General features: G+C 54.1%; 3 protein-coding genes and 1 long non-coding RNA gene across 10 annotated transcripts; 3 read left to right on the top strand and 1 right to left on the bottom strand.

Annotated features, from left to right (window-relative positions):
- Positions 1 to 40,270: 40,270 nt before the first annotated feature.
- LINGO3 (leucine rich repeat and Ig domain containing 3) lies at positions 40,271 to 83,892 on the top strand. Of its 6 annotated transcripts, XM_076359524.1 has the most exons (4): positions 40,271 to 40,535; positions 55,476 to 56,183; positions 68,316 to 68,419; positions 80,091 to 83,892. In XM_076359524.1, exon 4 carries the CDS (start codon positions 80,125 to 80,127, stop codon positions 81,940 to 81,942), a length of 1,818 nt encoding a protein of 605 aa, XP_076215639.1. In that variant the 5' UTR covers positions 40,271 to 40,535; positions 55,476 to 56,183; positions 68,316 to 68,419; positions 80,091 to 80,124; the 3' UTR covers positions 81,943 to 83,892. The 6 variants fall into 6 exon arrangements, with proteins under 6 accessions (XP_076215639.1, XP_076215641.1, XP_076215640.1 ...); XM_076359526.1 differs by lacking the exon at positions 68,316 to 68,419; XM_076359525.1 differs by lacking the exon at positions 40,271 to 40,535 and having other exon boundaries at positions 55,406 to 56,183.
- A 4,212-nt stretch (positions 83,893 to 88,104) lies between these two features.
- On the top strand, positions 88,105 to 92,320 carry PEAK3 (PEAK family member 3). The gene is made up of 4 exons (XM_076359201.1): positions 88,105 to 88,227; positions 89,028 to 89,173; positions 89,459 to 90,129; positions 90,718 to 92,320. Exons 1-4 carry the CDS (start codon positions 88,121 to 88,123, stop codon positions 91,711 to 91,713), a joined length of 1,920 nt encoding a protein of 639 aa, XP_076215316.1. The 5' UTR covers positions 88,105 to 88,120; the 3' UTR covers positions 91,714 to 92,320.
- A 2,966-nt stretch (positions 92,321 to 95,286) lies between these two features.
- On the bottom strand, positions 95,287 to 99,531 carry OAZ1 (ornithine decarboxylase antizyme 1). Its single transcript, XM_076359119.1, is given in 6 exon segments — positions 95,287 to 95,716; positions 95,845 to 95,930; positions 96,461 to 96,633; positions 96,764 to 96,850; positions 96,852 to 96,909; positions 99,343 to 99,531. Coding segments are annotated over 6 exon segments (651 nt in total). The 5' UTR covers positions 99,459 to 99,531; the 3' UTR covers positions 95,287 to 95,585.
- Positions 99,532 to 99,905: 374 nt separating this feature from the next.
- LOC143170867 (uncharacterized) lies at positions 99,906 to 103,441 on the top strand. 2 transcript variants are annotated; one of them, XR_012997110.1, is made up of 3 exons: positions 99,906 to 99,941; positions 101,459 to 101,512; positions 103,246 to 103,441. It is a non-coding gene; the product is annotated as an uncharacterized LOC143170867 (long non-coding RNA). The 2 variants fall into 2 exon arrangements; XR_012997109.1 differs by having other exon boundaries at positions 101,302 to 101,512.
- The last annotated feature ends 1,189 nt before the right edge of the window (positions 103,442 to 104,630 follow it).

Raw genomic sequence — 104,630 nt, 5'->3', positions numbered from 1 at the left:
TCCAGGCTAAACAGTCCCAGTTCCCGTACAGGGGCACGATCACTTCCCTACTCCTGCTGGCCACGCTATTTCTGATACAGGCCAGGATGCCATTGGCCTTCTTGGCCACCTGGGCACACTGCCGGCTCATGTTCAGCCGGCTGTCGACCAGCACCCCCAGGTCCTTTTCTGACAGGCAGCTTTCCAGCCACTCTTCCCCAAGCCTGTAGCGCTGCATGGGGTTGTTGTGGCCGAAGTGCAGGACCCGGCACTTGGCCTTGTTGAATCTCATACAGTTGGCCTCGGCCCATCGATCCAGCTTGTCTCCTCCCATGAAGGTCCATAGTGAATAACAGCTATGTTGTTTCCAGAGGGCACTACCCCTGCAGAACTGAGTTCTCTCTCAGATGGGAATAGGAACGCTCAGCACCACCTAGTTGTCTTGCTGTGATGGCAAAGGTGGTCTGTTCTGGCGGTAGGCATTACAAGTGTGTTCAGCTCAGCAACGGCTGTGTTCATAAAGGAAGAGTTTGCTCTCCGTCGTGGTAGTTAACCAAGGGATTGTTGCTTCAGTTCTGAGAGTTTAATTGCAGAGGGAGCTGTGCCACTGCTGAATGAGAGTGAGTCCTCCTGTGTTGTGCCTCCTTTGTTTCATATCCCTGCACTTTTCAGCATATAGATGTATTTCCCCTCATCCTTGAAGATTTGGTGATGTTTCTTAGCTGAGTTTTTACTTGCTTTCCCATACTGATAGCACTTACTGAGATATGCATGTATTTTTTGTGCCCTGATTCCCTGCTGTCTTGGTTTTGTTCCATTTGATATCTTTAACCTAATTGTAAATCCAAAGAATACCATTTCGTTGAGAAGCTTAAAACCGGCGTTATTTTAGATGGCAGATGTTGTTTACTAAGGCTGGTTGTGAACTTGACCTATTATTTTAGGCTTCTAGCTCTTTCATTACTTCTCATCTGAAAAAAGAGGTGAGATTTTTTTTTTTTTAATCCGAATGTTACTAATCTCAGAATGCAAACAGTTTGAACCCCCCTGCACCGTTCTTCCCGGGAGCCTTCTCTCGTCTCCTAGGAGGAGCCGTAAGTCAAACAGCCTACCTGCTGATGGTTGTGCTGGGCCCACACTCACACCTCCGTACCACGCAGAGCTCTGCTGCCTGCCTGTCGACGGATGGGACATATGCGCAGAACTCGCTTGCACAGAAGTTTCGTGTTGTGGTTTGGCTTCGGTTCTGCATCCCTTCCTAGTTCCTCAGCCTATTTTTAACTCTCAGTGGGCTAAAACTAGAACTCCTTCAACCACGTACACGTTTCAAGGTCTGGTTCAGCTCTAAGTGGATCCGACAAAGGTGTTGCAATGGAGCGAGAGGCAGGTTGGAGTATCAGCGCTGCCATCAGTTGATACCAGCGTTGGTGGTTTGTAACAAAGACTCACGGAGTGTGTGTACATCGCAGACTGCAATGTCACATAGAGATTTGGGGGATTTAAATGAATAATCGTGGATAACGAAAGCAGCAAAACCTGGTAATGTAGACCACCGCGCAGGCCCATTTATCCTTATCTATACCAAATTCCTGAATCTGTGTCAGTTTTATACTTTCGCACCGTGTCCTTCTTGTGCCATTCTAAGGCTTGTCTTGGACATACGTTGTCCATACAGCTCAGTTAGTGCAAGTCTGAGAATAAATAAATACAGGAGACAATGCGTTCTCCAAATGTAAGGGTTCTGCTCAGACAGTATCAAAGAAATTCTGCTAGCTATGTCTTTTTTTATATTAGTATATGGACTAATATTTCTTGCTTCCAGCAGTTCTTACAACAGACAATAATTCAGCAATTACAGGCTTTACAAGTATAAGAAAAACAATTAGTCAATATATCTGTTTTGTATTGTTTTCATCTCCATTTTACATTTTCAAATTTTAAGAGCTTTTTTTTTACCTCATTAAATGAAATATAAGTTCAGTTCAAAGAAGAGTGTTCCTAATGTGGGAATGATCCAAGAAAGAAGCAGGGAAGGTATTAAAGGCTTCTCTGCAGTTTCTTAGCGTTATTTACTCAGGGGATAAAAGCGGTATCAGAGGATGTTTGTTCCTCTCCGGTTGAACAGCAATCTGGCTTATATCACATCACGCTTAGACTTCTGCTCATAGAAACAGAAATGAGTCCAAGCAAATCTCTTCCCCCAGAGTCACCGGCTACATTTCTTCTGTTCCAGACCACAGGCTTGAATGAAGTTGGAGGTAAAACATTCAGGTTCTGTATTGCCCTTTATTTTGACTAGTTATATGTATTTACTTTGAAATGAGTCCCGACGAGGCCAGAACACAATGCTGCATATTTGTCAGGCTGACTAAAAAACAAAGCAAAACAGAAACTGAAAGGAAGACAATTCCCCTGTTAGATGCTTTGACTTAAATACACCTTCAATATCTAGAAGTTTTTTCTTTAATGGAAGCACAAGATTTACCCATTTTTTCTTAGTTTTAAGGAAATATGTGCACGTATTGATTGCTCAGCTGTTGATATATATGCCATCTGAAAACAATTGTTCCGATATGAAAACAAACCAAAACTGATTTCTGCAAGGAAAAGTTTGTGTTGGTCCAGTCTTTCCCTTCAGGGCAAAAAGAAATAACCATCATGAAACTGCAATGTTACAAATTCAAATATTTGTCTTGCATTAAGCTACTGTTGAATCTTGCCATTACATCTGTGTTCCAGCTAAGATCCTAAGGCCCCAGGAAAGAAGCTGCTCCTACAGATTTTAAACTAGATGAGAAATAATCCGTTCTCGATGCTGCTGTTAACAAATTGTCTGAGACTTTTCTTCCCCTAGCCAAGGGCCAGCTCAGCAGAGACCCAACAGTTGTGCTGTGAAATGCGGGTGTGAAAAAGAGGTCCACAGACCCTTCCAACCCCTTAATGCCTTTGAGGTCAGCGGGGAAGAATCCAAAATTACAATGCATTTTGTTGGTGTCATCAGCTAAGCGATGCAGATAAATAATGATATTTTACCAGAGCACGTTTAGACCCAATAAGGACCAATTTAGCTGGAGGCAAAGACTGTTCCTTGAACTCCTTTGGGCCATGGCTTTGCACACATAGGTGTACTTCCTAGTGTACGTGCTTCTGACTGCACTAACTTCTCTTTCCCAGTACATTTAGCACTGCTATCTGCTCTGCAGTGAGAAGTATTTAAAAACACACTACTGTGTGAAATTCTTACATAAATATAGAATTATTGCAAACGGAGCTAACGTGAATGATCCTTACGGCAGTCATGCAGATATAAGTAATGCATCTGCTGCTCTTCTCTCTTGGGAGAAGGTCCAAGTTCTCTTACAGAGGTTTGGGATACTTCGGAGAGGAGCAAAACAGCTTTGATTCTTCTCAAACAAGTAGATGAACCCATGTCTCTTAGTTTCAGGGCAAATGCTCTGAACACTGGGCTGTCATCAAAGGGAAGGGTAATAAATGCAGCAGAGCAGGGATTGTCAGTAGAACAGGCCAGGATTTCAGTATCTAAATCCTGTGCAAATTCAGTTTTCAGAGCCTAGGCTGGGGATGCAGCAGTGTTTGCAGTGCAGCCCATGAGAAGGGCTGTCTTTGCCTCTCTCAGGCGTGGAGGATTTGGCACAGTCCCAAGAGCGAGGAGGTTTTTTTCCTTAATGCTCCAGTGACCATCCTGAGGTCAGGGGCGTTATGTGACCAATTCACTGACTGATTACTGAGAGATTTAATAGCAAAGGAGACAATAGAAGGATTGGGAATCTTTTATCATCTGGCTTCCTTGTTCAGCTCTGGTTCTGTGGCTGTTTCTGGGCTTAGGTGAACTCATTTCAGGGTGGAACAACTCTGGGAAAAGCAAGCCAGAGGTTAGTAGGCTTGTGCTAGCTGGGAATTGTCTTTTCTCCTTGTCAGCGGATGATTTCTTTTGCCTGGAGGGATAGACTAATTTAAGAAAGAATTTGAGAATCCATTTGGCTGCCTTTCTAACCTAATATCTCCAACTAGAACATCTCAGTTCCCCCAGCGTTAGACCTTTGGGGAGAAAACATCCCTAACTCCAATTTATGATTCCCCTGTGCACCGTGACTTTGACAGCATAACTCCACAAAGCCATCGGGCTTGGCATGTGGGAGATACTCCTTTCAGCATCTGAGGAGTGAGGGTATGTCCGAGGGACTTTCTTGGAAAAGTGACTGAAGGCAATGGACCTTCAAGGCTCCTTTAGTTCTGCTCGAGGTCCCAGAAATGCTGTCGAGGACTTCACAGCAGCATGGCTCTAGGGACCTCTCTGGGTCTACCTCCATGCTGTTCCTTAGGAGACTGGTGCAAAGTCCTTTCAGTCAAGTATCTCAAACAGCAAAGGCTGCAGTGAGACCTGTAGGCTGAGAGTGGCTCAGGCTTCTGCATTCTTTTGACCAGAAAAAAAAATTATCATCAGAGTTATTGTTCTGTTCATGGAGGGTCGTTTTGATGTAGAATAATGAAATAACTCCATTATTGAGATTCTCATATCTTCCAAACATCTCTGAAAATTATACTAAAGCTTCCGAAAAGCATGTTTCCATGTCCATAGATGATGCGCTGGAAGGGTTGAAGTTTTAAGGCAGAAAGCTTATTATTTTTCTCTTTGAGAAGCTTATTTTTACAGATAAAGAACAGTAAGACAACAGTGAGACAATGCTCTTACCGTAGGAAGACAGTGGTAATGTCATGTGTTGATGCATTACCGGCGCTCCAATATGTAAAATATATTTTCTTTAAGAGTCTTTGTAGCCTTTATTTCAGTTTTAATTACATTACAACAATAATGATTTTAATAATCTAGTACTCTACAAGATGCTGATGGCAACCTTGAAATTGCCATTAGCAACGCTGACTTCAAATAGTGATTTGAAAAAATCTGCTTCTAGATATTTCCATGAAACTTTTTAACTAACATGTCTGATCAAAATTTAAATATTCGTTTAATCTTACCCTCAGTATCTATGCAAACATGACATTCAAACACCAAACTTTCAAAAGTTTACTACTAAGTGCTTACAAGGAATTACAGACGGGAATATTGTTCAAGCTTGAAAGGTTTTAGAAGTAAATTTTTCCTTGATTAAAAATATTTAAATGCTCCTTCCTGCTTTTTTGGTAAATCATAAGCATTTATTCATACATGGATCAGCTCATCATAAACCCCTGAAGCCCTTCCCACAGCATTGTATGCAATATTACTGTTTTCTGGCCACTTAACAGCTGATTGCCAAACAGTGGGATTTTGTTGATGAATTTTTCGTATGCTAATTTTGTAATTATTTTAAACTCCTCTATCAGAAGAGAAGCTACAGTGAAACTATGTGCAAAGTTGCATTCATTAGCTGCCAGCACTATGGGGATCGTTTGCAGGTAACATATATTTAGAAATTAAATTCTTGATTTATTTTTTTTTAAATGCATGTGGGCAAACACTTTAAGAAAATAATTATGCAGAAAAGTTTTGGTAAAAGAAAAATAATTTGATTGTAAATTGCCAGTCTGACTAGTTAATGGATTAAAGGAAATTATTGAGATAAATCCATTTCTTACCTGCTATTTGAAACTTGATTCGAACTAGCAGCACCAGCAGCCATAAATGGCTCCTGAGATCTTGTGTTCTCCGGGCCATTCCAAGGGTAGTAATGATATTGCTGCTGAACATGGGAGATCACAAAAGTCTCTGGTAGGCTTGGTTCAACAGTACCTACGCCCGTAACACAAAAGGATATCAAATTTGCATTTGTAGAGCGAAGATAATCTCAGAGTTCATCGTACTGCAGCTTGGAAGGGTGAAGCTGCGGTGTGATCTGTCTAGAGTTTCCTCAAGACACATTCAATGAATTGGGGACACGAATATCTAGGATGCAGAATAAATGTTTTATTCTCATTTGATCTTTGAAAAAGAAAAATTAGCATATTGACAAGGGTTTTCTCTTCCGTTCGGGGTTTGCCGTGGAGCAAGAGCTGCACTGGAGGCCAGCTGACGTGGTGTTTTGCCGTGAGACGGTATTGCACGCCTGGCAGCGTGGGACAGCGTCAGCTGGGAACAGATTGGGAGACCGTGGGTCAGCTGCCCCACACTGCAAACGGGGAGCGCTACCCCCAGCGCTGCACCGGGTCTCCATAGGGGCTTCACTGGGCAAACTACCTCCATCTGCCTTGGGACAAATGCAAGGGGGCGAGTTACGGGGCAGTGGAGATGCTCCCAGTGTTACTGGTCACAGCTCCAGCTCTTTTCATCACAGTCATTGCTTGGTGGAAAAGTCGCTTGATTTGAAGGTGAGGAGCAAGGACATGTTGCCATCACTCATGCCCACCTTTCCCTTCCAAGAATTTATGTGTAAACTCTGCAGAAACCCCGAGAACCATTTCATAATGGTTTTAATTTGCTCAGTTCAGCTTCTGAGTTGCTGGCTATCAAAGCCAGGTATGTCTGGGTGTCATACCTCTGCAACAGGAGATTTCTGAAAGGTTAGTGCTGACGCAGTTCAGTCAATGTGAGGAGGGGCTCTGCATTGTCTCACCGAGGACCTGCTGGGTGGTTCTTTTTTCTCCTTTCAGTTTGTAAATAATACGACTAAATCCTGTAACTGATTAAGAGTCCAAAGGATTTTTCTGAAAGAAAATGGTACAAATGCCTGGAATTCTGTCAGATTGCAATCCCACAGATGAGATTAACTCTTTTACAGGTGCATTTCAAAACTCTCCTTGTAGAAAGGGCTGGCCTTACCCCAGGCACCAGCACACTGTACAATGCACTTGCTGGCGGATGCGTGAGCACCGTGAAGAAGTGGAGGTCTTGAAGCCAGACCCTGAGCTTTCACTGAAAACTGTGACTCATAACCCCAGCTACGTCTCTTGGTGTTGCAAGTGTCTTCTCTTTCTCTGCTGGATCGCACTGAAACCCAGACCTAGACACCTCTGTATTTTACAAATATTGAAATTCAAGGCCTGATCTGGATTTGGCCATGGTGCTTTACGCTCCTCAGCAATCAAATGGTTAAGAGGGGAATAATGAAGGGAGATGGTTAGGAAGACAAATGCTGACACAAGGAAAGAACAGATGGAGAGGCATTTTTGTTCGTTGCACAGAGGAAAGAATAGCACCTGTGGCATGAAGTTATGCTGGATGCCCATACATTTGGAGTGTGGTGAGAAGCATTAGCGTGAAGGTCAGGTGTTCAAAGATATGTGTAGATCCTGTATACCTGCATTTCTAGCATTGCATTCTTTAGAAGGGCTTTTCTTTTTTGATAACAAATGTCTCCTGATTTGGGTTTTTCTGCAGCCAGGTGGGTGTGCTTTCTTATCATTGCAGGAGCCTGAGGGATTCCCTTGTTGGGACCTCCTTTAAAGAAGTACAGGGATCCATTAGCACGTCTTTACCTAAAGTGTAAGTGTGCTAGCAGGCCCTGCTGCTTTGCAGAGGATTTGCAGGTGCCTTGCTTATTCACCCGTAACACACACAGGGAGCCTGTGGCTGCGTGAAATGCAGGTGCAGCCATCCTGGCTCAGCTTAAAAAAAAAAAGGCAGAGCAGATTCCCCGTCCTGCACCCAGCTCTTACCCTCTACAACAGGGGATATTCCCTGCAGGGAGAGGGAAATCTGTCATCCCTTTTGCTCTCCATCAGCAGGAACGGCTCCAGATTTCACTGGAGGCACTCTGAGCAGCGGGGAGACAACAGTACTAACGTCACTGTATCAGTGTCACTGACCTCACAGTTTATGGTCTGTGCAGTTTAGGGCCTGGCTTTTAGGCTCTTGCATCTCCTTGAAGACAACCCTGGAGCCGTCTGATCACTGCGGTGTGCTACCTCCCATCTCTCTCTCTCTAGCACAGAAATTCCTGCCTAAATGACCCTGCACATGATGTAATGTTAATATAAACCATCTTCAACCCAAATTCCCTTCTTGGTTGAGCAGGAGAGAGCATGAACTGCAGAACGGCGGCAGCCGTGTGGCATGGTCCTGTGCTGAGCTGCCCATTCTGGGTGGGCAGGATGGCTCTTGGCGATGCCGAGGCCATCCTTGTCTGGTGCTCCTCATACTCATTTTCCCAGTTCCTCACCTCTGCAGAGTGGCTAAAGAAGTAGGTAAACCACTGCCAGCAGAGCCTTGCCAACCCCTCTGTGCTCCCTCCGTTCAACTGCCCTGGGGGTATCTGAGGGCTTGGAGGTGGCCCACTGTGTGATAGAGTTTGGTGGGGGGTGCAGCAACACCTGCAGCACGTCCGAGCTGTGTTACACCTGGCATGCATGAGGAAGGACAAAGTTCAGTAACCCCAGCACAGCACTGAGCCCTTGCCCAAGCCAGATCACACTTGGTGTGGAGCAAAAGATGAGGAGTGACAGATAATGGCAAATATCCTTGGAGAAGCAATAACGACAGGGTTCATCAGACTGTGAGTCATGAGAGGCAGTGTGTGCGTTTCCTAGTGTGCCTTTGGGAACAATATCATTATTAGTGATCCAAAGTTTCACAACATTCATTCTTTCTAAAATCTCCTTTGCCACCTTAAAGGAATTAATCACCCCAAAGGCCTGGAAAAGTTAAATTTTTTTATTTTTCCAGATGTAGAGGAACAGAAAATGAAAAAAATCTCTTCCAGGTTAGGCACGGCAGGATGACACAGGTGGCAGAAGTGTGCTGTGGAGAGGGAGCTTTGGAGTCCCCAGCCTCACTTAGCATCTGCTGTTTACCTCTTACTTCCCTGGCTGAAAAGATCACGGGTGAGTTGATTACCTTCCTCTTCACCAAACTTGTCACCCAGGCCATGAGTTTCTTCTCCTGCAAGGAGCTGCACACAGAAGAGCAGTGGTCCTCGTCCTGCTGACAGATGCTTCGGTGCCGGGAGACCTCGTCTGGAGAGGACTCGAGTCGTTCTCCGTTCCTGTGAGCCTGCTCGTTCAGCAGTGGTGCAGCAGTAGCAGAAGGCATCCTTTGGGAGTTTGCTGCAGGCACGTATTTGTGGGAATGAAGTTCTCAAAAGGATTTAGCAAACTCATGCCAGGTTTGGAGCCTGCAAAGTCAAGATATGCAGTTTATATAGAAGTAAGCTCTGTGGCTGGTTTGCCACCGTAATGCAAACACGTGTAAGTCTCAAACGGTACGGTCCAGTGAAACTGTAAAGCAGGAACGGTGAGAGCGCCTTTCATTAACTGAAGTAAGATAAAAATGTCAGTAATTCTAAGGATCTTCTCAGTATGCACATCTATTTTCCACCTGTTTAATTAGGATAGCATGGGTTGTTGCTCTTAAAAAGAGAGCTTGGACTTCAAGCAAGCTTGAAGAAACAGCTTTCTATCACACTCGAGATGTCTAGATAAAAAAGCAATAGTTGGTAGTGGAAATGTACAATATTAAAGTGGTCTTTTTAGGTTTTCTTCTAGCAAGGATTCATCCAAGTGCAAGCCAGCCCTAATGTGAGCAGATTTAAATCCTCCACCCTGCTCCCCAGGGCATCTCAAACTATCCAGCTAAGCGTAAGAGATGTTTCATTCCCCAGGTCTATCCAGCTCAGAATTTCTCTGACGTGGTCAAAACCTTGTGACCTTCATTGGTGATTACTAAGTATATGTAAGATTTGAGGCGGACGTCACCTACCTAACTCCAAGGAGTGCTTGTCCACCTTGTACCTTCGCTGAAGTGACATCAAAGCTAAGGCAAAGGATTGCAGGAGTGACCAAGTGGGATCAGACTAGGAACGAGTCAGTACGGAGTTATGCTGTAGCTGGGCATCATTCTCATACATTTTCCTCTTAGAAAACGCTGCTTTATTGAAATCGAAGCTTTCACCAGAATTGTGTTGGATTTTGCCCATTATATTCTGAATGCAAAGTCAAACATGCAAATAAGGCTGAAATATTCCATTTTAAAATGACAAGAACTTCACATTTCCATTTTTCCTTTCAAAATAATTTTTGCTATGAAAATTATTACTTGATGTAATAAATTACAATAGGAATATAAAAGAAGCCTGTCAAAATGACAACAGAGTGTTTCAAGTAACTTTTAAAAACTTTTTTAACATCTCATTTCTTGCAGAATTTCTAAATATGACATTTCACTCTGCAGTGGAATGAAAATTGAGTTTGAAATCACAGAATTTCCAAGGAAACAGACATTTCAGTTTCCACGTAGGTGTAGTCTTAATGCACTGAACGTTTCAAACCCCAAACTTTGATTGGGTAGTGCCAAGTATTCAAAAACAATTTCTGAAATCTGTGAAATATAATGGATAGGGTATAAGATAGAGATATTTCGTCAGCGTTGCTTTTAAAACTTTGAAAACTTTATGCATTAAGAGAGACATGCAATTTGGTGGCAGAAGTGTTTCAAGTCCCTAGCAGAAGTCCCCGCCGACACTCCTCATCTGAGATTGTCCGTTCCCCTTCCCTTGCTCCCTGCGGATCTGACGGTGAAACGCAGTTTCACTAAGGGTGAACTTTCGGTTCAAAGTATTTAAGCTCAGGTATGATTTAAATTCATGACTTCATCTGTTAAAGGCAGGTGCATTAGCACACTGCTTTAGTAAAAGGCAAAGGGAGTGGCTCCTATTCAAGACTTGGTTTCCAGTAATACCCACTTGGAAACAGCGCGGTGGCGAGCTCAGCTGGCCGGCTCGGCGCACGGCACAACGCTGCCCTCCCCGATGTCTTCAGGGCACTTGGCCAATGTCTCCTTCACACCCTTTTTCGCTTGTGCTGCTTCTCGTGCTGGGAGGAAGCAGAGGTCAGAGACAGTGGTGCCCAAAACGCCTGAGCTCTATCGTGGCCTCGGGGAAACGTTTACCAAATTGAAGATAGAGGCGGGCAGAGCATCACAGCCTGGCTGGTTTCTGCCCTTTCCTTCTTTTTGCCCTTTTTTGCTTCTTGCCGTACATTCCTAACCAGTGTTCCCTCGGGGTCTTGCCTACAAAGACCATATTTTAATTTGCATTTTTCTCCTTCGTGATAATTTCCCTTTATATTAATAACAGAAGATGGCTTCTTCCCTACGTGTGTGAAAATGTATAAATACATGGAAATTGTATGCCCTTAAAATATCACTGTGTGAAAGGTCTGTAAACATTTCTAAATGTTGCACAGTTTGTTTTACCAGCTCCGGGAACAGTTTGTCAGGGGCTCAAAGCTGGATGAGACAAGAGATTTCTTCTCCGCAGCCATGTTGCAGACATAAGGTCAGGAAGAACCCCTTGTACCAGCCTCCTGCAGGCACTCGGGACATCACATGGTGAGCTTTTCTGAGATGATCTTCCTTGCTTTAAACTGAAATACTGAAATTGCATTTTTTGAGGTGTGTGTTCAGTGTCTTGAAAAGGAATGGGTATCCTGCAAACAGAAAAACAATACCAAAAAAACCCCCAAACCTTACTCATCAGAAGGGCCTGGGAGTATTCTCCGGGAAGGAGCCTGTCTTTTGTAGCCAGGGAGGGAAATTGAGTCTGAAATGTGTTGTCAGTGTAGCTTTCTGGTCCTGTGAGGTGTGGATTTCCCTTTGAGAATTAAAATCTCTAGTAGTAATACTTAAGCATTTTCTAGGAACAACATGGGGAAATTTGCAAAAAAGAAGATTCTTTTAAGGGTTTACGAGTTTTGGTCCAAATCGTAGCACTTGAGACTTGTGTAATCCCCACTGTCCCTGTCTCAGCCTTTACCCATCGCTTCGGAGCTCTGGAGCAATCCCACCCGCAAGGAGAGAAGAGGACTTTTTGTTGCTGTTTATGCTCTACCTCAGCTGGCTGGTTTTGGGAACACCCGAGTTTCAGAGCTCTCTCTCGGGATCCAGCTCCAGGCCACGTGGCTCTGGAAGGGAAGCTGAACTTCAACCACCTGTGGATTTCTTCTGCCTTCACAGTAGGGGAGGAATGAAAATTTCCAGGTAGCACTTGGGGCCACCTTGTCTGGCTGACATCACTCATATCACTGCGAGTGCCTGCAGCTTAGTCATGCATGCACTGGCCGAGTTGGCTCCCTGTGTAGCTGGTATTACCTGGCGCACCCTTTAAATGCAGGGCGTATTTGGGGTAGCTCTCAAATGTACTAATTTGCCCTGAATCTGGCCCTAAGCTCACTCCTAAGAATCAACATCTAGACTCGAGGGTGAATTTCACCTTGAGACTGGCTTTGAGGCCACTTGCAATGCAGCAAAGGTGTCCCCTGCAGAACCTGCAGTGACCACTGGACTTCCCACAAAGGGTTCCCGACCACGCGGCTGGCTCTACCCTCAGGCGCAGGGTTGCATCTGGAATTGGAGCGCGATGGATTTTTTTTCTTGAGGTTTTAAAACCAGTAGTTGGAGGTTAGGGAATTACCTGAAATTGCTTGACATAAGGATGTGCATGTGAATTGGATTTTACACGCCTTAATTGTTACGTTGGTAGCTAAACTGACAGGTGGATAACAGCAGCCTAGATTTACTAGGTTTGATATTACAGAAGCATTTCTGGATGTTTCCCACAGAAAACGTGTTGGCAAGTGAGTCGTCTAAAATCTCAGTTTCAGTGGTATATTAGGAGTGTGAGCTCTGGCTCAAGGAATAGTCTTGGAGTCTCCCAGAGGGCTGAGAATTTAACAAGAATTTGTGACAATTGGCATTGTCTGTGTGCAAGTGTCTATGGGAAGAGGAGGTAACTCTTTTTGGAATCTCACTAAATTCTTGGGCACAAATTACTATATTGTACTAATGAGTTTCCTGATCAAAAGTACTTCATCTGAGTTTTAATGGTGCTTGACATAAAAAGGTTATTTGGATTTATATCAGTGCCTCCTTCTTATTCTGGTAGCAGTACAACACAGAGCATTTTAGAAGATAATTTTTTTTCTTTCCCTATACCATTCATTAGTGAATGAAATTCATTTTTGTCCATTACTAATTTCTTATGTAAAGTTGGAAGAGTCCAAGCAGTCTCTTTTCACATGGAAATCTTCCAAGTCTTTAGCATTTCTTCTTGCACTCTTTGAACTTGATTTACATTTTCCAAATGAGGGGAACAGAACTGCATTGAACACACTGTTTAAGATGAGGAGGTATCATCACTAATGTAATATATGGCACTATAATATTTTCACCATTACATAAAACCTATATTTAAATATCCTAATGTCGTACTGCTTTTCTGGTCAGAACGCTTTGCTGAGCAGATGCTTCTTAATGAGCTCTTTACAGTGACACCAAAGCCTTCTAGTCGATTTACAATGCAGGAAGACCACAAATAGTTCAAACCGTTTCTTTCCATATGCATCGCTGGCTTTAAGCTGCCATCCTATTGCCCAGCTGATCTTTTTTTTCTGTCCTTCCAAAGTTCCTCAAAATTTTCTCATATCTGGGACTATCCAAAATTCTCATCTAAATAATTCTCACATCTAAATAATTTTCTTTAAGCCATAACTTTCTGACATCCACTGTTCACTGTCTTTTATAGATCGTCACTAAATATAGGCAGTAATCCTGTCTCTTGCACAAATTGTTAGGATATAGAGCTGCTAATCTCTTCCATGCTGAAAGAGATTCCTTCTTGTTCCTACATTTTGTTTTTTATGTCTTGACTAATTTCTAATCGGTGAGAAAACTTTTCACTGCAGAGCTATTTAAGCACACAACTTGAACATCACCACATCGCTCTTATCTGAGCAGCTTTGAGCCTCCACCTCCTCATCGGAGGTCCCTAGAATAAAACGGGGGTAGCAAAAATGCCCATGTAGCGTTGTGGGTCCGTGCAGATAGAGCGTGTTTACACCCCTGTAAGGAGGACTCGGCTTGTCGCTGCCGTGTGCTGTGTTCTTCACGATTCCTTCAGCAGCTTGCTATTTATTTGTTTTGCCGGAGTTGAGAGGCTTTTGGAAGTGTCTGAGACAAAGTGAGCAAACAGGAGCATAAACAGTGCCTCCACCAGCTGGCTCTCGGATGCTCTCTCCTCCTCGGATCTGGCCGTCACTGCTGCTAGCTGGGACTTGCCCGAGAACAATAGCCAACTGCAGCGCAAGCAGCCTGCTCATGGCTCTGTTTGATCAAGGCTAAAGTCTGTGCCTTTGGGGCGGTTTCAGGGGTGAGGCTTGAGGTTGAAAGGCTCATCTGTATGAGCTCACCTTTCATCCACTTGTTCCAATGTTTGGGTTTTGGGGAGGATGCATTAACTGCAGGGCATCTTCAAAAGAAATAGTAGCGACACATTGCTCAGGGTAAAAGCATTTTGTCTCTAGAAACAAGCACCTGATAAGAGTCAGGCTGTTAGCACAGCACCTTAACTGCAAAGCAATATATGTGATTGACAGGAGACCAAGTATGTGGGTGTAGGCTAAGAGGAATGAGATACAGCAGCGCTGGGAGAAAAGGATTTGCTGAAGGTCAGATCTTGGGTCCTTTCACAGAACAGGGGAAGAGTTAGAAGAGGATGTGCATGCACAGCTGATCTCCCAGTGACCCCAGTGAAAGTCCTGCCAGACAAGCAAATGGAGGGAAACCCCATCGTCTTGCATTTGGGTTTGTGGGGGCCATGTGAAAGGACAGGAGCAGAATGCATGAGGATGGAGAAACTTAAAATGAGCAAGAACAGCAGGAAAAGGGAACACAGAGGCATCGTCATTATGAAATCCCACGATGCCAAGCCAAAGTGGACCAAGGGGCCTCTGCCAAAATACACCTCCGTGGGAGGCAGGCAGAGTGCACAGCTTCTGTGACCAGACCCGACGTTAAACTTGGTTGTGTGCATCCCCCCCTGCAGGAACCCCAGCCCACACTGCATCTGCTCCTACCCTGCAAAATAGCCTGTGGTGTCCGGGATGCTTTTTTTTCTTCTGATTAATATCAGACTTAGAGGATTTTCTTACCCAAAAAGACCCACTATTTAGATTGAAAACCAAGAATAAAATCTGAATGAATCTCTTCCTTAGATGAGTGGATTGCTACCAGAGGACTGGCACAGCAGAAGGCTTCCAGTTCAGGTAACAGAAAAGATTTTAGCTTGCCCTAGTCTGAATAATTGAACTGACATGATGAGATCATCTTTTTGATGGTCTAATTGAATTATGTGAACTTCTAAAAGCTTTTCTCAGTACAGCTGATGAATTTTATGTTTGGATTGAGCCAGGCAGATGAGGGTACAGATAAAGACAATGTTGCATACTTTCTATGTGATTTCTGTAATTAATCTAATCATAACAAGAGGTCAGCAAGGAATTTTTACACCAATTATTAAAGGTTCATCTCAGTTTCTCCCCTACTGGCAACTTGCTCAGAATCTTGTCCCGGTAGGTTTCTGTGTAATTTTGCAGTTGATACGGGATATTATTTATCAGCTTGTTTCCTGGGTGGTCTGAGTAGCTAACAGAAAGAAGCTGCCTTTGGCCTTTAGGGGACCTGAGCTGGTTTCTGTTATCCCGAGGGGTGAGCTCCTAAGCACATGTACATTGTGAGCTGAACATCAACCCTACAAGGACAGACCCTTTTTCACTCACTTTCCTGTCCTTTTCCTGGTTTTGAGCCCGGGGTGGAGTAGAGGCAAGAGCAATGCTGGCAAGCAGAAGACAGATGTAAAAAATGAGCTTATTCCATCAGCGAGAGCGTCTTGGTCTGCAGAAAGGACGAGGTGCCAGGTTCAGCTGCCTCTGCCTGAACTTCGCCCCCAGGCAGAAATGAAAGCGTCGAAACGATTGCAGCAGACGGGAAGTTTGTTTAGCCTGGAGTATCGCAGCATGGAGCGGAAGGCTTGGGAAATCCTGTGGCAACCTGTGTTTGTGCTTGGATGAACTTTGTGTCATCAATTGCTTTTGAAAGCAGATGTACAGCCACGGGAACCTGGTGCATGCGAGAGCAGGCTCAGAGGTTTCTCCTCCACCTTGTACACTGCCCTTCCATCCCGCCAGGCACCGTCCCTCTTGGCCACCCAAATCTCTGCTGGTAGGTGCTGCAAGCCATATGTAGCTCCGGTGGTGGGAAAAGAGCAGCTGCCGCTTCTTCCGTTGTTACTATTGCTCGGTACCGCGCACGAGCCTGTTTTCATCTGCCCCGCTCTCATTGTAACTGTGCATTTGTCTGCTGCAAACTAAGCCAAACTGCAGCCTAGCCAGAATGTAAAAACTGCTATAATCAAAGCAAACGTTCAGGAAATTTCACTGCTGCCAGTCTTTTTCCTTCTTGTGCTTTCTCAGTTGTAGCATCCTGCAGTCTGGCATCTGGAGCCAGCCAAGACAAGGACCAGGCCTGCAAAGTTCATGAAAACATCTGATACATCCCTTGAAAATGCAGTGGTGCGTCGGGGGGGGGGGGGGGCAGTAACTCTCTCCTGCACCTACAAAGAGCTGTGCTGCCTTTGAAGCATGGGATTCAGCTGGAATTTTTTAAATGTCTCTACCTCTTATTTATACTAACAATGTAATCAAGACAGGATGCATCTCCTAACGTGGTCCTACAATACAGAGTCAAGAAGTTTTCTTTCTAGGAACAAAGTTAGTATTTGGAACACTTAATTTAGGCGCAAAAAGTCCAGATGGATTTTGACAACGGCCTCGATAGCTGTTGCAGTTTGTCATGGTTACAATCTCAAGACAAAAATTTAATACTAGATCAGTGTGGAGTTTAACAGCATAACAAATGACAAAACCCATCTTCAGAAAATGACACCCTGAGGTAAATGTAGTCGTTTTTCTTTCAGAAAAAAAGCCTGGACAGGAAAGATGAACCTTATCAGCTTGTGTAAAAGAAATCACAAAATTTGCATTAAATTTCTATTAAAATTATACTGTGGTATCACACTAGTAAAGACATGTCATTCCCCGACACTTCATAATGATTAGCAACTTGATGGTAAGAAGCCAGTTTGATTCTTGAGACTTGAAGATCAACACCCTAAACAAATAAAAGCAGATAAATTTCTGTTGTCTGAAAATAGCATGTTCCTTGTTTTACAGCCACTTGCTTTCATGTGTGCAGAGGACACTCTATCTTTACCAACCAGTTCAGGATTTTGCAGACTAACTGGTCCGGGGGCTCGGATGATTGAAAGGGCATCTCTGTGTACCTAGAGGGATGGTCTCGGTGCGACCTCCCATCACAGGCTGGGCCAGGGAAACACGCCAAACCTCTTTGTTCACATCTAGAACAGGAGATGGGTGTGAACGCAGGAGGTTTAGTCTTTTAGTTTTATCTTCTGACAGTCCTTGGTCTGAACTGGAGTGCCAGTGTGCCCAGAGTTTCATAAAAATGGTCCCAGTCCACTGATGAGCAAACGCTCTCCTAACTCCTTTTATCTAAAAATAATCAGTCACTGCCTGCATTCCTGTCCTTTCTCATCCCTCAGGATCCCTTCAGACTGGCTTTTATTCACCGTTTCACCGAGACTAAAGTTTCTAAAGCCTTTTCCATGTCAAGCCTGTCCCGTGTTCGTCCTCCTATACACCCTGCTGCTCCTGACTCCAATGTTCAGGCTCTTTCTTTAACGGCTGGCTCTCCCTACTTACATAACTCCCTCCTCTCTCGTTCCTTTTGACATCTCTGCTCCCCCAGGACACTGCAGCTCTTTCCTGCCCCTGGGGTCTGCCTTTTGCCTCCTCCTTTTCCCTCCGGACCCACTCTCCTACCCACGTCATCAGGAACATTGCAGCAAACAACCAGTCACCTCTGGGCCACGTCTATGATTTGGAAGTCGCCACTCTGTGCAGCACCTTTCATCTCTCAAAGGCTTGTGTCCTTGAAAAAAAGGCTGAGTGGGGATGTTGGCACAAAGAGGACAGAGCAGCCCCTTTTCATTTGCTGACTTGTCTCTTGCCTGGCCTTCCCCTGGGCTCTTTGAGCTTTCAGTTAGGGATGCAGCATGACAAAGGTGACAATGCGGGCAGCATGCAGGCACGGTTCTGCCTCAGTCAGCACTTTTATCAGCGGAGGTCACCTCTGCTCCAGGCTCTTGAAGTCAGATGTTGTTGGTTCCACATCCTTGGAAAGACCTGCAATAAGGCTAGCGGCCTCAGGTACCCGGACTTTGGGGGCTAGGAGGAGGGTCTGCTAGACAGCTTTCCTGTGCTCACAAGGCACTGAGCCCCGTGTCGCCAGGACACGGGCATTTGGCCTCTTCGTGCCGTCCTCCGCAGCCTGGCTGGGTTGGAGCAGTTGCTCCAGTTGTTCCCATGCCAGGTCCCACGGCTTTGGACATCTCTACAACGGGGCAAGCTCGTTTCACCCTGCCACAATTGCGCAGCTGTTGTGGGGGCGACCCAGCACAGGAGCCCCTGTCCAGATACACATAGGTGATTCTTGCGTCTCCTCACCTTTTGGTTGTTGCTTGACTGTCCAGCTAGCATGGGGCTGCCTGTCCTGCTGAGACACCACAGGGGACACAACCCTCCCTGGCAGTGCAGCACCGGTCAGCACGATCACGGGTAGGAGCCGAGCAGTGGACCTAGGCAGACCTTGAGCCCTGTTCACCACTGACCTGCAATTTGTGCGGCCGTTGCCGTCACTGGAAAGGCTGGGTACCGCAACCATCCATTAGTGCAGGGCTTTGGTCCTCTTCACAGTCACCAGGTGGCACAAGGTTGTTGATGCTCAGCTTGCTGATGGATAGAAGACCCCTGTTTAGTGGGGCAGGCATCCTCCAGCCCAAAGGACTGTAGTCTCCTGCTGGAACGGACTGTCCTTACACTATCGTTGTGTAGTAGCCAGCCCTGGGTCCTGATGAAGTCTTGCTCTTCCCTTAAATATTAATGATGATGTTCAGTTGAGCTGCCTCATTTCTGAGATCACATACAGGGCAACAGTCAGGCTTTTTTTCATCTTCATATGCCATCTGCTCTTTCATCATGTAATTTGTAAAGGAGAAGCCCTTACATTGAGGAAAATCATTTGATAAATAAACATAATGTTTCCCGGTGATACCTTTTATTGGGTTGTTAACTGCTCTAACTGTGAGAGATAAATAGGTTTCATTAGTGTTAAGACATTTCTTTTTTAACATTTACAAGAGTCTAATTATTATTCCCCTTGCATAGGCGGACTCAGAATTTAAAGCATAGCAGAGACTAATCTCCTGTGTGCCCTGTCAGGAGCGTCCAATGAATAATGTAAGACCATGTTGTCATACTGCACTCAAAGAAAATAACAAAACTTTGCTCTCACTTTCTGAACTCCTGTCCATGAAGGATCGATTGTATTCCCATGGGCGCCGACTCTGCTGGGAGCTGTGTGGCCGAGAGTGGAAGCTGTCCTTTTTCCATCACCATGGAAAGCTTTTACAAGTCCCAGGAGGAGCAGGTTCAGCTGAAATAGGGCAGAGCACTGTGTGTGCTGACAAAGTTACATACACCTTGTCATACAGGGACTGCACCTCCAACAGTCCAAAAGCGTCTCCTCTTCAGAGCTCAGCGTTTCTGCCCAGGTCTTTTGAAGTGGTGACTGAATATTTATTTACAACGTACTGAGGATCAACAAACTCTCTCCTGGTCATTTATCTGTCACAGGGCTTGTTTCCTGGCCTCACTGTGGGAACGTGAAGTATTTGAGGGCTGTATGAAAAAGGACTGTCTCTTCTGGCTCCCTGCGTTCCCACAATGAACCAACCAAAAAGCATGCAAAACTACAAATGAATTTAGAGACGTGTTCGTTAAAAACAAATTGGAAACAATCGATGTCCCACCAAATCCAGCGTCCTGCCTCTTGCGATGGGCAGCAGCAAGTGGCTACAGGAGATGAAACAGAAGCGCTATCACAGGTGGCCGTAGGAAATCCTGCTCTTTGGGAAGCTTCTTCCTAAGCCATATTAATTAGAAATCAATCTTGCTCAGAACATGGAACATCCCACCCCAGAGAAGTGTGAGGTTTCTCCTGATTGTCTCTCCGGCACCACAAGTGCTGGTGGAGCTGAATGCAAACTCACATTCATTGCTTGTTCTGGAGTCAGGGAGAGCACTGACATCTCTGAGAACAGCACTCAGCTTCCTCCAGCACCAGGGCCAGGACTGACGCTGAGCACTGGGCAGAATGGATCCCCTTCGCTCGGGAATAACTCACGATTCTCTGTGCTTCTCTGCAAATGTGATGATATCTGTTAGGGAGTATCTGACAGGGAGATTGGGGCCTTACTGCTGCTCCTAGGCAGCACCCGTAGGAGAGGTGTTATGAGGTTGTTTCTTAAAAAAAACCTGATCTTAGCCTTAGCTAAATGAAGATGGGTTTAAACCAAGACACGGAGGGGAAAGAAGAAGAAAGGTAACCTAATGTTAAAAGAAGAAATTAAATATACTAAGAAAAAAAGTCGGAGGAGAGAAATGTAACCTAGAGAGGGTCTCTCAAAGGTACCGAACTGTTCACGAAGATGGAAAAAACACAGACATTTAAAATGTAGGGCAAGGGGCAACTTTCCTCTCTTGCCCCTGCTGAAAACCTGTGAGCACTGGGCAGTAGCTGCAGAAGATTGGCATCGAGCGTGAACAGCGCGGCAGAGAGCCAAGGGAGGGCACCAGATGCCACAAAGCAGCAGCAGATGTACTGCCACACCCCCAGCCAGCCCAGGGGAGCAAGATGGTAGGTGTTGGAGGCAGCTCCGCACCTTGAGCTTGCACCCATCCCTGGGCCGCTGTACACTGTCCCATTACTCGAGAGGGGCATTGCCCCTGCGGCCTCTCTGGCTCCGTGTCCAGCTGTCCCAGCCAGGGGAAGGTGAGCCGCCTTGCACGTGTAGCTGGGAGGATGGATGCCTGCTGTTATAAGGGCAACCTGAATTCAGGTCTGTGCTCAAAGCACATAGGCAGGAGGCAATTTTGCATATGCAAACAGGCTCCTGCCTGAGCATAAGGTACCAGGGGGATGCAAGCCAGGGAGATCACATCTGCACACCCTGTGAAGGCAGGATGCCAGAGACAGCACTGATCCTATAGAAACAGGGTTAATGGTCCCTTTCAGCAGAGTGGGTGAGCTGTGTGGGTAAACAGTTTTTATTTCTAGGCTCACCAATCCATCCCTAGATGTTGCTGGCAGCTTATCCAAAGTGCAGCTCAGAAATCAGCAGTTCCACCCAGCTACCCAGAAAACCGAGCTGTCAGCTTCCCTGGCCCCGGGCTCGTGGGGACCATTACCTCTGGATTTGTTCCCTAAATATTAATCATACTGTTCCCTCTTGGGCACTCTGCCTAAAATAATAGCAATAAAACCCCCAACATAATCTCAAGACTAGCACTACTAAAAGGACTGGATTTCTGCGCTGACTGTAGCTAGCTGTGATATTTAAGGGCCAGATCCTATAAGGTGCTGCATCCTCTGGCCGTGAGCCAGTAGATAAATAAGCTAGTGTTTCATCTCAAGCCGGTGAATCACCCCCATTAAAATCAATAGGACTAATCTCATTAATTGGGTAGATATAGTACCTACCTCTGCATTCTCATCACTGTCCTTCTATAACAAAAAGCTTGACTGAACCATTTTTAAATAATACGTCAACCCCAAAAGTATAAGCAAAATTGGCTGAAGTCATCTTTTTTCCACATATCTCACTTATTGGCAGGAGGCTGTGAGGCAGACTGCAAATTCCCGCAGAAGAGGAGAGCAAGAGGAGCTCTCCTGCAGAGCGTAATCCTCAAAGACGACTGTGAGTTTAGTCGCCTCCAGTGGTTTCTCACTGCGCTGTCAGGTTTAGAGTCTCCACTGGGATTGCAGGAAAGTGCCTCTCTGAAAGGTGGAATAGAGCTGTAAGGTGACAGAGCAAAGAAAGGAAAGAAGGAAGGGAGAAAGAGGAGAAGAAAGGAGATCTCTCTGACAGCTCTATCCTTAAAAGCATTCACTTCTACTGAAGGTGGACATATAAAGCATCCCCGTCACTTCTCCCTCCTCCGTGGCCAAGCACAGATTTTCTTCCCCAGTCTATGGAGTAGCAACGTGACAGCAGCCCCTTCCTCCTCCTCGGGCGAGCCACCTGCGTGGGAGCCATCGCCGGCTGCACAGCAGGCGCTGCCCCGATGGGCCTCCATGCCCATCTGCCCTTCCACAGCCCAGTGGCTGAGATACCCGCCGAGAGGAGGGAAAATATCAATGGATCTGGGAGGTGTGCCAAGCGTGGGGGGGGGGAAGGGAGCCTTGCAGGGCAGAGGTGACCCTGGACAGGCTGAACAGCCTTCATATGGAGACTAAAAGACTTGGTATGATGACAAGAGACATCCTTGGACAGAGCAAAAACTTACTGTAAAACTTCCAGTGGTTAGAAATACGCTAAGCTTTGGAGGGAGCAAAGAGTCCCTGGTTTTTGTAAGGAATGGAAAAGCAGGGAATGGATATGATGTTTTTTGTTATTGTAGGGTGGCTACAAATGGCTGTGTAAACATACACACATGTTCAGTAGAGGGTCACGTTGCTGGGCTCTTTGCCCCTGCCGTCCTCATAGACTCATCCCAGTGTTCAGTCGCAGAAGCAGCGACGAGCTTGCAGCTATGCAGCCTCCAAATGGTTGTTACTGGACAGCTCTTCTGCAGTGCCTTAGGTTCTTGCTGTAGGGGCTTTTGTGGTATTGCAGGTTTGCTCAGGACCCCAGCATTTCCCTCACCCCTCTGCATACCCCCGTTCATCTTCGTACACCCAGCTCACAGCTGGGCCACGGGTTAAGGCATCCTTTCCCACGTGCCAGCGTGGCTCAGCTCAGTGGGGCAGCCTTGCCCTCGAAAGACCCACGTGCAGCCAGAAATGAAAGCACACTGCAGACTTATCTTTCCAAAACAAACCAGCATTTTATTAGTTTGCAGTCTTCGCGTCAGCACGTCCCATCTCACCAGACACTTCCCAAGCCGGCTGCTAGGGAGATGGGCGAAGATAAACTGAACCAGGTCGCGGTTCCTGTAGCTCTGTAGTCAGCACGCAAAACCCCTGCGACAACACATGCTCCTTCCAACGCAACATCTGCATCCGGCTTCAGTCACCCGTTGATGACAACTGTTGCTTTTGACATTTTCTTCTTTTGTGCTGGTCACATAAACCACGACGTATACTTCCTCCTCCCTGGGCTTCTCCTTGTCAAGCCTTCAAAAAAAGCGGTATTTCTGACACTAGCACTTGTGCAACCATGTTCCCACAGGTCTTTGCCAAGAGCTCCCGCTCAGGAAATTCATAGCTTTTGCCGTTTAGCTCAGAGGGCTGCGTGTCGGCCAGCTCTGCAGAGCTCAGCCCATCTCCGCACTCCTTTGTTGTGCTTTTCAGAAGCAGAAAAAAATGCCCTTCCATGTGCTTTGCCCATTTCTCTTCTCCCCAGTACTTGCTTTGCAGAGCGGAACAATTGTGCAGCCATAAATACCCAGATGTTATTGCCTTTTCATGACTTTTTCTGAAGCACAGAGTGATTAAGACTCCAACAGCCCAGCTGGTCTCGCTGAAATGCATTTCCCAGAATAGAGTCGTATCAGGAAAGCTGAGTCCCCCAAGTTGAAGGAGCGGTACGGCGGTGCAGGGCAGGCACGCAGCCACACAGGCAGCCCCAGGCCGCTGCAGCAAGAGCAACAGGGAGCGAGGGGGAGACATCAAGCGAAGGAGAACGATTAATTTCCATCAGAGACTTGAGCAGCGACAGGGAGGCGACAAGGCGAGAAGAAAAGAGGAATCTCGCCTCTGCCAGGAATTCACAGCGAGGCACGCGCCCCGTGCTCTGCTCACCCGGGCTTTTCTCCTGCAAGGCGGCTCCGTGTTTCAGTGTCCCTCCTCTTCTGCCTCAAAGACCTGTGAGACCCCCTCGGTGGCACACAGGGCTACAAAACCTCCGCTGTTCTCGCAGGCAACGAGCCCGACGTGGACACACTCTGACAAGCACCAGCGAGGAACAGCCGTTTTCTTGCTCCTGCAAATGGGGGTCCACTTGGGCAGCTGCCCCGTGGCAAGGGCGGCTGCTCTGCCACGTGCGTGGTTGATTCAGAAATGAACCAGAATCCACAAGTACAGCTCCACGGGCGGGCTTTCCTTCGGAGCAAAGCCAAACTGCCAGCAGTGCATAGCCCAGTGTAATTTAGGAAATTAGCCCCTAAGGGAGGAAACCTCCTGGTGCAGTTGGTGGCGATGCAGAACACTCTTCCTGTTGGGCAGCTTTGGGTGAGCAAGGTAACCTTCTGTGCCTCAGTTTCCCTGAAATGTTGAATGTCTCTGCAGTCGGCCAGGTAGAGGTCAGGTCGAGCTCTCCCTGCCCAGCCAAGGAGCTGTGTGGGTGAAGTCTTTCTGGGGCAGAAGGACGTGATTCTCCCTTGTAAGGCCTGCTGGGAGGGCAGGCGATGTCTGTACGCAGAGCCCCTGAGCACAAAGGCGTTTCACACTCTGCACTGTCCGCTCCCGTTCCGCTGATATCCGAAGGACTTTCCAGCCCCCGGCGCAAGCGGGTACTCGCTGCTGCTCACTGGTGATGCAGCGGGGAGCTGGGGCAGCGGGCGCAGCAACTGCGCAGGTGGGTTCATTTCCCCCTGCAGCCCAGCCCCACGCTCTCAGGAGCTTTCACGAAGTATTGTTTTGTTAAGGGACATAACAGCACACAACACTTTTTCTCTCTTCTCCTTTATCCCCTAATGAAAATCATCTCCTAGCTAAATTAAATTCGCCCTCACAGTACACCCAGCCCTGAGGGCAATTAAAGAAACATAATGAAACCTGCTTCTTATTTTTTTTTAAAAGCAATTAGCTTGAAGCGGATACAAAGGTGAACCTTGTAGCTTTTAAAAATTACATGACTCACGGCTTTTAATGGGGAAAGCAATATTGGTTTATAAGCCTCTAGTAGCACTTTCACATGCAGTTGCCCATGTGAAGAAGGGGTTGAGGTAGAAGATGAGAACATGGCATCTGGGGGAGCATTATTCAGCCTTTCTGATGAAGAGATTTGCAGTTGTCGTGTTTGCTGATCATCTGAATTTACTTGCTGGCTGCCATCACGTGAAGACATACCGAGGTCTTGAAGTGCTGTTGAGAGCAGGGGGCAAAGGGCAGCAGTTTGGCACACAGGTTCAAACAGAGAGGGAGGAGACCGCAGCTGTGGAGTGTCAGGTGAGGGCCATTGAACCAGGAGGCCTTTGGAGGTTGGAGATAACTCAGAGAAAGGCCCCAGATCTGCAAACCAGGTGCCTTTGATTTTTCAGCCTCCAGGCTGGGGTATACGATGAGGAGATGGTGCCTTGTTCTCCCTTCTCCTTCCTTCAGCTCTCTGGCTGGTCCTGCTTTGCAGGCCCAATTACCCAGCGGTTACTGGAGGGCAAATAGTCTCATCACTCGTGAACTGGTTAGAGGCTCGGCCACGTGGGATGCTGATTGCAGCAAAGTTCAGGCTGTCTCTGCGTTTGTACAGCACCGGACACAGAGGGGCTGTAGCGTCTGTGTAGCAACCACAGCTCTGCTACTTGCATTTGCGCTGAAGTCCCCGGCGCAAATAACAAAGCTGCTTTGTACGTTTATCTGTTCACCAAGAAAACTGGTTCACCATGTTTCCATTCTCTCTCGTGCCATCGGGTACCAGGTGCACAGAGTTTGTCTCCTTTCTCTGCTACAGGTTTGCTCTGACTTTCCTTGCTGCCGCTCTGCTCCTGGCGGGTACCTCCTTCCCGAAGAGGAGCCCTGTGTGCTCTGGCGGGGTCGGCAGCCCCATCACCCTCCAGCTGATCTTTGTGGCCGAGCTGGGCTGGGATCTCTGCGGCTCTGCCCCCAGTCAGCCGCTTCCGCAAATCAGGCTGAAGCAATCAGCCTCCCTTGCCTTTGGCATTTCAAGCTCCTTGCTGAGTATGAACATGAAAGGAGGCAAGGCAAGTACCGATTTTATTTTCAGCCACAGTTTATTGATTTGTCGGACCCAAGAAAAGTAGCAGCTGACACTGAGTAATGCACATCTGTCTTGTTCCCTCTGTCCGTGGGCAGCCAGCTGTGGCGTTGTGAAGCCGGTCACGGCAAGACCTCCCATCCCAGGCTGCCGAGCCGGCACTGGCAGCACAAAACGCAGCTTCCCAGGGCTTCATGTTCATGCAAGACCTGCTGGCCTAACACAAGGAGAGCCTTTTCCAGCACGGCTGCGTCTGGCCTGATCCTGGAAGGGTTTCCACGCTGTGTAAGAAACAACCCCAAGCCTAGGAAAACTATTTCTTGCAAATGCTGGTTTCCCTAAGGGTGGGCAGAGCAATAGGCTTTGCCTTGTGAACCTGCCTTGTCTAGACAAGCTCATGGGAAGAGGCGCCAGGAGGAAGTAAAATACCCACAAATGAACAAAGCAGCTCTCTGCTCCTCAGTAGGGTCAAACCCTGGGAGGTGTGAAGGCAGCGTATAGCAGAAAATTATTTTGGTTTCCAACTTTAACAGCTTGTTTCATCTACATGGATAATTAGCAGAAACAAGATGAAAATATAGCTCCCTGGCTTTGCCCTGTGCCGAAAACTGGAGCTATCCCTGCAGATGCCTTCCGTGTGTTTCCTCTAATTGAGCTGGCAGTCTCGTTTGGGCCAACTCCAGCCCGCAGCAGAGGGAGCAGCTTTGTTACAGCTCGGATGAGTCCTGCCAGCGGGACTCTTCGCTGCGTCTTCACGGGTGGGTGGGAAAGTAGCCCCGGTGAGGGACCTCGCCACCAACCGTGCTCTCTGCCGTGCTGTCTTAATGAAGCCCGTGTAGCATGGAGAACCTGGGAAGGCAAAGCAGCCAAAACCACTGTGTTTGAGGCAAGTCCTGCTTTGAGTGTCGCAACTGAGGTCTCTTCCTGCAGAGCCATGCTGTCGCAGAGGCACCTTCGCAATGTGCTGCCATCAGCAACAGCATCGCCTGCGTCTCTCAGGCCATTTCTCATGGCTGAAGACGCTCTGCAATAACCCCAGGAAGCCCTGAGCTAGAGTCAGAGGTCCCCAGGATTGCTGTTTCCAGTGCAAAACCATCTCCAGGTTCACCACCCCCTGTCCTGCTGCTCTCCAGAGGCACAGTTTTAGAGGACTGCTAAAGGAGATAGTCATTTAGCACAGCCACCAGGTCTGCCTCTTGCTGAGCTTTTCACCACCTTGCCTACTGTCTTCCCGCTGCTGGCACTGAAGAGGAGGCTGAGCCAAGTATCCGCAGTATGTGGCCTAAAAGCTACACTAAACCATGGGTGAGTGACATTATCCAGGCGCGAGTCCAAGCAAACCCTCGTCAGACAAGCTGCAAGTGGAAAAAAACAATGAGCAACTCCTTATGAATACGCCCACAATGCTTTCCTGCCCGTTGGTCTTGTTGCCACAGCTCTCCAGCCACCCTTCAGCCCCCAGGGCTATGACTGCACCAAGTGAAAATCTCTGGCTCAGGGAATTTGGCATTCCCTTTAACAGGCCTGGGGTTCAGTACAGATGCCCTGGGGGGGATCCCCCCAATGCCTCACCCCCGCTGGGCTTCGGCAGCATGACGGCTGTGGTGCCTCTCACAGCATGTCATGTTCTGTCTCTGTTGCTCCGTCTCGGCACAACTGCCCCTGCCCTGGCAGGTGCCATCAGCATGGGAAGAAGTGACAGCAAACAATGGGAAGATGCAGGGGAAGGAGGTTGCTTGAGGTGAACCACCACTGGCCCTGGGCCTCCTGGGCTTGCTGAAGGTGGTCCTTAGCGCCAGGGTGATGTGCCGGGCTATGCTACATGTGCACGGAGGAGCCCCAGGCACAGCCGTAGGGCTGCAGCATCGCCGTGCTCTGCCCCTCGCCTTCATGGGCATTGCGGGTAGCCCGTGCTCCTTGCGTCCTGGGAACAACCCTCGCATCACGGGGTCTGGAAGCAAAGCCCTGAGGCTGCCCCCACCCCTCCTTGCCTTGCCGAGGCCACCACACCGGGAAAACAACCTGCCCGCTTCTCCAGGGTGGCTGCAGGAGGAATTACACAGCCACAGGTGGAAATTCATGGGGAACATCACTCTATGGGGCAAATTCTCCTGCCAATCCCTGTGCGCAGTCACCGACACACCTACACGCTCCCCAGAGGCGTGCAGGTGTGTGCCGGGTCCCAGCCCACCTCTTCCCCAGGTGACGCTGCCAGTCCTGTCCTGTCAGGCAGGTTCAGGTCTGCAGCAGCCTGGCCCTCTCCGTTGCCCTGCCTGGCTCTATTGCTAACCCTGTCCCAGCAGCTCCTGCTTTCCAATCACCACGTCCCAGCTGCTGCTTTGGGATGGGCTCAGCAAGGAATTTTCCTCCTTGTTTTCACAGCACAGAAACTGCTTTGCCTTTGCTTTTCCATTAAGCCTGGCTCTAGCAATAGAGCAGAGATGTCCAGAGATAACATCACATCCCCTGTGCACCGGCTGCTCTCGCAGACCCTCCCAGCTACACACTATAAATCCCATCTCTAGAGACATGTGAATATATTCAAAGCAAGAGGAGCTGCTTGAAAGTCACTCAGATACGACTCTCAACTCTTCGTGAAGAGCAACAGATGATCACGCTGGGGTTTAAAGCAAACCCCAAGGAGGGGAACGCGGCTAGTATTTCACCTCCTCCCAAGTGGATCAATCTCACCACAGTTGGCTCTCTGGGAGCATCTGAAGGGAAAAGCAAGGACCTGGATGCACTCACACAGCTGTGCCTCTGCAGACTGCGACTGGGGACACAGGTCCTCCTGCTGAGCCAGGGTAGGGGGAAAAGTGGTTTCTCCATTCAAGCGCAGCTGAGCAGAGAGCAGCTGCTGCCACGTGCCTTGCAGAGGCTCACACGGCTCTGCCCAGCAGGAGCGCTGAGCCTTTTCCCTGTGCCCCGTGCAGCTAACGAGCACAGCTTGGCTGTCAGATGTTTGCAGTAATGGAAACAAGCAAACAAACCCATTCACGGAACGAATGAGAATAACAGCTAAATCAGAGGCAGTCACTATCTGGTCACAAACAGCCTGCCAGCTGAGGAGGTGAAATCTAAACCACTGGAGAAGCTGTTATTCTCGCAGCATCCAGGCACTGGTGAAGCCCGCAGACCAGCCAGGCACCTGAGGTGTGGAGCGGGGTGGCAAGAGCACGCACACTGCTGGAGGGCAGCAGAGGGTGTTTCAGGAGGAGTCAGTCAGCAGGGTGGAGGGCGGGAGAGCCGGGCTCCGTCTGGGCAGGGAGATGCACATGGTTCCCCTCACATGAAAAACCAGATGGGAAACTGCATCCCCAACTCCACCAGAGTCGGTGGAAGAACATCCCAGTCTCCGGCCCCGCATGTCTCCCTGCTTCCCAAGCTGGGACTCCTAACTGCGGCAGACTGTCTCATAGCTAGAGCTTGACCTTTCCAGCACCAATTAGCTGGGAGAGGAGCCATGCAGCTAATGAGCACATGAAGGGGTTTATCTCACCCAGCAGGCATGGACACTGACTATAAAATTCTTGGCAAAGACAGCAGCTCGGTATTGATCTCGGGAAGGCCAAGTGCTCCATCGCATAAAAATCACATAGAGAAATGTTCGTTGCTCCCATCTGACTCCTGCTGCTGCTTAGGGCCCGGTGTCCGTGAGACCAACACCTCTCTGTGCCCAGCGTGGCGAAGGGCCCTCGTCATGCAATAGGTGACATTTGTTGCACCCGAGGTTGTCGACAGCGAGAGATTGGCATCCCCTTGGGGGGGGCTCTGCTCTGCCCCGGCAGAGCCTAACGGGAGGGCGCCAAGCTGCAGTGCCGACGCGACCGGCAATCGTAGCAGCCTGGCCAGGGGGAAGATGGGCTTGTTTGAAAAGAAAAGGGATATATCCTGATTTCCATAGGTTGCAGTGGAAATGCTGGAGAACAGGGGAGATGATAACGCTATCAGAGAGACCTTGACAGATATACTAGATCCACTGCGATCAAAGGGAAGGTCTGTTTATTTTTCTTGATACAGAGTTTGCAGGAATGAGGCATTGGGAAATGCCCGGTATCTGCCCGGTTTGGCTGGTTTTCTTTCAAATAAACTGGCCTCTGCAGCATCTGGAGCATCTGACCTTTCAGAAGGGTCAGCGTGGAGGTAAAAATGGATCTCGGCATCACAGGAGAGAGTCCCAGCTGGGGACGGAGCTGGGGGAGGCCAAGGCATGGTGGGGCGGCAGCCCCTGGCTCTCCGGCTGTGGCAGTGGAGACCTGCGGGAGGGTCCCGGGGAAGCTGCCAGCTGCAGAGGATTTAGAGAACTGTCCCTGATCCGGCCCCTCGTGCTCAGGAGATTTGAACTGGTTACTTTTCTGATTCCACCCACTTACAGCCAAGCATGGTTATTGCTGCTAAAACCGCTGTACGTGGGATTAAGAGTGGATAATTAGCCCCGAGCTTTTCTGCTGTCTGTACCTGCAGGAGGCTGGAACGAAATTCTGAGTCAGACAAAAGCAGAATTTAGAAAATGTACCAGGCACGGGCAGAATAATCAGTTGCTGGTAACGACTGATTTATCTTGCCACATCAGGGATGTCTCCCATTGTAACGTCCTCACTGCCTGGCGGGGGTTTGCAGGGAAAGGGCATCCTGTAAATCTCAGAGGCACGTTGCTCCGGTGGGAGATATTGTCCTTCTCACTTCACAGGCTGGAGAGATGCCTTGAGCTGTAACCTGGCAGCCAGCAGAAACATGGCAGAGAGGCACAGTTTCACCGCAGAGCACCTTTGCTGTGTTGCAGGGAATTGATGTTTCCTTCCTAGCTTAGCCCCGGCTCCGCGCCTGCCGGGTAGCAATCCCCACCGCAACCATGTAAAACAAACTTTAATTTGTGATTTTGTCCAGGCTGATAATCCCCACGCTGGCACATCCAGAGGAAATGAGTCTTGAACCATGGCAGGCTGTAATAACATATCATAATATTTCTTCCCTTGGGAAATCCTGCCAAGGGCACCAGAGATGTCTTGTGAACAAGGATGAATGAAGCCCTGCGATCCACCTGTGAAGCAGAGCAGATTTCTTCCCATTTTGTAGACAAGGTAAGGGGCACAAAAAGGTTCCCAGGAGCTCAGGAAGGTCACCGAGCAGGGAATAAAACCCAGGAGTCCTAGCTCCCAATCTCCAGGTTTAGTTGCTAAATACAGCAGGCTCATAATTTCAGTGAGCTGCCATCGAGGATTTGTCCCCATGCTTTCGATGGAAGATGATGAGGCAGTTAGACAGAGCCACTACAATGTAGTAGCTTAAGCATCAAAAGGAGAGAGGTTTACAGGAGCATGCCTTAATTCACATTTGCCTGCCAGCTTGGAGCATGCACATGTTCAGATATCACAACTCAAGCAACTGATAACCACTCATTTATTAATCTCTGGTAACTCAATCTGCCCTCTCAGCCCTAAGTGCTGAACAGAGACGATGCCCTCAGGAGCTGGAGATCAATTTAAACTTTCAGAAGCCTTAGTCCCTGACTCGCTCCATAGTGCCAGCGCTCCTTATAATAACTGTTGAGTGGATTTTCTGTCACATAACTGATCCCGGCTCCCTTTCTAGCAGCCCTGGCTGCCACATTCTCCTGTGCTGGAGAAAGAGTCTTTAATATCCATGCCACGAGCCATGCAGGAGGGCACGTATATGCCCGGAGAAGTTTGGGATATGCGCTATGAAAAGCTCCCACCCCCCTTTCACGCCAACGCTGAAGTCCTCTGGGTACTGATGCTTTCACGCAGCATCGTCTGGAGGAGAGCAGGGACTCTGGGGCCCCGCATCTTGCTTCTTGCTCATCCTTGTTGCTGTGTGGTGCTCAGACACACTGGGCAAAGCTCCCTTGTAAGCGGCAGTTCCAGCAAAGGGCTTATCTTTGAACTAGACTGAAGAGGTGAGGGAAATGAAGCCACCAAGTTAGAGCAGGACCTGGCCCAGGTCACAGAGCCAGCCCAGCAGGGATGGGATTCAAACTGAGTTTATTGACTCCTTGTTTAATGGCCCTGATGTGAAACCTGATGGCTGCCTGCTCCGTACGGTCTCATCGCAGGGACCTCAGCTGACTCCCAGTACCCCCCAGCTGGCTGCACTCCAGCTGCCGCCTGGACCGGGACCAGCCCTCCCAGTTCCACCTCTCAGGGATCCTCACTGAGAATTAAGAGCCCTGAAGTGAATGTGGCAGCAGCCCAGCACTGCTGACCCAGGAGGCTCTGCTCCATTAGCCCCAAAACACTGCTGACCATAAACATTTCAATTCTGGCATTGCAGGTTCTGCTTCTCAATAAAAGCAAAAAGCAATTTATGAGAGCATGGCCAATAATGTGAAACTCGCTTTATCGCAGCTGGTTAAGAGCGGTTGGCAACTATACCCTGTGGACTGGTGTGGAGTTAACTATTTCGGGAAAGCAGAGGTCCTGGCTGGGAGAGGGACCTCAACACGTGCAAACGTCCCACCCTACAGCCACAAAGTTGGAAACGGGCTGTAAAGTGGATGTGATCATCACTCTTCTCTCCTAGCCTGCTGCAGCTCATGTCTTGGGGGGCTCGGACAGTCTCCTGCTCTGTATTTCAGCAGTTTCAGCCCATTGAGAACCTGGAGATAAGCGGCAGGAGCTGCTGAGGCTGGGGGTACAATGGGAGGGAGTGCTGGGGTGCGCCAAAATATCCTATTGATACCTAACTGCTGGGACAGGAAAGAAAAAAAGGAGAGGTGCACTGGTCAGTTGAAATGTTTTCACTTTTATTCAGACTCCGCACGGTTACAAACCTGCAGCCCCCTCTGCTCCCCAGCCAGCCCCGCGCAGCTTCGCCGCTGCTGCTGCCCCTCCTGCCTCGCGCGTGTCCTGTCCCGGCCGGCAAAGCCCCTGGCCCTGCGGGGCCTCCTGCTGCAGAGCACCTCTGATGCCCCAGCCAAGGGCAATGCCATTTCGACGCTTTTCCTCCAGGTACAGTGACATATCTGACGCCCTCGTGTTTCAGCCTGGCTGCCTGGCAGTCTGCGGCATTTCTGCGTCTGAGTCCCTCTTCCGCAAGTCTTTAGGGAACCTCTGTTTCTCAGAGCTGCTTTGCAGGATCAATGGAGAGTGAAATTCGTAGGCTTGAGCTGCCGAGGGTGGGCAAGGTGCCTCCTGAGGATCCTCTGGAGCACATTCTTCCTGGGTGTCCCAGCGGGGAGCTCCAGGCTGGAGCTGCTCCTCTGATAGCCCACGCTCCTCTGATAGCCCACCTCCAGGAGCCTCCTCTCTCTCTTCTCTGCCTCTTTGCTTTCCAGCATATCCATTATCTGGATTTCTCTGAGCGGGCTGGCACATCTCCTGGGCAGGGGAAGCCCTGCTGGAGTCCTGGAGGCCTGGCTGCCTCCACTGTCCTTGTGACCAGTGGCATGGGGACTCGGCTGCTTGCGGTCCCTCAGGCCTCCACCCATCCGGGAGCAGATGCATCCCCCAGCAACAGGCATCCCCGGGCGCCTGCAGCATCCCAGCTCCTCCTGGGAACTGGGACATATCTCAGCAGCAGGACCTCGAGGGTCACCTGAGCCTGAGTGAAAAAACAACGCCTCTTCACTGGTGACCTGTGGGCTTTGCCCCAGGGTGACAAAGCCATACAGGGTGGTGACCTTGGAGAGATGAGGCAGGGACAGAGCTGCCCGAGCAGTGGGGTCTGGGATAGCCTGCGCAGTGGCAGCGAGCCCGGCGTTAGAGCCGGACGAGCTAGAGCTGGGCACATTGTGCTCATCCTCCATTGCTGGGTCCCAGCCGCTCCTCCAAGCTGTCCCCGCCGGCTGCCCCTTCCCCTTGCCTGAGTGCCTGTGCTTCTTGTGGATGTCCAGAGAGGGGATAGTAAACTGCAGGACGTGGTCGGGGGTCACCATGTGGAGGAAGATGGCCCTGGAGCTTTTGCCCTGGAGCACGCAGGGACAGAGCATCCCCTCCCAGAGCGACATGGTGGGACAGACGGGGCTCCCTGGAGCAGCGCTGTGTGTTTATGCTCTGCAGCCAGCCCTGATTGCTCTCTGCGCAGTGACACGCTGTGACGACGGCTGCCAGGTCCCTGCACCGGCTCCCTCCGGACCAGCAGCAATTCGTCACCCACCCGGGCACAGGGGAGACAGACGGAGGGGGGACAGGCGAGGAGGCACTTGTCCCCAACCTCTGCTCCTGCCCTCCTGCTCACGTGCAGGGCCACCTGCGCCAGCCAGCTCCCATCACCCATGAGATGGGAGTCGGGTGGGCCCCGAGGAGAAGAAGAGCTGGATGAGCAGCATGAGCCAGGGCTGCCGCGCCTGGGGTGGGAGGGAGCCGCACGCCGGGAGCAACAGTGAGTGCAGCGAGCGGTGGCCTGTGCAGGATGAGTCACTGTCCGTGGGCATCAGGTGGAGCTGAGCGGAAGGGGCAGCCGGAGCTGAGTGTGGGAGACAAACACTTCAGTTCTGTCTAGCAAAACTCCTGTCAGGAAAATCTCCGCCTCAGCCCATGCAATTACCCAGAGAAATCAGTAATTTCAACCATTGGGGCCCCCAACTCCCTCCTCCCATCTCTGCTGTCGCTAGGGCTGTGTGCTGGCTTGTTTCTCGCAGCATCCCTGTGCTCCGGTCCCCGCTGGGGGTGGGACTGTGGGTGGGAACGGTCCCAGGCAGCCCCCGGGCATGAGGCCACGGCGAGGCAGGGCAACCCACGAGTTTTCTCACTTTTACCCTTCCGATTCTCTCCCCCATCCCAGCGGGGGGGAGTGAGCGAGTGGCTGGGTGGTGCTTAGTTGCCGGCTGGGGTTGAACCATGACAGTGCCCAGAGCAGGGGCTGAGAGGATCTGCTGTGAAGCAGCTTCTGGAAGGTGCTTCTGGGGACTCAGCTAAGCCCATTTTATGAAGGGGAGTGTGCGTGCATGTGTGTTCATGTGTGTACAGAACTGCTGGCTGATTGAATCAGGCTGTGGTTTCAAAGAACCAGGCTTACTCCCTTCCTTTCATCTTTATTGACTAAAATAAATCCCAGCCCCAGCTTCCCCCCAGTGTGGGAGCAAGGGGAGAGCATGGACCAAGAGGGATGCTGAGGGGGCCTCCCCTCCCCTGGGGTCCAGCTTCTTGCATGGGTCCCACTGGGGGGCTCGGTGGGGCAAGTTTTCTGGCAATTCATCACCCTCTGCCTTCAGCTATTTGCACCAACCCAGAATGAGGGCAGATATCCCAAATCAGAGTCTTGGCTTGGCAAGATGCAACCCCCAGGAGGGGACAGGCACCCCAATTATGGAAAGAAAATAACCCCCTAACTGAGAGCCATCGGCCCTTGAGCAAGGCACCAGGACCGGTGCTCGTACCAGGGGAATGCCCCTGGGAGGGCATTGGGCTGCCCCACTGATTAGTGAGGCCGGCAGCTTGTCAGCGCAACGAGGAGCAGCTGGGCCGGCAGCTACAAGTAGCTTGAGGGCTGCAGGCTGGGCTAAGCCGGGTGTCTGTCCAGCCTGGGCTCTTGGGCTTCATGGAGCAGCAACTAAGGCCACACACCAGCCCAGAGCAGGCAGAGATCCTCCAGGTGCTAAAGGGGTTGTTTTTGCTGGGGGCGCTGTCGGAGCTGGCATGGAGGATGTCTGACCTTTCTCTCTCTGTCTAGGGGGGGCTGGTTAGCTGCAAGGAGCTCTACTCCTTCTCTAGCAGGTTGCTGTGCCAGATCCTTCAGCTGAGTTTTGTCAAGTACCTGGTAGGTGATGTTTCTGCTGCTGGAGGAGTTTGAGTCCAAGGGGATGGGGTGATAAAACCTTGAGACTGGCAGTTCCTTTGGTTTCTCTGCCAGGTCATCCTCTCTGCTCTCTGTCTCTTCCTTCTGCCCTGCACTCAGTGTGTGCTTGTGCTCCTTTTTCTCCCCATCCCAGCTTTTGCCCTCTGCCTGGTTTGGTCTTGCCTTGTTCCCCTTCTGCTAATGGTTGTTGCAACATTCGTGCTTCTCTCCTTCTCTGGGCCAGGAGAGACGGGAGGTCTTTGGGAACAAGGTACAACCTAACTGGTCCTGTTTTACCTGGCTGAAGTTGGTCCCAATCTCGGCACCACACCAGGGCAGAACAGGGTTTAAGGGTTTCACTGAGGACTTTAAATAGCTGGAAGTTCTCATGTGACCTAATGTAGCTCTCTCTTGTTTGCAGCTGAAGATCCTTCAGAAAGCATCAGTCTGGATTGGATTCTTGGTCCCTGTGGAGACCATTATCAGCAAAGTCTACCCCACCCAGTCTCCCACCAGGCCTAGACGACTTGCCAAGAAGCGCCGGGGGAGACTAACAAGCCTCCTCCTCTCCATTGTCCCCACCAAGATCCAGAGCATCTTAGGCTACCTGCCAGCAGACTGGGGCCAGAGCAACATGCCCAAGGGTAAGAGCTGTGGCTTCCTGGAACACCTGAAGGCTTTGCAGCTAAGAAGCACACAGCGTGACATCAAAACATGCTAGGTCTGGAGCTCCTGCACTGGGTAGAAAGCTGGGAAGCACACAGATGTATGTGTTCATCCTGTATGGGTTGTGATTGTGCTTCCTATGAATCCCTGCAGAGATCCGAGAAGCTCTGATCAACCCATCTAACAAAGCAAACAAGAGGAAGCGGGATGATGTAGCTCTGGAGGAACAGGAGTCCTGGTTGGTGGTACTGGAGAGGGACCTGCCAGAGGATGACTCTGAAGACATTACATATGAGGTATGATGTTCTGGCTGCTGTGCAGATTTGTTCCTTGGGGGCTGAGCAATTTGGAGATGATTGTGTTTAGCCTCTGTGTTCCTGGTGGACAGGAGTGTCACTGCACAGGTCTGCAGAGGAGCCTGTGCAGGGAGCTGTAAAGATATTTCCTTTATTGTACACCCTTTGAGGGCTTCAGGCTGTCCAAAGAGCACTTGAACATCATGTCAACAGTGTCCAAAAGGTGTGGGTGCTCCGCTTCTCCCATAACACTGAAGTTTCCCTTTAGTTGATGTCCCTGCAAAGCAGCATCTCTGTCACCCTTGGCTGTTTTGGCTGTGGTTCCCGGTGCTGTCAGGAATGGGACTGGTGTGCCCTTCCTCAGACTTCCTCTTTCCTCCCCAGCCTTCAGATGTGGAAACAGATAGCGAGGAGTACAAGTCCCAAAATGACACTGAGGCAGACCTGGAGCTTGAAGAGCAGGATGGGACCATTATACTGAAGGAGTCATCAGATGCCCAGGTGAGTGGGCCTGCCCCATGGTGGCTGCAGACTCGGTCCTGGGTACACTTGCAAATACTGGGCTGGAAGGATGTACTTCAGTCCTTCTTCCCTTGGCTACAGAAGGAGAGGTGTCTGGGGTTACTCGGACTACTCTGAATTTCATGAGATCACCCATGAGTCTTGTGCTGCCCTTCCACGGAGCTGCAGTCTGACCATGCCCCTGTCTCTGCAGGTGGAGGACATACAGCCCGCTGGGGTTAGCGATACCCCAGAGCTGCTGGCTGCAAGCACGGAGCTGGGACCAGAGGATCCAGCTGGGTCCAGCAGTGGGGAAGATGCCCCAGATGTTGCTAGTGGTGATGGCGATGCACAGAAGCCAGAAGCTGATGTGAGCAGGGGGGATGGCAGCGAGCAGGAGGCTGATGCAGACTGTGATGACAGCAGCAGTCTGTCACAGTATGGGGTAAGGACTCCTTTGTGCTGGGCCATAATCCCACCCATCCTCCTTTAGTGTGGAGCAGGGGAGGTGTCACGAGCTCAGAGGTATTTCAGCCTGGAAGGGATGTCCCCAGGCTCTGAGCCTTTGACATAGGTATCCATTCCCTTTGCTGCCAAGTGAGCCCCTACAACCCTTTCCTAGCTCTAGTTCTTCTCCCTGTGCAAAGAGACAACCTCAGTCTGCATATGTCATTGAGATGATGCTGGGTGTGCGCAGTGCCGTGGGCATCTTCACCCCTGAGTGACAGGGCTACCTGTCACTGCCAGGTAGTCAATGCCAGTTGAGCATCTTGTGCTGGCACCCAGAGCAGCCACCTCTAAGCCAGAGCCACTACCAGCAGGTCACCATGAGCCCTTCATGACTCACTGGCCCAGATATCTTGTGCTTTAAAATAGGGAGGATTTGTGGGAGAACCTTCATCGCTAGCAACTTCACATGGGGTCCTTCACTGCTCTAGACCCACCTGTTGCCAAAGCACTGGTGGATACCCTCCCAATTCCCTTGAAGCTGGTGCAGAGCTGCCTGGCTTGCAGGGAAATGGAGGGTGAGGAGAGGTGCAGGGTGGGTTGGTTTGTACTCAGCAGCTCACCCCGTCCCCGGCGTCAATGCTGGCTGGCCAGTGTTATGGGTAAAACCTCTTGTGTTTTCTAGGATAAGCAGGAACCCTGACCCATGGACCTGGACTTCTGCTGTGGCTGCAAAGCGCCTGGTTCTCTGGGGTGGCTGTGTCCTTGAGTAAGCTGTCCAGTTAAATGCTATGTTGATATTTTGTTGAACTTTATAATAAAATTACCCTATTTTTTCATGTGAACTGGGATGCAATTGGCTTTCAGTACCTGGAGCTGACAGGTTCTACCTGTGCACCAGATGGCATGGACATACTGCTGCTGGGAGTCCAGGGTATGGGGCTGCCAGCGAGACCTTCCCCTCTGATCCCTCCTGTGGAGAGGCTCTTCGTGGCTCCTGGGAGTGTGATGACTTTGGGAATGCTGAAATGTGTGATGGGAAGGAGAGGGGTGCAGGGAGTGGTGCTGCAGGCTCAGGCTGAGTGGAGCAGGGTTTCTGTGTGGCAGCACCTGAGCATGGCCACACTGACTGGTCCCCAGATGTCCGTGGGCTGGCTGGCTGCAGAGGTGCAGGATGGGTCCCTCAGCAGAATCTCCCTCCACATGTACAACATCTCCAGAAATACAGGATGTAGCAAGTATCTGCCCTTGGGATTAAAAAAAACCAAATTCACGTGGAGCCCATGTTGCTCAGTGAGCACTTATAGGTCTCCAGTCTGCCTTCTGGCTTCTCTATACCTGGGTGTTTCCGCATAGAGCGTTCTCCCTCCACACAGATCCTACAGAGGACCTTGGTTCAGTACGAGAGTTGAGCAAAGGGTGATTGAGGGTCTGGAAAGGCAGGCTGGGATCAGAAAATGCCTGAATGCAACACAGAGGTCTAGAGTGACTTAAAATTGGCCAACACTTGATCTGTTTGGAATAAGTTACAGTACCTGAAGCTGCAAAGAGCAGTAAATCCTCCCAATGTGAGTCTAAAAATGAGAACAGCTCGGGGTGTTTGGCTTTCTTGCTTGGGGCCTGCCTGGAGGCTGTGTCTGATGGCATGACTACCTTGAGCTCTGTTTGTGTGTGTATCAACTTGGACTAACAATGCTTCAACTGTTAAAAATAACTGTGGCATCCTGCAGCAGGGATGTTCTGCTGAACAAGCTGAACTCTCGGGTAGGTCTAACCTGGATGGGCCAGGCAGCATGGCAGTTGAGAGCCACTTCTGCCTATCAGCTTAGTAATGTCTGTGCTTGACCCCTGCCACGGGCAAAACCTCTAAAGAAGTAGAAATCCTTCCCAGCTCTGAAGGGAGGGAGGTGTTGATGCTCTGAGGTTTTGTTCTCTTGTCTCCCATTTCATATGGTCTGCAAGAAAGAGTGGGACTTAAATCCCAGGGAGTTCAAAAGCAGGGTGGTAATGAGGATGGAGGTGTCCTTGCTCTCAGACCCTGCTGGGATCAGGGATGCTAATGTCTTTCTAATTAAAGATGGCTTCTTCTGTCAAAAGCAGCTCTGGGGCACGTTGTGCTCTGTGCAGCTTTTCCTGCTGGGCTACAGTGATTGTGCAAAGGCCTGCTCTGGCCAGGAGTGAACCATTTAAAGGAAGAAATGTTTGCACTTTAAACTAGTAGCTGGGTCAGGGCACCTCTCCTCAAGCTGCAGCCCCTAAACCCCTCCCTGGCACTCTAAAGCTGGCCTTCCCTGCACAGATCTGGCCAGAGACCTGGCACTGGCTACTCATACCTCTGCTTCAGTGGGGCATGTCTTGGACTGGGCAGAGACGTTTTTTCTCCCAGGTTAGACCAGTTATTTGTGCACCTTCAATGTGCAGAACAGTCCTGAGTCACGAAGCTCAAGTAGTTCTAAAGCTGCTCAACATCCTTCCCCATGGCAGTGTCTCTTTAAATGCATGTATGCCTCTTACCTGGCATTATCTGCAGCTGCAATAGCACTGGTTTCATTACTGCTGAATAATAGCCAGATTGTTCTTAAGATTGATAAAGGAGCTGATATTGCAACTCCTGGATATTATATTGGGCTCCGCATTAATTCAGTTGCTCCTCATTTGTGTTTGATAGCTCTCCCATTCTCTGCAGCCAGAGTTTTCAAAGCAAAGATTAATAAAACACCTTTTAGTGGCATGTAGCTAGGTAAGGGTTTTTTCTGAAATCTGTGCAGGCTCTTCCTGCTTGCTCCTGAGCTTTAGTAGCACTGGATGTGGAGATAAAGAGGAGGCTTTGTTCATTGTCTGGGTGCCAGGCTGCAGAGTGATTATGCCTTAAAATGTAGTGAGAAAGCAACTAGCACTAAATCTGACTCTTTGAGCTCACCTGCAGATTAATCCTGTGCAAACCTGTCTGCAAGGAGGGGCATGCCCAAAGCTTCCCAGAGTCTTAAGCCCTGATTTAGGAAGAAGAGATCTCCTCAGACAAGCATGGAAGAAGCAAATGGCTTGGTGGACTGAGAACTAGCTGCAGAGCTGCTTTACCCCAAGGTCATCGCCTTGAATCCAGCCCAAGTAGGTAGGTGGTGCATGTTTGTATTGTCAGAGAGGCAGGGTGAAAAGGAGGGAGCCGATGGTCACGCTGCTGCTAGTGTGTGAAGGCTCAGCCCAGAGAGAGGTGGCTGATGGCTTGGGAGGTGCCTGAACACAGCAGTAGCTGCTGGTGGCCTGACGGGTGTCACCGCTGCTGGGGGGTAACGGGTTCTGCAGGGATGTGAATGAGCTGCCCTAAATACCTGCTTGCACGCGGGCTTCATCTAGTTGCAGAAGGATAAGGCTTGTACAGAAGAAATACACGTTGTACCAGAAATACACGTTGGTGGCCAGAAGGCTGTTTGGGGAGGATCAGTGGTGCTGCAGCCAGCCTGTTCACCGGGATGCGATATTATAGAATCTGATGCTTTTTGAGGGCTTGGGCCCTCTTTACAGCTGGGTGGAGTGGGGGGATTGGGAGCAGGGTATGGGAGGGATGGGAGAGTCTGTCCTTCTGCCAAAAGGCAAGAGTCTGCTAAGCACCTTTTGAGCATCTCTTCCCTTCCTCTCCATTGTCTCTATTCTTCCCTGTGGCGCTTCTGCCCCTGGTGTGGGGCGGTGAAGCACAGGGACATGCCCCAGGCCATGCGGGGCAGCTGCAGCCCAGCTGGGTTTGGGGCTGGGCGAGGTGAGGAGCAGCCTGATGGAGCAGGTTATTGAACTCCGGTCGGATGGAGATGCTCTGAGTCCTTCTTGGCATCCTCTGTTCTGGGAAAAGGCCCAAGAGGGGATGTGGGATGTGCCCGGCTGAGTCTCTCCCGTGCTTGGGCACAGTGCTGTGTGTCATCCAAGCCCAGCTTTTGTGTGGTCCCTCCTCACCCTTGCCCTGGGTGCCAGGAGCTGGGCAGAGGGGGTGGCCATGGTGAGAAGCAGGGTGCTGAGGCTGTAGTGGAGGGCTGCGTTGAAGAGCAGGTTCCCTCCCTCCACCCCTGCACAACCTGGAAATTTCCAGTTGCTGCTTTTTTCAGGCCACGTTTCCCTGCCTTCTCCTGCAGACCAGAGGAGTTGGGATGGTGGGAACCGTGCAGGCTGTGGGCACTGAAGCTGAGGTCTGCACCTTCCCCAGCCCTGGGGTCCATTTAGTCTTGGTGGCTTTGTGGGTAACACCAGGGCCAGTCCTATTTCCTTGGCAAGGGCTACTGAAGAGCAAGCCAGGTGCTGTGAGAGAGGGGATGGGAAGGAGGGGGAATGGAGAGAGGGAGAGCAATTGAGGGGTTAATGCAGTGGTAGGGGGGATGAAGAGACAAGCATGGCCCCTGAGGGAGCCTGAAGAGGTAAGTGAAGGTGACCCTGACGGTCGGGGTCCCCAAAGGACCTGTGGACCAAGCAGCCTGCAAAGGGCTCCGTGCTAGACCTATGATGAGGGAGTTGCGTGGGAAACAAATGGCTTAATTGAGGCAAAAATGATTGTAATTTGCATGAGCAAATCCAATTAGGAGCCACGGGTGGGTTACCTGGGGAGTGCGGGGGGCTGGGGTGGTGCAGGAGCAGCCCCACGGCCAGGACAGGCAGGGAAAGGGGGCGGCGGGTGCTCCCCTGGGTCTGGTGCTCATTAGCATCCTCTCCTCCTCCTCGGGCTGCTGGCTCTGTGCCCTGGACAGAGCCTAATTAGGATGGAGAAATGGATTTGCCAGGCTGTGCTCAGCGGAGGGGTGAGCCGTTGGTAATGGGGCTGACGGGCAGAGCGGCAATCGCCTCCCGCGGAGCAGCTTCGTAACAAATGCCGTTGCTGTCCAAAGCTGGTAATCGGGAGGCTCAGAAACCCTATCCCAACCTTGCTCCGGGGCTGGAAGGAGCATTTTGCTCTTTCCTGCAAGGACCAGAGAAAAATTGTTCCTGTTTGTCCTTTAGGGGCAACCGCCGGGTTCCTCGTGCACCTGGGGGCTGCGGAGGGGGGACGTGCTCCGCTGCAGCGCCTCTGCCCTGACACGCTGGAAATAATGAGGTTAAATGGTAACTGTAACTTTTAAAATTACAGGAGGCATTTCTTTCTTATCACATGCATACAACTGCCAGGGACTCAAAACATTCATTTCCAGCAAAATCATTTTTATGGGTCATAATTTTTGTTACAGATTTTTTTTCCTCTATTTTGGGAAAACGTGAAACCACAGTGTTTCGCTTCTCTTTCCCATTCAGTCTCCTGGTTCCCCCCAGAACTGGTTATTCACAGCACTCCAGCAGTGAGGGGCAGGCACTGAGCACCACCTGAACCCAGTCCCCTGCCTTTTCCAGCCCACCCCCCGGTGCCAGCCCGGGGGTGGCTCACCCTCCTGTGGGAGCAGGACCCCCGGGAGCAGGGACAGGGCTGGGGGTTGCAGCCAGGGGCTGCTGTGACTCATCCGTCTCTGCTTGGGCAGCTGTCGGAGCACATCTGTCCGTCAGGGACGGCAGGACGGGTGCTGGGCTTTGGGACATCGCAGTGCTTGGCCTGAGGTGTTTCCCCAGCTGCTTCAGCTGCAGGAAATCCTGCTCTGGGAGAGCTGCTGACCTTACCACGGCTCCTCTGCTCCGTGAACCTCTGCGAGGAAACGGTCCAGCATTTCTTCTTCCTTCCAGCCTCAAGGGTTGAGTTTGCACCAGCTTTTGTGCAGGGCTGCTCTCTAAGGGACCCTGCTGCGTGAAGAGCAAAGTGTGAGCTTGTGAACCCCGGGAGATGCTGGGCTGCAGTGCTGTGCCTGGCGTGGTCCCAGCTTTGCCCCAGCAAAACCAGTATCCCGGCCAGTGAGAGGAGCAGGCAGCTGGTACTGCAGTTCCCAGAAAGCATCAGGAGCACTCGTGGCCCGGGACCCTCCTTCCTCACAGGCAGAGGGGTTATTGAGGGGTTCCCTCTGCCCATGCTCCTGCCTGTCCTGCTCAGCCTCCCACTGCCTCCACAGGAGATGCAAACCCCCAGCGGTGCAGGCAGGTGCTTGCTCGGTGCTGTCATCCACGTGAGACTCCTGCCTGCAACTCCTGGCAGCTCGCAGCGATAATCCCAGCTTTATCTTCTCCATGCCGCAACAGCGGCTGGAAAGAGGGAGATTTTGATGTGTCCCTGGGGAACTCAGTACAAGCTCCAGGCAGTGCCAAGGGCCTGCGTTGAGGACCTGGCTCTGCTCCACGATGCAGGCAGCCAGTGTCGAAGCACTGTAGCTGCCCTAAAACTGGCAGGTTTTACAGCTGGTGTTGCAGCTGCACATCTGCATGGTCAAGAGACAAATAACTGTCCCCATATCTGCTTATCTCACACAGCTCTGGGCATCATCGTTGCAGGATAAGGCACGTGGTCCTGGGCAACTGGGGAATTAATTTGTGCCTTTTCTGAGGACACGGTGTGGTCCTAGCCACATGCAGTGGTTTGGAGGCAGGGCTGTTGGTGGGCTCTGCTTTGCTCGGGGATGTACATGGTGAGACCCAGCCAGTCTGCCTCAAGGTGCCCTTCGGGGCTTTTGCCATTGCCAGTGAGGGCTTTTCATCAGGGCTGACCACTGCTCCCGACAGTTTATCTGGATCCGAGAGTCCAAGGATGCATTGGACCAACTAACCACTGTTTTAGCCCTGAGCTGGGCACGCAGCCCTCTTGTTGCGAAGAGGGCTGCTTCCAAGCGTGTAACTGGGAGCAGGTTATCAGCAACAGAGTGTTCCTGGCTATTACTGATGCTGCTAGAAACGGAGCCATCACCTAGGAGGTGCACAGTTTCCAGGCCAGATATTTTTGGCTCATGTGTGCTCTGAATGTCGAAGTTTTCCAAAGGCCTTGAGCCAATATTTGTGTTGCTGCCCTTGTTATAGTCTTTTGAACCAGAGCCAAGCTGTTGGTCACAGCTGGGTGGCATGGAGAAACCGGTGCTACACCAGATGCCACGGCTGGGCTGACATCCAGCTGGGAGATGGAGAGTTGAGGCCCAGAGACTTATTGCATGTCACACCGTGAGCAAAGCGATGGAAAAAGTCGTGAGATCCAGCGGGCCGGAGCCCCCATGCTAATGGCCATGTTCAGCTGAGCTGGGAAATGAGCTGCACCTCTCCCACGGCAGCTGTGGGGTGTGTGTGTCTTTCTAGTTAAACCCCCAGTGAAAGCTCTTGAAAACAAAGATGGGAAGGAGCGTGTGCTGCAAGCATTAATATGCACATACATTAGGTGTGACTCATACAAGAAAGGAGAGTAATTTTCAGGTCCGATTAGCTTCATCCGTGCACTCTCCAAAACTTGCTGTATTTATTCATATTTCATTTAAGATGCTGCAAGATATTAGCTTAGAAAAACAGGAGGCGACGGGGAAGGCTGAGAGCCAAGGACAGTTAAGGAAGGATGAGGTCCTTGCCAAGAGGCTGATCTGCTGGTGCCTGTGCTCTAGAGGTGGCTCCAGGTACGGGGTGCAGAGGAGCCCGAAGGGGCCAAGGATTGCGCTGAGTTTCTTGGCTGGAGTGCCCTGGATCTGTCTGCACGGGAAAAGGCACCTGCGGCTTCAGTTCAGGGCACCAACAGGGCTGGAGTGTAGATCACCACCCATCCCCTCCTTGCTCTGACACCCCCTTCTCCCCAGGGACCTCATCGGTAGCTGTGGTGCTTCTCTGCCTGCAGCGGGTGACTCATCCTCCTGACGTGTCCCCATACCTCAGCCCCCCTGGGGAGGGGAGATCTGGGCATGGTGCCTGCAAGTTTGCAATGTGAAGAGGCAGGCAAGGCTGCAGGTCGCTGGTTTGTCCCCAGTGGACTTTCTGCTCTGCTCGTCTCATCCTGGCTGGCTGTGCCCCACTTGCTGCAATCGGTGCTCCCGGGGGCTCCAGGTACGTGCCCCAGGCTGGCGTTCTTGCAGAGCACGGAGGAGGTGGGCAGTCTGCTGGGACCTCAATGACTCTTCCAACCTTCTTAGCAGGTGTCTGAGCTGCTTGTTTGGCCTTATCACCAAAAACGCTTTCTCAGGAGGAGCCTACAGCCAAGGAAGCTTCATGCCCAGAACAGCTCTGTGCAACCAAGGAACCACTCTGGATTGCATCTTCTACTGCATGTTCCAGCCAGTCCCCTCATCGGCTCCAGGGTCTCTAATAGAGACAGGGAGTCTAACACCACCTAGTTTATCACCAGCAAAGAGTAGGTCCTCCTACCTTGTTTTAAGTTTTTAATGCAGCTCACATCAGAGGCAGGAGCGTGATCTGCTGGCATGAAACCCAGCCCTCCCGCACCTCTGGGGAAGTAGGTGGCTTCTCTTTTGCTGTTTTCACTCATGAGCTAGTTTTGTCCTTGGCTGTAGCTCACTTGTGGATCAGAGGCCGGGAGCTTTGCACAAAGGATTGAAACGATCACCTTCCTGATGTCCAGGCAGCAAAGGGATGGCTGGAGGATGGGGATTTCATCCCAAGGTTGAATAGCCTGAGGTGCACGTGAGGGGTGGGGACAGTGAGGGAACAGCGAGCACTGAAGGCGGCAGGTACCATGCGTTTCTCTTAAATGCAAGCAGCCCAGAGGCAGATGTCCTCCCAACAGCCATGCATCATTCATGCAAGAGTGGTCCCTATCTGATAAATCATATTAGAGAGACAAGACACAATGGGGCTTTTAATTATAGAAACAATTACCAAGGATTAATGATGGCAGCGGTGTGATGGATTATTGTTACTCCTAAAGTTTAATAAAGCTTTAGTAGTCTTTGTCGGATGTGGAGAGCAATGAGCCAATGCTTCCTTGGGTGTTTGCTTAAGCTGTAATGCACCTCTGCTCCTGCTTCATCCCACTCTCTTCCCCTCATTTGCACTGATGAGAGATGTTTGGGGGCTTCCAGTGAATGCGGGGGCTTGACTGGGTGAAGCCTCTGTGAGATTCGTTATGAGAAAGAACAGGGCAGAGAGCTGAGCGAGGCAGTGTTGCCCACGGGGAGCCGCCGAGGTGGAGCAGAGCCTGGAGGTGGGACGGGCCCTGTGAGGTGGAGAAGGGGCAGCTTGGCTCAGCGTCACCAGTCATCAGCCAACATGGATGCGTCCCTCAGGCTCGTGTGATCTGAGTGGAGATGCTGCTCCCCACAAAGCACGTCCCTTCACAGCCCCCTGGGTGGGTGCCGTGGCCCTCAATACACAGCTTCAGCATTTTTGCACCTGGGTCTTTCTGAGTGAAGGATCAGGTCCTCACTAATCACAGACTCATAGAACGGTTTGGGTTGGAAGGGACCTCTAAAGGCCATCTAGTCCAACCCCCCTGCCGTGGGCAGGGACATCTTCAACTAGACTGGGTTGCTCCGAGCCCCGTCCAACCTGACCTGGAATGTTTCCAGGGATGGGGCATCCACCACCTCTCTGGGCGACCTGTGCCAGTGCTTCACCACCCTCAGCGTAAAAAATTTCTTCCTGCTTCCCAGACTCAGAGAAACCCCCCAGCCTCCTTTTCTGCCTCCCAGCAGCATGGTGAGCCGGGCACAGGGCTGCCCTGCCTGGGATCCAAGCTTAATCTGCTTAGAAGACACTAATGGAGCTGGCAGCTTGGGAAAATGCAAAAGTCGGCAATAGCTTCCCTTTGCCTGAAGCCCTAATTATCCCCCCGACAAGGAGGCTGGCTCGGCAGCGCGGGCAGGGCGGCTGGCGCCGACAGCAGCTGCCAGCGAACAGCCCGCCGGCAGCGGGGACGCAAATGCGGAGCGACAGGAGGGCTAGAGCTGCTCGGGGTGCACGGGGGTGGCCGGAGCTGTCATCGGAGAGGTGAGGTGGAGCGAGCCGTGCCAGCCTGCAACCTCGAGCTGCCCTTCCTCCTCCCTTCTTCTGCAGGATGCTTGAGCGCTCGGTGGTCGAAAACACAGGTGAGGCTGGGTGCTAGCATGGCCTAGCATGGTCTGCCCCGGGGACTTGGCTGTCGGTGCTGCGGGGAGAGGAGAGCGCTGCCCCACAGGAGCTGAGCCAGTCTCTGCCCTGCTGAATCACCCCAGGCAGCCCCGGCATTGGTACCTGCCCCACACAATTGCCCCCAAGCTGGGAACTGGGCTCGGGGCCCATGTGCTCTGTGCAACAGCCCCAGGTGCTGCAATGTGCTCCCGGAGCAGCATCAAGCACCCGTGCAGTGCTGCGCCCCCGGGAGCACCCCCTTCTCCCACAGCACCCCTGCCCTCCACTCAGGTCTTTCCCAGGAGCCCCAGCATGTGGCAGGAGGACCCCAAGGTTTAGTCCAGGATTTACCCTGGGGCAGAGTGGAGAAGACTGGTGCAGGGCAAGGGCTGAGAGCAACCTTGAATTCCCCGTGATTCAGTGGTGGAGCAGGGGAAGGGACACAGTCTCCGGACAGGCTGGACCACACTTGGCCCAGGTCACTCGGTCTCTGGCCAGTTCCCCCAGCAGAGCCTGGACAACCTGATCCTGGTGTCCCTGTGGGCTGGGGGACAGCCAGGGATGGCTGGTGGGGAAGATTTAACAGTCCAACCTGTCTAATGCTGGATTAATAATTCATTGCGCAAGGCAGGGTGCAGCGATCTTCACCCCCTCTCGCATATTAAGTGCTGCAAGGTGCAGAGAGCTGTCACTGGCATGACGAGCAGGGAAGGGGGACAGGACGATGGGGATGGTCATGGTGGAACTGTGGCACAGCTGCCCCTCTCCTGCTGATGCCGTGGTGCAGTGTGCCGGGAGCTGGGTGCTGCAGAGTGAGGCGCCTTCGGGCAGGTAGGCGTGGGGTGACGAATGTCTCTGGATCCGAGTGCCAGGTAGAGGTCTTGTTTCCAAACAGTTTTTCTTTCCATCGAGGACGTGGGTGGATTTGTTGCCCGCAAAAGCGAGACACTAATAACGCTGGCCGGGTGCCAGGTACAGCGTCAGTTCTTACCTCCAGCACTGATGCTCCCCAAAATGCTCCCGCAGCCCCACTCCGTGCTGGTCCCCCACCCCGCAGCCCCCCCCCCAGGAGCCCCAACGGGTGTGTGAGAGCAGCCCCGGTTACACAGACCCCAGCGCTGAGTTATCAACAGCCGAAGGAGAGTCTTTCTCCTCCAGCCTCCGAGGCACTCAGGTCTGGACGAGGCTGCCAGCGGTGCTGTAATTACCGGCCCGGCTGCAGGCAGCCTTTTGCAGTGAAGCCAGTTCCCACAGTGTCGAGCTGGAGAAGTCACTTCAAGCCCTGGAGCCGTGTTCAGACCCGAAGCATCGCTTGGCATCGGGGCAGCTGGACCACCCTGACACCCGCTTCTGGTCCCCACGGTGGGAGAGGGGAATGAGGGTTGTTCTGGCATGCAAAACGCGGCCGGTGCTGTGGAGCTTCATGCATGGGCCAGAAGAGACTCTCACCATCTGGAAACAGCTGGATTCACCAGGGGAGAAACTGCCATCTTCAAACTGGTGTTGGCCAATGCCCCTGGAGGCTGACACGTGGATGGGGGATGATTCTCTTGGCAAATTTTAAGCTATTTCGTATTAAAACATTTCCTCTTTAAAACCTATTTCCTAACCATGACAGCCTCTCTGTCCTGCAGAAGCCCAGCGCTTGGATGGGCAGAGCAACGGTGTTAAGCTGGTAGGTAATAATGTGCTTGTCAAAGAAAAGTTAGTTTCCCAAGTCTTCCTGGTTACTAAAGAAGTCATCATCTATCTTCCATCCCAAATTAGACCTTGTAGACCCACCTGGCTTATGAATCAGCTCTACCGTCACTGCACACCAGCATAATTTGTCTTGTCTTTCAATGTAACGGCTCCCATCCCACTCGGAGGACGTGGAGAAAATGTAGGCAGCCAAAAAAAGCAGGACCCTGTGTGCTGGACTCAGCAGAGCTGTAGAAGATGGGGACAGGGGAGTTTCTTCCCTCACCGTTTGAGTTCATATTCTGGACACGGTACACGTGGGAACAGGGAAGATGGAGAAAGTTGCTGGGGATTGGCACCTCGTTGCAGCATGACCGTGAACCATGAAAGGGACTAAAAAGGGCATGTCCCTCCGGGCATCCTGGGTGAGCAGAGACAGGGCAGAGCAGAGTGATGAAAACCTTGAAAACCTCCGGTAAGAGAAGGGCCAGAGAAGTGCGTTGTCACCACTGTCACCTGCCAGCTACCGCTGGACACGGCAGAGCAGGAGAGGGACCGGGCAGCTGCCCGCTGGGAGGGAGGAGGTCACCGAGCCCAAGCTGGGGTGCGGGTGGTCTCCTCCGCATGTTTGGCACTTTGAGTTAGCTCCTTCCAAACAAGGGGAAAAGCCTGGCGGTGGCTGGGGACGTGTCCCTGAGCAATTTACACCAACATGCAGCTTTTCTCCCAAGATGGTGTCTTGCGGAGTGACCAGTGGATCAGAAATGCTGCCTAATTGAGAGTGAGCCGTTAGAAATGGGTGAGGAGGACGCCTCCCAGCCGATGGCCCCAGCAGCCCCCCGGGTCCCCAACCCAGGCGGTGAGCTCCCTCCTGCCTGCGCTGCCAGCACCCAAGTTCAGCGAGCACGCTGCGTACCTGCAGCATCCCTGCACGAGAGCCTGGTGAGGGCCATCCCGCAGCGGAGACGGGCACGACTTTCGGGTTTTTATTGCCACCGTGCTGTGTGCTCCACTTGTGCAATTCTGTTCAGACTGGCTGGGGACAAGACTGCCGCGATTCATCTGCAACGGCCCCATCCCAGAGCTGTAAGCAGACACGGCCATGGCTTGAGCTGATGAATTAAGGAGAGGAGAATCTGGTCTATCTGCATTAAGCGTGAAGACAGACGCCGGGGTCGCAGGGGCACGGGGCAGAGAAGGCACCAGGGACAGTTTCCGTCTAGCGGGTGCAAATGGCGTGTTTGCCGTCCGCGGCACCGCAGTGCCTGGAATCCTAATCGCCTGCAAAGCAGCTCTAATGATATTTGGAAATGAGCTTGGAGCTGCCGGGAGGGATTCAATACCACTCTCAGATAAAGGCAGGCAGGACGTGCGTGCAGAGGGAGGGCGAGGGAGACGGGGGCGGGGAACGCGTTTCGCAGGATGCAGCTGAGTGAAGGGAAATGTGGGCTGAATTTCATCAGGAGCAATTTCCTAGCGGGGAGGGAGCAAGCAGGCAGCGGAGCTGCCGCCCCCAGCTCTCTGACAGTGGGGAGCGCTGGGATCCCGCCGGGCATGGCTCCGGCATGAACCCCTGCACTTGTTCAGGGATGGAGAGGTGACCTTGGACCCTTCCAGCAGCCACTGGTGCCTCTGCCACGAAGAGACGAGGTGAAACAGGCGGCATCTTGCAAAAAACTGCTGTGCTGACACTGCTCATCACCCCTTCTCCTACCCATCTGCAGCAGGAGGGCCACGCTGCCCCACAATGGTGCCCGAGCACACCCCAGCCCACATCTCGGCCGGTTCTACTGGCAGTGATCGCACCGGTGCTGCCAGGTTGCCTCCACCCTGTCCTGCGCCCACTCACGAGTGGAGCCCTGGGTGGCTCAGCCAGCCTGCATGGACCAGAGCGGAGGCTTCGTGGCGTGGGGGCCATCAGCTGGCCTGGCCCCTGCACGGGTGGGCCGGGTGGACATGCAGCAGCACACGGGGCCGTAAACCGGACAAGGAATGGGAAGAAAATCGCTGCATGGGCAGCTGCCGGATTTGCTCCTTGAGCAAGGACAGCATCTGCCACCTCCGAGCGGAGAGCCCGCACGGCTGCCTGCACTGCCGTTACAGGGCCGTGGCCAATGCTTTGGGAAGGGCCGTGCACTGCCCGTTCACTCTGGTGCAGAGTGACTGCGGTGCTGACTTCCATGTGTGCCCAGCCCTTGGCGGAACCCTGAGGGCCCTGGTGCTACAGAAGTGTGTGGTTTGGGTTTGTCAGCAGAGCCAGGTGGGTTGGGGGAAGCATTCGCAGCAGCCGTGCCCGGCTTGCAGCCCAGCCACAGTCTCCCCAAACGCCCTGAGCTACAGGCAGCCCTGGGGATGCGCTGCCGCTGTGGCCAGCTGCACTCAGAGCTGGATTTAGAGCCTGAAATTTCCTGCTCCCCGCTGCTTTTGGGTCAGGCGGGGATCCCGGCACAAGGGAATTCCTTAGGCTTCCCCACCCCAGGGACCCCACCAACCCCACAGTGTCACTGCACCGCCCCCACCACACCGGGCTGCTCCCAGCCCCGCCGGTGGCTGGGGGCCCTTGGGGACGCAGATGGCTCTGCAATCCTGCCTGGCTGGGCTGGGCTGAGCAGCAGCAGAAAACCCGCTCTGGAGCTGAGGGTCACAGTGGGAAAGAGGAACCGGGGCACATCTGCTGCCAGTGATTCCTCTATTAATGTATCCCAGTACCTAGAGCACCTTGCTGGATTAGCAGGGCAAACAGAAACCCCTCAGCTGCCAGGATGAGAAAATGAGCTGGGCAGTGCCGGCCCCACCTGCCGAGGGGAATAAATCATCGGCCGTGGGCTCTGCATTCAGCTGCTGGCTGCAGCGGTGCCAAGAGCCGAGTACTGGGGGCGAGCAGCCCTGAAAGGTGAACACCCAGAGCTCGCACCCAGAGCACATGTGCTTCCACGCTGGGCAGTGATCAGCTCCGCGAGCACAGGCAGGTGCTGGGACCTGGGTGCTGTGCAAGCTCTCCTGCCCCCCAGCAAAGCGGCTGCAGAAGTGATGGCCTTGCAAAGGGGACCTGGAGCGGGCTGAGCCCCATCATGCCGGGTGGCAGGGGGAGAAATGCAGCCTGTGCTGGGGAACCGGAGATAATTTGCTTTATCCTTCTTTGGACGGGGAAATAGGTGTGCTGGTTTTGAGGGCCGTTGAGCGTGCAAAGCTCCTGCTGAAGCCAATTGGCACTGGTGTTCGGTCGCCCTGCAAAACTGGGCCACGGACCTTAAAACAGGGATTGGGGGAAATCCACTTTCTGTGGGAGTTTGTCGCCTTGGGCTGACTTCACTGCCAGAAGTGACACCTTGACCCAGACGTGGCAAAAGGGGCTCACTTAGGGGTTGCTAAAGGCAGCCGGGAGCAAGGGCGGGTGAGGAGCCAAGCTCTGGCTCTCACCATCTCCTCTCCACTGTCACTCAAAGCCCTGGCAGTCGGAGGGGAGAAAGGTCCCTCTCCTTCCTGCTCAGATTAAAACCTTTCGCCTGATGGTGTTTCTGCTGGGGACAGCTCAGAACAGCAGGTGCTTGGCCAAAGAAACTTTCATTGTAGTTACCAAATATTTATTAAAAGTAACTAGGATTAGTCATCGGCTCAGGCTGTGTTTGCGGAGCAGGTACATATGTCCGGTGCTTTGTAGGTAAATACAAGGGTGAGATGTCTTCCCTCAGGGGTTCATGCTCTGAAGCAGATCAAAACCACAGACACGGAAACATCGGGGTCAGGGCAGAGTGAGCTGGAGAAAATGGGCTTTGTAGGGGGAACAACGCCGGCTCTGTGCAGAGGAGGTCACAGAGCAGGGTCACAGACCCCAGGAGCAGGGTCAGCGGGCCGTGCCCCTCCGTCTGCACGCTGGCGTCGTGCCTGAGTGACATGGGTGGGGGAAGGCTGCCTTTTGGGGTGCCGATGGGGGACCCGGGCAGAGCGAGCCCGTGGGACCTTGCAGCCAGGCAGTGCGGGGTCCCACCCTGGCAAGTCCCTGGGAGGGGGTCGCTCCAGGCTGGGAACTTGCGGATGGAGCGGGGCTCCTCCTGCCCTTCCAGCAGGAGGAGAGGACAACGTGGGGTGGCGTCCCCAGGGCACCCAGGGCCTTGCTGCCTCTGGCCATGCGGTGTCACTCTCCACTCGTATTCGGGTCTCTGCAAAGCCTCCGACCAGAGTCCTCTCCAGGGGGGAATAACCCCCTCCATGTGCCCCAGGAGCCGTCAGGCACCCAGGAAGGAGGCACCGTGGCATGTCCCAGGGCAGGGCTCGGCTCCAGCAGTGTCCTCCCCTGGGGGACGAGTCCTGGGGACAGTGCTGTCTCCAGCACCTGGGGTTTGGCTGGCTCTGGTGCTGGGGCATTTGGGGCTGGGGTTGTCTGGGCTGCCCTCCAGCCATGCCCTGGGGATGGTACCCCCAGGACTGGCTCCCTGGCATCCCCGAGCCCTTACAGCATCAGTCCAGTGCCAAAGGGGCACTTGGTGAGCTCCCCAAGCCACCCGATTTCTGCAGGGTCAAACACTGTCTCCTTCTGGATCCACTGTGTGGATCGTGAGCCATCCAGCTGGCTCCTTCTAGGAGTTAATCGAGGTTTCCATTAGTCAAAATTAATGGCCACCAAGAGTCTGTAGTCATCACATGGCTCCCACTGCTGCATCCTTAACGGGGGAAAAAAAATCACTGGCCGTCACCAGAGCTGGCAGTGCCGGAGTGCTGCATTTGAGCTGGCAGGGGACGAGCGCGTCTGGCGGCGCTGGGGGCTGGCACGGGCCCCCCGGCAGGCAGGGAGAGGCCCTGGCCCCTGGGTTCAGCAGGGAAAGCTCCCGCGCTCCGCCATGGGGAGGGCAAACTGGGGGCAAAAGGGAGTTTACCTCTCTGTTTATTGGATTCTTTTTTTTTTTCCTTGGCACGTTTAGCCAAAAACTCTTTGGGATTTTGAGCGTGTGCCAGAGCAGCTGTGATTTTTTTATTTCTCTCTCGCCTTTTTTTTTTTTTTTTTTAAATCATTTTGCTGAGTCTGTGTGAAAATGCCCCAGAAAGCAGTATAACTTGTCAAGACGCTCCCAGCGCTGGCTCGCTCAGAACAGCACCTCCAAAGGCAGAGACCCTCCCCGAAGCATTGCATGCCGACAACCCCAGCCCCAGGGCCCTGCCATTTCTGTGCTTTTCCCCCCCCCGAGCTGGGGACAGGGATACCTCGATGGGAGGAGGTGACATTTGTGTTCCCCTCTGTTTACAGGGGACAGCTGTGACCCAGGTGGCCCTGCTGCGTCCCCCGTCCCAACGGGGACCCCCTGAGCAAGAGGCAGAGTTTGGAGCGATGTGGTTTATGGGTCCCCATCCTCATTTGGGGAGGGAATTATTTTGCGCAGGGCCAGGCTCTTGGGATGGGGTGACAGGTGGGGGTAAAGTCCAGGGGACCTAAGGAGGGGACCAGGTCCCATCTCAGCACCCCAAATGCCACAGCCCCCTGGCAGGGAGCAGGCTTTGGGTACGCAGAGGACAGGGGGCCCCTGGCCCAACCTGTCTCCTGGCGTAAGGTCCTTTTTGATTAATGCTCATATTGAAGCCAATTTGAATTAATTGGAGAGCAAGACCCAGGAACGTGGCCCCATGGGCTTCTCCAATGTCCAGCGCGGGACTGCGGGGCTCCGGCCCCGGGGAAGCAGAGCTGTTAACCTCAGCCTGGCACCTTTTCTCCGCATCTTTGTCCTGTTCTTTCGTCAAAGTCCAAAGTGATGCTAAAGGGACATCAAAGCTAATGGTGGCAACCGGAGCGCACCCGGAGGGGGAGCGGGGCTGAGCTAAAACCCACGTCACGGGCTTTAGCCACAACCTGCCTTTTCCCTTATCCTGGGCAAATCACTTCTCTGTGCCTTGGTTTCCCCCAAAGTAAAATAATGGTATGAAGGGGACACGGTGAGATGTAAATAACTTGTTTTTCTGGTGAGAGGCTTGGGGAGGGGACTCTCCCAGCTCCCCCGCTGCATTGCCAGCACTCTGCCTCCCCCAAAATCAACTCTGACCAGCAGGCAGGAAAGCATCTTCCATCAGACAAAATCAGATCAGCACTTGGCTCCCAGCAACAGGAGCACGAGCTGTATGGATGAAGCAATTCCCCCTGTCCCTTGATTAATAACAAGGCAGGCCTGCAGAGCGAGGGCGGGGGGGACACTGTTTAATTGACTCTGTGTTTTTGAAACAGCGGCTTAATGACTAGGTTCAAATTAGCCAGAATCACCTTTTCATCCTGGGAATTGAAATGAAACGTAGATTGCTCTGGCACGCCCTCCCCCCCCACGCCGGCCTCTTAAAAATACATCTCCAACTAAACCAGTTGCATTGCTCATGCTTGGATTTTTCATCTTTTATTAAGCAGATAAATTGTTATTGTTTAAAACAGCAATGAAATTCCTTCACACCCATGTATATCTCCTGGTTTTAACTGCAGATCCAGGGATGAGGCTGGGGATGAAACTCAAATGGGAAAGCCTGAGATGCTTGTGCCTGCAATGAAATTATAAATCCACATCCCGGAGCAAACGAGCAGTAGGAGGCAGCCAGAAATCTCCATCAGCAGAAGTGCTGGGCTGCAGCAAGGGATGGAAGTTGCAAGTGGAACCGATAAGGCACCCAAGCCAGGAGAGCTGAAGGCATTTCTCCTGGCAACGTCCTGCGCAAATGGAGCCAATTCAGGCAAGAACATCTAATCGGGGAGCCCATGGCATTAAATCAGCCTGGGACTCAGTGCTGTGCCCTGCTCCTTACCCCTGATTTCTTCCCTCAGTTTCCCCATCTGTAAAATGGAGGACACGCTGCCAAACCCGGCTTGAAAACCGCTGTCAGATGCAGAAAATGTAACCGAATCGCTCAGGTGATGCTCATCGGCTGTCACGCAACAGATCAAGGGCACAGGACACTCCGTTTCAGCAGCCCACGTCCCCTAAGCCCTGCGACCAGCAGGGCTAATGCCAGCCTGGACCAAGCAGCGATGAATAGAGAAGAGCAACAATTTTGCCCTGGAAGGAATTCAGCCCTAACGAGGGAATTGGCCTCTCTCATCCTCAAAGCCTAATTAACCAAGTCACCTGAACTTGTGGGAGGCTTTAGCCGGAGCGGAGAGGGGCAAGAAGAGAGCTCCAGGGAGGAATGGCTAATGGTGAGCGCTGTCTCCACGGGGGATGGGGGTGCTGATGGGGTGCGCCATGTTACTGCCCTGTGAGCTTGGCATCTTCCCGGCCCTGCTGTGGCTGCCGGTGAGCTTGGCACTCCTGCAAGGGACAACGGAGCCCACTGTGGGAGCACGAACGCCGGAGCCCTGGCTGGGCTGGGGGCTGTGCTCGTTCCTGGTGTTACGGTGCTGTTTGTGCCCTGTTTGTCCCAGTTTCCCTGTTGGGGGGGGGGGAATGGCCATGTTGGTCCATAATCACCTCCATGGGGTAAGCCTCCAGCGCAGAGCGGGGAGCTCACAGTGAAGGGGGCACCTGGACCCTGTCCCAGGGCAGGCAGGCAGGGCAACACGGGGTGGGGGGAGGCAAGCAGGCTGGCGTGGGGCTGGGGGAGCCCAGGCAGGGTGGTGGGGGGGTACCCGGGCATGCTGGCACGCGGTCGGGGACCCCAGGCAAGGGTAGCCCGGGGCTGGGGGGAACCCCGGCTGTCCGGGGGGACCCCTCCCCTTTGGGCACGGCAAAGCGGGGAGGGGACCCCCCCCCGTTCCCTTCCCTGCATTTCGCCGCGGGCTCTGCCCATTCCCCCGCCCGCGGCGCAGCCCGGGGCCGCGCATCGTCCCTGTCCCCGTCCCTCCCCCGCGCTCCCGGGGCGGCGCGGCCCGGCGGGGGGCGCGGGGGGCGGCTCCCACGCCCGCTCCGCTGCCGCCGCCGCCGCACCGGCGGGCAACGGGGAGAGGCGCCGCCGCCGCGCCGCCCCCGGGGACGCGCCGGGGCCGGGCCGGGGTCCGTCCGGAGCCGCCGCCGCCGCGCCGCCCCCGGGGCTGCGGCTCTGCCCGCCCCGCCGCCGCCGCCGCGCCATGGGCAGCCCGGGAGCCGGAGCCGAGCGGTGAGTGCGGGGTCCCGGGGCGGGGAGGAGCGCCGCCGGGTCGCACCGGACCGGACCGGGGGAGGCAGAGCCCGGCGGGGCGCACACGTGGGTGCGGGGGGCGGCCGCGGAGCCCCCGCCGTCCCTGGGGCCGCCCTCCTCCACCAGCCCCCGGCACCCCGAAACCGGCTGCCCGGGGTCTGCCCGGCCGGTGCCCACCGCCCGGGGCTGCAAGGCCCCTCCGCTTCCCGCAGCCACCGGCTGGTGCCCGGGGAGAGGGGGCTCAGCCCCGGCTGGGGGGCTTGGCGGAGAGGGCAGTGGCAGGCAGGGCTGTTGCCCCCCCCCCCCCGGTGCCGGATTGGCACCGGGGGTTTAAATGGCCTCAAGCAGGCGGAGAGCTGCACCGGGAGGTCCAGCCTGAACCTGCCCGGCTCCATCCTCCACCACTCGTCTCCGCTCTGCCCTCGGCCCCGGCGCTCCGGAGGGTCTGGCACCTGCAGTCTCCCCACCGTCAGGGCTGGGGCCGCTGCTCGCAGCCCCGCGTAGCCTTTCCCTGGCAGACCTGAGCGGGTCTGAACATTGCCAGGCATCAGGAAGGGTCTTCCCCCATCTCATATCGTTCCTGTTTTCCCCCCAGTCCTGGAGGTTCTCGCTCCTCACCATCCCAGGGCCCTGCCTGCCCCCTTCTCTCAGCATCCTTGGTTTTAGGGCTAGGCGGATTCTCCTGTCAAAAATCCCAGGGTTGGTTTAAATGCAAATGTTACCGGGGTTGTGTTTCTCGGGGAAATGGAGCAGGCAGCAATCGCAGCATACGTGGCTCCTATCGCCGTTCTGGAATAGCAGCCTGCCTCTTCCTACTCCAGATCCAGAGTACTTTTGTGCCAGTTTCTTAATCCACTTGCAAAGCGGATTGAGCTAAAACCTGACAAAAGGTGCTCTAATTCCCACGGCGTTCGTGCAAGGGAGCGATTGCAGAAGAGCAGCTGCTCTTTCAATTCGTGCCCAGCCTTACCCTGAGATGAGGTTTTGGGAAGGAGAAAAGAGCAAACAGGAGGAGAGAGGATAACAGATGCAGGCAGAGTGCCTGCAAAATAGATCGTGAGTGGATCGGCGCGTGGATCCGCAGCCTGGCAGCACCCAGAGCGCGAGCCCGGCTTTTCGGAGCAAAGAGCATTCGCTGCGCCAGCCGGAGAGGCTGGACCCTGGGGATGGGGTTGGGGACGTTCGGTGGCCTGGTGAGGACCGAGCCTGGGCCTTCCAAAGAGCTCCCACTTGCTGCTTAGTTTTGTGGCTTGGTCTCGGCTGCCGATGTGGTGCTGCCCGCTCTCGCCCTGGCTGGGCATGTGCTGCCTTGCAGGCAGGAGGCTGTCCTGCCTGGAGCAGACCGTCCCGGCGGGCACTGGTTTACCCAGCTCCAGCCCCGGGAGACACCACGAGAAAAGCCGCATCCAGAGAGGGAAAGTTCCTACAAACGTCTCTCTCAATCAAATCACAAGGAATTAAAAAAAGAAAACCTGAAAAAACAGAGTTGCCCAGCAGCTCTCAGCAAGCCGAACAACTGCTCGGTGTGATATATTCGTGTGTGTCTTTAAAGCCAGGGCCAGATTCTGTCTCTGGCCTTAAAAAAAAAAAGCAGAAATGCAGGCGGTGAACCCCACGATAACCCCTTGGTAAAGGGGGTGGCTTGGGGCTCTGCACCCCAAAGCTCTGCACTTCACCTCTGCTTCGTCATCCCTTACACTGCAGGATGGAGACTGGGGATAAGGTACCTGCTGCCTGCACCCCGGGGCATGGCAAGAAACGTGGCGCGCGTCCTTTAAACAGGAGAAGAATTCAAGATGTGTTGGGGAGCTGCCAGTTTGACAGCCTGTCATTGATCCGGTTTAATTTGAGCTAATATGTTTATCATCGGCGTTTCTGTGGCGCTCGTTAAGGCGGAGGGGAGGGAGCAGAGTTGCTGCCTCTCGCTGCTGGACTGGCAGAGCCGGGTGAGTTTTGGCCGGAGCAGCTGGGAGAGGTGGCTTCTGATCCCCCCAACATTGCTCACGGTTTTCAGAGGTTGCAAAAATCCCACTTGAACGTCTGCAGCCTTTCCCAAAGCCTCCGGTCCTCGGCTGAGCTGAGCTCAGGGGAAGATGCTCTCAAACACAGCAATGCCCAGCCTGCAAAACAGCCGTCAGAGCACCCCGAGAGCAGGGAGCAAACATGTTCCCACCGGCGCACGGAAGCAGGAGGCAAAGCAGCTTCATGCGAGAGTTGTTTTTTGGCTTAAACATTGGCAGATTTTGCTTTTATCCTGCCCCGTTGGGAGGAGGGAGCTGGAGGATCAAAGAAACGGGGGCTAGGTTGCGTTTCACCCCTCTTTGGGCTGCCCTTCTGAGCTGCCCCTCGGCATCGATACCCGGGGTGGGAAGTGGCTGTGCCAGGCTGAGCGAGAGACTCGCTGCGGTGGCAGAGCCAGGGCACCTCCCAGGCATGGCCAGATCCTGCACCGCCTCTCGCTGCTGCCAGGCTGAGCCCTTCCTGGGGGACGCGCTTGTGCTGATCCCTCGCTGAAGATAGCAGGGCCAGGGGCTCTTTTCCTATTTTTTTAGTGTTTTGAGCTCAGGAATGTCTGCTTTTATTAGCTGTGTTAATCCTGCATCACAAGATAGCGCATCCCTCGCTCCAAGGCCCTAACCTAATCGCTGCGCTTTCCCTCCGAGCAACAGCACGGGCCCAAATTAAACATCGAATGTGAAGCTCAATGGTAGGGATGGACAAGAGCGCCCGGCTGTATTTGCGCTCGGCATTTAAAGGCCTTAAATTGATGTTGTTGGAATTGATTTTTTTCAATTTCTGGCTGTCGGCTCACAACTGTTTCGCCCCCAAGCATCCCGCCTGGAGCGGGTGGCCCCTCTCCGCTCAGCGGCGCGGGGAACCGAAGCTGCCATAAGGCAGAAGGAGCAGGTGGTCGTGGAGGAGCTGGGCTGCTCCAGCAGATACGAGCCACGTTGCTGCTGTGTTTGCATCCCCGAGACGGGAGCGAGCTGTTGCCGCACCCCTGGAAATAACCTCGGGACTGTAAAGCACGTGGATGGATGCGTTTTGCGTGGGCGGCGGTAATTCCCACGCCGCCAGCTCGTTGCGGTGTGGGCAGCCCGGGTGGGACGCCCGTCGCCAGCAGCATCTCCCCGAGTGCCAAATCCCACATCTCAGAGCTAAGGGACCCGGGGGGTGAGCGAGGCCGTCCTTGAGCTTGTCCCCTGCCATGCTGAATCACCAGGTGGCTATAAAACATGCATCCCGTGCCTCAGTTTCCCTGTCTGTAAATGGACGTAGTCCGGAGGCCTGGCTTTGTAGGTTCATATGCTCTCTCAGACAGCCAAAATCCTGCTGCCTGTCTGTGTCTGCTGCTGTAAAGCGATGATTGAATTATCTGAGAAGGGCAGAGGGGGCATCACGCAGCATCTCTCCCATCCCTGGGCAGGGGCTGCAGCGCGGGGGCGGAAGGGGCTGCCAGCGGAGGTGCCGCCGGAGCCCGAAGGGCCCTTTTGCGAGTCCTGGAAAAACACCAAAACGAACAGGCGAGGGCAGAAATGTTCAGAGCAGAGATTTGAGAGGAGATGAAGGAAAGCAATAAAACCCGTGAGAGTGTTTGGAAAAGATGCCGAGAGCCGCTCCGGCTCACCAGCCGTAGTAGGGAAATTGATTGGGCTTCGGGCATTATCGGTTGACTTTTCTGGGAGGCTGTTTTTGAAGTTTATGTAGGGTTTGCTTCATCTTTCAAGGTAAATGCTTCCACGAGGGTTGGCTCTGGGGATGCGGGAGCAAGGGGGGCTGGACCGCAGCATCACTTGGCTGTTGGCAGCGGGCACTGGGCAGCCGTCAGCAAAGACGTGTGCTGGTTTCTCCTTCTTTTGATCCCTTTGCTTTAAGTCATGATGCTTTGGGGCTGTAGCCGGACCCCCGTGCTGGCCCGGCGGTGCCCCAGACCCACAGGGTGTCGGAGGTGGGGGTTGAGGCTGGGCAGGACAAGGGGCCAGGGCTGGTGTGGGTGGCAGGGTGGGCAAATGGCACTTGTCATGGGAGAGCAGAGCCCTCCCCGGGTCCTCCCCAGCCCCGAGCAGGGGCTGCCCTTCCCTCTTCTTCATAGAAAATGGGCAAACTGAGGACAGGAGCAAACTCACCCCAGCGCGGTCAAATAGCAGGGACTTGGGTGGATAATTTGGGCAAACTGTGAGAAACAGCTTCCCCATGGATGAGTTTAAAAAAAAAAAAAGCGAACCATGAAGGGTCTGGGCTGCGATCCCTAGGCTGCCGCCATGCCTTGGCATCCACACGGGCACCCAGGGGCCAGGATCCCGGGTACCAGGCTGGGGAGCAGAGGCAGTGTCTGTCTCGCCGAGCGGCTCGGTCCCAAGTGGCGAAGCCGGCCGCAGCCCTGGCACGTGCCGTGCTCCTTCCCGCGCCGTCTGGCTCAGCCCAGCTCTTTCCTGCCTTCCTCCCCCTGAATTTTTCATGTCACCATGAGCTTTGCTGCAGTTTGCAGCCCCATCCATCATATGGGTTTGTTTTTTAAAGCTGCGTCCCAGCTCTTAACAGCTCGGACCTGGAGCGCCGGGGCCTCTTGTTCGGCTCCCAATGTGCCAGCCAAAATAGCAGCAGCCACGTACTGTAGTGGAGAGGAACAAGTGTCACTGAGAATTAAAATGACAGATCCCAGCATCAAGGTCTCCGAGGGTTTGTGCTTTATTAAGCAACAGTGAGTTCATGGGAAAGGACTTTCACCCGGAGCACTGGTTGTGTCTACAAGAAAAGAGAACTGGGGACTATATTTAGGTTCAGCCGTGTGATGGGGAGGCAGGGCCAGGCGTCGCAGGAGGTGAGCTGGGCATCCGCGGCCCCGCAAGGGTGAGCCCTGTCCCTGCAGAGCCCAGGGAGGATTCGGGGGGGGGATGCGGGGACCAGGCGATGGGAATGGCTCGGCTTCGAAGATGCTGCAGAGAGACAACCCACAGCGCTGTGGGGCAGGAGAGCTGGAGGGTTCCTCTCGCCTGTGCAATGGCCTGTTTGGGGTCTTGCATGCCCAGACCCACCTCAGCCATGGCCAAGTGCATGTGGTGTGGCCGGGAAAGCCCCTCCGAGCAGGATCTGCAACTTGCTCGTGCGCAGCATCCGTCCTGCTACCAGATTAGGAGAAAAGGAGAGGCTGCGACCCTGAGCGTGAGCTGGTGTTCGCACCCATCGGTCCTTGCCCGATGCTGCAGGGTCCCTCGCGTGGTTCCCTCTCCCTAAAATGTGGTTTCGTGATGATGGGGGTTATTTAATAGATCAATGTTTTATCTCTTTGCCTTAGGGTCTTCCTCTTCCCACCGCCCCCTCCTATTAAAAATTCATTGTTTCTCCCAGATACTGTTGCTAGAGGGAGACGGGGAGAAATAAAGGAGGTTCTTGGAAAGGAGGAGGGAAAATATTTAATAGGAAGAGGATAGAAGAAACATTAGAAACAAATATTGTCCCTCTCTCCCTCTCGCTGCCCTGGGTGCATTTGAGCCCAAGCGCTGCCCCTGTCACGTCGCAGGACCCCGATGCTCCCAAGCAGACTCAAGGAGGTCGTGTGGGACCTGGGGGGAGGCCGGGTGGTGGGGATGGTCCTGCTCCTGCCTGGGGCCAAGGAACCCGTCGCCGTGGAGGTGGCAAAGCGAGCCGGGAGTGTGGGGACATCGTGGCTCTTTCATGCAGCAAATGCAAACAGACGCAGGAGGGAAGAAGCAGCGATAACGTGGACCTGCAGCGGGGCGGGGGGATGCGCCTGACCTCCGACTAGTCTCCCGTCCTTGGCATCTCCAGAAGAGTCCCTCCGAGGCCTCGCTCACTTTTCCTGCTCGATTTGGACGCTGTTTCAGTCCAGGTGGATGAGAGGGTGCATTTGCAGGCTGAAATAATTTAGAGGGGCGTTGATGGGCTGGGCGTTGATGGGCTGCACGCTGTGGGGACAGCTCACCTGGCCCTGCGACACGAGGAGCTTTGGCTGTAACGCGGAGCCATCGGGCAGCCGGGTTGGCTGTCAAATAACCGAAATCAGAGGAACAGCGGTGTGCCGCCCGTGGGGACGGACTGTGGCTGGAGCGAGCAGGACCCAGGCGGGCTCGGGAAGGTGTTTTCCATCTTCAAAAGGCCTCATGAGCACGGTCCTCGTGATGCTCCTCGCGGGTCAGTAAGCAACAGAGGTTTGCAGAGCACCGTCCCGCAGCGTGGACAGGGTAACTAAAGCGGCTCTGGCCGAGAATCCCATCCAAACTCCATCAGCCGAGTATCTGCGGTGACTCTGGTTTACGGATGCTATAATACCTCAGATTAGGTGAGTGGTTTTGTTTCCCCTCTGTGCCCAGAGCCGTGCCCTGACTGACCCAGTCCTGGCGGTGCAGCCAGAGGAGCGAACCGTTGGTGGTTGGTGCTTCTGGCCTCTTTTTCCAGAGGGTCACCTGGTCTGACCTTCCCTGTGCTTGGGACAGCTGGGCACCAACTCTTCAATACTGCCAGAATGAGTTATTTTGTATTTTTCCATCTAAATCTCATTTGAGGGAAAGTCCATCTGGTTCCCTTCGTGCTGCCAGAGGAAGAAGGCTGCTCTCAGGTCAGCTTTCTACGGGGCATCTCCTTGCTGGAGACCCAGGGGAGGTCGCGTGGCCAGGGCCTCCGTCTCTTCTCCTTTCCATCGCAGCAACAGGGAGCGGTGGAGCAGGGCCCCCGTAATTGAACACTAATTGGGGATGGAAAACGAGCAGGACCCTGCAATTGCAAACCAAAGATGAAGTGACATAAATGAGATCTAAATTGTGACCTTTTTTCCATAAGCAGGAGTATTAACTAAGTGTGACGAATGGAGGGGGGAAAAAATAACCCTGCCTTCATTAGTCCTCGTGCCCAGGGCTGATGTGGAGCTGGAGCCTTCGGTCCGCTCCCAGGGAAGTGCAGCTGGTGATGCCAGACATCCCTCCTAGCCGTGCCCGATGTCCCAGCGAAGTTATTTTGGAGGCTGGACACTTTCCATCATCAGTTCAGGCAGCGGTTTCTCTTCTTGCCTTCAGGGTCACTATTTTGCATCAAGCACCAGCCCCTGGATGGGGATATCTTTGTGGCAAAGCAATTTCCAGCTTAGGAAGTGTCCTGGGACTGGGGGAGCGCCCACCGCAGCAGGCGGTCGTGCCATCGCTGGGGTTCGGCACCGCTGCCTTTCCCCTGCCTTGCTCAGCCTCGCACCAACATCTGGCAACCTCTGGAAACTCAGGCCCAAGTTGTTTGTTGTGGCAAACGGGGTTGTGATCTGGTGGATCGGTCTCATCCATCACCAGACACGCTCCTGTCACAGCTGCCAGGTTGGTTGTTTTTTTTTCCCCATGAATTTGCCCTGAAGTCCTCTCTGGGTTGTAGCTGTTGCTGGCCTGTGAGTTGCAGTTCACGCCAGGACACGGGCAGAGCCGTCCCTGGGGCAGGGACTGCTTGATGCTGGGCTGGCCTCTGACAGTGCCGCCGGGGTCCGGCTAGGCTGTCTCCATCTCGGTGACTTCCCGCTTTCCCAAGACTCTTAAGAAACAGGTCTTTTTTTCCTCTGTTTCATTATTTAACAGCTCTGCCCTGTCTCTCCGTTTCTCTCCCTGGGGTCGTTTCTGGCTGTGCCCCTCCCAGAAGCCGGGAGATGCCCGTGTCCTTGCTGGGCTGCTGCTGTGGGTGGGTGGAGCTGAATTTTTCCTCCTTCCCCGATGGTTTTCCAAATTTTCTCATTTACTTTTGCAGAAGGATGGTCTTTGGGGGCACATCGCTAAGAGAGAGGATTTCGCTGAGGATTTCGAATGAACGGCCTGTGACACCCCCTCCACAATAACACGTTGTTTTTATTGTTCATATTTCCATAACTAAAGGTCAGCCTGGCCGGCTCAGAAGTCTGACGTTCATTACACTAATGAGCAAAAGTCTCTGGCTCACTGCTCCGTCTCCGCTCTCCCAGATGCCGGGACAGCATGAGGCTGGCTTGGCCGGACCCCGGGTACCATTGGGTGTCCTGAGGCCATGAGTGGCAGCATTGGGGTGTTGAGGGGCTCCTGGGGTCCAGGTCTTTTGTGGGTTCGGGGGGGCTGCAGGTCTCTTGTGGGTTGGGATGAGCCGCAGATTGGCTGCCGTGCACGTCTGCAGGCTCCGGCTGGGAGAGTTGCTGTGTGCATCCCCAGGCATGCTCCTGCCCTAGAAGATCTTGACTTGGGGCATCCTGGTCTGGTCCTCTGGAGGTACAAGTGTCTCTGCTGCTTTCACAGGACCCCTGGGTCCTGTTTGGCCTTTGGCTTTGCTGCCAAATTCCTTCTTCAAGAGGCTCCCGTGCGCAGAACTTGCACCGGGGCCTCCTCGATGGAGAGGCAGGTCCTGTGTGGTACCCGGGCAGAGCAGACTCGTTCTCCGGCTCCTCCATCAGATTGCCCTAGAAAAGAGTTCAAATACAAGTTTTAAGTATATGTGCCTTAAAATACAAGGCACAGAGGCTAGATGGTGGCCAGTGCCCTGGTGTGTTCGTACCACGGAGGGCCAGGGAGTTGTGCCGCCGGCAGCGGCGCGTGGGACCGGAGGAGGTTTTAGGCCACTTCACCCACGTGCTGGTGGGTCCCGTTTCACGGGGATTAAAATGTATTTGCAGACAAAAAACCTGAAGTAACCTGAAACGGAGGTTGCTAAGTGATGCAGGAGCTGCCAAAAACAAATGCCAAGACCATCAGCTGAGACCCTAATCGTTCAGAGGGCTGGGAATGAAGGGCTCACGTAACACGTGCGGGGGTTTGATAAGCCAAGCCCAGGCGGTCTCTAAAGCGAGCTTAAATGCCGCGTACACATCGCGCAGGCAGCTCCGGAGGCAAAGCTGCTCCGTGCTGCGCTGCCTGCAGGGACAGCAGGAGAGGGGCCAGGAAGGGCAGGGAGTTGAGCAGATTTTGGTTTACTGCAATTTGGTTTCAGCAGGTTTGCAATAAATATATGGGCATGTCCAGCTTGCTGGAATTTGTATTAAATTTTGCTTTATCCATCCCCGGTAGCCAGAGCCTGGCCTTCAGGAGCAGCAAGCCGAGCTGCTCTGTCGCAGTTGTACTTCATTTTGGACGGCGATGCCTCCGAGCATTGCCTGCGCCGCCTCCTCCGCCGCCGCCGAAACGCACGGAGGTGCTGGAGCATGCAAGGTCCCGCGCACATCGCTGCAGTGCAAAACAAATCCACTTCCCTCCTAATTATCACATCGCCTGGGCATTAGAGGAGCCCCACCTGCTCTGCAGCTGCCAGCACCGTGTAGCTGAAACAGATATTTGTGCATCGACACCGTGGAGGCTGTAATCCCTCGAAGCACGTACGCTGGATTGGCTCTCTAGACAAAATCCTTGCTGAATTGCACCACGTTGTAGTTGCTGTTGGTGCCGCAAACTTCCCCCCGCAGGTGCTGAGGGCAGGCCGAGGTGCTTCTGGGTCGTTTCACCATAGCAGGGCTTGGTTTGGGTTGCTCTTGCCTTTATTTTAAGTACCGGGTCTTCTCTTGAAGTTACTGTTCTGAGTCACTTCTACGCACGTGCGTGCATCAGCCACCCGTGCTGCAGGGTCCTGCGCAGGGACATTCCCCAGCTGAGGAGATACGATCGTGCTGGGGATCTGCGCTGGGCTTTTCCCATCCTGCTGCCAGCCCCGGAGTGCTGCCTGTCCTCGTTGTCCCAGCCCTGCCATGCTGCCGTGGCCTCGGACCAGCCCAGAGAGGCTGGTGCATCCCCTGGCTCCACCAGCAAACCCCGGCACGTCTGTGGCAGATTTCCTTGCTGCCGTTGCTAATGAGGGGAATTTTTAGCGCCGCTGCTTCTTTTTTGGCGTGCACCCCTGCCGGGGCCCTGTGCAAAGCATGAGTTGAATTGTGTGCGTGTGCATCCCTGCCATTGACTGCAGAATGGGAGGACGGGGTGAAGGGCCGGCTGGGGAAGCAGGGCCCCCGCGCGGTGCCTGCACGGCTGAGCCTGAGCCGGCGGGTTTTAGGGGAATCCCTCTGTCTTTTGCTTTGGGGTAGTGACGTTTTCCTAGAGCAATTTTAGCTTTTCTGGAGTGCTGTGTGCTGTCAGTTCACCGGGGACCGCAAAAGTGAGGTTTTGCCCACCCACAAGCAGGACCCGGACGGCGCCGGGGCTCACAGGAGCATGTGGGGAGGCTGCAGGGGACGGCCCTGCCTGGGCAGGGGGCCCCCACCCTCCTGGGGTCGGCTCTTGGCTCCCCAATGCCACCGGGGATGTGTGTCGTCGTCCCCCCGAGCGCTAAGGGAGTGCGAGACGTGGGCCACCGGGTCCAGCTGCCGCTGCAGAGCCAGCTCCTCGTTTCTCCGCTGTTCTCTAGCAAATCCCTGCAAGGGAAAGCTCCTTTGGCTAAGGCTCCCCAAGCCTCTCTCAGCAGGAATTAACCTCCCCGACTGCTGCTCCTGCCCTTGGGCAGCCCTGGGGGAGCTCGGCCGGGCAGGAGCAGGGGGCAGAGACAAGTCGGGGTCTCGAGCAGAGGTCAGAGCAGCTGCCGAGCTGTAACAGCAGCATCTCTGTGCGGGTGTAGTCTGGGACCGTTTGTGGTCTGTTAAACAAGAGGAGCTGGATTTCCCCCCAAAAAGGAGCTATTTAAATTCCCTCTTTTTTTGTTACAGGCAAATTAAACTTGACCCAGAGAACTCAAAATGCTTTAGCAAAACCGTAGCAGGTCGGTGTCCTGCATCCCCTGCACCAGCCGTCAGGGCTGGGAGCGCGTCCCTCGAGCCCACAAAGTGCCCTCGGGGAGGGATGCAGGACAGGGGGGTCCAGCCAGCGGCACTTCTGCTTCCATGTTTGGGTTGAATCTCTCCCAATGAGAGGACTTCTGGAGAGCTGGCCGTGGGCACCCGCTACGTGGGTGCCGTCTCGTCCTGAAATCCCCACACGTGATTGCCTGGGAGCGTTGCTGCATCTCCCCTTGCTCCACCCCAGAGCTGGCCGCGCTGGTGCTGGGCTCAGACGCTCTCCTGTTTGTAAGAGGATCCTTCAGGGTACAAAGCGATATATTATTTTGTAGAGGCAAGCTGCAATAGTCAGGTCACACATAGGGCTGGAGCAACACTAAAGATGCTTCCCCTCTCTAGGAGGTGCTTGTGTGCCATGTCCTTGGGCTTCGAGGGCATTTATTTGGGATTTCTGTGCTGGACACTGTGGAAAGTTGATTTACAGGCATCTCCTTGTGCTGTTTTGTCCAGAGGAGCCGAGGCTGGCCGTGCCAGACACTTTGCCATTTAAGCATCCCCGGCCTTGGATGCCACAGCAGACCCAGATGTCGGTGCGGCCCTGGACCTGCAGAACGGTGAGCGCTCCCCGGGCTCGAGCAGGGCGAGGGGGGGATCAGCATCATCACTGCCCTTGTACCTGATGGGGTTTGTGCACTGGGACGCTTGAAATCCAGCTCATTTTTAGCTCGTGGCCATCCCTGCCTGGTGGCATTAGCTCCGTCCTCATCCCCACCCTCCTTTTGCAGCGTGGAGGGCTCAGTACTGGCGAGCCGGAGGTTTATCCCACGTAATGGCTGAGAAATCTCCTGCTCGTTGCCACGACCCAAAAAATGAGCAAGAAGTAACTCAAGTGGGGATGTGATGTGATGTGAAGCTCAGGGGTGTTAAGCTCTGGTACTCGCTCCGAGGTTGCTGGCAGGCAGCAGCAGGGAACCCAGCCTTGGCCGCACCAGGATGCGTACGCAGCATCGGTTTGAAAAGCGGCGGTTCGGGATTTGGATGGGGATTTGGGAGTCCACCAGCTCCGTCCTGGGAGAGGGGCTCTGGAGGCTTTGCCCTTGCTCTGCTGTTGAGATGCCGGACAGGGAGTTAAGTGACACAGCCCTGCTGTCCCCTTCCCCTCCCGCCACGGAGCCTCCTGACTTTCGGGAGCCTCTTTGGGGCTGCGTGTGGGAAAGATGTTCTCCTGGTGCCACAGCTGATGCCCTGAAGCTGTAGATCTGGGGACCAATACCGGCGCGTCTCGCTCCAAATGTCACCGCTCGCTGCAATCTCCAGCCTGGAGGAGATGTGGGGGTGGCACAGCTGGAACCCCCCGAGGCCTGGCCGGCCCCCTCCGAAATCTGAGCAGCAAGGCTGGGAGGGATTTGCTCTCCATAGGGCTCAGGCAGGGCTGGGACGAGTCCCCTGTCCCCCTCCCCTCTCAGGGGTTTATCGCAGCAGAGTGGTTTGGCCCCACTCCCGCCTGGCAGAACCAGGTAGAGATTGCAATGTCAAGCGTTATTTCACCCTGTAATGGCATTTTGCTTTCTTTGCTCGCTGCTCCCATGTTCATAATTGGGATGGCAATAAAATTTCCAACGCAGCAGCTGTAGACACGTCTTAAAAAATGCATTCAGCCAGGATTGATGCTGAGCAGAGCTGAAAGGCGGAGGGAAGGCTGTTGCTCCGTGTTCCCCTTGCCTGGGATTCCTGCTCCAAGCAGGGTTTCCAGCAGATCAGGGGCTCCATATCTGTGCGCCTCACCCCTCTGTGCCCGCAGAGCTATGAGCTTGTTTTCCTGCAGAAAGCCGAGCGGTCCTGCTGGGACCAGGTTGTTTTCCACCCATGGCTGCCTCTCCCACCCTGTCCTCAGAGCAGACATCTGTCTGTCAGTCTGGTCTGTCAGTCTCTTCACCCTGCCCACGAGTCCAGCCATCGGGTCGAATTAAAGCCTCCCGAATGATGCATCGCCCTCCCAAGGTGCGGTGCTCATGGGCTGGCAGCAGCCTGCCCCAGGGCTCCAGGCTCCCTCTCCGGAGGGAGGCTGGGCTCACTGGCATGCCAGGGACCCCTGCACCCCCCACCGTGGGTGACGGCACCCCATGGGGTCCTTTCTGAGGGTCAAGTCTGGAAACGGCTGTTGTTTTATCCGTGAGCCTCAGAGAGGTGGCCGGGACTGCCTTGACTTTGTTTTGTGCAGCGCCTGGCGCTGCGGTGGGTGCCACCGTGGTTCAGGTAAGGAATTAAGTGTAGACTTTGCCATCAAAGGTCCAGTGCTGGCAGCTAGAGGCATCGATCACGGTGTGATTTATGTGCCAGCCCCCCCGAGGAGCTCAGGCCAGCATCACCGAGATGCTGAGCTTAATGAACGACCTAATCTAACGAGGGCTGGCGCGCTGGACCAGGTGGACAAATGAGGTCGTTTGCTTGGAGCAAAGCCTGCGGGGAAGCAGCTGGCACTGAGGCTGCTGCAAAGTCCTCGGCCGGCAGCGCAGGGAGGGCTCTGCCGGGCGCTGGTGGCCGGACCGGGGCTGGTGCCGGGGGGGCGGCTGCGCGTGTGCCAGCCTGAGCGCTCCGCACGCCCCCGAGCAGCGTCATCAGTCAGCTTTCTGAAAGGTGGCTAATTACAGCGTATGCTTTTCTGTTACGATTATTAATCATCCTGCTCCTGTACTTCATTTATTACGGAGCTGCCTGGGTTAGAGGAGCAAAGGCGCAGGGTCCCTTCATGTGAGGAGGTGGCACGTTCTCCCTGCTGCGTGGGAGCCCCTTTGGGTGATGTGTCTGCAGGACATGGGTGCTCCCAGCATGGGGGGACAGCGTGGGGTGTCCCCACCACCGGACCCAGCGCAGCCTGTGCTCTGCCTGGGGACGTCCTGCTTGGCTGGACTCCAGCGAGCTCCCTCCGTCCCCTTCCACGTGGCTCCAGCCAAGCGTGGCATACTGGCTTTGGTGCTCTCCTCCGCTGAGGTTTTGCTACTGGGGTGTTGCTCCCAGTCTGTGTTTTGGCAGCCCTGGTGCAGAAGGTAAGTGATGAGCTCGTAAAGCGGCCGCGCGCCCCGGGAGGCAGGAGGGGGAAGCAGCTGCAGGAGAAGGAGCAAATTCCCCTCTCTCATTTAATGAGCTTTATTTGTGTCTCCGTGGGGGCAGGAGCCATTGGCAGGAGTGTAGCCCTGTTTTCCGAGATGCTCTGCTCGTAGCCAGGATATGTGTGTGCCTGACTGTCACGTCTGTGCCAGCCGGGGCTGTTATGGGCTTATGTTTTGTAAATCTCTCGGCAACGTCATGGCGTGGGCTTTAAAACTGACAGATGCCAGGAGGATATCTTCCATAGGGCTCAGGTTCCCCGTCCCCACTCCCGGTGCTCGGCCGGGAAGAAACCTGAGCACAGGCAAACCTTGGGCCCCGGGTTGGTTCAGATGGGGAGCTTTGCAAAGCCCAGAGCCCCTGGGCTGTATCCTGCCCTTTGCGGGGAGAGGAGGAAGGTGGTTTTACCGGGGGAGTCTCCTAGACCCGGGCTGCCTCTGGGCTCATTGCTGGGTCCTCTCCCAGCTGGGTGGGTGCTCAGGGACAAGGACACCACAGGGGATGAGGCTAGCAGCTGGTCCCGGTGGCAGACAACGATGGCAAAACATCAGGGAGAAGTCCTGGGGACATGGGCTGTCAGCCTGCATTTGCCTTCCAGACCCTCGTCATCCTGCCTGCGACATTAACGGGCTTTTCTGCAAATTAAAAGTTCTCACTGCGCAGCAGAAACTTGCTGGGAATCCTCAAAAAATAACCCCCGGTGCCCGTCCGGGGACCACTGCCACTGCCTAAAGCCAAGTTGAACTCAGATGTTTCTGAGAGGTGCTAGTGGAACAGCTCTCTTTCAACGAGGTGTTTTTGGGCACGGTTGAAGACGGGGAGTCAAGCTCGGCCTTAGTTCCCGTGTGATCCAGCAGGTACTGAAGTTGTTGAGATCCGGGTCAGGTTTGCTCTCAGCCAGCGTTTCCCAGTAACAGCTGAAATTCAGATCTGGCTGGAGGAAAAAGTGGTTCGGTCCAACTGCTTGGGTCGAAATAAGAGTATAGCGCCCACTTGTCCTGCTCCCCCTTCCCTCGTTTTGGAGGAGTTATTCACCTTGGTAGAGAAATAAAGATGCTCATAGAATATTAAATACCTCCCCAAAGCCCCTGTTGCTGCTGAGTGGCTTCTGCGCCTCATTCCCTAGTACACGCAGTGACCTTTTAGAAATGTTGTACGTTGTGGTCGTATCTAAATGTCTTCTCTCCTGGGAGCATCTTGTGGAGATAGAGATTCAGACATGATGTCTATCAAGAAGAAAAGCAGATTGCGGCCAATCTGTGGCTGCCTGCGCAGTATTGCCTGGCCCACGTGCTCAAGAATCATAAGGTTGTCTCTAAAAATAAGCGGTGGCTTCTTTCGAGTTGTCTCCTTGGCATCTTAGCTCATTAGGGAATCCTTGTTTCTGGGTTTTCACAGCATTTGCGAGGGCTGGGAGTTTCCATGTGGGAGGAAAGTGGAGAGTCCTGTGGTCGCGGCTGTTGAGGACTCAGCTAGGACTCAGGATGGGGTCACGGGGTGGGAAGATGGCTCCATGAAGATATCAGTCATGGCTTTTGCTGGGTAGAAAGGGTAAATCTTGCCTCCGCTGAAAGCTCGCGCAGCCTTGCTGCTCCAGCATCATCTCGGCTGGCCCCAAGATCTGGGGCTGTTGAGCAGGGGGAGACACGTGAGATGCAGCAGCTGCCAGTCACCAAAATAAACTCCCTTCTATATAAGGTTTTTGTGTTTTTCAAGCAGTCCCTTTAAGTCATGCTTCGGGACATTTTCTGTGGTGCTCCCGGCAGGAGCCTTTCTCCTTCTGCGCTTTCTCCCCCCGTTTCTGCGAGTTGTCAGGAAAATCTGCTTCTCTTTGAGCAGGCTCGAGAGGGACACCAGGACGACTATCGGGAGCACAGCGGCCACGGATCCCAGCCCTGCTGCTGGGCTCTGCCATGGCTGTTGGGTGCAGTCACTCGGCCGCCCGGCGCCCCAGGGACCCCTGGCCACCAGGTCCCGCAGGCACAAGCCACCACGGTGTGGGGGGACCCACCATACGGAGGCTGCCGGGTGCCCCCCTGCTGCCGGGGCTGCCCTGCCGCCCACCCAGCCGCTTGTTCTCCCCTTTGCTTCTCCAGCTCTGCCCTCCCGCCTGCCCCAGCCTGGCTTTGCTGGGGAATGAACTGACCCAGAAAAACATGCTCTGGGTGCACTGAGAGTGGCAGAGGCAGGCGAATTTGTTTCCCAGCCAGACGCTGATGGGATTAGGAATAACGCTCTGCTAGATAATTCTCTATTAGGTCTGGTGATTGATTTTCTTCCGTCCTACCCCCAGCTCTCTCCTCCTCTCCCTGTTTCAGCTGGATTATTCTCATGCTTGCTTTGCTAATTGCCTGATCGCTAGAGCCTCGTCAGAGCGAGGCACGGGGACATCGCTGGCCTTCTCTGACCCTCCGAGTTTTCTGCCTGCTAGTTTATGCCCCATCTCTGATTTAATCTCCTCCACTCCCCAGCATAAGCTGGGTTGTTTCTGCTGCCCTAATCAGAGGGAGAAACCTGCTGGTGTCACCCCTGGAGCTAGGGAAGGTCCTGGGGAGGCCCCTTCAGCTCCTCCCCATCCCCTCCATCCTCCCAGTGCCCCCCGGTCTTTTCTGGGGCTTTTCCAAACAGTCTGGCCGCAAACCTGCTGGTTTTGCAGACTTGAGATAATGGATAAAATAAAGCCGCAGGAGCCACAGGTTTATTTTTGGGTGGTGGCACGAGAAACCCCAGAGACGCTGAGCCCTGACCCAGGTCGCCTTCGGTCCTCATTTCAGTACACCCAGAAGATGTCCCCGGTAACTATGCTCTGCTGTGAGCAAAGCCACCCGCAGCAGTGGCTGGAAAACCACCGTTCAAATCCCTGACTTCACGTTCAGGTGTGGAAGTTTGCTCTGTCAGCTCTGAAAATGCTTAAAAGTCCCCCAGGGACCCACGTCAGCCCGTGGGTGCCGCAGGTCAATGCCAGCGGCATCACCAGGGAGAGCTGAGCACGAAGCAGACTTCGCAGGGACCCTGTTTTTCTCCCTTTGCAGCCCAAAAACCATACAGAAGGGTCTTCATTTTAGCTAGTTGTTGCACAGCATAATTGAGTGTTTGGGGTTTTCCAGCAGGGAGGAAGGAGCCGACGCCGGCTTTGGCCCAGGACTGGGGAGCTGGGCTTGTTTTCTGCTCTTGAAGAGCTCTGTCCCGCAGCAGCTCTGGCTCTGGGCTTCCCCTGAGACCTGGGCCAAGGCTCCCAGCTTGGGGGTAGAGCTTGGGGCCAGGGCCCAGCCTGGCACCCGCCCGTGGGAGTTGTTGGCGTCTGCGTTCAGGGCGTCTGTCCTCCGCTCCAAGCCCATGCCAGCAGCTCCGGGTGGTTCGAGTCCCAGACGAGGCATCAAGCCTGCTTGTTGCAGCCGTATTCCCGTTCCTGGTAATTGAGATCTCGTTTAGTTGATACCCCGGGACCGGGGAGCGCGCAGAGCTCATGCTGATAGAGGGTCCGGCACTCTCTCTTGAGCAATCCTGGCAAGCTGTAAATGCCAGGGAAAATATCACCCTGCTTCAGCAGGGGATGCTCGGCCTCTCTGTCTGCCTCCCAAATGCAGCCCGAGCCCCAGCACGGGGGCTGAGCGGGGCAGTGGTGTCTGCGAGGATGCTGGCATGGCCCCCGGCGAGCACGGAGGTGCTGCTGTCTGCACGGCAGAGCCGTGGTTGGCGCTGCCTTCTCTGCAGAGCCGCTGGCACGGAGCCTGGCGCAGGCTGGGGAGAGCAGCCAGGGAGCGAGGGCGGCCGTGGGCAGGCAGCTGGGACGCTTCGCTGCCAGGGCAGGGCTGGCTGCCGGCTCTCAGGCGGGCAGCAGCGAACGGGCATCACTCGGGGCATTTCCAGCAGCGTTTGGCTGCCGTTGGTGTTTGCAGGAGGCCTCTCCTGTCTCGTGCCAAGTTTGGGACGTTGCTGGCGCTGGCACAAGTTGCTGGCACTGGCACCTCCCTGTCACCTGTGCGTCGGGGTGCTGATATTATCCCCCCGTCAGTGTTTTAAGGATGAGCCTTTCCAAAATGCATGGGGGTCCCAGCATCACTTTCTGCCCTGTTTGCTCCCTCCCTACCTGGGGGTCTCCACCCTCCCCTGGGGTCCCCTGCATCCCCTGGGAAGGTGGAGCAGCATCCCATCTCCCGAGCACGTAACCTCCCCTGGGTGCCCCTGGCCTGAAGGAGGGGTAACGCGGGCTTGGCCTCAAGCAGCAGCGGTGTGGTTCTTGAAGGAGGTCTCAGCAGGACCTTTTTGCATCCTGCAAGTCAATGGAAGAATAAAACGAGACGTTGCTTTGACCGAAGTGTTTGTACTTGCGCGATGTCAAAACAGGGGAACCCAGAAATGTCAACTTTGGCTTATTTTCTGGTCTTTATTCAGAAAAAGGGAGAAATGGCAGCTGAGGAGCAATTGCTCTCGGAGGAGCTGACTGTGCCGAGCATGTGCCCCTGAAGCAGGAGCCATTCGAAGGGGGTGGAAGAGACCTTGCCACCTCCCTTCCTCTAAGAAGTGGTGGTGCGAGGGGGCGAAAACCCACCTGCAAAGCAGGGTCAGCCGACAGCTGAGCATCCGAGAGCCGGGTGGTCGGAGAGCGCCGGTTCCTCCACGCTCCGACCTCTGCCTGCCGGGAAGCACCGTGCTGCTGGTGGCTGGGACGAAACGGGCTCGGTGGCCACACGTCCTGGTGGGGAGGGAGGGAAGGAGGGGGCTGCTCCCAGCAGTGGCCCAGAAGCGGCCAAAGGTGGTCTGCTCTGCCTCCCCCCCGCTGCGCTGCAGCCCCTCAGCCTCGGGCTTTCCTGGCTCCGTTCCCCAGCCCTGCATGCAGCAGGCGTGTTATTTTTAAAAACAAATTAAATGCGAAGGAGAGCCTCTATCTAGGCCTTCAACTAAAGTCTTAATTAGCCTCGCTCCCCAGGGACCAGGCAAGCCCCGGAGAACGCTGCACTATTGGAGTAATGAGCTATTAATAAACGGCGCTGCTCTGCTCGGCTCGCCTCTGTGCTCGGCTCTGTCCGGGCCGGGTGGGGACCGCGGCACCCCGGTTGTCACTGCAGGGAACACGGGGTCTCCGCAGCTGGGGCGGCTTCTGTGGGATGTCCTGGGGCCGGCAGAGACCCGCAGGGGCAGAGCCGGCCTCGGCCACCTCAGCTCCTCGCTCCAGAGCTTGTCTCTGCCTGGGTTTGCTGGGAGGGGGCTCATCCAGCACCCGTTAATCCCCCCTCCATGGGGTTTGTTGAGGGTGTCGGGGCTGTGCCCGGCTCCACCGGGGCACCCACGGGGCAGCGAGGGCAGCCGATGCTCTGCTCCATCTGCGGGGCGGGAAGGAGAGCCCGGGGCTGCGGCTCCTGCTCCCTGGCTGCTGGCTAAAAAAACGCCAGCGGGTTCGTACCTTTGCTTAGAGGCTCAGGTGGCCGAAGTAGTAACCAAAAGTGGAGTACGGTTACCCCAGGCTCATACATAATGAACGCGGCGGAGAGCTGGCGTGCTCACGGGCTGCCTCGGCACAGCGGCCGTGGGCAGGGGAGGGGAAGGAGCCAGATCCCCCCCCCCCCGGCCCCTGGGGGGGAGGCGACGGTGGGTACAGGATACGGCCAAGCGTGGGAGACCATTAGCCTGGCAGCAGTGCCTGGGCATATTTATTTAGCATAGAGACAGTAAACAAAATAAAAGGCCACAATAAATTGGGAGGGGTTTTTTTCTTGTGGGTTTGCAGGTCGTGCCTGGGCACATCCTTCCCGTTCAGCCCCACGGCGGAGCAGGAGCGGAGCCTTCTGAACTGGGGGGACCAAGCGAAGCCATCCCCCCCTCACCCTAGAGCCGGCTCGGGTTCCTGAGGCCACCGGCCAGGCAGAGCCTATTGCAAAATGGCTCTTGGCTCGGCCGTGAGCAGCCTCCTTGAAGGCAGAGGCTGCCAAGCAGCTCCAGCCGCATCCCCGCTCCGGGTGGCATTTGGGGACCCCCGGTCGCTGGACACGAGGGGGTCGGGACACAGGGGGGGGTCGGGTGCAACGGGTAGAGCCTGAGCAGTGCTGGAGAGTGGGGCTGCGTGTCTGGTGAGGGAGGAGGAAGGGGCTGGGACGCTTGGCGCTGCCCCCAGCAAAGAAAGCCAAGGCTGCGTCCCGCCCGGCTGTTAATTCCCTCCCTGCGGCTGTGTGGAAAATGATAACGCTTCCCTCTCGGTTTGATTCATTGGAAGAGAAAGGGAAATGTGGCAAAATTAAGACACGCACCAAAAAAAAAAAAAAGTCTGTAAAAGATAATCTCCTGTGGCTTTTAAATTGCACCGAGCAATGGGTTTATTGCCAGAGAATTGCTCAGCTTGTATAATAGGATCAGGGCGGGAAATTATCCGTGGAGATTTCATCCTTCCCCACAACATGGGCACAGAGAGGGTCGGGAGCCCCCCCAGCCCCCCGAGGCCATTCCCACGTGCCGCCAGCCCCTCGGGGATGGGAGGGAGGGTGATGCCAGCCTTTGGTGTCCTTCATGAGCACGGTGGTGCAGGAGATGCTGGGCAGAGGCGCTGGGATGGGCCAGCTCCTGCCGTCCCCATTCCATCAGCGTCACCTCTCCGGGGGGCATCCAGGGTCCCCATCGCTCGTCCCGGTGATGCCGACCCCGCAGCAGGGCTGCTCTGAGCCAAACGCTCTGAGAGTGCAAAGAAGGATGGGGAAGGGGCTGACGGGCAATGGGAGCGCAGCAAAACCTTCAAACTCCTTCTGGTCTGTCCTGCCCGAGCCTCCCTGGGGCTGGGGTGCGACCGCTGCATGAGGGACAGAGCCAGCCGGGATGGGCTCGGGGCGTGGGGCGCAGCTGGGGGAGGTGATGCTGTGGGAGAGGGGTTTTGAGGAGGAGAGGGGCTGGCAGGTTTGGGCAAAGGGCAGCAGCTTGGTAGGAAGCAGGGGATGGCTCAGCACCCTGGCTGGGGACCCACATGTCCTGCCCCACCGTCCCCGTGGCCCTGGATGCTCTCTCCTCCGCAGTGCCCCTTAGGAAAGGGGCAGGGATGGGGGATGCGAAGGGACGTGGTGGCTCATCCTCTCCCCGCTGTGAGCCTGCCCCGGTCCCGGCAGCTCCCACCATCTCTCTTGGTGATGAGCAGCAGCTCCTCCTTTCTCCCTCCGTCACCCCCTAAACCAAGCACCAGCCACCTCAAATCCGGCCTTTTCGGAAGCTTTTGGTCAATGAGGACATGCAGTGGCACCGTGATGGGCTTGGGCACCCACTGACATCGTGGGCTGCCAGCCCATCCCATCCCTCTCCCTGTGCCCTGCTAGGCTCCGACGGACACGTTTGGGGTCCCTGACATGCCCAGAGGGACAGAAGGGCACATGCGTGGGGGGGCTTGGGCAAAAAAATACCCTGAAGCGAGGTCCAGTGCTCCCCAGAGCCACGGCTTGGGCTTCCCCAAAGGCGGAAGGGCTGGAGCCAGCCTGGCTGCCCCTCGGGTAGTGCACGCCAGTTTGCCCCAGCGCTGTGGGAGTGATGGGACGTGGCTCCCCACGCTGGAGGGGTCGGTGCCCCTCTGCCCCTTCAAGCCATCGGTCTGGCTGTGCTGGGCTGTTGAAAAATTTGGAAGGCGGCGGAGGCAGGGGTCCGAGTCTGTGCGAACGGAGACATCCCACGGACAGGCGGGTTTTGCCATGAGAAGCAGGGCTGGCGCGGCGAGAGCAGCCGGAGCGTGGATAAATGCTGTCGATAGAGAGCAGATGGGGAGAGGGATGCTCTTGCCCATGAGGTGCAGCGGCCAGGAGACACCTGGGAAGGCACAAGGCAAATAAATCTTGGCAGCGAGGAGGTGGAGGACTCGGAGGAGGGAGAGGAGGAGGAGGAGGGAGAGGAGAAGGAGGGGGCTGCCGAGACATGGTGAGCATCTCCCCATGGAGGCAGGCATGCCAGGTTGGTGCCCCCGCGTTGGGGGACCCTACTGCGGCGCTGGTGGTGATGCTCCGCCCAGGCTCTCGCACCCGCGCTGCTTCGGGGACCGGGGGTGAGGACCCAACCCCAGGAGATGTTGAACCACTTCGGGTCACATCAGTCGGCTCGTTTGGGATATTTTCTCTGTGGGCCTTTCACCCCCAGCGCAGGGCTGAGACCTGCCCCGCTCGCTCCACCTCTGCAGGGGTGGCTGAAGGGGCTGGCTCTGATCTCGGTACCCCCCAAATTGCCCACGTTCCCTCGCTGGGCCCAGAAACACCCTGCAGCGCCCTGACCAAGCAGCTCTGCCACTTAATTAGGTTAATGACAGTGCTTCATTACGGAAAGGCGGCTGATGAGTTTGCACCGGCTCTGGGAGGTGCATTTCCAGGCGTGGTGGCAGCCCAGCAGATTTGGGGCACAGAAGGGGACAGGGTGGGGGGAAGGGGAAGCAGAGAAAAGGGAAAGCGGCAGCGGCGAAGTGCTAATCGCTGGAAAGGAGGGCAGGCGGGGCACCGCGCCACACAAGGTCGGTGTTAATCCCTCATCTGTGAAGATTGTGCCTGCGGCCCCCTTAATCTCCACTCCGAGAGGGCGACGCTAGGGATGGGGACGGGAGGACTGGTCCCTACGTGTGGCGCCGAGCGTCCCCCATCCTGCGGGACCTCGCCAAGCCTGGGGCCTGGGAAGGATTTGTGCCGCCGGATGAGACCTCGCTGCAGCCAGACGGGGAGCAGAGGGGATGTCGCATCCCGCCTGTGTCACAAGGTTGCAAGGCCTCTGGCTGCATCTCTTTGCTCCTACGCTGCCCTGGGGGTCTGTGTCCCCCGTTGTCCCGGGGCGCTCGTGCTCACGGTCCCCTACGCCTGTGTGTGCACCATCAGCGGCACGGAGTGGGTGTGAGCCAGCGGGGGGGGCAGAGGCTGAGATGTGGGTCTGCAGCTGTGTCTCCTCTGGCAAATATCTCCCCCTGCCTCAGTTTCCCTGCTCTCCTAACGGCACGTGCAGGCAGCGAGGCTTGTTTACCCCAGGTTTGTATAGGGCACAGTCACCGGGTCACATGTTAGGTGCTGAGCAAGGGGCTCCAGAGGGTTTCCTGGGGGGCTGGGACCTTATCGGGGCCATGGGCCACAGTTTGGGGAGCGTTTTCCAGTCTCAGCCCACAGACGGGTGATCTGGGGCTGGGTAGGACTTTGTTAGCCTCCGCTGGGCTCGCTGCTGACTCCGCATCTCTCTCCCTTCCAGGCGCATGGGAGAATGGTAGTGAGCCCATAAGACCATGCTCTACACAATGACATGTTGGCTCCCGGTCCTGGTCCTCCACCTGGTCCTCCTGAGCCCCCCGCGGGCGGCAGCCTGCCCTGCCCGCTGCGAGTGCGCCCCGCAGATCAAGTCGGTGGTGTGTCACCGCAAGCGGCTCACCTCCATCCCCGAGGGCATCCCCACCGAGACCAAGATCCTGGAGCTCAATAAGAACCGCATCCGCTGCCTGAACCCCGGGGACCTCTCCCCATACCCGCTGCTGGAGGAGCTGGATTTCAGCGAGAACATCATCTCCAATGTGGAGCCGGGCGCCTTCAGCAACCTGTTCAACCTGCAGACCTTGCGGCTGCGGGGGAACCAGCTCAAGCTCATCCCCCCGGGGGTCTTCACCAAGCTGACCAACCTCACCCTCCTGGACATCAGCGAGAACAAACTCGTCATCCTGCTGGACTACATGTTCCAGGACCTGCGAAACCTGAAGAGCCTGGAGGTGGGCGATAACGACTTGGTGTACATCTCCCAGCGGGCCTTCTCGGGGCTGCTCGGCCTGGAGCAGCTGACCATCGAGAAGTGCAACCTGACCTCCATCTCGGCTGAGTCGCTCTCCTACCTCCAGAACTTGGAGGTGCTGCGGCTCCGGCACCTCAGCATCTCCGCGCTGGAGGACCAAAACTTCAAGAAGCTCTACAACCTCCTGCAGCTGGAGATCGACAACTGGCCGCTGCTGGAAGACGTCTCCCCCACCAGCTTCCAGGGCCTGAACCTCACCTCACTCTCCATCACCTACACCAACATCACAGCCGTGCCCGCCGCTGCCTTGAGGAACCTGGTGTACCTCCGGTACCTGAACCTGTCCTACAACCCCATTAGCACTGTGCTGAAGGGCTCCTTTAAAGACCTCATTCGGCTCCAGGAGCTCCACATCGTGGGCGCTCTCTTGGTGTCCGTGGAGCCGCAGGCTTTCTCCGGCCTGAGACAAATCCGGCTGCTCAACCTCTCCAGCAACTTTCTCTCCACGCTGGAGGAGAGCACCTTCCACTCCGTCAACACGCTGGAGACGCTGCGGGTGGACAGGAACCCCCTGGCCTGCGACTGCCGCCTCCTCTGGATCCTGCAGCGACGGAAGACGCTCAACTTCGACGGGCAGCAGCCCATGTGCTCCTCGCCGCCCGAAATCCAGGGCAACGCCCTGCGTGACTTCCCGGACTCCGTGCTCTTCGAGTACTTCACCTGCCAGAAGCCCAAGATAAGGGATCGGAAGCTGCAGCATGTGACGGCCCGGGAAGGGCAGTCCGTGTCCTTCCTTTGCCGGGCGGACGGGGAGCCGGACCCCTCCATTGCCTGGGTGTCCCCCCAGCACCGCATGATCACCACCCGCAGCACGGGGCGGGCGACCGTGCTGCCCGGGGGCACCCTGGAGATCCGCTTCGCCCAGGTGCAGGACAGCGGCACCTACATCTGCATCGCCAGCAACGCGGGAGGCAACGACACCTACTTCGCCACCCTGACGGTCAAGGGGCGGCCAGCCGACGGCTCCCACTACGCGAACCGAACTTTGTACCTCAGCGAGTTCAACGACACCTCCCACAACGACACACAAGTCTTCTTGAAGTTTACGCTGGACCTCAAGACCATCCTGGTCTCCACGGCCATGGGCTGCATCACCTTCCTGGGCGTGGTGCTCTTCTGCTTCCTCCTCCTCTTCGTCTGGAGCCGGGGCCGGGGACAGCACAAGAACAACTTCTCAGTGGAGTACTCCTTCCGCAAGGTGGACGGTCCCACCACCACCACCGGCCAAGGAGGAGCCAGGAAGTTCAACATGAAGATGATCTGAGCCTCTCCCGGAGGAGAACCGTTGTCTGCTGCCTGGCCCTGGGCACGGCAGCGGCGGGATGGGGCCGGGGGGTGTGTGGGAGCACCGGCAACGTCCCAGGGCTGGCGGCGGGACCTCGCTGTGCTGGGACGCGGCCGGAGACGTGCCGGAGGCGCCGCAGGCCAGCAGGGTTGGAACTGCATGGACTTCAGGGTCTGGGAGCAATGACCCTGGCTGTCCCGGCCCTGCGGTGAGCCCTTGGGGCGCAATGGCTCAGGGGCCACCCCAGCTCCAGGGGCTCCCAATGTAGCCGACGTTTTTGCTACCAACTATGCATTTCTCTAGCCAAGAGATCAGCAGCGTTTGGGCCTGGGAAAAAAACTGCTTCCTTTTTTTTCTCCCTTTCCCTGTTTTTTTTGAGACTCCGGAAAACTTTCCTGGTGGTTGTTTATGGTTCTTCTCTTTTCTTCTTGTTGTTTTTTTTTGGTCCAACAATTTTTTTTTTTTAATGAATTTCCAAGAGAAAAGTCTTCCGGGGCGATGCGGGACTGGGGCGCCGGGGGAGGTTGTGCCAAGCTGGGGGTCTCCCCCAGCCCTTCGGCAAAGCCAGACCCCTTGGGGCACGGCCGTGCCTTGAGAGCTTCCCGTCGGCAGATTTAAGACACAGCATCTGCAAACACGGGTGCCCGGGGATGCTCCTGCACAAGCAATAATAACCCACCCAAGACCAGGCTCTGAGGAGGTGTCAGCAAGAAAAAAAGGGAAAAAAAAAGGCAAAATGAGGTCAAGGTCATTAAAATCAGGAGGAGCGGCCCCAGAGTGATGACAGGCCCCGTCTTTGCATCCACCCAAGCCACCACGGTAGCGGCAGGGGTGAAGGGGTGGGCGGTTGGGATTGAGATGGGTGCAAAAGGAGTTTTTGGGTCCATTTTCTTTGGCTTGCAAAGCCAAAGTCTACGGGAGAGCAGGAGCTGGCTCATCCTGTGCGGGGAGGCCATACAGCCCTGGAAAGAAGAGGAGAGAAAGGCTTGGAACAAGCAGCTTGGGAACCGACAGCAAAAGCAAACGTTGGGAGAAGATCCCAGCTGGCACCTCCATCGCCTCTGCCTGGATCCTGCACCCTCCGGTGCTGGGGACCGCGGGTCGGTGTCCCCGGGCTCCGCTCCCTGCTGCCACGGGGACAGTCCCCGGCTTCCCCTCCCACCCCTGCCCTGGGCAGCACTGGCTTCGGCTCGGGGCGTAGGTTTTTGGGTGGGAGAAGGAGCAGAGCTGGCACAGCTGGAAGGGAAGAGCCTGGATGGGACCTGGACGGGCCGGGGAGCCCATCGCTTCCTCCTCCTCCTCCCACCGTGTGCTCCCCCGGGGGTTGCTGCAGGTCCCACCTCTGTCCCCATTCCTGTGGGCACATCCCCCCACCTAGATGTCCCTTCTCCAGCTAGCGGTGGTCAGGCTGGGCACGCTTGCTTCGGGAGCTGGAGAAGGCAGCTGCCCATCTCCTGCCAGGCATCCCCAGGCCTTCGGGGCTGAGCTGGAGGCAGGAGCTCCAGAGGGGTCGGGGCTGTGGCCCCCCGGTGAGCTTCGCTGCGTGGGACACAAGTGAGAGCGGCTGCTCGGGTCATCCCCTGCACCCCGTCCCACTGCCCCCATCCTGCTCTCGCACCCACGGGTGTTGGGTGCCTCCCCAGCCCCCGGCTGAGCCCCAGGGGGGAGAGGGGTGAAGGAGCCGGCGGGCTCAGCACCCAGCCCTCCTCCCCAAGGTGCTCCCTGGGCTGCAGCTGGTCACTGCCAGGATCCAGCCCCCAACCTGGGGGGGGGGGGTGCGCTGCCCATCTCTTCCCATCCATCCCCTGCGGTGGGTCCGGCCATTGCCCGTGGCCCCTTCGCATGCCCGGTGTCCCCCTCGCTCCCCGAGCCGTGCATGCCGTGTCGTACCATGGGTCCCACCGGCGTCACCCGCACGCCCTTGTTGAGTGTCTGGGGTGTTTTTTTACCTGGGGGGTGGGGGGGGTGGGGAGGGGGGTCAGGCACGGACCCTTGCACTGGGAGCAAAGGCAGGTTTGGGCAGTGCAGACCTGGCACCGTTTTATATGTAAAACGAGCATGTGAAATGTATTTGCGGGGGAAAAAAGAAAAAAACAAGGGACTTTTGTGGCTCGTTTGGTTTTTCCCCCTTTTCCTTCTCCATGTGACTCAAATAAGAAAAGCCAAAGTCAGCGGAGAAAGCCCGAGCAGGGCTGAGTGTGAGCGTGGAGCTGGGCAGGACCCAGAAAGGGGTGTCGGAGCCACTTGCACCATGTGCAGGATTTGTGCCTTGGTGCTCTCCAGACCTGCTCCAGCCCCATGCAAGCCCGAAGGGTGTCCCGGGGTTCAGGCAGATGTTAAACCCCCCCTGAGCTCAGTTTAGGCTGATCGTCCATCCCAGAAAACTAGCAGGAAAACCCAGACTGGGAGAACTGGGAGGGCTGGAGGTCGGGTGAAGCTGGAAGAGCAGTGCCCTGGGGCGTCCCTCGCCGCAGGCAAGAACCCTTTTGATGCCAAAGAGCGGGGTCCAGCCAGTGGTTTAATGCCGTTTGACCAACCTCATTTGGAAATTAGATTCACCCACATGTGACAAACGAACTGGAAGCAAATCTCCCAGGGTTAAAGCAGTGATGGCTGGAAACTCAGCAGCAGCAGCAGCAGGTCACCGCAGCGCCCGCTGGGCTTGGGGTTTGCAGCCCATCATCTGGGCATGACCACCGTCAGCCCTGCAAAACCCTTCATAAACGATGCTAAACCAACTTTCAGAGAGTACTAAAGTCCATATTAATAACTAATAAATGATTAATGTGCATGTGTTAACAAACTGCCACTGCTATTAATCTATTATTAATTATTAATAGAGTGTTTATGAGTACGCCCTTAAGCTGAAGGGTGCCAAGCCAGCACCTCACCTCCTGCTTGCAGGGAAATTGGGGGCGAGGTGGGGAGGTGTTAAAAGGCGTCTCATGCCCACAGGAGTGTGCGCATGCGTGCATGTACACACACAGCGCCAAACCTCCCCGATGAGACTGGAAATCCGGGCACCGGGGGGGGGGTCTGTACCGCAGCTGTCTGTCTGGGGAAACTGAGGCACAGAGGGGCACTGCAGTAGGGCCAAGGGGCAGGAGCCAGTGGCGCTGGGGGGGTGTGGGGGTGGGGGGGGTGGGGGGGATCCCTCTTGAAGTGACCTTCTCAGTCCCCTTCCCCATCCCGTCAGCCCCAGGGGACACCCTAGCCCATGCGAGGCCGTCCCTGCCCTCAGTCAAGCTGCCATCGCCCACGAGGTGCTCAGCTGTCCCCATGTCCCCTTGCGCAGCTGGCTGGGGACCATCTGGCGTTGCGTCCCCAGCAAAGGGGCTGCTACACCTCCCCCAAACCCCCCATTTCCCTCCTTGCAGGCTCAGTGGCTGGCCTGCCCCCATGCCAGCCCCCAGTCCCAGCCTTCCCAGCATGGGACTGGGCTGGGGGCTGAGAGCCTGCGGGGTGGTGGAAGCAAAGCAACGCCTCCATCTGCTGGAGAAAAGGGCCCTGGGCCCTGGGTTCCCAGCCTCTGCACCCCGAAATTCCACACCCCGCTGCTCCCCAGGGACCCGGGGAGGCTCCCGGCACCTGAAGGAGGGCGGCCCCGGTTGCAAAATAACCGGGGTGCTGCCAGCGCCCTGGGCCTCCTGCAGCCCCCACAGCTGGGGCAAGAGCTCGCATAGGCGTAAAAGAGGAAATTGGGGTTGTTCTCTCTTTTCCTGCACGAAAGAAATATTGCACGGCACGAGAGCGCCCAGGAGGTTAAGGGCCGGGGTTACAGTTTGTGCCTGTGACGAAGGGCCTGGGGGCACCGTGGCCTCGGGGACATCCGTGGGAGCCAGGGCTGAGCCCACCCGCTCCTTCGGAAGCTTTTGGGGGGATGAGAATTGCTGGGACTGAAGATGCCGAGAAACTGCCTCAGGTGGTTTCGGTGCCCGCTGCGCCCAGCCCGTGCGCCCACACCGGCCCGACAGGTACCGCCCCGACCTGTCCTGAGCTGAGAGCCCCTGTGGCAGTGATATTTTGAGAATAACGATGAAAAAAAACACCAAAAAATAAAGACAATTAGAAAAAATGCAATTTTCCGCCGGGTGCATTTAAAGATCGTTATCTCCCGCTGAGAAGAGAAACCAATTTCCTTACAAATTAAAAAGACTTCGGCTAAGTAAAACTTCCCTGCGGTCCCCAAATCCCACCCCTGCACAGCTCAGGGGGGCAAAGGGCTCGGCACCCCCTGGACCAGAGGCCGTGGTTGCCATCGGTGTCCTGCAGCTGCTTTGTCAGCCTGGGACAGGCAGAGGAACCCACCGATGGATTCAGGGGGTGCCCTGTAGCTTGGACAAGCAAATCAGCATTTTCTTACTAGTCCTGCAGGGCTTAGCAATATAAAATCACGGTCCTTTTTAAGGGCTCAGGTTGCTTTTAAACTTGGCGGTGTCTCCTTTATTATAATAAGAGGCATCAGGAAATTTGCAGCTAATACTTCCACAAGAGGCAATTCCTGCTTGCCCCGCTCATGCCACCTCTCTCTGGCTCGGTAGGGTCACATTCACTGCATTAATTCTGTAATTTTATTCCTAATGGTCTCTGGTTTATCTTGAAGGTTAGGGAAAAATATTGATGCTTTTAATAGATTTACTGTTGCTTAAAACAGTTTGTTGTACAGTCATTAACATAAATGACTTACTGGGATGAGGGACGTACATTGACGCCGTTGCTGAACAACATCAATAAGCCCAGGCTCCCACTGAATCTTAAATGCTCCGTTTCTATTCTTTATTTTTACAGCATTGTAGCCCTAGATGACGTGTTGAGGGAGCAACACAAAGCCAAGCCTCGCTGCTGGGCGGGGATGGGCTGCAGTCCCGGCCAGGGCTGGGGCGCAGGGCTGAGCAGACCTGGCAGCAAAGCAGGCAGCAGCATGGGAAGGACCGTGCGGGGACCGACGCAGGTCGTCATCTCCCAAAGTCTTGCACATCCTCGCCGAGCTAGTGCGGGATTCAAACATGACTCAGCCCCAACACGTATTTTTATCAGCTCTAGCATATGGCCTCGGCACCGCAGAAACGGCCCTTGGCAAGCGCCGCGGGCAAACAGACACAAACCTACCGGCTTGCTTGGTGTTGGCTGGGAAATACAGATTGCAAAATACACAGCGAGGAAACCGCCGAGGCAGGTCATCTCCTCTCAGGGGGCGGCTTCAGGCTCACGGGCACCCGCTGAGCCCCGAACCGGCCCCCGAAACCCTGGAGAGGCGCCCGGTCCCACGGGCGCCCACCCCTCCGCCGGGGATGCATGGTCCAGCTCAAATGGTGGAAACACGGTGGGTGTTTCCACTTGCTTCGTGCAAATCCATGTCCCCCGAAGCCTGCTTATCCCCGGCCCCGGTGCTCCCAGGAGACATCCCTGAAGCTGGCTTCCCGCAGCTCTCGGCAGAGGGAGGGGCTCACCCACCCAGGCCAGTTGCTAATGAGTGCCATCAGTTATTTGCTAATTAGCTCAAAGACTGAACAGAAGGGAGGAGATACTAAAATATATGGGGGGGTTTAGAGTGTTAAAAGAGCAACTTTAGCCTAGAGGGGACAGACACTGATGGGAGGATTTTTTTTTTTTTCCAGCAGCTGAGTCACGTCTCTTGGTGCTCTCTCAGCGCCTGTAAAGCTCTGGGAGAAAAAAAAGTGTTTTCTACCGACTGGGCTCCTCTTGTGCAATGGCTGCAGGAAATCCCAGCAAAAAACATTGAAGAAAACAAAAAAAATTCCACCTCACCAAGCCATCTAGAGTAACACAACCTGGAGAGCTGGGAATTAATTATGCGGTTTGGGGGGGTTTTAACGCAGAAATCCCCTCCCTCAATACAGCTGCCATCCAGAAAGCAGCCTGGGAGGAGGAGTGCAAAGCCTCCACGAGCAGCTCGGGGGGGGGGGGGGGAAGCAAATCCATTGCAACAGGTTGCACCAAAGGCGATGCAATTACTGCGGCCGCCGCAGCAGGAGCCTCCACGGGCAGCGTGCGGCCCCGGAGCAGCGCCGGGGGCTGCTGGGGAGCGAGGCCAAGCCTCTGGCTTCCTTTAGACTTGCAAGAAGCAGGTTTTGAAAGAACATCCTCCTGCGAGCGTGGTTGCAGCAAGTTGTGCAAGGCGATTCCCGGCGGCGCCATGGCCAGCGCAGGGGGAGCCTGGGACAGGGAGCAGGAGCCGCCGCCGAGCCGGGAGATGGAGTTGGAGCCCCCCAGACCCCCGCCACTGCCAGGGAAAACTCAGAGGTAACAAACTGCTCCGCAAATAGGGCCCAAAAAAAAGAGCTTCCCAGCAGCACCCCGGCAAGGCTGCTTCAGCCTGACGCTTTGCACTGTGGCAAGAGGCAGGGCAATAATCCCCGGTTCCCCGGGGGGTAACGGGGACCCAGCTGGGCCAAAGAGGGGCAAAGCCTGAAGTTGCACAGTGAGGGATGTCCCCAGCAGAAACTGGAGTTTTTAAAGAAAGCCACCACGGTTTCGGTACCACTTGTGGCGGCAGGGTCAGAGCTGCAGGTTTGCACTGAGCCTGGCCAGGACAGGGAAGCGAAACTGTAACCGGGGCTGCGGACGGCTCTTTCCCACTGCGCTCCTCCTGACGGGCTCTCTGCTTTTCCCTCCCTACGCACAGACCCCCTGTCCTGTCCCCCGCAGACCTGGGCCGGGGGTGTCGAAGGCCTTTCCTGCTCTCGCCCCACACCTACCTCTCCCACCATCGTGTCCTCCTCATGGCCACTCAACAGGGACCACAGGGCAGACATGAACCCGTGTGTACACCCCCCCCTGTACCCGTGCAGGTGTGAACCAGCGTACATGAAGCCCCCAAGGCAGCCCCCACCCCTCAGGAGCAGGAGCACCCCCAGGACCTCCCAGTGCAGGAGCCGGAGTCACTGGGCCACCAAACTCCCTGTCTTTTGCCCCAAAACCACGTAGCCAGGGCTCCCCAGCCCACCGCTTCCCCTTTCTCTTTATTCTTCCCCTGAGCTGGCACCGAAAGGAGTCAGAACCCCCCCCCGGGGGGGCGAGTGCTGACTGCCGGCTCCATGCAGGGCCGTCATGCAGGCGCGGGGCAGCATGCACGCCCGCTGCAGCAGCCTGGACCTGGGTGCCCCCGGATCACCCGCCCCCATGCCGGACACCTCGGGGGGCCACCCACCTCGACCCCCCGACTCAGCACTCATCTACAGCAACGTGGGTGAGTGACGCCCCGACCCTGCTGCCCTCCTGCCCACCGAGGCGTCAGCTCGGACGGCGGGGACAAACCCTGCTGCTGTCCCCGTCCTCCTCCCGCGGCACCCGGCCGTGACCCCCCCGGCTGGCATTGGGCATCGCTTTGGGGCTGGAAATATGCAGTGAGGCAAATAACGATGTGCTTGTACCCCCATCCCGCTCCACGTTCCACTTTGCCCCCCCCCCCCCCCGCCCCCTCCCCATTCCCGGGGAAGTCTCAGCGCTGCCATGTCCGTTCCTCCCTCTCCAGGAGAGCTGCGAGCCCACCTCGTCCCCCGCAAGGCTAGCCGAGGGGAAGGAGCCGGGAGACCCCTCTCTCAGCCTGCCCGGGACCTCCTGCCTCCCCCATTGCCAAAAAAGCAGCTCCAGCGAGCAGAGTCCCTCCCAGAGCAGGGGCCATCCCAGCACTGTTGGGGTGACCCCACACCATGGGCCGGCAGCATCCTCTACGGCATCCCACCAGCCCATCCGCGGCATGAGGAGGGGGCTCCCAGCTCCATCCCCCCGTGGGACAGACCCTCCTGGGGACCCAAGAAGCCCCTGACAAAGTCCCAAAGCCTGGGGGAACCGGTGGCCTGGAGCAGCCTGCAAAAAGCCCCATCACCCAGCCCAGCGGAGCTGACATTCGGAATGGTGGACAGGGAGCTGGGGCAGCTCCTGCAGCCCCTGGAGGGCCCGGCCGGGGTGTGCGGGGTGGTGTTGGGGTGCCAGGCGGCCACCCTGGCCCGGCTCTCGGCTCGCATCCAGGAGGAGCTTTTGGGGCTGGAGGAGTGGCAGCAGCTGCTGGAGGCAGAGCTGGCGGGGAAGAGCTGGGCAGCGCTCAGCATCCTGGACTGGGAGCCGTGCTGTGAAAGCAGGGACGCTTGGTATTTCCGGGTGGGCTTCACTTTTGAACAAACCCAGCTGGTGTTTGCAGCCAAGGTAAGCGGGGAATTGGGGAAAATGCCTCGGGCAGCACAGAGGGAGCTGGCTTCCAGGGCACAGGGGGCTGCGGTGCTGCAGGCAAGCATGAACCGGGAGCGCTGGCTTTTCCACTGACCCCCGTCACGCAGGCAGTTCCCCTTTTCTGCACCTACTTCTGCATTTGCTAAACGAGGCAGCGCTGCTGGCGTGGGCCGGGGAGGCGAGGGCGACAGCTCCCACGGGTCCAAAGGACACGTCAAGGAGAACAGCACCGCTGGGGAAGATGCCCTGGCAAGTGGTCTTGAGGGGCCAGCGGACGCAAAGTAGAGGCTGGAGCAGACCTGGCTTCTCAGGCAGTGCAGGATGAGACCCATCAAAGCAGCTTTGCAGCTCGCCTGGGGGTTACACCTCCCCCCCAATCCCGTTTCTTGCTCAAAGCCATTAAAGCAGGCACCAGTGGGTTCAGAGGGTGCAGGGGAAGCCCAGCACCGTGTGTGGGTTGGACCAGGGCTGGTGGCCCTGAGCTGAGGCGGTGGCCTGGCCCAGGACAAGGCACCCCGTGGCTCCGTCCTCACGCAGCTGGCCATGCCGTGTCTCTCCTTGCAGGTCCCCAAGCCGGGCTGCGCCAGCCTGGGGGTGCAGAGCTCCCTTGGGGCACACTGCAGCATCCAGCGCCTGATCGGCCGCTTCACCGACCGCCTCCCTTGGGAGCTGGTGCTCCCGGGAATCCCTGGGGAGCAGAGTCAGTCCCGTTCTGGAGAGGAACCAGCCCGTCTTGCCACCCGCCCTATCCTGCAGGTCCTTATTTCTCCTGAGGTTCCCTACCAGACCCTGGCGGGCTTTGTGAAGGGATCCCATGGTTTGCACAGGACCAGCCCCGGGCACTACGAACGCCTGGCTTGCCTCCTCCTCCTGCAGGTGTGCATGGGGCTGGAGCACCTCCGGGTGCAGAACATGGGGCAGGGGGACCTCTGCCCTGAGAACCTGCTGCTGGTGCAGTGCCCGTGTCCTCCTCGGAGCCAGCAAGGCAAGGAGGCATCCCTGTCCCTTCCAAGGCTGCTCATCAGCAGCTTCTTCAAGGTTAAAGACAAGCGAAGACCTTGTTCTACCAGCCAAGAGCAGGACTGGACAGAGGGGCTTACTGCACCACCCTCCCCGGTAGCAGATGAGCTGAATGTAGGCATGCTGATCTATCAGATCTTGCACGTGGATATCTCTCTGGAAAACACCTTGGGGTTCAGAAGCAACAGACTTCCTGAAATCCCCTCCCTGTCCATCTATTCCACGGGACTCAAGCGTCTGGCCATGCTGCTTCTCCACAGAGATCCCTGCAAGAGGGTCTCTGTTGAGCAGGCAAGGAGCATCCTGCAGGTCCTTCTCTGGGGGCCTCGCCAGGAGCTCTTTGCCAGGAGCAAGAAGACCCTCACCCTGCTCCGGAGCTGGGTGGAGGTGAAGAGGGCTCTGCTGCTCCTGAAGTTTGCGGAGAATTCGGCTGGGGCAGGGGCGAGCCCCAGCCTTGAGGAATGGCTGTGCTGCCAGTACTTCAAGGAGGTCACCGAACACACGCTCTACCAAGTCACCCAGGCTCTCTACACTCCCTAAAGGCAACCTGAAGTTCAGCCCACCCAAAAGGTCTCCCCAAAGCCAAGAGCCCATGGGGACCTGGCCAAATCCACCAGCTGCCGTCTCCCGCAAGGAACCCACGCTGGTCCTGGCTGGGGAAACTCTGTTTGCAAACCCGAACCCCGCTTCCCCCACAGCACATGAATGACGAAGCTGGGACCAACCTCCCACCCGTGGCTCCCACAACGCAGGGTGCATTTTTACGCCCTCAGCTGATTTTTGTTTGATGCCGTGGGTCCAGTTTATCGGAGTATCTCAGGAAAGATGGCTGGATGAAAGCCCCAGGATCAAACGCCAGTTTAGCGGCTGATTATCCCAAGTAAAGTTTACAGGACTGAGACTTTGCACAGAACCCCCTCAGACTCCTCCCGCGGCCAGGAGGCTTTCGCTGTTTTAAACAACAATGCAAAGCCACACATTACTGCTCACCTTAATGCACCGTTAGCAAAGGAGAAGCACAATACCTCATACAGCCTGCTCTTTTCAGAAACACTTTGTGGCATAGTCACAAAGATAAATGACATTTTAAAGGGGGAAATACAACAGCCACACAGCTTCAATAAAACCCAGAGCTGAGCCTCTTAAATACTGGTCCTTTATGTGCTTCTTTGACAGCATTACACACCCCAGTGATGTGTCCAGGGAGAAACACAAAGCCAAACTTCACTGCCCGGCGGTGATTAGCCACAACAGTCTCAATGGCGTCTAGTAAATAGCTCGGGTCAGTTTATGGCTGCTGCACCCGGGGACCGGGCTGCAGGGTCGGTCTCTGGCTGCACCAAGGCAGGGCCGTTGCATCTGCTGCTCGGTATAAAACACGCAGCACCACGTGGGATCTGCACCCTGGTCCCCAAACCCACGCGGATGCCCCAGTGGCCATCACAGTGGAATGCCGTGCAAGGCCCTGCTCAGGTCATTTATATTATTATTAATTAAGTAATTATTAATCCACTCGCAGCTATCACCTGACAGCAGCAAGAGCAGCCTCTGTGGGTTGTGCACACGGCGGGACGGACCTTCCCGGGCTTCCCCACAGCTACCGCTGGGGCAGCCCCTGCGTGCCCATGGACGTGGGCAGTGGCACACCAGGAGTCACTGAAGCTGGTGGCACGGCTGGGTCAGGGAGGAGCCCTCCTGGGAGTCCCTGAGCTTAAAAAAAAAACCCTGGTAAACCGGAGCTGTGACCTGACCCCCCAAGATGAAACCAAAGAGCAGCATGCTTCCAGCTCCCCTGGTCGGTGGGTTTCTGCCTCCTGCCCTGCCCGCTGAGCGTGGGCAGGCAGCAGCCTCATCATCTGGGCTGCAGCAGGGCCAAAGACCCAGCCAAGAGCACAGCCCCTCTGTGCGAGGCTCCATGCACGGTGGGGGACCATTCCCCGCCAGAGCAGCACCCAATCCCGGCAGCGCAGCCTCCCTGCCAAGGCTGGACGAGCAAAGGGGGACCGAACAAGCTCCCCGGCCACACAAACCCCGACATGGTCACCACCCAAGCACAGCCGGTCCACAGAAACGTTCAAATTTCAGTATGGGCTTTTGGGCCAAAAACATGCAGGAGGGGTTGTCCTGGGTGAGCCTTAACCTCTCCTGTAGTATCTTGCGTGGCTACAAGATGGCAGTAAAGCCCCTGGCACGGCAGCAGCTTGCCCAAAGCCACCTTGGGCATCTGATCCTGGAAAAACAAAGACAAAACCTGCTTCTGCCAGCACCTGCAGGCCCACCCCAGCCCCAGGCCGGCACCTCCGAGCACCCCCCGCGCCCCTGTTCCTGTTTTCCACCTTGGGTGACCCCTTCCCCTTCTGCCAGGAGCAGCTTGGAGCACCCAAGGTCAGCGAAACGTCTACAGGGGACCATGGCCTTCAATGCAGGACCATGTAAACCTCCGCACTCGCACATCCCTGCTGAAAGACGACCGCAGCGTAGGCGCAGCATCGCAGACAAAAAACGAGAATTTCTCTAGAGAACCAGTTTATGAACTTCAGACCTTTGCCAGCCTGTTGAGTAAAGGAGGAACGCCCTCTCCCCAGTCATGCCCACCTCTTCTTTGCTGGCCTTTGGCACACCGAGAACAGCAAGTTCACAGCTTTCCAAAAAAAAAAAAAAACCCACAGGAAGAGCACGATTGTAGGGCCACAAAAAAAAATTGGCAAGAGACCTGTGGGAAGGAGAGCTCTCGCATTCACTCGACTGCAGCGCAGCCAGGAGCCTTGGTCCCAGCAGAGGTGACGGCTGTGCTACGTGCCGTACCCCGGGACCCAAGGAGCAGAGCACAGCCCAAGCTGGGGCGGCGTTAGCGAGAGGCCAATATAAATATCTGAAGCCAATTAAACAGACCATCAAGAACATCCACCTTTCACTGTGTTGCTAATTTAACAACAGGCTCTCTGGGAACACGGTGCTATCCCCCTGGGTTACTTCGTGCTGCAGATCCCACTACGGGATCTGCTCCCCGCTGCATCTCCGAGAAGGGAATTTCAGGGATTACATTTTGGTGTATTCCGTGTGATTCCAGTATTGCTTAGCCCAGAACATCTGCCTAGGGATGACCTGTGGGGTGACCCTTAGGCACCCTTCACCTGTATACAACATTTCACAACGCGCAGAGTCCCTAAAGCCAAGCTCAGCGGGGGCGTCAGGCCCCTGGCAGAGCACACGCACACTCACAAAGCTCACGTGCCTCTATTTACACCGACTCACAGCGTTAACAACCCGGTAAAATAACCCACCCCAGGGATTCACTGCTCCGAGGTTTTATAGAGGAAAGATTAATCAGCTGAAATGGTGCCGAACAAGCCTCCAAAGCTGCAAGTGTTAAGTACTGAAAAAAAAAATTGAAATACAGTGCTTTAAAGCACAGCTCTTTGGAGACTTCTCTCTAGTAACCTCAGCACAAGTTCTGTTAATTCTAGCAGTACGCAAGCAGCCATTTTCCCTTCTGTCCTGTATCCTAAACGCTAACAGATGTCCGAGGACCCCAGCAACAGGCACCGCTTGACAACGGCCCCTTCTCCTTACACTTCAGCCCCAATCCGTCTCCCCGGGAGAGCTGTAGCTCCTGTTCGGGGGCCGCCCAGCCTCAATGACAGTATTTAGCTACAGAAGCGCCACAAGCCTTCCTAGATCACGGCCAAAGAACTCGTCAAGCCATCCTGCGTGCTTAACACACACTGGCGTTCGACTCCACTGTTACCAGTAACATTGAGACTCCAGGTATGTAAGTTGCATATTTGATACTCAGACAGTTGAAGCTCAAGCGAGCTGTGCTGCTCAGCACCTCGCTGGTGGCTCTCCAACTAACACATCCCCTGAAGTATCCTACGAAACACTGACAGAGCAGGGATCTTAATTACCAGTGGAAATGGGCAACCTGCTAATTATTTCACTGAAAGTAGGCTTTTACAGGATTGCTAGATTATTTCAAGTCCTGGTAGATCGTAGCCATGAGTTCCAGTCAAGAAAAGAATGAACGCCTTTCCATACCTGCAGCTTTAACGGTTGGGGCAGTTCCAGAGCCAGCTCTTCAGAGTGCAAGTCTTAAACAGCTTAAACCAGCAATAAAAAGTAAAATATAAATTTTTATTTAGAATTAAAGCAAATACTTCAGTATCACAAACACAATATTAAACTTCAAGAAATATACTGCTAATTTGGAGGGAGCATTTATTTGCACAACCACAACATGCGCACAAATCCAGAAAAAGATGTGGAGTCTGAAATTTTCAACATCTCACCACCAGAGCAGTTGGTCACAATGTTTCATACACAGTTATATATACTGTAATAGATGTTGACAAAATTTCTACAGAATCATCTTTATAGACAACAAGAAAGCTCTAAGAGGCAAACATTGCAATCTATTCTTCTTCTGATGAGTCTCTCTCAAACGTGTAGGCCATGAAGCAAGCATCTGGTCTCTTGGGGACAAGGGGATGCCCTGGTCTCACAATCTCAAAGCCCAAAAAGCTGAAAGTACGGAGCAATGCAGCTAGGAAAAAAAAAGCAGAAAACAAGTTTCAGCCATTTGATACTGTACAACAGTTAAAGCATCCACCAAAACCAACTTCAAATACTGCGTTCACATCTCTAGAGACAGCGCTATGAGTTAACACCTACCTCTATCATCTCTGTTCTTGTGGAAACAAATGAACACATGATCAACTCGAAGCTGTTCTTCAGCAAACTCTAGAAGAACTGCAAAACTACAAGACAAATACAAGGTGTTCAATGCCCATGAGCAAACATCTCCTTCAGAGATAGTCAGCAAGGCCCTGTGAGCCAATCTGCACATGAACTCGTAGGCATGAGAGGCTAGTGCTTGGAGACTCACACCAACAGGAAATCCCTGAGCCCTAGGTTTAACTTGAGGCAGAAATCTAGGCCTTCAGTAACACAAAAACATGCTTTTCTGTTGCAGCTGAAGGGAGAACTGCAGTGGCAGACTCGGAACCAGGCTGGTGTTTTCAGTGGATAAAAGTAGCCACCCAGTACCTGGGAACACAGCTTGAAATCACAGACGTTTTGGGTGGTTCTGCCTGACAAAACAGGTAGAAGCCAACCTCAAACCAGCATCACTTAGTTGCAGCTTCTCACAAGAGCGCATCAAGCACCGTAATTAGACTTCAGCTTTCAGAACAATGGAAGAGAACATCAACAGTACTGTGTTATTCCACCCTGATAGGCCTTCAAGATGGAGGCAAGTGAAACCGCAGCTGCATTTTATTCTACCTACCTGTCTTTGCTCCCTTCAGGCAGAGCACCACTGGGAATTTCTATATAGAGGTTGTTGTTGTTCAGCACTGCTCTCCAACTAATGTGTTTGGCATCTGTAAGCCTTGACTGGACATTCAGAATTCTTGTCCTGTTATTAGATGTTAGTTCTTCTGTTACATTCAGCCGATTATCCTGTAGCAGTAATATGTGCAAAGTTATTTCCAATTCATTTTGGAGAAGGGATAACTCCCATTAATAGGCTTGAGGCAAGAAATGCATTCAAGCTCACCATAGCAAGCTGCTTATTATTATTCACACTCACCGAATAAAATAAATTAGCTGAAAGATTGTGATCCCTCTGACTATTCCCTCGCCCACCTGGGATCTTCAGGGGTGGGTGAGGGACATCAGGAGCACCACCGAGGCCCCGGACCCAGGTTACTACAGCAATTGAAGGGAACCCTGGAACTAGAAAGGGATCACAGTTAGAGAGGCAAACGAGCAGTGTTAGACAAAGCCCTGTGAATTCTAGGTTTTAAACAGTGATCAGATGGCAAGATTTAAAAAAAAAAAAAACACGCCAACCTAGGCCAAGAGAATTCCTCCCACTGCAACCCAGGGATGTGGCAAGACAAAGGAACCTCCGGGACAGGAACACTGCCTCTGACCCAGGGGTCAGAAAGCTACTACTGCAGTATTTTGAGGGAAAGGCTAACTTGGAGATGAAAATACTCTCAGCTTGAAGTGAGCAAGGTGTCTTTCTATACCAAGGCAGAGTATGCTGGACCTGATCTCAAGAACAGAACCATTCTGCTATCACATATGCAAGATCCATTTTCTTCCCTACCTTGTTGTCCTAAGTTATCATGAGTACCCTGGCCCAGCAAGCTAGGGATCCTTTTTTTCCCTGTGATATGCGGCCCTAATTACCTTAGACCTTTGCATCTTGGCTTGAGACCAGAAAATTACACAAAATAGTCTCACAGATGTCACTACCTCCAATGTTTTCACCACGCTCAGAAGCAAGCTCGCCAGTTTTAACTTCAAGACCACACCTGAATCTTTGAAAACCTACAAGCCTTTCCACGGAATTCTTCAGAGCCAACTTCACGCTGCTCGGCCAAGTTCAGTTCTTAACATTAAGAATGTTATCCTCTTAAGATATGAAACACATTTCTTGTACGCATGCTAAGTTTGACCCCATCCATATAAGCCTGCTTAAGCAAATAAGCCTTCTACTGTACTAAGAGCAAACGCCGTGCTGACTGGCCCCTCCCTCTGCACCATCCTTCACCCTGCAGGCTCACTCTTGAGTTGCATCATCTCAGCAGATGCAGCAATCGAGGCCCTTAGGGAAATTTTCACAATCGTCCTGTCTGTGAGTGCCAGCAGCCATTTGCAAATCAGAATAAACATGTACAAAATAATCCACCATTTTGCACAGTTCGTACGAGTTTAAATTTTTTAATGAGCTTGAAACTTGCGATGAATAATCCGTAATAGGAAGGCACTGAATGGCCATATAGGTCAAATATTACATGCTGGAAGGCATTAGTAAGCACAGCAACTGCAAAGTTTTATTAAAAAATTTTAGATTTGTGCGCTCTCAATTAAATGAGTGTTCAATCCATTATTTTAGGCTCTTTAAAAGAGAGACACTTTTCTTCAGTACTAGCATACTTATTTTATCTCAGAATGGTTGTAGAGGTATGCATTCCTAATTACCCTTACAAATAAGCCTTTAAGCATCCTGTCCAGAAGTATGCAGTGGCAATATTTATACAATTTCACCTTTCACCCGATGAAAGGTGGTGCATAATGAAGGCTACCTATCCTTTGCAATCGAGAATATATTTTAGAGTGGTGTTTGTGTGCACTTACTCCTCTTGGAAAAAAATAATCTCTAAGCAGTAGCCAAGTATAAAAATGGCTTTCTAAAAAAAAAATTCATAGCCCACATAGGTCTAATCATGGCTTCCTTCATACAAGGCAGACCGATGTTCTAAGCTTCCATCACTCTACACCGGTCACCCCGATTCAGGTATTTTCTTCCCAGCATCTGTCGGGATTGCTTAATCTTTTGGTTGAGTCATAAACTAACAGCTCTCCTAACGCTCTTACGTTCTCCTTTAGGCTCAGTACCCTCGACTAGTTTTCGTAAGGGGTAACAGCTTTCAATCTTTTGATATCTTTGCCTAATTGTGGGGGTTTTCTTCCCCGGTAGGAAGGCGGCACCTCCAGGCCCTGCCTCCAGCCCAGCTTTTGTCTCCAGGCACCTTTCAGCCCGTTAACTTGCTGGGGAGCGGCTTACGGACCCGCCGCCTCCCATCAGGGGCCGGTGCGCGTTGTGCAAGGCTTCCTCCCACGGTTATGACAACTCCAGAGATGCGGTGGGAGCTCTCCCCGCAGGCAGACGGCAGCTAACGTGGCACACGGCGGGAGGCAGCCGGGTGTCTGAGGCGACTCTGGGGGGGGATGGCGGCCGCGGGCAGCCCCCCCCGCCCCGGGGCGGAGGGACGTGTCGCCCGGCACGGCGGCGAGTCTCCCCGGAGAGGGGAGGGGGTGCAACGGGCGCTACGACGGGGGCAGGCGCCGCCTTGGGCGTTGAAAAAAATCCTTTCTTTACTTTTTTTCCCTCCCCCTTCCCTCCCCCCTTTTTCTGCGGGGGAGGAGGCCAGGCCGCAGCGCCCAGCGCTGAGGCGGCGGCGGCGCGGGCCGCCCCTCCCCCACCCGCCACGGAGCACCCCTCCCCTCCCCCCGGTCACGGGGGAGGCGACCGGCACTTGAGGGACGAGGAGGAGGAGGAGGAGGAGGATAAGGATCAGGGCGGGCCCTGAGGGGAAGGGAGGAGGCGGCGAGCGCCCAGCGGTGCGAAGGCTGAGGGAGGCCCCGGCCCCTCACCTGCTCTGTCCGGTACTGAGGCTCAGCACAGCGGGCATGATGGTGCTTTTATTCCCCTCTTTCTCTCTAGCGAAGCAGTGACTGTTGAGTATCCGCTGCAGGGAGGATTTCACCATCCGGCCGCTCTGGTCCGAACCCCGAAACCCTCCGCCGCCTCCCGCCGGCCGCTCTCCAGGCGCTGCTACACAAAATGGCACCGCCGCCGCAGTGGGTCCTTATATACCCTTCCCAGGCCACGCCTTCCGCCACGGCAACGCCCCGCGGGGCGGGCCACGCCCCCGACCGGGAAAGAGCTCCCGTCCGGTGAACGGCCCGACTGTCCCTTAGAAAGTCCCCCTTCCCATTGGCTGAAGGGAGCGCTGGGGGCGGAACAGCAAGCTCTTTCTCTATTGGCTGGCAGCGTGAGGGGGTTCAGAATTGGTTAGAAGGGCGTCAGGACGGGGGGGGGGGGGGAATAGCGGTCTCTGATTGGCTACGCCCGCTGCGGGTAGGCGGGGTCTGGAGGGGTTCGGCCGGGAGGCTTCGGCGCGGCGCCGCAGCCCTCACTCCCCTCAGAGCCGCCGGTTCGAGTCCCGCGTCCGCGCCCCCGCCTGGCTGAGGTAAACTGCAGAGGAGGGGAGGGGCCAGGCCCGGCCTCGCGCATGCGCCGACGGCGGGAGGAGCGGGGCGGCGGGCGGGGAGCGTCTCTCCGCGCCGAGCAGATGGGCGGGAGGGGAGGAGAGGCGCCGCGCCGGCCGCGGGCGGAGGGCCGGGCTTTACAGCCCCGGGGCTGCCCGCTCGCTGGTGGGGGGAGCAGAGGGGCGGCAGCGGGGCCTCCCGTGGGGAGCAGTGGGCCCGGGGGGCATCGCTGCCCTGCAGTCTGTCGCGCAAAGCGTTTGTCGGCTCGATGCTGAGAGAAACTTCAGTTAAAAAAATAATAAGAAAGTCCCCCAGGTACTGGAGAGGGTCCCTAAAAGGACGGGCTGAAGTTGTGACCCGGTTTTGGGGTGCCCGTTGTGGGCTGTGGCCCCGCTCCCACCTCTAGTTGCAACATTTCCCAGTTTCCCTTCGGCCTGTGTGTTGTGCTGGCCAGTGCAGTAATTTATAGCTTTGGTTGTCGGGGGAATGGTTGGTGGTAAATCTTCTAAAAGGAAAAAAGCTTTGTGCTGCACCTTCATGAGGAAGTGAATAAATCCTGATTATTTACAGAGCAGAAGTTGTTCTGCATCCCCACCCCCATAACAAACAGCCCGTAACGCTCCCCTGACAGCGTAGCGCTCTGCTTTTCATCATCTCCTGCAAGGGTTTCGGAAATCCGAGGCTCGGGGACACGGTTGGGTCTCTCTGCGGCCCCAGAGCAAGAACAAGGTCTGGAGAAAAGGATGCGAATTTGAAAATCGGACACCCCGCTTCTCCTTTGGACGATATTGATGAAAACACAGGTTCATCCCTTGGGGGGGGTAATCTTCAAAATTCATCTTGAAAGCAGCAAATGTGTACAAAATGTAAATAGGTTATCATTTCTATGACAGATCTTTGACTCAGCCATTTCTGAACATTCCTGCCTGTTAGATACTAGGTGAGACCATCCCTCTTCTGAAAATCAAGTCAGAAGCACATCACAGAAGTCAGGGCACATCCTAAACAGTGGATCTTATCCTATGTGGAAAGCAAGCTCAAAGTAATGGTTTAAATGATGCCGAATCGAGTTTGCAGTCAGGTATGCCTTGTAAATTAAGTGGAAAAAGGTGTTTATAGAGCCAAAGAAAACTACTAAAGATACGTTGTAATGACTTTCAAAATCATGGTTTTCTAAAAAAAAAAATAAAATTGTAGATGGCTGTATTTCTTTTTTCTTCATTCAACTCGGGCCACGACACGCCTGTTTTATTGCCTTCAGGTACCATAGCTGCATTTGGGCGTTTTTTATTTTTTTACTATCTTGCTTACTATTATTTGCTTGAAAATATTCCCACCCAGGAGCTCTGAGCACATGGATATTGCATTGGTTGGTTCCACTTTGCACAAGGATAAGTGTCTAAATCCCCACCCACCTTCTGTGTCCTGAAACTCCTCTGATTGACTATGATGGAACAAAGTGTATTGCCAAAAGAAAACATTGTCTGTTCTCCTGCAGCTTAGCTGAGAAGCCTAGCCTGGCCAGCAGCCAGCGACTAGTCTGGGAGTCACGGTAAGTAAGAGGTACGAGAGAAAAATCCTTTTCCTGCTGCAGGTATCTGCACTGAGCTCCCAGAACACAACATAACTGAGACATCAGTGCTTGCTTTCACCCCGCTCTCTAGATTTGGCTGTTGATTTATGGAGGGGAAGCTGACTGCCATTTAATGCGTTACCCAGAGACCAACTTGAAACAATAGGATAGCTGCAATTCAGGAATATCCGGACCAAATGAAGCACAGCAGAGGAGATTTAGCAATTCATGTTTTCTCTGTTGTTTTAGAAAGGTTTTCCTGATGCGGGCATGAATGTGTTAGTCGATGGAAAGATTGCCTTAGCATTTTGTGATAGGTTCCATTATTTCTAATAATGGCATTTATTATTTATGTAGTAATCCGGCTGTAATTCCTTACATGGCATTGTGTCAGAGGACATCATCTCTGCAGCTGCTTTCCTCTTTCCTGTGGCACTGGAAACAGCTTTGCCCTTTGGATACCTGTCATCTCAATGGGCCGTCATTCCATTTTACAGCTGAGTGACCCGGATAATGCTGTGGTGCTCTGTAGTCCGCAAAAAGCCCAATCAACCTGTTTTGGTTTTGTGCGTTAAATATTGTGTGGGATTAGTTCCAGCTGCAGATTTGCTGAGATAGCCTGACTTCCAGTTTAGCAGTGACAGTGATTCGTAAATCCTCACAGAGAAGCCTCTGACTCACAATTTCAGGATTACCAGCTGAGGCAGTTTGAGATGCTGCCATCTCCAGCTGTTTTTTTACCACTGGTTTGCCATGATTACCCTACCCGTGGCAGCAGAGTAGGCAGAACTGTGTGTCGGTGTCTCACTTGCTCCAGCTGCATTCCTAGTTCGGCACCGTAGTCCAAACCCGCCTCAGTCCCTGGTATTATCTAATACACTGGGCAGTGAACCCTAACAGCTGATGTGTGGGCATCCATTCCCGCTTGCCCACGTCTGCTGTGGCACAGTAGCTTTCAACAGAGGCAAGATGGACAACTGGAAATAGAGAATCTCGTCCGTCGAAGTCCTGAGGCTCTAGTTCATCCCAAGGCCTATGCTGGTGTCTGCAAATACACTGTCAAAGACCCCCTCATTCCACTGGCTCGCAACTACCACAGCCTTCCCATCTCCAAAAAATCCATGTTTCAAAGGACCAGCGTAGTCCCCAAAGCAGGAGACACAGCAGGGAGCTTATATCAGTTCTCTCCTGAACTGCTTACTGAACTCCTCAGAGGAGAGCATGCAGCGAGTCCCGGTTGTTCCGTGTTCTCACACAAGCAGGCAGTAGCATTAGGCTGTATGAAACGACCTGGGAAAATACCTTGTACAGTCCGAGTTACTCAATAACCAGACCTGTTAATGGAGAAAGTACAGAAGAAGCAACACAACTGAACTCTACATTTGGAATCGAAGTTGAAATTGTTTCAGGTTGAGAAAAGCCAAGGAGTTTCATTTTCTAGAATTTCCTTTTTTAGCTTCTTTCAGCATGCTTTTCAGCCTCTTTTAACAGAAAAGGTCTCAAACGTTAGTCAAAATCATGAGTTAATGATTCTTTGTCAAGCTTTTATAGTTTTTACTTTCTGAAACATTAGATTGGAAGAAGAGTTTATGGCAGCACAGGAATAAGTTAAAGTCAAATTCAAAACTGGTAGCTGACGTAAACAGATGTTAAAGCAAGAAATGGGCATAATAAGTAACTGAATCTCTTTCCTCTTCATTGTCTGTTTTCAGGTTTGCAAGTGTTTGTGATCAGATGACATGAAACTAGTGCTTAGAAAGATTTACAGGACCTGAAACACTCTTGCTGGTTCTGAAATCCTGCACGTTGATACCGTAGCTGTATCACATCTTTTATTTCGAGAAGGAAAGATAAACTGTTCTGCTGTTTAGGTGATTAAAACATAACTAAATAACACGGCTGCAAATATTAGTGCTTCTGTGTGTTTTTCTGCCCACTCTTGGAGAGTGGGCTGCTGCAGGCTTCGTCGAAGCAGCTCCTGCGTCCGTGTTCTAGAGGAGTAACAAAGCTCAAGTGAAGGTGAATGGAAAAAACCCGATATTTGACATGTAGCAGAAACCCCTGTGTATTTTCTGCTTAGCTGCATCATGCTGTTATAGCTCTTCTTGAATGTGGAAATAGATGTTTATGACATTTAGCAGCACCATGGGAATTAATCTCTCTCTGATTTGCTGACTAGGGAAGTACAACAGAAAGAAAAACACAAGCTCTCTTTTAAAGCGAGTGCAGTCCTTACATAGCATTGCACACTTAGTAACTCCCCAAAAATGGTAAAAAAAAAAATTAATAAATTAATTGAGCCAGACTATAAAATCAAGTTGTTCTGATTGCCTTTTCTCTCTATTTCCACTCCAGAAGACTCTACAGTTTTAAGTTCTTACAGTTTTAAGCGTTATCTAGAGATGTAGCCAAGCACCAAAACAGGACAGAAACTGAGGCAGAGATGTCCATCATGACGTGTTTTCACAGAAATCATCGCGTGTGATGGGTTCTCCACCCTGTAATTTAGCTGGTTTTAGTCCCAGAATAATTTAAATGTTCATCTTGGTCAGCTCTGTGTGGAGACGAAGTACAGCAAAAGCTTGTGAGTTCTTTATCAAAACACTGGACAGTGTTCCTTCTAAACTTTATGAGACCTATAGTTTCTAAGTCTTATAAAGCAGGGCTCTTAAGTCTACCCGTCTCCTTCCTTAGAACTTCTGGTTTATTTCTTTACAGGTAACAGTTAACTACCAGTTATCTAATTTTAAATACTCCCCCACTAAAACCGCTATTTGATGTGTTAGAATCTATTCTGATCTTTGTGGGACATGTAATTAGAACACTTTTTCTAGCTGGAAAACTCTCCTCATTTTCATTGTCATCCGTGCGAGAATGATTTGATTTGAAGGTCAGGTTTTCTGCAGACCCACTTGTGCTGGAAGGAGATTCTGCATGCCACTGCGAAGTTGAGCCGGAATTCTTAGATGTTTACCAGCACAGGGAAGAATTTATTTTCCAAGATCTTCGTGAGATACTGAACTAGAAGAAAGCAGTCACTAGTTCGTCACACATGTCTGTACTTCTTACCAAAGAAACTTTGGATCTCTGCTTTCTC

Source organism: Aptenodytes patagonicus, chromosome 25 (genome assembly GCF_965638725.1).
Source record: "Aptenodytes patagonicus chromosome 25, bAptPat1.pri.cur, whole genome shotgun sequence".
Classification (NCBI taxonomy): domain Eukaryota; kingdom Metazoa; phylum Chordata; class Aves; order Sphenisciformes; family Spheniscidae; genus Aptenodytes; species Aptenodytes patagonicus.
The sequence above is the reverse complement of the archived record's forward strand: the minus strand, read 5'-3'. Positions and strand labels throughout refer to the sequence as shown.

Excerpts from the sequence above, each read along its gene's own strand:
- PEAK3 (XM_076359201.1), top strand. The coding sequence starts at position 88,121 with ATGGCCAGCGCAGGGGGAGCCTGGGACAGGGAGCAGGAGCCGCCGCCG. Across the intron at positions 88,228-89,027 it reads CTGCCAGGGAAAACTCAGAG|GGCCGTCATGCAGGCGCGGG; the intron begins GTAACAAACTGC and ends GGCTCCATGCAG. Across the intron at positions 90,130-90,717 it reads AGCTGGTGTTTGCAGCCAAG|GTCCCCAAGCCGGGCTGCGC; the intron begins GTAAGCGGGGAA and ends CTCTCCTTGCAG.
- LINGO3 (XM_076359526.1), top strand. The coding sequence starts at position 80,125 with ATGCTCTACACAATGACATGTTGGCTCCCGGTCCTGGTCCTCCACCTG.